Source organism: Mytilus edulis, chromosome 14 (genome assembly GCF_963676685.1).
Source record: "Mytilus edulis chromosome 14, xbMytEdul2.2, whole genome shotgun sequence".
NCBI classification, from domain to species: Eukaryota; Metazoa; Mollusca; class Bivalvia; order Mytilida; family Mytilidae; genus Mytilus; species Mytilus edulis.
Window position 1 is genome coordinate 36,148,449 of NC_092357.1, and position 144,179 is coordinate 36,292,627.

The 144,179-nt window shown below is 32.7% G+C and overlaps 6 protein-coding genes across 6 annotated transcripts; 5 read left to right on the forward strand and 1 right to left on the reverse strand.

The window, feature by feature from the left end:
- The first annotated feature begins 6,308 nt into the window (after nt 1–6,308).
- On the forward strand, nt 6,309–107,690 carry LOC139502676 (E3 ubiquitin-protein ligase TRIM45-like). The gene is made up of 3 exons (XM_071292209.1): nt 6,309–6,381; nt 68,453–69,507; nt 107,404–107,690. Exons 2-3 carry the CDS (start codon nt 68,462–68,464, stop codon nt 107,420–107,422), a joined length of 1,065 nt encoding a protein of 354 aa, XP_071148310.1. The 5' UTR covers nt 6,309–6,381; nt 68,453–68,461; the 3' UTR covers nt 107,423–107,690.
- LOC139504160 (uncharacterized) lies at nt 29,963–30,829 on the forward strand. The gene has a single exon (XM_071294223.1). It carries the CDS (start codon nt 29,963–29,965, stop codon nt 30,827–30,829), a length of 867 nt encoding a protein of 288 aa, XP_071150324.1.
- On the forward strand, nt 53,092–54,333 carry LOC139504161 (putative leucine-rich repeat-containing protein DDB_G0290503). Its single transcript, XM_071294224.1, has one exon. The coding sequence runs from the start codon at nt 53,092–53,094 to the stop codon at nt 54,331–54,333; it is 1,242 nt and encodes a 413-aa protein (XP_071150325.1).
- On the reverse strand, nt 81,645–85,390 carry LOC139502501 (uncharacterized). Its single transcript, XM_071291984.1, has 2 exons — nt 82,012–85,390; nt 81,645–81,793 (listed from the first exon to the last, which is right to left on the reverse strand). Exon 1 carries the CDS (start codon nt 85,388–85,390, stop codon nt 82,289–82,291), a length of 3,102 nt encoding a protein of 1,033 aa, XP_071148085.1. The 3' UTR covers nt 81,645–81,793; nt 82,012–82,288.
- Nucleotides 107,691–130,550: 22,860 nt separating the features above from the next.
- On the forward strand, nt 130,551–132,227 carry LOC139504162 (uncharacterized). Its single transcript, XM_071294225.1, has one exon. It carries the CDS (start codon nt 130,551–130,553, stop codon nt 132,225–132,227), a length of 1,677 nt encoding a protein of 558 aa, XP_071150326.1.
- Nucleotides 132,228–140,004: 7,777 nt separating this feature from the next.
- Nucleotides 140,005–141,675, forward strand: LOC139504163 (E3 ubiquitin-protein ligase TRIM71-like). Its single transcript, XM_071294226.1, has one exon. The coding sequence runs from the start codon at nt 140,005–140,007 to the stop codon at nt 141,673–141,675; it is 1,671 nt and encodes a 556-aa protein (XP_071150327.1).
- The last annotated feature ends 2,504 nt before the right edge of the window (nt 141,676–144,179 follow it).

The following is a 144,179-nucleotide window of genomic DNA, read 5'->3' on the forward strand; positions in this document are numbered from 1 at the left end:
GCCTGTCAGATGCGGAACGTACAGATAAGGTAATAGGTAACAGGTGATTATACTATTGGTATCGGTATCGGACTCGACCCGGAACTTCCTAATTATTGGCGATATTAATTACGTGGAAAACAAAAGGGCCTGGAGTGGTGTTATTTTTAATCTACACCTTTGTTATATATTAGTGGTATATAAAGTTGAATTCTTTGATTCGTCGTTTTTACGTGATGACGGCTGACAAATTGGACCTCGTAATTTTAGTATTATAGATACATGTTTAACAATGACATGCTATCTATTTTCACAATAATATTATATCTATTTTCTTCTCTTTTTCAAAATTCTATCCTTCTGTTCATTCATATCAAACAAATCATTTTCCGAATTAACTACTTTTAATAGTTAATGACAGGGCTACAAAATTAATTTCAAAATTTTATCTTCAATTTAAACAGGTCTGGCCGAAACTTTTTTCTGCATTTACCTTCATCAGGTTCGCATAGACCCTAATATTTAAAAAAAAAAAGAATAACTACGAACAGGTCAATAAATTTCAACTATTGGAACTCGATTGAACTATTTGACCGCAAGTGTATGACTGGGTTTCTACTTTTTATATTAGGATAGTTGACCTATTCCTGCCATGTATTGTATGTGGTCTTTTTCGATATAATAAAACCCTTACTGACCGGATATTCAACTGTTCCTTTTGGGCATTGGTTGCACCTCGGGGAAAAACTGACTTTTGCTCTCATACTCAGTCAATAAGTATACACTATTGTAAGTAAAATACCAAAGCCACATTCAAAAATCTGAGGTCAACGGAAAATTGCGATGCAAAACATCTAGAGGAATATCAATAACTAAAAAAAATGACAATGTCTGTTAAAAAACAAATATGACGGAAAGACAAGCAAGAAAGAACAATAGAGCACACTTAAGAAAAACCAATAACTGTGCGACACGAACAACACCTACAACAAGGGATGATTTCAAGTTCTCTGGACGTGTACGCAAGTCCTGCTGTACACATTGTACCCGTCGTACTTGCTCATAAGAGTATGAGCATATTATAAAAGAGAGGCATAAAATATCAAAATCTTAAGTAGAAAACATACTGACAAGTATTATTGCAAAACAAAACCTGAAATGATAAAAATGGAGAGTAATAAAAAGTACACAATACACTTCAAGGAAACTAAATATTATGCAAAAGAAACCCCAATTAAAACTGCTAAAAGATTCTGTACAATAAAATACACAATTTGGTGGTGATCATGCATGCAGGAATAAACCCTGTGATAAGCCATGTTGACTTTCATAAATCCGTAATATATGCCAATCATGCAATAAAATATACTTTCGATTGAATTTTCCTCGGAGTTCAGTATTTTTGTGATTTTTTTTTGTGGAACAGCACCTACCTCAAGACTAAATTTTATGATCCAAACTTGAAACGTAGTCGGAATAAAAGAGGGGGAAATATACGAGAGGAACATCCAAAGTCATAAATCGAAAATAAACTATTCAAAGTCATAAATCGAAAATAAACTATTCAAAGTCATAAATCGAAAATAAACTATTCAAAGTCATAAATCGAAAATAAACTGACAACGCCATGGCTAAAACTGAAAAAGACAAAGAGACAAACAATAATACACATGATACAACATAGTAAACTAAAGAATAAGCAAACTGAACTCCACCAGAAACTGGGGTTGATCTCAGGTGCTCAAAGCGTAAGCAGATCCTTATCCTCATGTAGCACCCGTATTCCGTCAACTTCAGTTTTCATTCTTACAGCGTGTTTTATATGGCGTCAACGTGCGAACAGCATTCATGGAAGTAAGCGTAATTTTCTCTATTTTTTTTGTAAAGCTCTGATGCTCTAATTCTTTTTTACATTTGTGCATTAAAAAATTGAAAGTTTTGCATATTTTCTTAATTTGATATAGTGTTTGCACATAGGTTATGAGACATATGGATTTGTCATTGGATGTCAATTCTTATCGCCATTACGTTTAACGTCTTCGCACCCTTTGTGCGTATTATAGATAAATCAAGAATTTTATCACGCTATTGTTGTCATAGCAAAAGAGCCATGTCGTATTAGAATATTTTTCAATTATCGACATCATTCATTCAAAATATGTCCGGTATATACCATATATATTACCAGCTTGAACAATATGCTTGGTTGCTTAGATGCTTCATGTTGTGTCAAGAAATATATATATTGTCAATTGACAAAAAACCCACTTTTTATCATTTTGAATATATAAATAGAAAAGAAGAAACTAAGTAGTTGACTGACGTCCATTGGCCAAGGGATTGCTTTTTCTAACGATATTCAAAATAGTATTATGTCGTACTGCTTACCTGATTGTGCATTTATATTATCTATCATACTGATATATTTCGATTTATAATCTAGAAATGGCTTAAAATACAGTCGAACCAAATATTCTCCTTCACACTTGTATGTTCTTGTTTTCCGTTATTTATAATTTCTAACATACTAAAACTCTCCATTTTCTGTTATGCCTATGATTTCAACAGAGTAAACCATGTGTTGTTTTATTCGTTGACTAGTGACCATGTCAGTTTAATCACGTCAACGGTAAGTACGTCTAAAGCTGCCAAATAGAATTTATTAGACTATTTACCGGATTTGTTATCACAAAAGCAACACGACAGGTGCCACATGTAGAGCAGGATCTGCTTACCCTTCCGGAGCACCTGAGATCACCCCTAATTTTTTGATGGGGTTCGTGTTGTTTATTCTTTAGTTTTCTATGTTGTGTCGTGTGTGCTGTTGTTTGTTTGTCCTTTTCATTTTTAGCCATATGACGTTGTCAGTTTGTTTTAGATCTATGAGTTTGACTGTCCCTTTGGTATCTTTCGTCCCTCTTTTATATACCATTTGCATTATTTAGTTAGAGATCATAGATTTTCGGTTATTTTTTGTGTAAAGTTGCATATAAAGAGTACATTTTATAACTTTAAATTGGTTTTTTTTTTTTTTAAAGTTTTCAGTCATTGTTATATGAGATACAGTACTTTGATTAGTTTATACGTCGGTCATCACAGAGGTTTCATTTGATGAAATGCTTATTTAACATGTATAAACAAGGAGATTAGAAGTCATTGCCTAGAAGAGCAGTTATAGAATATTTCTATCCAAACCATAAGTAAGTACGTTTAACAAACACTCTAGACGTTTAGAATATCGCGCGTTTGAATTTTATTCATATCTATCCACTATGCTTGTGACAAAGAGCGTGCCAATAAACAAGGTGAAGAGCTGTGACGGTTGGACAAATATAAATGATATAGGTGACAACAGAATAGAGGGTAAACTTTAATTTCGTAATAAAATGTCATTGTACTTATATTCATGTCTTCATTATATTATAACTGGTCAAAAACGTAATTTTACTTAAAGCAGTATGTTTTATTGAAAACAGAAGATAATATTGGGAAAGTTGATACTATAATCAACCTCTTTGTAGAAATAATTTTATTTCTATCAATATGTTGCAAATTTGTTTAAACAGTGATTTAGTCGACTGATTAACATTTAGTATGGACGTAGATTGTCTTCAAGACTGCTGTGACATTTGTATGACATTTTGGCATTTATAATGTACACATCCTTTACTATTCTGCTGTAATTACAGTTTCTTAATTATTTTAATCGCTTTCTAAAATTGCATCGAATATTGACTTGGTAGTACGTTGAACCATTAGGGTGTGCATTAGTTTGTCCTTATGTCCTACATTTTATGAACTACTTATAATAAAATATAAAAAAAGAAGATGTGGTATAATTGCCAATGACACAACTATCCACGAAAGACCAAACTGACACAGACAGTAACAACTATAGGTCACCGTACGGCCTTCAACAATGAGCAAAGCCCATATCGCATAGTCAGCTATAAAAGGCCCCGATAAGACAATGTAAAACAATTCAAACGAGAAAACAAACGGCCTTATTTATGAAAAAAAAATGAACGAAAATCAAATATGTAACACATAAACACACGACAACCACTGAATTACAAGCTCCTGACTTGGGACAGGCACATACATAAATAATGTGGCGGGGTTAAACAGTTTAGATTTCAGTTTCTGAATAATATAATATGCTTTTGCACCTTCAATTACTTCTTTTTGATTGACGTGTTTTTTTTTTGTAAACATGGTAGTCATATATGTAGATTACAGTACACGTTTGATGGTGTAACCGTTTAGTGTGGCTGTTCTGAAACCCCTTGATTAAATTTATTGAAATCTTCTCAAAATTCCGATTGACTATAAATATTTTTTGATCGATATCGTTTTTGAAATTTTCCGTACAAAACTATGGAGTTTTCTTTCTTTATCTAATCTATGGCTTGTATATGTGTTTCTTAAATAAGAGAAAAATGAGTTTAATCCTAAACCAAATCATTGTTTTAGTTGGCTATTATTTACCGTCAAATCTACAGTTCACAGTGGGTCGATACCTCTGCAGATGGAATACAAGTACTCGAGGGTATCATAAGCTTAGTGGATAGTACTTCAAAACTGACACGCGATTTAAAGTTACTCATTCTGAAATTGTCCGTTAATAAATTTAAAGTTTATAAAAAAACTAGGATTTCAAATCCCTCAGGCAAAGTTGAACTTTTAAAGATGGATTTTACTATTATACGGGCCTTTTTGGTCACAAAGGTCTTGAACTGTTTCGGTTCTCATATAGATTTTCAAAAATTCGGAATTGAGCGTTCCTAATGATGGTTATCCAGTAAAGACGCTTCGGACGAATGACATTTATAACGTGTTGTTTTCATTATTTGACATGTCGTTACTAAGGAGTGAGCCACCATGTTGACTTTAAGTAATCCATCATTGTACAAATAATGTAAAAGAATAGAAAATCAAACAGCACCTACATCAAAATTCCATGTGTATGTTATACTTTCCTGGTTGGAGAGTATACGTAACGGGATAACTTTCAGCTTAAGAGTTTAAAAATTGCCTGACGATATTTTTTTAAATGACGTCAATGCACCAAGGCAATTCATGGAATTTTGAGGAATTTCATTTTGATGTTGTCCATTTTTCCTAGCTCTAATTCTTTCATTTTTTTTTGCTATCTATTAGTATAAGAATTACAGATCTGTAGGATTTGTTTCAATTTTAACTTTAAAACATCGAAATCGCACACAGGTTATGTTAAACTCGGATTCATATTTGAGGAAATTGTAACAACAATTACTATGTGCATCTAAACCTGAGATAAGTATAGCCATATCGAGAATTTGACCATACTGATGTTAACAAAGCGAGAAAAGAACGTCATATTAGGGAGCTACCATTTGATTTTTATGGAGGGGCTAGGATGAAATTTGAAAAAAATAGGCAGGACAGGAGTTTTGAGGAAAAAAAAAAGTCATGCAGGATGAGACACTTTGCAAAAAAAAAAAAGGCAGGATGACAATTTAGGTAAAAAAAGTCAGGATAAACTAATAAAAAAAAAGGCAGGACCGAATAGAGTGAAAAATAAAAAGGCAGGACAGAGATTACAGCTAAAAAAAAAATGCAGGACAAAATTTTTCATCCTAGCCCCCCCCCCCCCCCCCCCCCCCCCCATAAAAATCAAATGGTAGCTCCCTTAGAATAAACTTTTAAATATTTCTACCACGATTATTCAAACGATGTAAATCCTGTAAATATAATTAATCTAAAATTGCATGTCAGGTCGTTATGGCATTATATAATATGTAAAAAAAATAATTTATATGTATTGCAAGTTGCATAGAAGACCAATAACATCGTCAGTTCAAGTCAATAGAAAAAATGGAAGAAACATGGAATTTCGACGGCCGTCTATTTGCCAGGGGATTGCTTTTCATTACATTCAAAAGGTAAAAGACAAGTACATCCGAAGTTGTCGAATCAAATTATTATACCTCTTGTATAAAATTGAAAGATCTTTTAATTTGATGCAAAATTTCCTAAAAGATAATATTATACTCGCTTTGATTTGATTTTAAAAGTTTCCTCACTTTTTATACAAATCATATTTTTCATCTGGTCATGATGGAAGAATATTCATTTGATTAAATGATTGTGTCTTTTGAAAATATGGTAAAGTAATCTTTTTAACAGAGTTTACAAGAACGAAATTGTCCAAATAAAAATGTAAATTATAACATTGTAACATAGTCTGTGTTAAACCGACACTTTTAAATTGTTCAAAAATATCCCGCTTTTAAATCTTATTTATGTAGAGTCACTGTATCGATAACGAGGTATATGTATCCATATGAATCCATAAACAGGTTTAAACCAAACGCTGGGTGTCGGCAAATATTCGTGAAATAAGTGGTAACAGGAAACCAGGTAATCTTTAGCTTTACCTTGTTTTTTTTGCTACTATCATATGAATTGCGAAAAAGTTATATTTCTTAAAATTCTGTGTTTCATTGAAAACATAAAGTTGAATTGGGAAAATTTGTGCTACAATCAACTTCCTTGTCACTGTGTATCATCGCCACCGGAAATTGGTATCTAACGAAGCGGAGAGAAATAAAAAAAAAGTAAACAAGTTAAGAATTCATTCAATTTAAAGCATTTCCACTCATTTGATGAGGGTGCCGCTTAAGAAATGACTTTATGATATATAATTCTTCAATTTATTAGCCCGATAAGTACAAAATTAATACAAGATTTTGTGTAATACTCAAAAACTTGCCACTTAGTACCGAAAAAATTCGAGGTCGATCGTCCTCTGTCGCCCTATTCTCAAGATATTGAACTGTCTTTCATCTTTTTTCCAGACACGTTTTAAGATTATTATAGTGTGGCATTATATTTACTGAAATTTGATGTCAAAAAGATGTATTTTAAAGAATATAGACCATAAAAAATAAAGTCTAGAGTACGGCAACTTGCTCGTGTTGACAAATTTACTGTATGGCAACTTGTTTTCAACTGTATGGCAACTTGCTAATTTTAGAATATGTATTTACCGTCATTTCAAAGAAAATAAAGTATTAAGTTCAAATATCTAACGGGGGATACCTTTTTATGTTAAACTGTTTTTGCCCTTTTCAAGGTTTTGTTTAAAACTGTTATTTTAAATAAATTTAAACGGGTAACACGAATGACCGAATAACACTGTTATTATCCGAATAACACATGTAATGACCGAATAACTCTTCAAATATCAATATTAACATATTTGAGTGACTTTTAAACATATATTATTGAATAAAAATATAATAGAAGTGTATTTTATAACCTAAAAATGATTTACCAGTTGCAGGTAAGTTAATATTGATCATTATAAATTTATGGATATCGGTGTGTACTTCCAAGATGGCGACCAAGGAAATCGTATAGAATGAATAAAAGAAAGATTGCATACAATCCCTCAACGTGTTCATCTTAGACCACCAAAGTGGAGCCCTCACGCCATGAACAATGTGAGGGTGGGCCTTTTTAAAATAAAAATGGAATAGTAAACTGTTTTATTGTAAAAAAATTATAACTATTAAGATATCCTGCACAAGGCACGGGCTTATCTGTCATAGTCCGCGGAAATACTTTATTTAGAATTTATTGTAAAATATTTATAACTATTAAGATATCCTGCACAAGGCACGGGCTTATCTGTCATAGTCCGCGGAAATACTTTATTTAGAATGTATTGTAAAATATTTATAACTATTAAGATATCCTGCACAAGGCACGGGCTTATCTGTCATAGTCCGCAGAAATACTTTATTTAGAATTATTAAAAAATATATTTATCTGAAGCAATTGAGGCTGTCTTGTTTGTGCATAATAGTCCACATGTGGTTATTTGTCAAATAGGTAGCAATGATTGTGACAGATATTCTTTTGATGAGACTGCCTTCAGAACAGACATGAATATTTTCATTTATGCTTGTCTTTCGAGAGGAGTATCAGTGGTATTCATGTCAGTTATGAAGCGGTCTGGGCCTTGGTATTACACTCCCGATGAGCATACAGTTCGCCGAGAGATAGTGAACAAAATGATGAAAAGCATAGCTCTTGAAAATTATTTTGTACATTATTTCAAGCCAACTAATGTTTATCGGGTGGAATACGAAGCTCGTGACGGGGTACATTTCACTGAAGAGGGTTACCGTGCCTTCTTAGTAGCTTTGAGGAAGTCGGTCAGTTGGTTTATTAACAAAGTTAGCAAATGAACTGAAATATTTTCTCAATGACTCCACGTGAAATGTATTTTGTTTAAGAAGAAGAATTTTTTTTAACATCGAATGACTAAAATAATCCCAAAGTTCTTACATATTTTTAATTTTAAATTATAACTTGCTAGAAGAAAGCTTTTTTAACAGGAAAACTGAAATCAACTTTAAATACTTTTTTTTTTTTTTAATAATTTTAAATAATTTTATTTTAAATAATCAAAAATTATTGGTGAAACATTGAACATTATTACCCTTTCACAGAAAGCTAACATAGGATGTACATATTGTATATAGTTGTACATATTTATTTGTGTTCTTTTTTTCATTTTTATAATTATTGGTGTTGGTAATGCAGCCTTGGTAAACCAAGACAGTCACAAGCCTGTTTAATGCAGAGTGTCCATACCGTAATATAATTTCATTATCTCTTAATGATTAATTATGTAATGGGCACGTGTCAGTAAACAACAACCGAATTAACAATATAACAGAAGTGTGAGGTAATGATTATTTTGTTTATTCTAACATATTAACTCATTATCACTACTAAATTATATATTTGGTACTGAACATTATGAAAATAAAGGAAAGTAGCAATAAAAAACGTAAATACTAATTTTAGAAGAATATTATTTCTGATTTTTTAGTAACTTAAATTAAGTAACTTTAATACATTTTAAATGAAATAAGAAATAAATGAAATATAATAAACTTAGTGAAAGATTGTCTTCTTTGAAATTAAAAATTAAAAATTTTATTTTAATCTTCTTGTTCCATGTTTTGTTCTCTATTAATAATATAAAAACTCAATTTCACATTTATATACCTTATAATAAACGGTATGTCTGAAATATACTTAAAAAAATACTTACCTTTCTAGGGCCTTGGCCATGTCATACTTGTTGTCTGTAAAGCAGCAGTCCTTACATAGGAACTTTAGAGACAAATCTGACCAGGCCAATAACAATGCATCATCCATTGGGACACAAGCACTGTGAACCCAACGATCACAACAACTGCATTGAATGGTGCAATCAACACATTCTTCATCACATTGAACACACGGATATAAAGCCATTTTGAAAATGGAAGACAGCACAAATGTCTTCATGGTTTTTTATACAAAATTATAGTTACTTGTAAAAACATTTATATTTGCCAATGAAAATCTTTAATTTAGTTTTGAGAAAATTTTATTAAAACAAACATACGAATCATCCATTCAGAAGCTTTGTTTTTATTAAAACAATCAAGTATAATAATTTTTTGATTAAATTTGAATTGAATATGTGAAAATTCTTAATTACATTTTATTTAATGTTGAGTAAATTGTTATGAAAAGTAACTAGTGATTGGAGTAATTGCATTGCTTTGATGTACTGGTTAAATTTTCAAATCCTTTCTGAAAAACAATCATTAGACAATTCTCTGTATATACAGTAAAATATTTAATACTACATTTTCATAGCGTTTTCCTTTGAAGGCATATGCAATCTTTCTTTTATTCATTCTATACGATTTCCTTGGTCGCCATCTTGGAAGTACACACCGATATCCATAAATTTATAATGATCAATATTAACTTACCTGCAACTTGTAAATCATTTTTAGGTTATAAAATACACTTCTAATATAATTTTATTCAATAATATACAGTCCGCCAAAAGTTAAGCACCACCGAAATATAATTCGCAATATTTTTTTAACTATTTCGATAAAATATTAATGTTTGGTGTTATGAATTACCTTTTAAAAATTAACATAAACTAAGAAAATTCATTACGACCAAAAAGATTGAACTCCGATAAAGCAGTCAAGCAACCTTTTATTAAAGGTCATCTGTGCGTTTACAAATACACTGTTTCCCCAGGTGGTCGTATTAGTGTTCTTACATTGGTCCGTCGACTACATAGAGGCAACCTAAGAGCGAGTCGTGGTGTATAGAGACTTGTAATTACAGGCAGGCACTCTACCGTCAGGTTTTAATGGCAAAATGACGTTCTATGTTTGAAAATAGGAAGCTGACAAAACACTCATTGGTCAGATGGGAATCAGTAACTTTTACTGTCAGTAGACCCCATAATACGAATTTCGCGGGAAAACAAAACGGCCGATGACCAAGACAATGTTTGCACAAGGACTGCATTCAGTGCTGGTGTTGTTCCAGTACGGGGTTGCTTCTTATACCGTTATAAGCTGGGTATGCATATTCTGATGGGTAACATAAATGCATAGACATACAGAGATTTGATGCCTTAAAACAATTTAGTCCCTTGTTTTAATAATCCCCCACTTGCGTCAACATTGTCAAGACCCTTGTACATGGACGACAACGCTAGACCACACAGGGCACGGATTTTAACCGAGTTCAAAGAGCAACAAGCCATTTACACTATGTTTTTACCTTGCATGTCTCAATACATAAACCCTTTCAAACATGTCTGAGGTGCCATTGGCGGAAATCTCAATCGCAGAGATCCACCTTCACAATATTTTGTCGATTTTAAAGTGGCATTTGTTGTTTTATGCAACACATTCGTTAACTAAAGTTTTGAAGGCTTGTACCGAGAATTATACGTCGTGTTATGAAACTGTACCGGAAGAGAGGTTGTTACATATGCTATTGACTCAAATATTGACATAAAATTTGCCAAACATACCAAAGATTATGTGTAGAAAATTTTATTGATATTGGGTAATCAATTGTTGTAAAAAAATAAAATCACAGTGAAACTTAAATTCTGTTTCTGAACTGTGTAATTTACACTACTTCTATGAACAAAAAACCTATATGCATAGAACCTTCATAAGTGACCAAAATTATATTTGTGGTTTGTTTATGGTATACGTTAGCAAAATTGCTATATGATTGTTTTCTTTTTTTCGAGGAATCATTGATTTTTTATATTTGAAAAAAAATCGATGCAATAAAAATAGGTAGTGCTCAACTTTTGGCGGACTGTATATATGCTTAAAAGTCACTCAAATGTGTTAATATTGATATTTGAAGAGTTATTCGGTCATTACATGTGTTATTCGGTCATTCGAGGTACCGAATTTAAACTGTTAACTGTTTTTGACCCACTGTCTGTAATCTGTTCTGTTAAAATTTGCAGCGTTGTTAACTGTTTATTTGAAATTCGCATTCCTGTTATCGGTTACTTAATACATAAAGTGTTCACTGTTTTTGACATCATTTTCTCTGTTAACTGTTATTTACAAGAATCACATTAAAATTTGCTGTCCATCTCTTTCTTTACGTTGTTTCCGCAAAGGAGTGACATAAACAGCATATATGTAACTGCATGTCTTTAAAAATTTTGAGTTAGTAAGGCCACACCAATTTAATTTCTTGTTCTACGGATTTTTGGACTCCAAAATTTGGGGCGAGCGAGCGATTTGAAAATTTTAATAAAAAAATATTTAATTTGCAAATTTTTGAGGCGAAGCTTGAAAAGTAAAGGCGAGCGATTATAATTTTTTTTTGTAAACATAAAATAGTAGGTTTTGACAATATTAAAGCTTGATTTATCACTTGTATTTTGACATTTCTTTAATTTCTGAAGTATTTTTCCCTGTTCACCAAGAAATAATTAAATCTGGTCTATGTATGTGTGACTGACAATGAGACAGTTCTCCATCCAAGTCATAATCAGTTTGGGGACAACCCCTTAATGTTATAAATATCCCTTTTACATGTTTTATGAGGGATCAATATAAGTTATAATATATTTGTTTGTACAAAAGGGCTCATATTTTCTCAAAGAACTATATATCTATCTGGTATTAAATGGTCAAAACATGTCCAAGAATTTTGTAATATTCCTGGACTTTAACCAAGTTAACACATTTTACTTTAACAGTTTAATATTATTCAAAATAAGTGGACCCCTCTTTTAGAAAAAGTTGTTTAAAATATGATGTAACTCTCCTCTTTTTGAGTACAAAATTCTCAGTTTTCAAAGATTTTGTATAGAAGAATTATACAAATCCTTGGTAATTCTATTTTCTTTTCTACATCAGTAAACTGACCCCTTGTCTGAGGGAGGGTTGTTCTCAACCTGATAATAACAAACACAGGTCAAAGTACGGCCTTTTACACAGGGCTTTGATACAGACCAAACAGAAGGCTATAAAGGACCCCAAAAATATTAGCATACACAAACGATCTAATTTATATATCATGTATATCCAAACGGGAAAATACCAATGAACAACAGCAACAAACAATAACTGCTGAACGACAGGTCCCTCAATCAATCAGGACAGGTGCATAAACATGCAGCAGCTATGGATAGTTTTGTTTCGCCAGCATACAATATAATTGCAGTTGAAGGCAATTCCTTCAGAAGTTCTTTGTACTTTATTCTAACAACGAATATTTTTTAATAGGGAATATAAGTAAGGGGAAAGTAACCAATTTTTTGTTCTTTACGGGTATCCGCTGTTATAAATTTATAACGGAGCACTCCCGCTTTGGATAACATGGATAAATAGGTTTCATGCTGAAACAAATATTCTCACAGATATTGCAAAGTGTGGTGGGGTGCTTTTATGTTTAAAATCGATGTATACAGGTTAGACTGTGATTTTAAAAACAAATGTTGATATCTTTTTATAATATTTACAACAAAAAAACGGTGCGGGAAATGGACATGATTACATTTCCGGATGCGGGAAGCGGGAATATAAAAAAAATAAAAAAATTCTGTTTTGAAAAAAATAGGTGCGGGCGGGTCCGTCGAACAAGGAATCAAATTGGTGTGGCCTAAATCCTTAATAAAATTGAGAATGGAAATGGGGGAAATGTCAAAGAAACAGAAGCCCAACCAAATAGAAGAAAACAACCGAATGCATCGAGAACATTGTGCACTAGGGTGGCAATACACAGTTAGGAAAAAAACTTAAAATTGACACTCAAAATTTTTTAACACCATCTTTCCCTTCCTTCCTAACAAATATGGCTTAGTATTTGAGTTATGCATGTGTATATTTATGGAAAGAGAATCGTCCATAGATTTGATTTCCAATAGTTATAATGCCGGGTGAAATATAATATCTTTTTTGTGTAACCATTGAAACAATCAGCATTTATTTGATACAAAATATTGCAAAATAAAGGGTTGAACATGTCACAAAGGACTCATAAATTTGGTCCAAAGGAAAATTTCAATCAATTAGAGTGATACCTTTCCTGAAACCATAGACATATATCTATCAAGAGGTAAACAAAAATCATATGCATTTCTGCTGGTTTTTCCATAAAATTGAAAAACAATACAAAATTTCTAAATCTATGGCGGTACGGATATGAAAATGTGGACGGTCAAACTGAAAAAAAATGGCCTATAAAACATGCTAAAAACTATCTAAATGTTCATATAAACCCATGAGGAAGGCTGTATTATTCTTCAACTATCTAAAATTCAATTTTAGTGTACAAAAACTTTCATATTTAGAAAATTCACCATGGCCATAATGCGAAACTAAACTTGTTAAACTTGTAACTGCGAATTGGTATATACCTGAAGCTGTCTCCTAAGTGAGCAATCATTCAACTAGAAAAAGGGGGTAGAAGTTCAATGTTTGTTTCTTGGAACATATAAATGAACCAAAATTTAAAAAATGAAATAAATACAAGACTATATAGCAAAGGTTACGGACAGTCAAGTTGGCCCACGGTCAGGTGCAAGACATGCGGCAGTGTTAAACATGTTTTTGGATATCTCAAGCCCCCTTTATACGTCTAACCAATGTAGTTCAATTCTGGCTTCTATATTTGTAATGTACTCAAAACGTTAAAAGGAAGAGCCGCTTCTTATCCAGCTAAAACCCTGGTCGTCGGTCCTATGATGAAAATAATTCAGATGTATATGGAATGTTTAATAAGTTACATTGTCCCAGAGTACCTGAATGGAATTGTGAAAAATAAAGTACCTTTTCAATTTGCAATTCGTAAAATAACTCAACATTGTGGCCTGGTAGAAGAGGCAGAAAAATGAGGACTTGGTTCTCAAATTGATGTCAAATTTGCTAGTCTAAGACGTCAGAAATGTAAAGAAGGACCAAGGCTTTTTTTTCAGCTCAAAGTTCTTAATTGGGACTTAGAGATGAAAGAGTGCTTCAACTTGTGACACCTTACATGTTACTTTCTGATTAATACACTGCTTTTGGTGATTTAATAATAAAAATCAGTAATTTTTTTTAATTCCTTTTGATAAAATCATGTAAGCAATGAGTTCTTTGAATACCCTGAGATGAGACCATAGTCCCCGCCATAAAAAAAATAATGTTCCGCGCCCTATAGTATTCACTCATTTTGTCTGCTTCCTATATATATATATATATATATATATATATACGTCATGACGATAACCCAAGTTTGCTACGACTGATTGAAATAAAACATTAATTCAACAATACGCATAGCAAGAAGAAGCATTCCTTTTGCTGTTTGGAGCATTTTCGATTATTTATGACATAGTCATTTTCCTCGGAGTCAATCACTCCGTCTGCTTTTCCATCCGTGTGTATTCTGAAAATTAGTCAGCTTTATAAAAGATTCCTTAGAGAGTTTGGCATTTATACGACTTTGTACAGTGGTTTTCAAAATTTTGAATACATTGAAGATATGCACATCCCCTTTTCATTTCTTTTGAGTTTGTTTGGAAAAAAGGGTAAATTAAAGTTGCTGTTAACTGTTATCAGCATTTAACATTTGTTGTTAACTGTTTTTTCCAAAATTGAGGTGTTGTTTTAAAACATGTTAACGTACCCCCTATTGCCCCCCTCCCACCATCTAATTATGCATTAGATAAAAATGCATTAGATAGAAATACCATTCGCTTGACAGCATTTAAGATGCAAGCACATTATATATTTTAAAAAAGAAACTGACAAGAAAATTAATTCTAAATACAATTCCCGATTTATTTCTTCTTACTTTCGATGAAAACAAAGTATTTTCTTAACTTTTCTTTTTACAAATGAATCATTTCAGAAATAAAAAAATTTAACAATGTATTTAACCCAGCACATACTGTATGTGTATGTACGAATTATCGATCCCATGGTTTGTTGGTTGTCGTTGGTTCATCTCTATCATATTTGTTGTTTTTCATAAATTGTCAGTTTGTTATGAGCTAGTCCGTTAGTTTTCTTGTTGAATCCTTCCACATTTATCATGTCGGTGCTTTTTATAGCCGACTATAAGATACGAGTTTTCGTTGTTGTAGGCCGTACGATAGCATATAATTGCTTACATACATTGTTGAAGACCGTACAGTTACCTATAGTTGTTAATTTCTGTGTCATTTTGGACTCTTGTGGAGAGTTGTCTCATTGGCAATCATGCGATTACCACATCTTCTTTTTATACATACACTTGATTTGATCCTGATGGATAGTTATCTTATTTGCTATCATACCACATCTAAACTGTTTTTATTTATTTTTTAAACTAGCACCAACAAAAGATGAATGGGCGGGTTATTTTATTGAACTTACAAAATTTCACCCTAATACCGGCGTCACACATCAGCGTATAGCTCCGACGTACGCCGGGCGTATTAAAAAATCTTGTACGCTGCCAATACTCTAGTAATTTTGGATGCATTCAAACTTTCAATCATATCTGTAATGTCTGCACAACGAGCTCTAAGCGTGTAATGGGCGTACGAGAAGCGTACTCAAGCGAGACGCGTCCCGTTCGTATCTTGGACGTTCTATTATGGGGTGTTTGTAACAAACACACCCGCATACGTTTTACTTAATGACGAACGATCTCAAAAGGTATACAACGCGTCCTTAACGTGTATCAAACTTATCTGTAGCGCGTTAAACGCGCTTGTAGCGTATGTATATACGCTAGACATAGGCTTGATCTGGATGAACATTTTTATGCTGCATAAAAATTTCCTCGAGTTGTAGCGTTCACCAAGCGTATACATGTGTATTTCGACGTACTTCAAACTTACGCAACGTGCGTTTAACGATTGTTTAGCGTTCCTCTGGCGTGTAACTAACCGACTTTGTCAATTTTCTCTGTACGTTTGGTGCACGCCGTTTTATACGCCAATGTGTGACGCCGGCATAACAACAAATAAGACAACAGTCGTTAGTAGTATAACGATATATATATGAATATATTTAGGATAATATGGTTGAAAAAATAACCATTTGTGTACAAAGTCGAAAAGCTGTACGCAACGACGACTTCTGAACGGAATTATTTTAAACGGCATATATTTAATAACATTTGAGAAGTAAGTCATTTTGTATATTTGTAAGCCTGTAAAGCTTCGATATCAACAAAATATCGCCACTTGATATTATCAAAACAGTGATTAATTTCCTCTTATAATTATAATATATTGCATGACGCCGTACAGACAGAAGTTGTTATTTTGCAATTCGCCGTACAACGTCCTGCAATTCGCCGTACAATAAACAAACAATGTTTTTGTCCATATTTTAAAAACATCTTTTTGACATCAAATTTCAGTAAATATGATGCCACACTGTAATAATCTAAAAACGTGTCTGAAAAAATAATGAAAAACAGTTCAATATCTTGAGAATGGGGCGACAGAGGACGATCGGGCTCGACATTTTCCGGTACTAAGTGGCAAGTTTTGGAGTATAACACAAAATCTTGTCTTAATTTTGTACTTATTGGCCGTATGATTTAAAGAATTATATATCAGGAAATCATTTCTTAAGCGACACTCTCATCAAACGAGTGGAAATGCCTTAAAGTGATTGAATTCTTAACTTGTTTACTTTTTTTCTCTTTTTCTCTCCGCTTCGTTAGTACCAAATTTCCGGTGGCGATGATACACAGTGTTGTACAAAAGATTTATTCGTAAATAAAATGTCACATATTTTAGATAAAGATTTGATGTACTGATTAACTTGAGTATAAACGTATTTTGCCTTTATTGGGATGATTGTTTTGATGATTAGCACACGAGACCTATACACATATAATGTCTGATGAGTTTTCCCTGCTGACATTAAGGAGGAATTATTTGTCAAATTCATGTTCACCGAATTGCCTTATTTCTCTCTTTATAGTTAGCAAAGGTACCAGGATTGTAATTTAATACGACAGACATAACTTACTTTGCATGGAATCGATAATATCTATCAATATTTTGTGTTTATTTCTGTCCTGACGTCATCTATTTAAATATCGAGATGACTTCCGAAAACTGCAGACAGTCATATAGGGTAAGCTTGATATAAAAATACATAGCTTTGCCAACAGAAAGCGACCATGTGCAATTGGAACTATCTAAAAATCACAAATTATGCACCTTGAATTAAATTTCAACGCAAAAAAAAATAGATGTTATCAACTTAAATATACCAATTAGGCTTTTTTAACCGTTTCTACCAAAGATTTCCATTTCTTTTGTTTAATTTCAATTTTAAAAACGCTTGATTTACTGGTCCGAGACCACAATTATTTCGTAGTGCATTTCTTTTAGAACATAAATGAAAATAAAAAATATCCCACCTGCGCTTTCTCAAAGAAACTTTTGGGACAAATTATAACAAAATTATAGAAAACTTCATCGGCTCTAACTCAAAATATAGACAATTTTATGTTTATGGCGTCTTGAAATCTTTTGACAGCTTCCGAAGTGCTAATTTTAAACCTTTTTCAGCTGGACCAAATCACTACTTTCCTTTAAAATTCTGGACCCAAATTTCTTTACAGTGTAATTTCACCCCTCTACTTGCAATTTGAGGCATTAAACATGGAGAAATAAATTTGGAAGGGGTATAAAAATTAATGGCAAGTAACCCACTGTCAACACTAGAGACTATATTTGTGAACAAGGAAAATCAAGGGAGGACAATTGTGGTCTCGGACCTAATAGGATAGAGAGAGTTGACAAATCTTTAAAAAACTTGGTATGACCAAAGCTTAATGAATTATAACACTCCTTACAAAGTTTCATGACAATAGGATGTATATTATAGACAATAAGTCAAGTTTTATACTCATCTTTGCGTGCAAAATATTGACGTTAAAATTGAAAAAATCGACTATCAACATTTGGGGCTTTAAAAATTAAAATATTGCAAAAAAATACTTTTTATATGCCTTAAATTATAACTTATCATGTACTAATAGCAAAAGAGTACTCATTTGTTTGATCAGACTTGGTATAATTATTCAAGAGTCAAATTTATATAAGCCTGCGCCTAAAAATTGAGGTTTTTCAATGAAGGGGGGCCTTACATGAAGATGTAATATTTTCCAGCAATTTTGAATTTGTGAAGCTTTTGGGTTATAAATAATCCTTACATATGTATTAAATGTACTTTAAATGGAAAGAAAAGTTACAAATAACATATCATAATAGTTTAAAAGAGTCTTAGGCCAAGTGATTCTGGAAAGAATTTGTGGTCAGTTTAGGCCGTATCACATATTTATATTAAAAAATGCATATTGAGGCTATAAGAAATAAAAACTTGTGTCTTTTTTTATCATTTCTATACTCATGTGACATGATACAACAAATCTGAGCACAAAAAGACTCTTGCAATTAACTTTTCTTACAAACAGTATGGTCTGATACAAAGATCTTTGCCTTTTTAGGGAAAAACTTGCATGCAATTTATTCTCAACAGGCTTATATTTAAACCACTTCATATCCTACAGAAGAAAAGAAAGGTATTATGTGAAATGGAAAAGGTACAATAGACATTGTAAAGTGCTTTTGATACAAATTTAGTGAGGTCTTTATTATGGACTTCAAATTTTATGTACCAAACTCCCCACTTTTGACTTCATCCAAACAGGGCATTAGACAAGGGTCATTTATACAACACATTTTGCACATTTTGTCTGAGATAATCTTCTTTTCTGTAGACTCATAGTTTATAAATAAGAACTAGATAAAGGCATAGAAACAAAAATATTGACACATGAAAACCTGTCAGATAGAAAGTCAGGATGCCATGTATGCATCAATATTGAAAAAGCTATAAAATGCCTATTTTGACCATAAAATGCCAAAGTTGGCAATTTTTGCGGAATTCTATATAATAAAAGTTTATATCCTTTAGTTTTATGCTATTTGACAAATTGACACCATCAAATCATTTAGGGAAGTTGCCAAAGTACAGATTCTATATTTACAGATTTCACCTCTTAGGTCCGAGACCACAATTATTTCGTAGAGCATTTCTTTCAGAACATAAATGAAAATAAAAAATATCCCACCTGCGCTTTCTCAAAGAAACTTTTACAGTGTGTTGTACTACTTTTGGGACAAATTATATCAAAATTATAGAAAACTTCATCGGCTCTAACTCAAAATATGGACAATTTTATGTTTAGGGTGTCTTGAAATCTTTTGACAACTTCCAAAGTGCTAATTTTAAACCTTTTTCAGCTGAACCAAATCACTACTTTCCTTTAAAATTCTGGACCCAAATTTCTTTACAGTGTAATTTCACCCTCTACTTGCAATTTGAGGCATTAAACATGGAGAAATAAGTTTGGAAGGGGTATAAAAATTAATGGCAATTAACCCACTGTCAACACTAGAGACTATATTTGTGAACAAGGAAACTCAAGGGAGGACAATTGTGGTCTCGGACCTTTTACTATATCAAAAATAAATTTAAAAAACATTTAAGTCCAGAAAATATATTTTCAAAATTAATATTACACCATCTGACCTATTCCAAAAGTTGTTTCAGTTTAAAACAGTTGTTTGTTCTTACAAACTATTAATATCATTGACATCAAGTTAAGGAAGCTAACAAACAAATAAATTACATGACCCTGTAAAAGAAACATCCCCCAAAAGTATCATAAAAATAGCGTACCCCAAGGTAAATGCAATTAGGAGAAAGTCCTTATTGACATTATTGACTTAAATGGAAATAATTGGGATCCAGCAGTAAAAACTATGTAAACATACATCACTAAAGGGTTTGTAATTGGTAGTGCTTAGAGTATAGAGTATATTAAAACATAATCCCCTCTTGTATTCACTTTCCCGATAAAGTACCAATAAAGTAAAATATAAATACAAGGGGTAAATAAAATGGAAACAACACTGTAGAAATTTACAGACAAGACCGCTTCCTTATGAACCCACTCGCACTATTAAACCATCAAATCGAAAAACATATATGTGAATGAACAAATACCGAGTCACTCCGAGAGTCATACGAAATCACTATTTATTTGAGAATATAACAAGACGTTATTTTATATAACGTTGGCTCATTGATAATTCGTTCAGACACTGATGACGTATTGCACAATCCGTGAAATGTATATTCCATATGCAGGTGAAGTTGGAATATTGCTGCTAAGATAAAGAAAATTGATAGTTTTAAGATTGAAACCGTCTTTCCCCCTGTGGTCAATGTGGAAGTGTATTTTAAGAAATGAAGAAAGAATCTGTTTCTATGATTTTGTCTACATCTAGTTCTGGGAGATATATTAATGCGTACCCAGTTATAAAAGTTTGTATGTTAATCAACATGAACATAAACAAAACAAAAACTTATATGAAAATAAGAAAAGGTAGACCACGAATCAAAGGAATCAAAAGCCTACCTGGCTAGTCCACAAACTATAAGTGCCCTCTTTATTCTCAGCCTTTAATAGTGACATTATTCCATGGCTGAAAAGTACTTTTATTTCAACAGTTGAGCTGTTTTTGCAATTGTATGACTTAAAGAGATGGTATGGTAAATTGCAATGAGACAGAAAAAACATAAAAAAGAACACAAATTGAATCTTTTGTTTTGTAAACGACAGGTTTATACAACAAATGCTTAGCATTACAAAGTACAGATTCATGCTATGTGATGTGAATATATTGACCGGAAATAATAAATATTCTACAATTAAAAAGATATTTGTTTCAGCGAAATAACTGCAAGCAATACTTACTAAATTTCATGCGTCTAAACAGCATTTGGGATTTACTAAGTTACATGTATGATAGTAAAATTACTTAGCACGAAATTGCAGGAATATGATAGTGTGGTGGTTTAATCTTTTTTTTTATATAGATCTCAATCTCCTATCTCTCTCATATGACCAGAAGATTTATAAAAAAAAAATACATAAAGAAACATAGTGTGAAACCATCTAAGGCAAACAACTAATTGTAGTTCAATTGTTTAAAGGGGAAAACAATAATAAAATATATAATAGATTGATGACAAAAAGAAAATTCTTCCTTTAAATGTTTTTTTTCTATCTTTTTTGATTAGTTTGTAAACCTTATAGTTCAGCTGCAAAGTTATCATTGTTTTTAATATGCAAAAAATCGGTCTTAACTGAAACGAGTATCAATTACATGTTTTGTCGAGTATTTAGTTTTCAGAAACTGTCAGGACTTTCATAGATTAACCGTTAGCCCCTCATAATTTCCGTACTCAACAGTGAAAATTTGTTCAAATTTGAAGAATTCAATATAGGCGTTAGGTAGCACTCCACGGTTAGGTGTGTAGTTTCGCATTTTGGCCCCTGTGGATTTTTCAAATATGAGAGCTAGTGTGCAATAACATTCCTTTTTGGATAGCTGAGTATCAAAATAGCCTTCTTATTGGGTTTAAATGAACATCATGATTATGTTATGTAGAGTGGGGTGCGCATATTCGCCGGGGACACAATTTCGCCGTTTTATAATTTTGAGTTGTAAATACTTCAAAAGATGGCTGAAATGGAAGAAATATGCCGGTAACTAAGATTGTTATAACAAATACAATTTTATTCTAAACTACGACAAAATTGCGGCACTTACCTCAAAGGACCGAAAAACGGTTAACGATTTTCGGCCAATTTTCTGAATGAATAACACGATTTCAAAGAAGTATTTCTTAGAAAATCTTTGACTGATTGCCCTAAATTTCAGTTCTGTACACATTTAAAATGTCTGCTATTGCCATCTATAATGAAATTAATTTGAAAAATATTGTTCGAAGCTGCAGTTATTTGGGTTTAAATAATTGTACAAAAACGGCGAATATGTGTCCCCCATTGACAAAACATCAGGCAATTTCAAACACCCTTTAATCTAACTTTTCAGATGATTATTTTCAAACAAACAAGTTTTCAAGCTTAAGAATATTTTGCATTTGAAGTTATCTTCATATAGAAATATCAGTATACTTCAAAAACATATAGACCTCAACATAAACTGTGGAAAACATGGAAAGATATGGCGAAAATGAGCACCCCACTCTATGTAATATAGGCTGTTTTCTGTATGACAGTCCGTATTTGCATGTCCGTACCATACATTGGTACGGCAATTATTGTAATGTTTTATCGCACGAACTTTGTGATTAGATTTTACGAAAAAATGAGGCAAATGACACCCATTTTTTATTTGATCATTTGGAAGATGTATGTCAACAGTTTCTAAAAAGGTATCACTCAAAGGCATTGAAATTCAAGTTTGATTCAAATTTTGGGAAGATATGTGACATGTTAACCCCCTTTTTTGCAATATGTTATGGTAAATAAATGCAGAATGTTGCCATGGATATACATAAAAGGAATTATTTTTCACCCTTTTAACTTTTGAAAATCAAATCTATGGAAGATACTGATTACAAGCATATGCACATGTACAACACAAACAGTTCGGTTTATGTATTAGAAATCCAGGAATAGGATATGATAAAACATTTTGTGGCTCATTTTTTATTTTCTTTTCTAACTGTGGAGTGCTACCTTATGGCACATCAGAAAGCACAGAAATGCACTTATAAGATAAATTTTACCACAAATCTTTTGTTTTTTAATGTTCTTGTTTTAGTTTTAAAGGTAATAAATCTGCTAGGATTGCAATTCATGTTTATTTTATTGTGTACTGTCCTTAGCAACCAAATATACACATTTTGACACTCAGACATATTGCGGCTATAAGGGGCAAAATTGGCCTCAATTTCGAGAATTTATCAAACTCTACTCATTCGTATGTGTATGGCTTTCTTTTTCCGTTGGACATATTCATTTTATGAAAAAAAAGTTTTTTTGTAGTTATGACGTCATAATGCCGTGTTTTGACAACACTTCACACTGCATATTTGTTGGCTTTTCACAATTTTTAACTCATTTTCACTAACTTTTTTTACGAAAAAAGTACCAGCGCATTCTTGCCCCAACGAAATATTTTGCCAGAGCAATAATACCAACAAAAAGCATCTTATGTTGAAATATTTCAGTGGGGCAAAGCTGCGCTCATACTGAATTTCAATTAAAAACTTGCTCAAAACCGGCATCAAAGTTCCAAAATTTTTCGTCCATTTTTCATAATATACCGTTATCGGACTAAGGTTGACCGTGAACAGTTGTATTTTTTTAACACATTTTTTTGTCAATGGTTGATAATAATAAAGTTTCATTATAGAAAGTAAATTATAAAGTGTTCTTCTTCATATTAAAGTATAACATAACCTCTCAAGTACAGCCTAGCCTTGGTCGTCTATATTTATTGTAAGTGATTACGGAACTGACACACGGATTTTTACTGGTTTCTGTTGTTAAGAAGCTTTTTATAGCGGAATAGAAATCAGTGTATCATTCGTTAAATACTTGATATTAACAGACAGAATTAAAAGAACTTTTAATATATAACTTAACACGTAAAAAATTCCCCAGCACAGCAGGGGCGTGTTTTTTTTTTGTTCTTTGGTAGTGAGCAAGAAGAGGTCCATTTCTGTTTTTTTTTTTTTTTTTGCATTGGGAAGATCTTCTAGCTCTCTTCTACCGCCTCCTTTTAAATTAGTGGTTTAGACGCAGAGGCACAAAACAAACTCTACTTTCAACACTCATGATTTGGCAAGTGGTCAGTTTAAATCATTAGATGAGGAATGAAGAAGGAAAGAGGGCATTATTGATCATTTCAATATGTCGCTAAACATGCCTATTTTTCAATTCTTAGCAGGCAACCATATTCATATACGAAATACTCCTGTCCCCACCCCAACCGAAGTTATTAAATATCAGATGGTTTTCTCTTATTTAACACAACTTTAAATTGATGCTAATTTTTAACGCACAGTGACACATATTTCATGCATATTCAGGAAACACGAAATTAAACGTCAGATATATATAATATAAAAACGAAGAGATGTGTGATTATTGATTATATGGCAGCTATCCACCGGAGTTCAAATATGAAGTGGATGTAAGCAATTACAGGCAACCGTAAGGCCTTCAATAATGACAAAATCCGATACTGTTAAATCGTTTATAAAAGTCCATGAAAAGTGTGAAGCAATTTAAACGAATAAACTAACGGTTTAATTATACATAACAAATCAATTTTAAAAGTATCAAAAATGAGTTGAGACATGAACCAACGACAACCACTAAACTGCAGGCTCCTGACTTGGGACAGGTTCATAAATAATATGGCAGGGGGTAATATTAAAACGAAGATGTGGTATGATTGCCAATGAGACAATTTCTCACAAGAGACTAAATGATGCAGAAATTAACAGCCATAGATCACCATATGCTCTTCAACAAAAAGCGTAATAAAATTGAGAAAGGAAATGGGGAATGTGTCAAAGAGACAGCATTTCACATACTCAGCTATAAAAGGCCCCGAAATCACTAGAAGTAAACTAACAGCCTAATTAATGTACAAAATAATGAACGAAAAACAAGTAAGTAACACAGCAACAAACAACAACCACTGACTTACAGGCTCCTGACTTGGGACAAGCATATAGTTTTTTTCATACATAATTTGGTGGGGATAAGCATGTAAGCCGCAGATCCCAACCACCCCCTAACCTAGTACAGTGGTTTAACAGCACAACAGCATGTTTGTGAGCGCTCAACCCTCCCCAAAGCTGTAACAGTAGCGTAGCAGTACAATAAAAAAAACAACCTGCACAAATCAGTTGCAATTAGATTAACTCAAAATATCGGTACGGGCCAAAAACACAAAAAAAAACCCCAGCAAACTAGAATTAAGACAATAGAGTATTGAACTAAGAGTATTTGCAATTACTGGAAGTGTGTTCAAAACTAGTTTCAACTAGTACTGATATAAATCTTGTTCTCCCAGAATGAAGTATCAATCAGAACACAATCAACTGATTTATTTATTAAGAAACGTCTGGTATACCTTGTATACTTACATATAGATCCATATATAGAAATAATAATTAGGACCAGACGATGTTCTTCAAGGAGAACCATAGAAAAACGATATTTAGAACTTCCAGATATCTTAGCTTTATACAAAAAAAAATCCAGTTCGGTTACTTTAAAAAAAAAATGTATAGACTGAGATGTACTTTTTGATCAGTCATATTCCAGACAAACATTGACGATTTTTCGTGCAGTTTAAGATTATTCTTAAAAATCAAATAGCGGGAGATTAAGCCTGGTTTGTTTAGAAAAATTGAGATATAGGAAAGCACAAAGAAAATTGTAACGAACAGAGCACACTTTTACAGTCATGCATGTCTACGGGACGTATCTTAATTTTCAAAAAAAAGAAAGTCATCGAAAACTTAATTTATGTCATCCAACATAACAAAAAATCTGCTATATTCGACGTCAAAATTAATTTTTATTTTACTCTTCACCAGAAGACATTCTGGAGATGTGCAGATGAGACCAATAAAACACGCCCATGACGAAAACTTCAGTTTCCATTTTGCACAATTAACGTCTGTTTGGTAAAACAAAAATAATTTAGACCATGGCATAATCAACAATGATGAAATGGCCATATCATTGATATAAACAATTAAGTTTAATAAGAAGTAACGAAATGAAAAAAAAAATTGTTCCTATCGTTTATGAATCAAAATGATCAATATGAGTTGGGTCATTTTCAAAAAATGTCGAATTTTCAGTACACCCATGCTAAAAGTTTTATTTCTAATGGAAATTTCAGTTGTAATGGTTTAAATGAAAGCTTGTCGGATTTGTGAGTCAGAACATTAATAATAAACAAACCTTACATCTATTTTGATAAGATTAAACTGCATTTAAGGCCGATTTTGGGGGTATTTGTGTGCGTACATTGTCAGAAAAACACACTTCAAATGATTTTTTTCCGATATTCTGATCGCCTTGATATCTGCAAAAGAGACTTTTTAAGAACGTTAATTATAATTCTAACGAAAAATCGTAGCTTCTTTATCATTGTATGTAACAGATTATCTACAAACTAAATTCAATCAGCGTACAGGAGGTTCATGTCTATCCTGTTACCGCTACTTAAATCAGTCGTTAAATTATTCTCCCTATGAATATTGAATCAGTCAGTGTTGATTTCAAAAATGCAAAGTAATCTTTACATTTAAAACGCCTCGTTTCTTGAACGACAGTGTAGAGAAAAGAAATTTCAAGACATTTAGTGAAAAAAATAGAGCGTACTTTTTTTCATGTCTATGCTGTTACCGACCATTTTGATTAATTACACTAACAGTATGGTTGTAAAAAGTGCAATAACGTGTTGGAAACCAAATTCACAATAGAAAACCATAATCACTTCACCAAAGGGAGTAGTTATTTCACAATAGCAATCAAAAACGAAGAAATTTGTCTATCCTGTTATGTCTATCCTGTTACTATGGTTGCTATGGTTACAGTAACAGGATAGACAATTATAGACAAACACGTCGTTAATTTTTTTATCTTAACATGTAGGTGGAAAACAAATGAAATATTTCATTGTTTGAACTCATCTTAAGGTTATAACGTCTTAATCTTCCCAATTAAGCATTTGCAGGTGCAATACTGATATCGGTAACAGGATAGATAAAAAGGTAACAGGATAGACTTTTATATAGTGATATATCAGAAACGTACGTTCCTGTTACCAACGAAATAAAGAGAAAAGTAAATTAACTTATGAGGGATTTACTTGATGTTGGGTTTATTCGAAAGGGTGGAAAAAGGCCGAACAATATAAATTGCTATCTTAGACTTGCATTACTGGTGGTAATTTTTACAACCTTTGAAAACCAATTTTTAGAGCCATTTTTCAGTACAACCTAGAAAATTGGCAAATAATCTATTATTTTACAGAATGAATATATATAGAAGTTTATTCTCTTGAAAACCATCTAATTGGTAACGTTAAACAAGCTTAACATTTTATCTAAACCTTTTCTTAATAACCCAAAATTTCTTTTGAAAATGGTAACAGGATAGACAAAATATTGTACCACCGATCAAAAAATGTTTCAAGATATTCTTGTATGACATCATTAAGATTGCATCTTTTAATATGTTGTTCTTAAAGTACTGTTTGTTTTGATTTGCTTATGTAGAGGGTTGTTTGAATAAGTAACTTTTAATAAATTTTTCAATTTCAAAATTCGACATTTTTTGAAAATTACCCAGTTATTAACATCAAATAGTTGCTGTGTCAATGTGGTTAAAATCGCATATACGCTGCGCTATCGGCATGATGGTGTACGTTCGAGTCTCATCAAATCCAATTGTTTTTAAATCGTTTCGTAATTTTTTACATTTAACGTTTAAAATCACATTATCGTGATAGTTTTATTAAGGTTGAGCCGGTAATTGTTGAAATGTATAGTTTATGAAATTGCGATCTTTATTCCTATAGTATATGTATGTCCCGACTACTTGTATTTTTATCAGCCGAGTACATACAAGTACACACAAACTCATTTTTGGTTATTCAAGTTAAAAGAAAAATAAATAATGCCGTTAGTTTTCTCGTTTGAATTGTTTTACAATGTCATATCGGGGCCTTTAGTTGTTAATGTCTGTGTTATTTTGGTCTCTTAAAATTGACAGTCTTGTGGACAGTTGTCTCAATGACAATCTTACCACATCTTCTTTTTTATACCAACAATAACTGTAGATTTTCTCTGGTGAAAAATTTCTATAATTTGGTCATACATAGAATGAATGTTAACTTGTTGTTACCATAGCAACAATTTTACTGATATTGAATAGTTAAACTTTATATCAATTTTGTTTTTCATTGTATTGATACAATTGTTCACTAGTAATAATGTATTCACGTTGATTAGTTAAGGTGTAATCTATTGTAAAATGTACAAAATATATAAAAAAGGATAAAATACGTAAAAATCTGATATTTAAGCTTAGTCGCCTACCATTTTTACGACGTCATAACAAGAAAACCGCAAGAGATAACTATAAAATTTTTGGTGTTTTATAAGCTCCATATCATAGAGATCAATTGAAAGAAACATCAATAGCTTCTGAAGTGGGGCCAATTTTGCCCCTTATAGCCCCTTCTCCATTAGCTTCGCCCTTGTTACCAAAGATTGTGCTTTATGTGATATCCTCAGAATGTATCGCTTTATATTTTTTAATGCAAATAAGTAAAATAAACATTTTAAGCATGAATTTGTTTTATAATTTGGCATTAATAAAATTTAATGATGCCAGTACTCTTAGAAATTTATACCTTGCTTGAGAGCTTCTAAAACAAGATTAGGTATGCTATTTACAGCAAAATTGACCTATGAGTGCTTTCGAATACCTAAAAATTGTATAAGTTTTCCTCTTTTAAGGTAATTTTATGATTTTAAACAGAAAAAAGGGAAAAGTTTTTAGAAATTAACCCCAAAAATAAGACAGACTTGAAGTTTTTCACAATGATCCAGCATTTATTTAACTTTTTGTCGCGTTTCAACATCAACTGCTAACCTTCATAAAATCTTGATTACTGAACCTATTTTAAAAACTATGGTACCATTTTAATCGTAACAGCTAGAAGAACACAGAAAATATACAACAAATTGAGGCCGGGGGGGGATTTCACCTTAAGGTAGCACTCCACAGTTAGGTGTGTAGTTTTGCATTTTGGTCCCTGTGGATTTTTCAAATATGCGAGCTAGTGTGCAATAAAATTCCTTTTTGGATAGCTGAGTATCAAAATAGCCTTCGTATTGGGTTTAAATGAACATCATGATTATGTAATGTATGTAATATAGGCTGTTTCTGTATGACATTCCGTGTTTGCATGTCCGTACCATGCATTGGTCCGGCAATTATTGTAATGTTTTTTCCAACTTTTTATCGCACGAACTTTGTGATTAGACACCCATTTTTTATTTGATCATTTAGAAGATGTATGATCCACATTTTGGGGAGATATGTAACATGCTCACCCCCCTTTTTGCAATATTTTATGGTAAATAAATGCAGAATGTTGCCATGGATACACATAAAAGGATTATTTTTCATCCTTTTAACTTTTGAAAATCAAATCTATGGAAGATACTGATTACAAGCATATGCACATGTACAACACAAACAGTTCGGTTTATGTATTAGAAATCCAGGAATAGGATATGATAAAACATTTTGTGGCTCATTTTTTATTTTCTTTTCTAACTGTGGAGTGCTACCTTATGGCACATCAGAAAGCACAGAAATGCACTTATAAGATAAATTTTACCACAAATCTTTTGTTTTTTAATGTTCTTGTTTTAGTTTTAAAGGTAATAAATCTGCTAGGATTGCAATTCATGTTTATTTTATTGTGTACTGTCCTTAGCAACCAAATATACACATTTTGACACTCAGACATATTTCTTCTGACATACAAGTATTTCTGGGAACGCGCCAGATAAATAAGCGGATAACACACGAGGTAGAGTCTATCAGAAACGAAATCGGTACTGCCAAGGACTATGAATTGAAAGTATCTATTGAAAGCCTAATCGAAAAATTATCCAAGGACGTTGCAGAGTTTGGTAAAATAATGGTGTCAGAATCCGTCACCAATCTTGATTTTAGGGACCCAAAATTCGATCAAGCTCAAATCGAGATCAACGTCTTAACATCAAGAAACATATCCGACATAAAGCTTCAGCTAATTAAATCATTTCAAATGAAGGAAACAACTGAATTGAAGGTTACAGGTTGTGTCATACTACCTAATGGTAATTTGTTGTTGGCGAATAACACAAGAGAAAATAAATTAATAATGTATAGCGATACTGGTAAACATATACGTGACATTCAAGTCTCTGGTAAGCCGTTTGATATTGCCGTGATAGATCTTGATCGCATTGTTGTGACGTACGGGGACGAATCATACATAGAAATAATGAATAGCAATACTTTCAACGTTGAAAAGAAGATCAGTTTACAAAACAGCTGCTTAGGAATATCTCATGAGGATGGGAAACTTTTCATGGCCAACGGAAATGGCATACAAGTCATTGGTCTATCAGGGAAAGAAATGAAAACATTGAAAGAAGTATCTAAAGGTATATTTTACATCAAGTCGACCAGGGACAAGATATTTTACACAGATGTCAATACGCAGAAGATACATTGTTGTCATTTGAATGGGAAAGAATTATGGCAAAGAAAAATTGACAGCATAGTATTTCCTCTCGGTATAACATTAGACAATTACCATAACGTTTACGTTGTGGGTTATAGTTCGAATAATCTAACAACTATACAACCTGACGGGAAAGACAGTAAAACATTACTGGCAGAATCAGATGGATTGATGTTACCACAAACCGTGTGTTATGACAATGTTAAAGGAACATTAATAATTTGCAGTGACGGAAATAATGTTGCGTTGTACAAAGTGGTTCAGAACCTTTCATAGTGCCACGCATGATACTTTTATGGTCTAGAAAATTTCATGATATTCTTACATAAGGGAAATATCATGATATTTTTTCTTTAGGAAAATGGATCAATTTTAATGTAACTTATGATAATAAGTTGTTCAGTGATGATCATTTTAGACTTAAAACATACTTTTGAACATTGCGTGATATGTTTCACTACTTGGTTCATACGAACCGTGTTTGACTATTGGTATCAATGGTTTTACTGTTATTATAAATATAACCTTTTTTTCAATTTCGGAGTGTGTTAAACATGTTAAATCGATAAAGGAAGATGTAGTATGAGTGTCAATGAGACAACTCTCCGTCCAAGTCAATATGTTTAGTTTAGCAATTAATGGTTAATCTAGATATGATAGTTAAACTACAAATGAAAAGAAAGGTTTTTGGTCTATCAAAAGATACAAGGTTTTATTCAAAAAGGTAGGAAATACAGATACTTTGATTTGATATATGATTGTCTGTAATGATAACCGTATTGTTGAAAAAGGTATATGATTAAGAATGTTGATTTTATTCTTATATATAATCTGCTTATTATAATGCAATTCGAAGACTTTAAACTTGAAATGAAAACGCGTAGTTCTAATTTTCCACAGAAAATAGTGTTTTCACATGTTTTCATGTATTTCTCGTGTTCTAATTTTAAATATTTCTGCTGTAAAACTTGTTTCCACATAATTAAACATGAGTCCAAATTTTTTTGTTCGAGTACCTAAGCAACCATTCATTGACTGATTCAAGTGTTAAATAGATATCTTTAGCTGTTTTTGGCAAAACCGTCCCGATCTTTTTGGAATTTTAGTTCTTGAATGCTCTCCAAAAATAATTTAAATTTAAAGTAAAGACTGTGCGTAATGCATTTTCAAACATGCACTCAGGTTCACAATATTGACAACGCCAATAGTTTGTCAAAACACTTCCAAATGTCGTGTCCTGATTGCTCTTCATTGCTCTTCAACTTTGTACTTTATTTGATCCTATCACTTTTAAAATAAGACTGGCACTGATGAGTTTATCTATGTATTTCAGGCGAAAAAAAAGCGTCTTGAAGTCAAAACGTCGATCTTGGTATATTTTGACTTTACTTAGTCATATTGCAAAATGTACATTTCCCACTTTTAAAAAAGTGTTAAATAAGACAGATGATGACATGTATATATGAAGCGTTCTCTGCCTTTTACTACGCATCGATGTCTCCGACCTACTCCACACGCCATATAAAACTTCTAAGGTATCATTGTCAGATACAGAGGTCTTTCAAACTGCCTTTGCCGTAACAGAAGGTGCAGTTTAAAAATGTAGCTCAGAATAATCAGCAGTGAAATAGTGATTTATGTTTTTGCAAAATGTCATTGTCTACTAAAGTGACAATGAATTTTTATGAGGTAAATCTGGGATACATGAGACAACTCTTACAAATATATTTATGATCTTTTTCGGGTTTTTAACCTAGCATTTATTCAAACAGTGATCAAGCATTTATGCTTTGTTCATTTTGTTATGATAATAATGCAGGAACATCTACGAAGTTTTGAGAATTTTGCTTCCTTTTTCATGTTAATTTATCCATAAAGAAACTACATTTTTTAGGATTCAAAAACCAAAAAGGTAATGTCGAAATGTCGAAAATTAACTTCACAATGATATATGAAATGTTTGAAAAAAAATATACTCAGGAGTTTCAGTATGACTTTCTTGAGTATTACTATTTTGCTCATGTACTTGACACTAGTTTATTATGACCTAATATTTATCAGAATCAGATTAATATAGACATTTCCAACAAAATAATTCGAAATTTTCGAGAGATTGATTTCAAAATTTATGTATCAATTATGCATACCAACAACAAATAGTAGTGATGACTAAAAGAAATCAAATCATCTTTTGGTATTTTTGTTCAGAGCGTTTGAATGGCTTGTGGACCATAAACGTTTGGTGATGTCACAAATTGTGAGGAAGGGTTGTGTGAAGATTGCGACCAGGTTCACAGAAAAAGCAAATCTTCCAGAAAGCGTCAGGTTATTTTAATAAAAGATAACCACAAAATTGAATAAAGTTGTAATCTCCCAAGTCTATGAGAAAGACATGGAACAAACCTTATTTGGTTTACGTAAAAGTCACGACAAATTCTTCTGTGTAGCTTCTGTCATTTCAAAGCACAAGGCATGTTATGATTTGAAACCAATAAGAATTTATTATTTCCTTTTCTGAAAGCGATGATTGAGAGTTATCTGCGCAACATAAAACAATTCATTAAGAATCCTGAATCTGCTACAACGGAAATCGAAAAACCAAAATTGGCGATCAAAAACAAGAACTAAAATAAACAGCCACTTTGACAAGCTACAAGAAAAACTGTTATACGAATTAAGATTAGTACCTCTTACCTGTATATCAGAATTTATGGAAATCCTTTAAAAGATAAATCGACAGATGAAGTGTTAACCAAACTTAGGGAACAAACAATACACACGAATCAGTCTCTTCTGACATACATGTGTTTCTGGAAACGCGTCAGGTCATAAGCAGATCGTACACGAGGTACATTCCATGAAGAGCGAAATCAGTGCTTTAAGGGTCTACTTCGATTCGTCCAACTCGGTTAACCCGAGTTACTCGAGTTAACTGTTATTGTAAAAATCAGTTCACTGTTCTGCTCTTATTAGGACCCTTACTGGCTTTGCCCCCTTTCAGTAATACATTCTATATGATCCGCCGACACAAACCCTTGTTTGGGGTGGTTATAAGGGGTCTGTTCCTTGAAACTCAGGGGTAAAAATTATCGAATCCCGAGATTCGAAATAAATGAAAACTTTGCATTTTCCCGTTGAGGTAAAAAAAAAAGAAGGTCCCTCGGAACAAAAAGTTGTCAATAATTTTATAAAAAATTGGTTATAATTAATAATATACTGAATTGCCATCGTTTAGTCATCAAAGTGAGAGGGTAAGCGCTTTAAAACCAGGTTTAATCTACCATTTTCTACATTTGAAAATGCCTGTACCAAGTCAGGAATATGACAGTTCTTGTCCATTCGTTTTTGATTCGTTTTGTTATTTGAGTTTGCCATGTGATTATGGACTTTCCGAATTGATTTTTCCTCTAAGTTCAATATTTTTGTGATTTCAATTTTTATTCATCATCACTAATATTATGGTTTAGTATCGTAAATTCATCCATAGTGGCTAAGGTAAACAATGGACATCGAGTAACTCTCCATCATAGTTTTTGATTCGATTGATACGTTCTTGAGGCATGCGCAATCAACCCTTAAAATTTAACTCGAGTAACCCGATTTGGACGAATCAAAATAGGACTATGAATTGATAGCCTTATATAAAAATTATTCCAACGACGTTGAAAACATTTGGTTAAATAACGGTTTAAGAATCCGCCATCAACCTTGGTTTTAGAGACCAGAAAATCGATCAAGCTCAAACTGAGATCAATGTCGCAACGCCAAGGAATATATCGAACATCTAGCTTGAGCTAATTAACACATTTCAAACTACGAGTACACACAGTTTGAAGGTTTCGAGTTGTGTTAAATTGCCTAATGGTCATTTGTTGATAGCAAATAGCAATGCAGAAAACTAATAAATAGAATACAGTGATGCAGTTAAACAAAACATATCTGTGACATCCCAGTATCTAGCAAGCCATACGATATAGCCGTGACAGATCTTGATTGTATTGCTGTTACATATGGGGACGCACCATACCTAGAAATTATGAATAACAATACTTTCAGCGTTGAAAATAGAATCCATTTACAGTACAGCTGCTTGGTGGTTTCTCATGAGAAAGGAAATCAAAAAGTGCCGATACAAGATATTTTACGCAGATTACAAGTCATCTAAGATACATTGTTGTCACTTAAATGGTGAAGAATTATGGTACTAGTATTCGAAAGTGACAGCATTAAATTTCCTGACGTTGTAACAGTAGATAATTAATGTCACATTTACATTTTGTGTTATATATCTGATAACCTAACAATAAAAAACATGACGGGGAAAACAGTAAACCCCTTTTTTCAAACTCCGATGGACTGCTGTATCCACAAGCTATTTACTACGATAAAGATAAAAAGAACATTGTTAATATGTAATAAAAACGGAAAGGTGGCAATGTACAAAATCATTTAAAACTGTTCAAATAATGTCGAATGAGATAGCCGATTTGCTATAAACTTAATATACAATATACGATTATACAATAATAACTGAATATTCTCAGTATTTGCCTTAGTAACATAAATGTATTATCACATTAATTTAATAATCAGTTTTGACAGTGTTAACAGTAAATTGTTGAAAAAAAGATAGATTGAACACTCACTTTTATTGTTCAATCTATCTTTTTTTCACAGACATTTGTCTTAAAAAAAAAAGACTGCTTATACCTGTATACCTTTATATAACACAAGGTCTGCAACTCGAATGTATGATTAATTACTCCTGGCCGTATAGTTTCATTTAACCAGTTGTTTTTCCTGCTGAAACTTGCTCATGTTGTCATTAATCTGCATTCAGTTCTTTACTAAATGATGTATGACAGGCTTATTTATGTTGTCGGAATCAGTTAGATAAAGCCTATCAGATAGATACCCGTTAATTAAACGATATGGCAATCATCAAAGTGAATCATTATTTTTGAAAATCATTTCCCCAAAACATGTTTTTTTCTTACCCTAAATAAAACGTATCATCCATATGAAAAAAATTGTAAAATATAATGTGTTAAAATATCTAATAGTTGTTAATTTGGTCAATCCGGAAATTCATTTCTGGCAGGCGACAATTGTAGGTGTTATACAGTATCATTGATTTTTCTCAAACTATTGAACTGATTATAACAATGCTTGACAGTAATCCTTGAACTTAAAAAGAAAGATCACTTTCAGTTTATTCAACACAAAATTTTCTAAAAAGAAGAAAGAGGATCCAAGTATTGAATTGATAGTTATAAAGAAATTCCTTAACATGAGGTATCCGGTCATCAAAGTCTCCGAAGATATAATTTTGCTTAAAAGAAATATTTGCATCGTAAGTACGTGTTAATGTGGAAAATAATACCAACAGCTGCGTCCTATATTTTTTTTACATATAAGTTAGACACTCTATCGTTAATAAATATTTATAAAGCTCATATTTTAAACAGATTTTTGAGTTTTTATATCTTTTCAGTCATATTTGTATTTTCCGTTTCAAGAAATTGCTTTTTTTTTTAATCGAATATCATTAATCAGAATAAAGATTCAGTATTCCTATAAGATATAAGACTAATGAAATATACACAAATTACAATGAAAAACCAAACAGAAGCAAGAAATGTACACAGTCCCCATTTCTAATCTCAATTTCATGATATATTTGCATTTATAGGGAATTATTTACGAACAAATTCAAGTTATCACATCATATGCACATTAAGTTGAAAAACATGTATTAACTATATATTGTTTTTATATCATTACAACGGGATTTTCATTCTGACTGTGGGTCTTCTGGTTATCGGGACTGCCTCACACAATTTATACATTAAGGTCAGAAAACGTGGAACATGTTTTAGCTATTGTCATTACATTGAGTTGTCGTCTGCCAGTGCAAAAGCATGGAGATGAAATAAAGATTGATTTAAACAACGTAAAGTTTATTCGTCGCTCGTTGCTTGTGCTTGCCATAGTGCCCAAGCCAAGTACACGATACTAGTATATAATTGTTTTTAACATTTAGTACAATTTCGTTCTGCATTACTGATTTAAAGTCCAATATTTTTATGACATACTATGAGAAATATTGTTTTTTAAGTCATTCAGGTTAAGTATGAACATATGAGGGTTTTCTTGACATTTTTCTGATTTCGTTAATGAATACACACTCAATAATTTCTATTAGAGCATTTGCATTAATCAAGTATTTGCTGGCGTATCCGTATCGACGTATCGTATAACACGTTTACGAGGAAAGGATAAATTAAGTCAAGTTGGTCTCGGTGAAAATATTTTATAATGCATTTAATTTTAATTGAGATCGGTGTTAAATCAATATTGTAAACAAATCTGTCCGATACGTTTACGTCGATCCGTGCACGTATCCAGATACGTGACTAATGCAAATGCTCTAATGCGAAACGTTATTTATTTAGAAACGGTGGTTTGTTATCCGTTGTTCTACTGACACAAAAAGGACTTGCAATACATATAACCATGCAAGGATCAAGTATATTTAGTAGTCATACATTTTGGGTTCGGCAACAAGACGTATGTCTTGTTTTAAAATGTCAAGCGATATCATCATATCATAATTAGGTTTATGAAAGGCAATAACTAAAATACAGTTAATATCCATACAAAAACAACATTCTCACTGGACATTTAAGATTTATCCGAGTACTCAATTACTTGCGAGTATCATGACCGAGTACTCGAGTATTAAATTTCCGATCTGTTGACAAGTCCACGTTCATTTTATTATATAAAAGTTAACTCCTAACTATTCTACTACCATTATACTTTGTATGTTTGGCACTGCACAAGCCATGCCTTCTTCCACTCTCCATGACGTTAAAATACTAAATGTACAACAAAAAATATTTCATTTATACTGTATACCTCACAATTTTTATTTTTTTTCATTGACCTGTGTACATTATTCTATTTGGCGGCATTTTGTTCAATTTTGTTTTTCTGTGTTGATGAATATTCCTTTTCATCTTCATAAATAATACACGATGGTCTTGGTGTATAGATTGTGCGAACTGACGTTGTTTATCATCTTAATTACGTGTTGTATTGTTTTATTTGTCTTTTTATTATTGATACTTTTACTATTTTCGGTGATATCCATTTGACGTGGCTCGGTACTTATACATCCCGTCAATGTGTTGTTTGTATTATCTTTCATTTTTTCTGGTGTGTTTTGTATTATTGAATTTTTGTGTTGTTTTGGGGCATAAGACGTGGCTCGGTATCTTTGAACATCCCGCCATTATCATGATTATGTTATTGTTCTAATATAATGCCATTATTGTATTGTTCTATTATAATTTTTGAAAATTCTTTGCGACAAAATTATTTTATATCTCTTCCTGTGTGACGTTTACATTCTGACGTCAAACACTTGACTCTATACATGCTATAAAACTAGAGATGGTGTGTACCGTGCTATTCAACCACAGGACTTCAAAAATGTCAATCCTTTACGGGTTCATTTAAAATACATATATAAGTAAGCAATGAATGTGGGTTTTTAAATGTGAAAGAACCTATGTTTGTGCTACTTTATTTAATATTTGTTTTTGTTCTAATTGATATTGTGACACGTTGATCACTGCTGTACTCCAATTTTGACAATTCTACAGATTATGTCTGTTTTGTTCGCGCATCTACGTTTTTTAACGTTGTAAATATAATTAAATTTGATGCGACTGTCATACAAGGGAGAGGTTTAGCGCTTTAAAACCAGGTTCAATCCATCATTTTCTACATTTGAAAATGCCTGTACCAAGTCAGGAATACGACAGTTGTTGTCGATTTGTTTGGTGAGTTTTTTTCATTTGATGAAGGTCTTTCCGTTTTGAATTTTCCTCGGAGTTCAGTAGTTTGGTGATTTTTCTTTTTGAACCTTTCTGAAGCAATGCTTCTTTGTAATTTTACTCATCGGACAGAAATGGATGGTAATGGACAGCCAGAGTACATTGCTATCCGTATCTTTCTTCTAAACATCACACCAGCGGGAAGCCATTGACAATCATTGATATATATATGTCTTTTCATGGTGAAAACGAGAAGTCCGGAAGCTGACAATACCACCGTTTAGCAAATAAATATTTTGCTGTGATGTGTTTCTGAAAAGTCTAAAAAAAACCATCGCCAGAAGGAATGTTTCTTGCAAGAAAAATGATTGAATTACATTGTCCGTGTTCTGAAAACACGATATGTCATTTATTATGTTTATGTATTGGTTTGCAAGGTGAGCCATGAGTTTGGAGTAGTTCTAGTGTGTTTTACTAATGTTAATTAGTTAGAAAGGCTGGTACATAATCATCATTTATGAAATAACAAAAAAAAGTCTTTTCAAATGCCAAATTCTATGTAGGTGAGGTTTAAATTGTAGTAAGGAGGTACTTAGAAGAGGGCGAAAGATATCAGAGGAAGAGCCAAACTTAAAATCGAAATTAAACTGACAAAGTCATGGATAATAATGAAAAAGACAAACAGAAAAACAGACAAACAGACAAAAAGACAAACCCCTAACGGGAAGGATTGTGCCTGGTGTTCATATGATGAAATCAAAATCTTTCAGTCAGTTTAATTGAAGTCTGGAGCTGGCATGTCAGTTAACTGCTAGTAGTCTGTTGTTATTTATGTATTATTGTCATTTTATTCATTTTCTTTGGTTACATCTTCTGACATCAGACTCGGACTTCTCTTGAACTGAATTTTAATGCGCGTATTGTTATGCGTTTGCTTTTCTACATTGGCTAGAGGTATAGGGGGAGGGTTGAGATCTCACAAACATGTTTAACCCCGCCGCATTTTTGCGCCTGTCCCAAGTCAGGAGCCTCTGGCCTTTGTTAGTCTTGTATTATTTTAATTTTAGTTTCTTGTGTACAATTTGGAAATTAGTATGGCGTTCATTATCACTGAACCAGTATATATTTGTTTAGGGGCCAGCAGAAGGACGCCTCCGGGTGCGGGAATTTCTCGCTTCATTGAAGACCTGTTGGTGACCTTCTGCTGTTTTTTTTTCTACGGTCGGGTTGTTGTCTCTTTGACACATTCCCCATTTCCATTCTCAATTTTAAATAATAGTACAAAAGAAACTACATAAAAAGGTAAATACTGAGCAAAACAAACCCTAGCAAAAACTGTTGGGTGATCTTAGGTGATCCGGAAGAGTAAGCAGATTCTGCTCCACATGTGGCACCCGTCGTGTTGGTCATGTTATTACAAACCCGGTGAATATTCTAACTCGGCATGTTACATTCATGAAAAGGGAAGGATATTGTAGTTATGTCGTACGAAACATATAATCTGTGAAACGGTTATTTCATAACGGCCAACCAACTCGTGATGGCGTCCGTAAAATTTACGCAGGAATGATTTCAACTTCACCATATGGACTTCTTGGATGTATAGCTTCCTTATGATCAGCAACCCTCTATCAAGGAAATCATGATAGAAAATACTAGCTCGGAAATTTCGTATCAATTTTGAGATATATACTCAGTATGCAGGCGCAGCTGGAATGTTGCTAGATAAAAATGGAAAGTTCACAATTTGGAAGCTACAATCATCTTATATGTCTAAAAGTTTTGTTTTCAACTTATCCTCATTGTCAATTTCTAAATATAATTCAAGATATAAGGCACAGATGCGTTCAACATAGTGACAAAATTTGAAAAATTTAGTGAAAGATATATTATAGCGGAAAGTAAAAGATACCAAAATTAACAATTATGGCAAATTTCATAACGCTTGAAAAAAATTCATCAGGATTGTTAGACCGTTGACCACTTGTCGTGAATTCTCTTGCATTACTGTCCTTAAAAACGAGATTATCATATGCGACGATTTGCCTAAAACAAAACTAAGGGTATTTATCAACAACTATAAAAAAAACATTTCTAGGAATACGATTGGTTAAAAGCTATCGCGTGGAGGTTGTGTATATGAATATTAGGTTAGTAAGCGGAGATTTTCAATACACAATTATTAGTGGTGTTGCGTCTCTTAATTAAAACAACACGGTTTTGAGGGAAATCTTTTAAAAGACTAAATTCCACACGTTTATATAGTCGGTAAGATGAATTGATCTCAACCAAGATTGAATTTACTGACCCCATTAATATCGTATTAGGTCACTAGAACACTATGTAACTCATAGTCTGCTTTCAAGTTCGGAGAACCCCTGTTCACCTTTTATGTAGGGTGCCAGTTTCTTGTAGCCTATTATCGACTTGTAATGACTTTTCATAGGTTCACAAGTTGCTAATTAAGTATGAAAATAGTAACAAGTACCAAGTGCACTCTCTAATGCAAATTCTTTGATACAGACCCATAATTTCCCATAACTATTCAAGAACTTAAGGATGTGAAATTAAAATTGATTCTATAGTCCAGACGAGCATTAGCAAATAAGTTAAAAAATTGATAGGTTGTGGAGCTCTTTTTAGGGGAATTTTGAGTTTGAAAAAAATGCAGTGAAAGGCTACCTCGGACTTTAACCTTTTATTTGTATTGGTATTGTTTGGGTATAATATCGGGAGATTAAGAATGCAGAATCTGCTGATATTTTGAAAAGTGACCTTTATTCACACCACATATTTCTATATCTATTTATTAGCTGCTGAAGACTTAAATGAAATTAGAAATGGATGTAACATGACAAAATAATTTTCCTTGTATTGATAGCTAAAACAGCAAAGCAACATCTGACACAAATTCCTAAATTCATAAGTATTAAATCGATCGATTTACTCCTACTACGCTTCTGAGACATGCTTAATCTGTATTAATTACAAAAGTGTATGTTCCCTCTTGCGATGTAAAATTAGTTTGGATATGATTCGCATGTGGTTTATAACTTGCAAAAAGAAATTGTGTCCATAGGAAGGATAAATGAATTTGTTGATGTCAACATAATTTAGGACATCACAAAATACCTACTGTTGATATAAGCGGTTAGAATTGTTTCTAATGTTTGAATCCTGAAATTTTCCCTTGTTAGTGGTATGGTGTACTGAATATGAGGACATACGTTTTTAAGTATAATTCTTTAAATAGCATTGGATTTCATAAAAACAATAACAGAATAACCTGGCTTGTTAAAAGTGGTAACAGAGAAATAAATTGTAAGTAGAATAAATACCATTAGACCGAGATAATTCCTTCTTTCATTTCGTCTTTCTATGACTTACTGACAAAAATCAGTTCAAAAAAGCTAATTCATACCGTAAATCAGAAAATTCGATACGTGAAGTACTCCCCTTGACAATACAAAACGTTATATCTACACGATATTAAAGAATTCCTAATCTTTTCCTTACTTGAAATTTAAAGTAATGTGAAACGGAGAAATTTATGATTATAAATCTCCCTTTTAAAATAGACATTTCTCAAGTCATGAATGATGAAATATCATTGAAAGGTATTTTTTGTAAAGTTTGGAAAGTATTTTCAAACAGGTAATATCCGTGTAATTGTTTTTTAAGTCATTTTTTTCAATTTTCTAATTGAGTTAAAAATTTATTTAGCAAATAGACCACACTATCATTAGTTGTAATTGCAAAATCAGAGAAAACGCTTATTCATATGTGCTTTTTTTCAGAGACTTCGTACTGGATTAATGTTAAATACAGGTAGGTTCTAATGGATAATGATATTGTCTTTTTAACATGGTCAATATACTCTGGTTTAGTGATCTATATGACGATGAGCTACTGTGTTATTCATGTACACCAAACATAACAACATCAAACAACAAATATTCGACATGTTCAATGTTTAGTATTAAAGAAAACAAATTTCGATATACAAGTACACAAGAAAGCTTGAATATACAATACCGGTGAAACGTGTAGAAAAGTCAAACGTTTTAAAACTAATTATGCACGTTAAACATGTTAAAAGAGTCAATGTACTCTGAAAGATGCTTTGATTTTAGTATTCACATCTAATTCACACCATCTTTTAAATAGTTAATTTCTCAATACCTTGGAAGCCCAACTTTGATTGCAGATATATGAGGAGGATAATAGTTTAGAAAGAGGTTTTGTGAAGCACTTTTGGCTCAGCAATACACTTTTGTGTGTAAGAGTTGTCAAAGTTACCAGGATTATAATTTAGTACGCAAGACGCGCGTTTTGTCTACATCAGTGACGTTCATATCATAATATAAGGACACTCATGTAGTTGTTAATGTTTCTGAAATGTTTTAAGTATTACATTACTAGGTTTACAGACAAAAAAGGTTTATAAATGAACCAGCAACATTAGTATCAGATTGATGATAATGATAATGATATCTTTCTTTCTATCTATCAGGGAACTACAATGACTTTAGCTTCAGATGTACACTGTGGTCGGTGTAGCAATTTCAACATCAGAAAAGATGCGAAGAGATGGTGTACTGATTGTAAAGAAGGGTTTTGTGAAAATTGTGACAAAGTTCACAGAAATAACAAAACATCCAGACGGCATAATATTATTTCCATAGAAAAGTATTGCAAGGTTGTAAATATTTCGATCTCTGAGGTTTGTGAACACCATGGAGAAAAATTAGAATCGTACTGTAAAACACACGATAATGTCCTCTGTAAAAAAAGAGTGACGAAAGATACCAAAGGGACAGTCAAACTCATAAATCTAAAACAAACTGACACCGCCATGGCAAAAAATGAAAAAGACAAACAGAAAAACAATAGTACACATGACACAACATAGAAAACTAAAGAATAAACAACACGAACCCCACCAAAAACTAGGGGTGTAAAGTATGTGTCCCTTTGAACCACAATGTTTGTTCTGATGTTATACCAATTAGCATTGCCTCAACAAATGCCATTCGCTCAACTGCATTGACTGATCTTGAAGGATTGATTAAGAGAACTCTGCTCAACTTGACGCAATGCATCAATAATCGTAAATTCGCAACAATGGAAATTAAAAGGGAAGAGTGGATTATTAGAAGAAAAATACTTGAAACACGAACCAACATCAATGGCCAACTAGACAAATTACAGGAAAAATTGCCAAACGACTTAAGATCAACATCTGAAAGAAGTATATCAAAATATTTGAAATTTATTCAAAAAATGAACTCAATAGAAGAAAAGCTTATCAAACTAAACGATCATACAACACGAATAAAACAATTTTCGTCAGACAGAACAGTATTTCTTGGCACACATCAGATAAGTACTTTAGTCGTAAACGAGACGAAATCCATAAAGAATTCAATCGTTGATACTAAAGACTATAAATTGACAATTAATATCAATACCCTTATTGAGAAATTATCAAACGAAGTTAAAGAATTTGGACGACTGAAGGTCTCAGAATCTACAGCCCGCTTAGAATTTAGGGACCATAAAAGGCAACAAGCTCAAATAAGTATCAACTACCCAATACAGATAAATAATTCAAACAAAAAAACTTCGGTTAGTAAAAAAAATTGCGATACAGTCAAAGTATAACATGAATATTAAAAGATGCGTCATATTGCCCAATGGTAATTTACTGATGACAAATTTTACTGAAAAAAAGAACTTAATCGAGTATAGAAATATTGATAAACATATTCGCAACATTGCAGTCTCTGGTCTGCCGTATGATATTACTGTTGTAGATTCCAATCGTATTGTTGTGACATACGGTGGCGCAAACTGTTTAGACATAATCAATAGTAATACTTTCAGCGTTGAAAAGAAAGTCAGATTAGAGCATCCTTGCTATGGAGTATCTCAGAACGAAGGTAAACTATACGTAAATAGTGGAATCTTTACAATGAGGTTCTGAATATATCAGGAAAACATCTTGAAACAAGGAAAATAGGAAGTCATGGTATTTATTACATTATAACTAGACGTGATAGGATATTCTACATAGAGGAGATCACTAACCTATTTCATTGTTGTAGTTTAAATGGGGATGAGTTGTGGCAGTTCAAAGCTGACTCCTTTAAATCCATTTACGATGTGGAAGTTGACAAAAACGACAACGTTTACGTTATATGTTACAGTACTAATAATCTAACAATGATACACAATGATGGAAAACACAGTCAAGTATTACTGACAGGATCGGAAGGACTGATTCGTCCACGTGCTGTACACTATGACAGGGAGAAAGACAAAATAACTATATGCAATGAGAAAGGAGAGATCATGGTGTACACAGCCTTGACAATACGACACACTGCAGTTTGAAATGTTATCCCGATCGTTAATTTGTCATTGAAAATAAGAAGAGAAACAAAATCACCGTTTGAAGCTCGAAAACACAACATTATCATAACATGAATTCCCTTTACGTTTTCAATTCTTTGGTTGAGGCTTACAAACGTACAGTTATCTTTTACACATTTCTGGTTCTAATTTCAGATTCTATGGATCTATGAATTTATGTTATTCGTGATAAGACTTTCATAATATCTCGTGATTTGATAGCATTTTAGTAGTGCAATGATGGATTTTTGTTTTTTAAATATAATAACAAGAATGTGAATAAAAAAAGAGACATAATAGATTAGATACCTTCTGATTATAGTAGTGTGATACTTTTAAAATTCTGACCCAATCTGACACACATGTATCATCAAAACATAACTAAAACATGAATGATGGATATATAAATACTAAGACAGGTCGTATATCAGTGCAAGCTCACACTCAGGAATATGTTACCCTTCGGTACTGAGCAGTGATAGAAATATTGTTACTTAGTTAAGACACAGACACATCGTACTGTTCAACCAATTTGAAATGGTGTCTGAAAAATTTACGGCGTGTCATTTTTAATTTCTCCATCTCATTACTACTATATTGAAAGAGTTCTGGCGTGCGGAACATTTTTCTGTTAGTAAAGTCTGTACATGTATGATGATAACGTATACATAAAGATATGTACACAAACGGGGCTGAGGGTATGTTGCTTTTTAGAAATGACAAATTGATATCATCCTGTTTGTCATATGCATATATTTGATTCTGATGTCGTCAATCTGTGCCACTATTGATTTACAGATCAAAGTAGTCTTTTTAGTATCAGTGGTACCTTTCATGTCATATTCATTGGGATATATGACATGCAAGAACGGACTTAACTATTGTTTATTCAGTAATAGGACACCATCAATATATCTGAGAGTAAAAATAAAAAAATTATAATTAACAAGGTGCGTTTATATTTTGTCTTTAATATGTTTAGCAGGATTCTAAGTGTTTTATCTTCATGCAAGTACTAAACAATTCAGCCAGTTTTATGGGGAGATAATATTAAAAGGAAGATGTGGTATGATTGCCAATGAGACAACTATCCACAAAAGACCAAAATGACACAAACATTAACAACTATAGGTCACCGTACGGCCTTCAACAATGAGCAAAGACCAAACCGCATAGTCAGCTATAAAAGGCCCCGATAAGACAATGTAAAACAATTCAAACGAGAAAACTAACGGCCTTATATATGCCAAAAAAATGAACGAAAAACAAATATGTAACACATAAACAAACGACAACCACTGAATTACAGGCTCCTGACTTGGGACAGGCACATACATAAATAATGTGGCGGGGTTAAACATGTTAGCGGGATCCCAACCCTCCCCCTAACCTGGGACAGTGGTATAACAGTACAATATAAGAACATTAGAACCCATTTGAATAGCATCTGTCTGTTAAAAAAATCCCTCAATCTCAAAAAATATATTGTCGATGAAAATGTCCAGCATTTTCAAGATATCATTTTCAATGAGATAGTGATCTAAGATTAAGCAGTACATCTTTAGAATCTTTAGAAATCCATATCTGATTGACATCACTGGTTGAATATATCTCATCACAATATTTTTTAACTGTAGAAAAAAATAGTAGTCAACACTTTAGAAAAGATGTTGAGTCGAAAATCTTTATGATCCAGTTATGTGTCATTTTTATAAGATTGCACTTTGTGAATTCAGCTGTTACGCAAACCACGCCTCTTTTGGGGAGTTTTAGAATATTCATAGAAAATTAATTTTGTTTACATTCTGGTTCCCAGTTATGCTCTGTGTGTTCCATCTCATAGAGACAAACCTTGGGAATGTTACCAGTAAATATACACGTGCATTTTGTTTACATTGGAATCTGTGGTAACCCTTCATTAAACGTAGGGGTAGTGAAGAAAATTAGTGTTAGTTTAAAAGTTCAGGGCATATAAACGTTAAAAATATGCCGCACAGCCCTATATTTTGACCTTTGAAAAACAGTGTAGTGCATATGAACTTTCAATTCTAGGATAAGATAACTTCATAGTAAAAAATGTACAGTTTTAGCCGGAAGAGGAGTTCCTATTGGAAATTGCATTGTCAATATTTACTGAAATGCAATTTATGAGAAGTTTTTCGAAGCTTTTGTAACTTTTATAATGATCGTCGATTTCCTTCGTACCCTTTGATTTTTATCAGAACAAATAAGGAGATTTGTGATTTTGAAAAATATCATCCTTTGAAAATTGTGTAGGATTATGAGTTTTGCTGTTTATTTCAAGCTCGTTCGTGGAACATTGTACGTAATATTGTTTTTTTTTTAGGTTTTTTTTACATATTTTTTTCCATTGTAGGCGTTATCAGCTGAAACTATAACTTATATTTGTCATTAAAAAAAGTAAAAAAAAAAAAAACATCCACAAACTCCAGGTTCTTGAATGGATAAGACACCCGTGTAACAAGGATCAATAACATGTGTGCTTTTATCAAACTACGATGTGAAGCTATTTGTTTCATATGATTATCAAGAAAATCTTGAAACTATTTTCATTAACAACAGTTCTTTCTAATTAGACTCATAATGGTATAGCTACAAGCAAGGACACGTACAAATCAGATTTGGAACAGTTTAGATTTTCTATAACCCGATTGACTTACACTACTATAGGATCACAAATTTATTTTGATAAGCGCTTATATGAAAATCTGAAATCCTGATGTTTATGCATTAACATAAACTGCTGATACATCCGGTTTTGTTTATTTCTTTCGTTCCCGTGATCTATTCGGTTTTTTAACCTTTATTTGTATATCTAATCGGTTTATTAGACTTAAAAATCTGCAAAGTTCTGCATGTTCTGATGAATCGATTAATTCATAATATCCTCCATATGTTTTAATGCAGCTTATATCATCAATAATTTTGACCGACTACTTCTTCCGTGGTGTGTGAAAAAAATGAAAGGGTTTCCTTTGTTGATCACGAACTTCCTAATCTGTTGTGTTCACAGTTAGCACTACTTCTCATATGCGAACAAATCAGATGTATGTACAAACTAATGAACGAAAAAGCAAATATGATATACAGCAACAAATGACAAGCACTGAATAACAATATTCTGACTTCAGACAGGCACACATAAAATGTGGCGGATATCAACATGTTTGAAGGCACGAATCATCACCCTTATGTTGGGGCAGTGGTACAACAGTACAACATATGAACATACTGTAAATATCAGTTTAAATCTCAAATCAATAAAAAGCAGACAGACATCTAACACAAGCACAGACCGGATGTGTTTAAATATTTGAACATGTCAGAAACAAAACAAAAACAACAGTAAGTACAGATATAAGTATAAAGGTACTCGCAGTTACTAACAGCTAATTCAAAGCCAATAACAGCCCACAAAAAGTAATTTGTCTAACACTAAATCATTATAGATTTGTTCAGTAAATGTTACTTTGCTGTATGCTAGAGTAACTAGGAACTTTGTAGTTTGATTAAAATTTGGAGGTTCTCTTCTTCTGTTATTTCATTTGTTACAAATGAAGATCATTTCGACTTTTTAAAAACCAATTTCGATTTACTAAAAATCACTAGTTTTCTATCCTTTGACATTTATGTCTGAGATCGCAGTGCGTTAGTTTATAGAACCTTATTCCAGTAGAAACGTGTTTCAAATTAGAATACTTATTCAAATGCTTTCATACTCTATAAATTAAGTGACAACAGAAGTATTATCTGGATTAAATGTATGCGTCTACATCAGGCATTGATTACCTTAGCTGTATTTGGCAAAACTTTTAGGAATTTTGGTCCTTAATGCTCTTCAACTTCGTAATTTATTTGTCTTTTTAACTTTTTTGGATTCGAGCGTCACTGATGAGTCTTATGTAGACGAAACGCGCGCCTGGCGTATTTACTAAATATAGTCCTGGTATCTATGATGAGTATATTTATTCTTTGAATGTATTTCACATTAAGATCATTTTCAAAAACGTCCAAAAGTCCCAACCTAACAAGGTTTATTTCTAAACAGAACTGATGATAACCCAAAACATCAATCTAGACAGATGTGTGGGCAATTGTTTATCACTTAACCAAATAAAAGTTTAAAACGAACATCGTACGTAGTCCAAACCAAAAAATGTTATTGCAAGCTAAGCATTTTATGAACTTTAAGTTACAAATTCATGCAGTTTGGTTAGTGGAGTCACTCGATGCATAATCTGTGAAAAACATCATGTATCAAAAAGGCCTCTAACAGAGAGATGAAGGGCTGAATAATTTTTACAAATATGTCAATATGTCAAATATATAATAAAATGTTGTATATGTCCATGTTCTAGTACGATTAAAAAACATAACATTATGATCCTGTTAATTAATCTAGTACAATGGAAGTTGACTCTACATGTACCTATTCATTATAATATTCACATGATTTGTTCCAAATATCAGCAAGACATATTTTGATAACAAATCATAAGAAAGTCGTACGTTTTTTTATATAGAAAATTGATAGTCTTATATATAGTTAAATTATTTATACCAGACAGACCTTTATACGACACAACAACTCTTTGAACAACTGAAGGAGTTATAAAATCTTTATTTCAAAATTATAAAAATTTTGAATGCATGTTAACATCAGGATTTTTACAAAATTATCATCGTTTGTAAGTCATCATGATGTTTTGGTTTTGATCAAGTTTCGTTAAGTATTGTTCCAACAGTGTGCATAATTGCTGAGTTATCATTTGACAATAATCATTGGATACAAAAAAGTCATGTTTCCCGAAATGAAACCAAGGGGAAAGACCGAAAAGAAAGCAAACAAATGTAATACATACCATTTACTACGGAATATTTGAAAATGCATTAAAAAGCTTAACATTTAAATGATTTCCTTAACCAGACATACAATCCAAACTTAGATTAGGTTTAAAATACACGACATGCATATATAAAACCAAATTGGGAAAAAATTGAAGCAAAAGTGCCGACTTCGAATCTTTACTTTAAACATGTTTAACTCATCATATGTATATAATACCTGAGTTGATATATTTTCACTCTGATTTATTTCATTGTTGTTGACAAAGTATTTTCAAACAAATATCTTTAAACCAATAGCCTCATTTTAACAACGAATGATATATATGCTCTTAATGAAAAGATAGCAGAACAAGTATATCAAACGATAGTAATATTTAACAATATTTAACAACTGATTACCGTAATCAAGTTAGTTAAACAAGTACGTGTCATTTGGTATTAATGCTGATTAAACCTTGAATATAAAAACACAATGTTTGGACAGATACAAGTAGAAAAGTAAACAAACAGAGTATGTATATACCTGTCTATCAAAGTCCAAAAATAAATTTTATCTTATTGTCCTCAAACATTTTTCAGTATAAGATATTCTGAAATTTAATTGACCCAGAATAAAGAGGAATATGTCCTCGTTCAAATACATTGATCATCCAAAATAAAAGGAACCCTTTCCCTTGATTCGCCACTGGACGTAAGAGTATTTATATGTACTGTTAGCTACCCAAAAGCCAATAAAAAATCATGTTACCAAGACATAAGTATCAATTATTACATATCCAACAAATTCAGAGTAGAGATGTCAAATTCAGTCTGAGAAACGGATGATCTTGTGCAATGTCGAAATAAAAGTAAAAAGTATATACAAGATGCAGAATAATCGGTTCTCATAGCGGTATATATATTGTTTGCGGGGCAGTTTTCAGTCTTTCTTTTTATGTTGTTAAATAAAAACTAGGCTAGAAAGCACATCAGCAGGAAAATACTTTACAAAACTTGATCAAAGGCAAAACAGCAAGATGACTTACAAACAATGACAAACCTGATTTCAACATGCATATCATAATTTTAGTATTTTGAAATATATATTTTATAACTCCTTCATATCAAAATTGTTTAAAGAGTTGCTGTGAAGTATAAATGTCTTTCTCATACAAGCACTTTTACTACATTGAATATTATAAAGCTTTTCAAATGTACATCATTAATATTGAAATTAAAAAAAACCAGAGGTATTTTCGAATGTTTATGGTTTAACTTGTTTAAAAAGTAAAATCAGAAAAATACTGAACTCAGAGGAAAATCAATTAGGAAAGTCCATAATCACATGGCAACATCAAATAACAAAACGCATAAAAAACGAATGGACAAGAACTGTCATATTCCTGACTTGGTACATGCTTTTTCAAATGTAGAAAATGGTGGATTAAACCTGGTTCTATAGCGCTAACCCTCTCACTTTAATAACAGTCTAATCACATTCCGTTATATTTGCATGATGCGTTAAATAAACAGTCACAATTAATAAAATAGTCAAAATATGGGTACATCAGTCATCATCGTATAACAATTTTAAAAGGCGACAATTTAACCGAACACAAAAACATCTTCTATCTACGAACACATTAATTGATTTGAGTGTCTGACGTCAAATTTTTTTTATACGTCACATAAATTTGTCGTTCAATGTGCATACAAACAGTTTTAAAATTTACATAGGCAATGTAAGCATACAGGGTTAAAAAATCAAACGAATGTAAGAATAAATTACAGAAATAGACCTATATTCAAACTAGTCCAAAAGTTATAGGTAGAATTTATGAGAATCCAAAAATAGTTAATACCACTACGCGATTGAATGATTTTGACGTTTGTGGTTCAACGTATTTAGTAATTCATAATAGAAATATATCATAATGACATATAATAGACCAAGTGTAATGTATTTCTTTAATTACAGTGTTGTTAGGTCTCTATTTAAGATATTTTTTTCTGTAAAAAGTGCGTATATGCATCGTGATTAGGTGATTACGTCATAACCACACATAAACATCTGTTTTCGAAAATCAACCGGGATAAAAAATACTATTCAACTATAAAAAAAAAAGAAGTTTCATAAAAGAAGATGAGACAGTTACATTATCACACAGGTTGTGTTGAACCAACGAGATTTTAAAGGTTTCGCGCGTTAAAATCTTATTTATAACGAGTCATGTGACCTATGACTACAAACAAGGATCAATGTTCACAAGGTATGTCTTGACAATACAGGTAAAGTGTATTCGACAAAAGTTATGTGACTATTTCATTTTCTTATTACTGGTCAACAACTTAACAATACTTTAAGAGTTATTTCCTCTTGTTATTTCTATATTTAATTTTATAAAAAAAGCAAGGTGCCAAATAGTGTATGTCATCCAGAAAATGGGTTTGCCTACCGTCATTTTAAGTTTGGATCTTGTTATTTACGGACGTATCATGGAGCAATGAGAAATTTTAACTGCTATAAATAACTTATCTTCCCCTAGTAACGTGGAACCTTTTTCTATTCTTTTGATATTTTAACAAACTTATAAGATAAGTTCATGAGGGAATTTTTACCCTTCTGGAATATCGGTGTCAGCGTATATTTGTTCCACCTAACAGAAGTTCCAACGGAAACTTTATTATAAACATTGTCATAATACCTATACCTGTTGGAACAAATATTCTATACCATTTATTCCGTTAGGAACATTTATTGTAATATTTATTCCTGTCGAAATAATATTCCAGAATATTCTTTCCTTTTGGAACTTATGTTATGAAGGAACTTCTATGCCGTGACATCACAACCCCCTTTTTTGCGTACTCATCTTTACATTCATTACCAGTATAAATAAATAAAATAACGTAAAAAGTGGTAAAATCAACTATGAAAAATCTTCCTTGTAATTATCCTATTATTTCAAAGAAGATAATGTATAGAATGCTCATAAAAAATCTGTCATGCAGCGGTTATTTCCTTGCACATTGTGTAACTTTCATGTGAAAACATGTAAAGAATGATAAAAGACTGAAGAAACCAGTTCAGGGAAAGCACTTTATTAAACAGTGACTGTATAAATGTATATTAGACAAAACAAATAGTTTTTGTTTTAAATATTATATTCAAGAATGCTCCCAACCCAACTATTTTCTAAATCACTCTTTACTTTGATTCAAATATTTCTAGTGGGATAAAAAAAATACAGATACTAATTAAGGAACTTTTGTTTTAAATATTGTATTCAAGGATTCTCCCAGCTCAATTATTTTCTCACTGACTCTTTACTTTGATTCAAATATCTCTGCATTTGGTGAAATAAAATACAGATATTGATGATTGTTTTAAAGAAATTAAATTAACTTTTTCTTCTCTTTCAGTAAGTGCAAATGGCTACAGGAAACCATATATCGTGTGGACCTTGTATGTTTGATGACGTCACAAAGGATGCAGGAAGATGGTGTACTAATTGTGAAGAAGGATTATGTGAAGATTGTGAAAACGTGCACAGAAAAGGTAAAACCACAAGAAACCATAGGGTTATTTCAATAGAGGACTACCGCAAGATTGAACACGTTTCAATCTCCCAAGTCTGTGAGCATCATGGAGAAAACCTGGAGTGGTTATGTAAAAGTCACGACGAAGTCCTGTGTGTTGTTTGTGTACCATCAAAGCACAATGCATGTTCTGATGTTATACCAATAAGTGTTAACTCAGCAGACTCAAGACAATCAACTGCATTTTCTGATCTGGAAGAGACGATTAACGGAACTCTACGTAACGTGAAACAATGCATCAAAAATCGTGAATCTGCTTCAAATGAACTCGAAAAACAAGAACTGGAGATTAAAACCATGTTTCATGAAACGAGAACGAATATAAATAGCCACCTAGACAAGTTACAAGAAAAATTGTTATACGAACTTAGATCTTCATCTGACACTTGTAAATCAAAATATATCAAACTCCTTCAGAAGCTTAAGTCAACAGAAGAAATGCTTACCAAAGTTAGGGAACAAACAACACATATGAAACAGTTTTCTTCTGACATACAAGTGTTTCTTGGAACGCGTCAGGTCAGTAGGCAGATCGTACGCGAGGTAGAATCAATCAAGAGCGAGTTTGATGCTACCAAGGACTATGAATTAAAAGTATCAATGCATAGCTTAATCACAAAATTATCGAACGACGTTGAAGAGTTTGGTAAAATAATGGTGTCAGAATCCGCCACTAACTTCGATCTCAGAGCCCAAAAATTCGATCAAGCTCAAATGAAGATCAACGTCCAAAGGTCAAGAAGCATATCAGACATACAACTTCAGCTAATTAGATCATTTCAAATTAAGAGTAAAAATGAAATTAGTGTTATAGGTTACATCATCTTACCGAATCGTAATTTGCTCATAGCGAACAAAAAAGATAATCATTTGATAGAGTACAGCGATACAGGGGAACATATCCGTGACATTCCAGTATCTAGCAAACCATACGGTATTGCTGTGATAGATCCTGATCGTATTGTTGTGACGTACGAGGAATACTCATACATTGAAATAATGAATTACGAAAATTTTAACGTTCAGAAGAATTTTCGTTTACCAAAGAATCACTACAAAAGTCTAAAAGTCTGAAAAGACCAGTTTTTGTCTTAATTTGCATGAACTTTTACTTGACATTCTCCAAAAGTATGACTTGTGTCTTAATTTTTCTTGACAAATTCTCATTTATATCAAATTTGTATGAAATTTACTTGACATATTCTCGACATTCTGAATATGGTCTTAAAATTTCTTGACATATTCTTGACATTTGAATACTGTCTTGAAATTTCTAGACATGTTCTCGACATTCTTATTTTTTGTCAGTATGGCTTGACATATTCTGATCATTTTGAATTGTGTCTTAAATTTACTCGACAGTTCTGAGTTTTACAAATCATGGCCAATATTCATGATATAACTTTAATCTTTATTTCTCTTTATATAATATACAGATGTTTCAAGTCACACTTCACAAATAAAAGTTGGGCATGTAAAATAATTGAAAATTTTGGTATATAAATATCTTTACAAATGCATATATGGCAATGAAATCTAATGTATAAAATAATTTAAATGTGGGTGTGTTGATATAAAACAATTTAAAATTGAGTTTTTAAATAATTACAAATTTTGATTCCTAAATCTTATAAATTAAATGATTAAAACTAATCATACTGTAGACATATTTCAATCTACATTCATAGTATTCAATGTTTATATGGTAAATTATTATTGTACCAAAATGTGGCTTATATAAATAGCAAATTATGATGATATACAAATCATTCATTTAACAGAAGAAAAATTTGTGTAATGTCATCTGTTGGAATATATATTAAGTATTACACATGGACAGGATGTTCCCAATAAAAGTAAGGTATTCAACACCCCAGAGTACACGCAACTGTCAAAAAGAAATTACTGATTTACCCGTACTTAGCCATACAGTTGACCGACCATGCCACTACAATAGTAAAAGTTTGTTCATATATGAACATGAAAATCATCATTTTGATGAAAAAAAATTGAATTAAAATTGATTTTCTTCATCAAACTTATGAAGTTAATTTTTTTAACATAAAAAAACAATGAATATTTCCCAAATATTAAAAGAAAAGTATTATCTTCTCCAGTCATAATTAAAAAAAAATGTATTTATAATTGGTCCATTTTCTATAAAAATCATTGGTCTCAAAAAGACATGCATAATTTAGATCTAAACATATTTTCTTTTACGGAAGGAGTTATCACAAATATTTATGTTTGTTAAAAAATTATAAAATTCAACACTCAAATTGGAATGAAGAATGTGTTTTGGTTGTTCTAAAAAACGAAGAAGGTATTTGAATCAAGATGGGAACAAATTCTTTAACCTTCACAAAAAGCCCCCCCCCCCTCTTTTTTTTAGCCACACACACACACACAGAAGGGTCCAAAAGAGACGCATGGTCACATTTTAAAACTGCCTACACAACACCTATGTTACATGTTTTAGTAAAGAAAGCAAATCTGACTGGCAGTTTTGCGAACGGTAATAATCTAAATGTTGTTTGTCAGTAACTTCAACTTATATTCCAAGAAAAACAAATAATTCAACGTTAAAAAAAACAAATCAAAATTAAACTACATTGGGGATTATACAGGGTATCCAATTTAGTTTCACCAAAAGGGTATCTTACTATACCAAATTAATCCTTGATTCTTCAAAGTTAAGTTTAGCCATAATAAGTATATAACAGCAATAGAATGTCATAATCAGTGCAGAATAAGTCTGTTCACATTCTAAGGCGAAATTTATACTGTTGAGATAGTGGCAAGATATATTTAAGACTGTCAAGAATGTGTCGAGACATATTCAGACATTATTTAGAATGTCAAGAATATGTCAAGACACATTCAGACATTATTAAGAATGTCAAGAATATGTCAAGACAGATCGAGACAAATTTAAGACAGTCAAGAATTGGTCAAAACTAATCCAGACTCTTATCAGATGATACAGGATGTGTCGAGAAATTTTAAGACAATGTTCATACTGTCAAGACACTTGTCAAGAAAAATCAAGAACCTTATTAGACAAATTGATACTATGTCAAGAAATTTTAAAAATTATTCAGACAAATTAAGAATGTCGAGTAAAAATTCATGCAAATTCAGACAAAAACTGGTCTTTTCAGACTTTTTGACTTTTGTAGTGAATTGTTGGGGGGTATCTTACGCGGATGGGAAACTATACGTAGTCTATGGAGACAGTATACAAGTTCTGGATGTATCTGGACGACAAATGAAAACTATAGAAACAGCATCTATGCGTGTAACTCGTATAAATGTTACCAGAGAAAAGATTATTTGTTCAGATTGGGAACAGAAAAAAGTATATTGTTGTCAAATGAATGGGAAAGAATCATGGCAGTTCCAAAAAAACAGCATGAAGTTTCCGAAAGGTTTAACGGTAGATAATTACCAAAACGTTTACGTTGTGGATTTTATTTCCGAAAATTTAACAATAATTCAACATGACGGGAGTGCCAGTAAGACACTACTGACAAGTTTGGATGGACTGCGGTTTCCATCAGATGTGTATTATGACAAGGTTACAAATGCATTGCTGATATGCAATGAAAGAGGCACGGTATCATTGTATAAAGTCCTTTAACATTGGTCGAATAAAATTGCACTAGATTCTAGTAATCGAATTTAGAAAAGTCAGTACAATATATCATGCACTACATGTAGTATTCACTTAAATGAATTGAAAATAATGAAACATTCACATTTTTTGTAGAGGAATGTAGTCAGGTAAAATAATTAAAAACAAATAAAAGTCCAAAATGATAGTATCAAACTTATGAAATCAGAAGTGCATTAGTTAAGGGAATAGATAAGATAACAATTTTGATTGGAACATCTTTTTGTGTCATTCAATTTCGCAAATATGTTTTATCTATATGTCTTTTTGTTTTTCTTGGTAGACATTTTTGTTTGTTTTTATAATGATAAAGAATATAATATTATTATGCCTGTTGTATCCTTATTTCTGACATAATAACGCATCATGTAAACAAATCGGAATTTGATGAGACTGTTATTAAAGTGAGAGGGTTAGCGCTATAGAACCAGGTTTAATCCACCATTTTTTACATTTAAAAATGCCTGTACCAAGTCAGGAATATGGCAGTTCTTGTCCATTCGTTTTTGATGCGTTTTGTTATTTGATTTTGCCATGTGATTATGGACTTTCCTAATTGATTTTCCTCTGAGTTCAGTATTTTTGTGATTTTACTTTTTATGTATGTCTGCTTTTTTAACACATTATTTCCAATATAATTGAATTTTATGCGACTGCCATACAAGTGAGAGGTTTGGCTAATTATAAACCCAGCTTTAAATTACCATATTTTTCAAAAGAAAATGTATGCACCAAGTCAAGAATATGACAGTTTTTATCCATACATTAAAGCTTTTGATTTGGTCATATGATAAGTAGATTTTCCGCAATATTTGAATCTCAAATCGTAAGGAAAGAAATCTAAAATCTTCTTACAATTTGGGTATTGGCCGTTTTATGAGCTATTATATGAAAAAAAAGTATATATACATGTATATAGGGCAAAAGACTTTAACTATTAAATTCCTGTACCTAATTAGGAATATGAGAGTTCTTGTCCATTCGTTTTTTTGGTATTTTGTCATTTGTTTTGCCATGCTATTATGGACTTTCCGATTAGATTTTCCTCTGAGTTCAGTATTTTTGTAATTTTACTTTTACCCTGTATTGAAAGTAAACAAAATGAATGTGAAGTTAGAAGCCGGCTCTTTATTCGATATTCGATATTCAATATCCAACTGGCTGCTAGCAGTCGGTTACATATGTGAATTTACTTGAAAATGATAAAAAAATATATAATATTTGTTAAAATTAAAAGGATGATTTTTATTGATGAAAGGAGTGAAAAGAGTGAAAATCGTTTTATGACCCCTTTAAGTTGTCTTAAACTTTCGTTGTCCTCGAATATCAACACTTATCTATTCTTATATAATATAAAAAAGAAGACGTGGTATGATTGCCAATGAGACAACTATTCACAAAAGACCAAAAATGACACAAACATTAACAACTATAGGTCACCGTACAGCCTTCAACAATGAGCAAAGCCCATACCACATAGTCAGCTATGAAAGGCCCCGATAAGACTATGTAAAACAATTCAAACGAGATAACTAACGGCCTTATTCAAGTAAAAAAAATGAACGAAAAACAAATATGTAACACATAAACAGGCGACCACCACTGAATTACAGGCTCCTGATTATGTAAGTTCACTGTTGCATATTTGTCTTTATGTAATATAGATTTTTTTTATCAAAACTGTAATTCTATCAATCTGCCTGATATTAAGCAGACAGTAATCAGATTTATACGTGACTAAAAGGAATAAGGGTACACTTCCTGTCTTCTATGTTAACGGAGGGCCAAAACACATGCCAAAGTACCAGTTAGATATTCAAAATATAAAGCGAAAACCTACCTGAGACCACTTATCTGACGGCTTAACTGTTGAAACCGAGCTGCTGATTACTTTACTACTCATATGTAATAAAGGAGGAACATTTTCAATGTACAAAGTCGTGTAACGCTTTTAAATCGTATAACCTGAGAATAATTTGTACGAATTTGCATGTTTACTGATAAAAAAAACAGCCAAAATGAGCCGTGTCCTCCTTAAAACAGTGATTGTTATATTTCTAACTAAATTATCATATGGAAATGGAGGTACCTAACAGTTTGGTAGAAGTTTTGATGTTATTTAAATCGCATTTTACTAGGATTTTTTGTATTGAATTAGAATATTCATGCTTCTTAGTTTGCTTTTTATTACTGAGCTCAATCGCATCTGTGTTCAAGGCATTTGGCGTGTCATTGAGTGAATGTCTTGCGTGACAGGTTGCATTATCTGGTCCGTTCCACATTTTAGTTCGGAATTACACTTTGTGAAATAAAAAAAAATAAGGATATGCGGTATGAATGTCAATGAGAAAACTATCCACCAGAGTTCATACATGAACTTGCATGTTTTGATACAGAAATGTAATGAAGTGTAGATTTTTTTCATTTGAATGCGCACATTTGTATTTACTGTAAGAACATTAATGGTACATATTTGTTTGCACCAGAAATATATTTCGACAAACAATTTCTCCTGACGACTGCTCCAGGACAAAATCTTTGAATATCCGACAAGATATAACTTTGAGGATCCGATTAAACAAAAATGATCCTAATCATAGCCCAAAACGATCAAGGAATCAGAGCTAAGCGTGATCATGGTGATGGAGATATATTTCCTTTTTCAAATGATGTAGTAATTTCAAAAACCGTACAAATCACACTGGACATGATGAATTGAAATATTTGACATATACAAACTCAAACTGTGGGAAACGCATCAAATATAAGAGAAGAACTACGACACAACAGAAACACAGCATTAAAATGTAACACACACAGAAACGAACTATAATATAACAATTGCCATTTTCATGACTTGCATGATTATCAATGAGACAACTATTAATAAATGTGGAAATGAAGAATGAACATTCATTATCACTGAACTAGCATATATTTGTTTAGGGGCCCATTCAGTTATATATGAGAAGATCGTCGTGTGGTGAATCATGGCATTTTTACGCTTTTTATAATTTTTTTCTTAACAGATCGATGGTATGTAAATTACCTGTAAGTATGAGATGTTTGCGCATGCCCAATCGTTAATATAGTAAGTCAAAGTTTTGACAAGTTTGTGATTTTGAAAATGTTAACAAATCTATGACATACATCAATTATTTCGATTCAAATAGTAAAAATACGGTAATTCAGAAAACTGAAGCGCAGATAAGTGTATCTTGTGAGTGGCTGTTATATTATACCCAAATAAATCTATGGCTTGTATTATGTATAATAATAGAAAAATGATTTAATCCTCAATCAAATCATTGTTTTAGTTGGGTATTATTTACCGTCACATCTGCAGTTGCCACTGGGCCGATACCTCTACTGGTGGAATCCAAGTACTCGAGGGTAACATCAGCTCAAAGGATAGTACTTCGAAATTGACAAGATTTAAAGCAGTACCTTCTGAAATTGCCCGTTAATAATTTTTAAGATTATAAAAAAAAATATAAGATTTCAAATTCCTCATGTAAAGTTGACCTTAGACGGATTTTAATATTATAAGAGTCTCTTGGGTCACAAAGGTATTGAACTGTTTCGGTTCTCATATAGATTTTAAAAAATTCGGATTTGAGCGTTCCTAATGTCCAGTAAAGACGCTTCGGACGCATGACATTTATAACGTGTTGTTTTCATTATTTGACATGTCGTTACTGAGGAGTGAGCCACCATGTTGACTTTAAGTAATCCATCATTGTACAAATAATGTAAAAGAATAGAAAATCAAACAGCACCTACCTCAAAATTCTATGTGCATGTTATACTTTTCTGGTTGGAGAGTATACGGAACGGGATAACTTTCAGCTTAAGAGTTTAAAATTAGTCTGACGATATTTTTTTAAATGACGTCAATGCAACAAGAGAATTCATGGAATTTTGAGGAATTTCATTTTCATGTTGTTCATTTTTCCTAGCTCTAATACTTTCATTGTTTTGCTATCTATTAGTTTAAGAATTATAGTTCTGTAGGATTTTTTTCAATTTTAACTTTAAAACATCGAAATCGCACACAGGTTATGTTAAATTCGGATTCATATTTGAGGAAATTGTAACAACAATTACTATGTGCATCTAAATCTGAGATAAGTATAGCCATATCGAGAATTTGACCATACTGTTTTAAAAAAGCGAAAGAAGGATGTCGTTTAGAATAAACTTTTAAATATTTCTACCACGATTATTCAAACGAAGTAAATCCTGTAAATAAAAACATCTAAAGTCATATTGTCAGGTCGCTGTGGTATTATATTATAAGAAAAAAATATAATATATAAAAATTATATATTGCAAGTTGAATAGGAGGAAACCGCTTATTATCGTAAGTTTCAATATATAGAGAAAATGGAAGTTACATGGAATGTCGACGACCGTCTATTGGCCAGGGGATAGCTTTTCATAACAATATTCAAAAGGTAAAAGATGACTACGTTCGAAGTTGGTCGAATTATTATGTAAACCTCTTGTGTTAAATTGAAAGATCTGATAAAGTTTGATGCAAAAACTCCTAAAAGATAATATAATACTCACTTTAATTAGATTTTTAAAAGAATTTCTTACTTTTAATACAAATCATTTTTTTATCTGGTCATGATAGAAGATAATTCATTTGATTAAATGCTTGTGTCTATTGAAAAAAAAGGTAAAGTAATCTTTTTAACAGAGTTTACAAGAACGAAATTTCCCCAATAAAAATGTAAATTATATAGCCGTGTTAAACCGACACTTTTAAATTGTTCAAAATATCCCGCTTTTAAATCTTATTTATGTAGAGTCACTGTATCGATAACGAGGTATGTGTATCCATAAACAGGTTTAAACCAAACGCTGTGTGTCAGAAAATAGTCGTGAAATAATTGCATGTAACAGGAAACCAGGTAATCTTAAGCTTTTCCTTGTTATTTTTGATATTACATGTATCATATGAATTGCGAAAAAGTTATTTGTTTTAAATATTGTGTTTAATTGATAACAGAAAGTTGAAGTGGGAAAATTTGTACTACAATCAACTTCCTTGTTCAAAAGATTTCTTTCGCGAATAAAATGTCACATATTTTTAGATAAAGATTTGATGTACTGATTAACTGAAGTATAAACATATTTTGCCTTTATTGGGATAATTGTTTTGATGATTAGCACATGATACCTATTCAAATATAATGTCCTTATAGGGAAAACGGTACTATTTATTCTGCCATAGGCGACAATACTAACATTTTCTAAATTACCAGTTTTTATAATAAAAACCTGGATAAAACAGTTATGTGTGGTGTTAGTACTTTATTACTGTATTCTAAAAATTGAAACCAAATAGTGTCATGAACAATTTCAAACGGAGCTTGTTTATGTTATCCATGCCCACCGTCATTTTGCACCAAATTTATGAAATTTTGGAAGCCTTTTCGAATAATTCTCTAGAAAATATTTCTATAGGTTTTAAAATTTATATTGTAAATTAACACACTGCAGTTATTCATAGATAAATATAGAACTATATTGTACCCTTACATCCAATCACAGCGCTTCTAAGTTGACTATCTTCACCTGTCTTGGGTACACAAAAGGCCAACCTAATGCTGGGAAAATGTAATACAGTGTACTACCGTTTTCCCTTTATTTCTGATGATTTTCCCCTGCTGACATTAAGGGGGAATTATTTGTCAAATTCATGTTCACCGAATTGACTTAATATTTCTCTCTTTATAGTTAGCAAAGGTACCAGGATAGTAATTTAATACGACAGCCATAACTTACTTTGCAGACAGTCATATAGCCTGATATATATAAAAAAGCTTTGACAACAAAAAGCGACCATGTGCAATTGATTTTATCTAAAATCATAAATTATGCATCTTTAATTAAATGTTAACGGCAAAAGAAACAGATGTAATCAACTTAAATATAACAATTAGGCTTTTTTAACCGTTTCTACAAAGACTTCCATTTCATTTGTTTAATTTCAATTTTAAAAACGCTTGATTTACTATATCAAAAATAAATTAAAAAAACATAGTAAGTCCAGAAAATATATTTTCAAAATTAATATTACACCATCTGACCTATTCAAAAAGTTGTTTCAGTTTTTAAAACAGTTGTTTGTTCTAGCAAACTATTAATATCATTGACATCAAGTTAAGGTAGCTAACAATGAAATAAATCACATGACCCTGTAAAAGAAACTTCACCAAAAAGTATCATAAAAATAGCGTACTCCAAGGTAAATTCAATTAGGAGGAAGTCCATGAAAGTTATCAAATCAATCGTGACACCTTCTTAGCCAACTGAATGAATGGAAAAGAACTATCCGATTCCTCACTTTGTAGCTTCATATATGTATAGAGGCATTTTTAGAAAAAAAATGGAGTGTTTTATTTTGTTTTATAGCTACACAAACCTCCCATTTATATGCCATATGATTGTAATTCCGTTATATCAACATCATTGTCAAGCCAAGTAGATATTATTGACTTAGATTAAAATAATTGGGATCCAGCAGTAAAAACTGTGTAAACATACATCACGAAAGTGTTTGTAATTGGTAGTGCTTAGAGTATAGAGTATATCAAAACATAATGCCCTGCTAGTATTCACTTTCCCGATAAAGTACCAATAAAGTCAAATATAAATACAAGGGGTAAATAAAATGGAAACAACACTGTAAAAAATTTCAGAGGCAGACCACTTCCTTCTGAACCCACTCGCACTAGTAAACCATCAAATCGAAAAACATATATGTGAATGAACAAATACCGAGTCACTCCGAGAGTCATACGAAATCACTATTTATTTGAGAATATAACGAGACGTTATTTTATATAACTTTGGCTCATTGATATTTCGTTCAGACACTGATGACGTATTGCACAATCATCAGTGAAACAGCTTCGAGCTCTTGAATATCGTATAAGCTGAGAAGTGTATATTCCATATGCAGGTGAAGATGGAATATTGCTGCTAAGATAAAGAAAATTGATAGTTTCAAGATTGAAATCGTCTTTCCCCCTGTGGTCAATGTTGAAGTATATTTCAAGAAATGAAGAAAACATTTGTTTCTATGATTTTGTCTATATCTAGTTCTGGGAGATATATTAATGCGTACCCAGTTATAAAGTTTGTATGGTTATCAACATGAAAGAAAAAAAAATATGAAAATAAGAAAAGGTAGACCACGAATCAAAGGAATCAAAAGCCTACCACTGGCTAGTCCACAAACTATAAGATCCCTCTTTATTCTCAGCCTTTAACAGTGACAATATTCCATGGCTGAAAAGTACTTTTATTTCAACAGTTGACATGGTTGAGCTGTTTTTGCAATTGTATGACTTAAAGGGATGGTATGGTAAATTGCAATGAGACAGAAGAAACACAAAAAAGAACACAAATTGAATCTTTTGTTTTGTAAACGACAGGTTTATACAACATATGCTAAGCATTACAAAGTACAGAATTCATGCTATGTGATGTGAATATATTGACCGAAAACAATAAACATTCTACAATTAAAAACATATTTGTTTCAGCGAAATAACTGCAAGCAATACTTACTAAAATTCATGCGTCTAAAAGGCATTTAGGATTTACTAAGATTTACTGAGTTATGATAGTAAAATTACGAGATTGCTGGAATATGATAGTGTGGTGGTTTAAACTATTTTTTTTTATAAATCTTAATCTTCTATCTCTCTTACATGACCAGATGATTAGTATAACGTTAATAAAGGAACATACAATGAAACCAGTTAAGGCAAACATATAATTGTAGTTCAATTGTTAAGAGGGGAAAACGATAATAAAATAGAACGATTACAAAAAGAAAAATGCTCCCAGTAAAGTTATCTCTCTTTTTTGGTAAATTTGTAAACCATATACTTCAGCTGCAAAATAATCATTGTTTTTAAAATGCAAACAATCGTCCTTAACTGAAACGACCATCAATTACATGTTTTGTCGAGTATTTGGTTTTCAGAAACTTTCAGGACTTTCATAGATTTACCGTTAACCCCTCATAATTTCCGTCCTTAGAGTAAAAATGTGTTCCAATTAGAAGAACATTCACTATAGAAGAGGGACAAAAGATACCAGAGGGACAATCAATCTCATAATCGAAAATAAACTGACAACGCCATGGCTAAAAATGAAAAAGACAAGCAGACAAACAATAGTACACATGACACAACATAGAAAAGTAAATAAGAAGCAACACGAACCCCGCCAAAACCTAGGGGTGATCTTAGATGCTCTGGCGTTTATCGGTGTTTTCACTGTCTATATAACTTTCCTCAATTCTTTTCAAAATTACTGATTCGTTACGTAAAATATGTTAACTCGGCCCTAATAAATCTGATCTGGAATTATGATCGACGTAAAAAATGATGGAACAGACGTTGATTATTATGCAATTTTAATTTTAATAATAGTTAAACAAAGAAAACACTTGTTTCTGTCATGCATAAATATATTCACCTTTATCAGATTGTAATCATATTTATGTTGTAATTTAGGGGGATGATTTCTAATAATCTAACTCTAAATAAATTAACAACAGCTTTGCAGTTTGACGTTTACTTGTCACTAACAAAAGATAAGGTGACGTCGCCGGTGTGACGTCGACCTTTGATACAATATTACTTCCGATACTCTGCCGGTCCCGTGATCTTCTCGACATTCTCGGGGCCTCAACAAATTATTTACGTAGAAATGAAAATTGAAAAATAATTTATAAACTACATTAGATAAAGATTAAAGTCTATAAATTAAAACAAATCACAAATGAACTAACGTAGTTCATAAAACAAAATCGCTTTACAGTCCATATTTATCGCGAAACACATTTCTAATTAAGTATGCTTGATAATTATATTTAGAAAGTCCCCAAAAAAGTTTAATGTTATCTTTCATTGTTGTCGTGTTTCCATGGTAACTTTGCATAATCTTTGTTGTCACGAAAATTAAACGAAGTCTTTATATAGTTCTCTCTTTCGTGTACTTCTTCAGATTCTATTTCTTGAGCGTCAAGCTTCCTTAACGCTTCTATTTGTATTCCTCTATTTTATTTGAAATAAGTACATTAAAAATACTTGACGCTGTTGATAAGTGTGATTTTTCTGAATGTACAGGTCCAAAGAGTAAGTACCCTAGTTTCGATTTGACTACGTTGGGTCCTTTCAGCGTACAACTTTATCTTCAACTATTTCCAAATAAAAATCGGCTCCAATTAATAGTAAAATTTCGAATGTATCCTGTTGCGTATCTGGATGTTAGAGCTTAAGTTCTTGTAAATAGTTATTGTTCCTGTCAATGAAACAAATGTGGTTCTGTAACGGCGTAGCTATCATAGGAACGATTAACACCGGTATCGGGATTTTTTTTCAGTTTCAGTTTCAACATAAACTGTGGCTTTATCAAGTCGCCTTGTATTAGTATTGGTTTCATTGAATGACGAAAGTTGAATATGTTCGGCTCCTTCTCTCTGCAGGTTTAATTCACGCTCAGGACTTTCCGTTACAAAAGTCCTTTGAGCGCCTTCAAAATATTCGTATCAGTGCAATGAACATCTGACCAAACAGGGGCCACGGGAGTTTTCAACAATGCTTTTGAATGAAACTCTGCTGACGAGTGTAATATTGTTCAGTCTTCTTGTATTTCGATATTCTTCAAAAGATTTACTACAGTTGAAGTAGATGTCGTATTTTCGTTCGTGCAACTGTGATTAGAATCATTCGTGGTTTTCGCATCTCTGGTCGAGGTTCGCGGTGTGTTCAACATTATAACATGAACAGATGTGGTGTCGTTTACTACAGTAACGACATGATCTTTTTTCCCGATTTCCATTCCTTTATTTGATGTGTACCAAGGCAGTTGAAGCATAAATTGTTACGTTTAACAATAGCGAGACGTTCATCTAAATCGCGTATTTTCTGGCAGTTGGCGGGCGAATGAATATCTTTGCAGAAAATGCACGGCTTAGCTGTTAAATGCTGATTTGCATTTCTTGTACTTGTGTTGTGTTTTCGTTGTGATTTAGCACCGTCAAAAAGGGTTGAAAAGTCGAAATATCACTATCTGTGCAATTCGTCCGGATTCCATAATTTGTATTTCTTTTAGTTTACTTCTTCCAAGGATCGTAATAGCCAATGTGTAGTACCATGCTCCCGCGCGAGATACTTTCTGATTTCTCCAGGCAGTTTAAAATTTGTTGATTATAGTCGGGACTTATAAATTACCGTATGAGTCCTTTTGTCTGTCCAAGCGTTTCAAGTCTCTTAACCAACCTCTCCATTTTGTCGTACAAACTACTCATTAGGTCATTCCGGCTTGGCGTTATATCAAGCAGTGCTTGCAGGTGTGCTATTGTTTTTGTGAGTCTGTCCAAATCTCTCTATCAGAACATTTACGGCTTCGGCATAATTAGCGTTAGTTAGAGAAAATCCGGCTAGTTTCTAAGTGATTTCGTTTTTTAATTGGGCCTGCAAATAGTTAAACTTTTGAATATCTTTCAATGTAGGGTAAAGTTAATTTTGGCAAACGGTGGCTGCTAGATATAGCGAACGGGACAGCATAACTTGACGTAGGAATTGATGTAGCAATTTGACTTGTCTCTGTTAAAATTCGAGCGGCATCATTAGACTGTGGCAATATCGGGGCAACGTAACTTGTCTGTAGAATTTCTTCTGAACTAGTAGGGATAAGCGGTAAACTGTCTTCATTCAAAAATTGAAAAGACGAATGTGATGCTTGATTTGAAATAGGTTGTGATGTTTTATCTATGAATATCATAAAATGCATCAGTTTTGTAACAAAATCTGTGGTATACTCATCTGTGTCTACGATTTCTGTCTCTCTATATCCTTTGTGTCCGATTCGTTCACAATTTATTCATTCAGTGTTTTGAGCAACTTCTTCTGCTTTTGAAAATTTTCATATGTGGCTAATAGCTCATCTCTGTCGAAGTCACAACTTTCTTTTGCGTCGGGAAATTTTCGTATAAGTCTGGTAATGGAACTACGATTGCCCGTTCTTATAGATTTCAGCCTTTGTAACTCCATTAGTCACGGCACTAAATTAGGGGACGATTTCATATAATCAAAATAAATAAACAACAGCTTTGCAGTTTGAAGTTTACTAGTTACTAGCAAAAGATAAGATGACATCGCTGGTGTGATGTCGAACTTGGATACAATATTACTTCCGAGACGTTGCCGGTCCCGCGGTCTTCTCCACAGTAATATCAGCTGCTTAACAAAATATGAGGCTCACTCGATCAAATCATCGAATTGTGACTCGCAGCTGATATTTCACAATATCAATGTACAGACAACTTGATTATCGGAACATTTCAATCAGGTATTGTCAGAATCGGATTTAGACATTTCCGATAAATCTTTTTTTTATTTGGAAGTAGAGGAGGGCCCTCAAATGAATCAAAACCAAAATATACATAGAAAATTAAAATTAAATCTGCTTTCATGTTGTTTTCAGGGATTCCGAATGGCTACAGGCAAAATAATACCATGTGGTCCATGTAACGTTGATGACGTAACTAAAAATGCTTGGAGATGGTGCACTAGTTGTGAAGAAGGATTATGTGAAGATTGTGAACACGTTCACAGAAGAAGCAAAGCCTCAAGAAACCATAAGGTTATTTCAATAGAAGATTACAGCAAGATAGAAAATGTTTCCATCTCTCAGGTATGTGAGCACCATGGAGAAAACCTGGAGTGGTTCTGTAAAAGTCACGACGAAATCCTCTGTGTAGCTTGCGTCCCGTCAAAACACAAGGCATGTTCCGATGTTGTACCAATAAGTGAAAGTTCAGCAAATTCTCGACAATCTGCCTCATTATTTGACCTTGAAGAGACGATTGAGGGAACCTTGAATAACGTGACACTTTGCATCAAGAATCGTGAATCTGCTACAAAGGAACTCGAAAAACAAGAAACGGCTGTCAAATCCATGGTTCTTCAAACAAGAACGAAAATAAACGTCCACATCGACAAGCTACAAGAAAACCTATTACACGAACTTAGATCAACATCTCAAGCATGCAAATCAAAATATATGAAAATCCTGCAGAAGCTAAAATCAACGCAAGAAATGCTTACCAAAGTAAAGGAAGAAACAAAATATATGAAACAATTTTCTTCTGACATACAAGTATTTCTTGGAACACGGCAGGTAAATAAGCGGATATCAAACGAGGTGGAGTCCATCAAAAACGAAATCGGTGCTGCCAAGGATTATGAATTAAAAGTATCTATTGATAGCCTAATCGAAAAATTATCCAAGGACGTTGAAGAGTTTGGTAAAATAATGGTGTCAGAATCCGCAACCAACCTTGATTTTGGAGACCAAAAATTCGATCAAGCACAAATTGGGATCAACATCTCAACGTCAAGAAACATATCCGACATAAAACTTCAGCTAATTAAAACATTTCAAATGAAGGGTAAACAAAAATTAATTACAGGTTGCGTCATATTGCCTAATGGTCATTTATTGATGGCGAATTCAACAAACGAAAATAAACTCGAAAAGTATAGCGATAGAGGTGAACATATCCGTGATATTCAAGTATCTGGCCGGCCATACGATATTGGCGTGATGAATCTTGATCGCATTGTCGTGACGTACGGGGACGCATCATACATAGAAATAATGAATAGCAGTACTTTCAACGTTCAAAAGAAGATCAGTTTACAAAACAGCTGTTTCGGAGTATCTCACGAGGATGGGAAACTTTTCGTAGCCAACGGAAGTGGCATACAAGTCATTGATCTATCAGGAAAAGAAACGAAAACATTGAAAGACGTATTTAAAGGTATAATTTACATCAAGTCGATCAGAGACAAGATATTTTATACAGATTACAACACACACAAGATACATTGTTGTCATTTGAATGGGGAAGATATATGGCAAAGCAAAATTGACAGCATAGTATTTCCTCTCGGTATAACATTAGACAATTACCATAACGTTTACGTTGCGGGTTGTATTTCAGAAAACCTAACAATAATACAACTTGACGGGAAAGACAGTAAAACATTACTGGCAAAATCGGAGGGATTTAGGTATCCGCGAGCTGTGGACTTTGATATGAAAACCAACACATTACTCATATGCTGTGAAGGAGGAAATGCTGCGTTGTACAAAGTCGTTTAGAACTTTTAACAAGCAATTGATCATACCTCTGCGTTTTAGAAATTTAATTATAAATGTACAAAAAGGGAATGACATTTTATTTTCAAAAAAGTGAAAATTTTGCTTTTAATACGACTTTTCATGAACAATATCTCGTTATATGTTGCATTTTTTGTGTGTAAGGATAGGAGATATCTGTTTTGTTAACAAGCGATCGATTTTGAATTTTACTGTAATTAGTATAAGCTTTTGTATATAGGAATACATTAAATGTATAGACATTTATCTTACCTCCTACACATTTCTAGAAATACGATTGGTTAAAACGTCCTCGTGGAGACCGTGTATATTCAAAATAAGGTTAGTAGGGAGGCGGGGGTTAATTCAATACACGGTTAGTAGTGGATTTACGACTTTGGCACTGTTTGATTATTTAAAAGTATTGAAAGTTCTGTTTAATATTGTCATATCAAGGATGTTGATAATAAATAGTTATTGCTTTCATTATTTTTTTAGTGAGACAATTTGAAGAAGGTTCTTAAAATTGAATACTTGAACACTTGATGTTCTTTCACTAAACAATTCAAAATTTGGTGACTATGTGGAACGCATCTATCCAATCGAACTAGAGATAAAGGATACTACAGATACAGTTAAGTCGGCTTCATATCTTGACTTACATCTAGAAATTGACAATGAGGGTCGGTTGAAAACAAAACTTTACGACAAAAGAGATGATTTCAGCTTTCCAATTGTGAACTTTCCATTTCTAAGTAGCAACATTCCAGCAGCACCTGCATACGGGGTATATATCTCCCAATTGATACGATATTCCCGTGCTTGCATTTCCTATCATGATTTTCTTGATAGAGGTTTGCTGCTCACAAGGAAGCTATTAAACCAAGAGTTCCAAATGGTGAAGTTGAAATCATCCCTTCGTAAATTTTACGGACGCCATCACGAGTTGGTTGACCGTTATGGAATAACCGTTTCACAAATGATATCGGATATGTTCCTTACGTCGTAACTACAATCCCCTTCCCTTTCATGAATATGACCTACCGAATTAGACTATTTACCGGATTTGTAATCACTTAAGCAACACGACGGGTGCCACATGTGGAGCAGGATCTGCTTACCCTTCCGGAGCACCTGAGATCACCCCTAGTTTTTGGTGGGGTTCGTGTTGTTTATTCTTTAGTTTTCTATGTTGTGTCGTGTGTACTATTGTTTTTCTGTTTGTCTTTTTTATTTTTGGCCATGGCGTTGTCAGTTTGTTTTAGATTTATGAGTTTGACTGTCCCTTTGGTATCTTTCGTCCCTCTTTTAATATAGAAATAAGAATATGTGTTATGATAGCAAATAATACAACTCTAGTCTTAGTTCAACAAATAAAGATAGTCGGTAAGATAAATTCGTTACATGGTGTGCTAGTGACCTGATATGATATATACATAGTCAGTAAATTCCATTTGGGGTTTGAGCTTCGCTCTCACCCTATATGGAATTTACTGACCCCGTATATATCATATTAGGTCACTAACACACTATGTAACTAATAGTATTGAATATAAGGTATCTATATATCAATAATTGTTCACAAAAATGAAAAGAAACGTTTTAGCTGATATACATGATGTAATTTTCAAAAACAGATGAGATAAATACGTTTGTTCTATATCACTTTCAATTGGCTGCTATGTTTATCTTAACATATCAGCTTGGCTGTACTGTTTTTTTCAATTGTTACGAAAGGAATATATTAATGATAATCTTTTAATAACAAATTTTTTACAGAAAAAAAAGTTCCAAACTGTTTACTTCGAAGAGGTTAATGAAATCATAATAAATTGCCATTGTCACAGTGCTGTGCATTGAGAGAACCACACAAAATGCATAACTTTGTCAAAAAGAATGAGTATATCGTTTTTATAGCAATAACAAAACTAAAATTTGATATAAGCTACACACAATCGTTTCGACATTTTCACAGGTCATGAGTTCCCAATGGCTAATAGACAATGGATATGTTCCGGACCATATGAGTATTTGGACCAAACACGTATGGTCCAAATACCTATCTTTTCCGGAACAGATACATGAGGTATGATTATTACCACCTTTCAATATAGTTACAAGGTTTTCCCTGGTTTATTGAATTCAATTTGTTTTGTTAATATTATAGAAAGAAAATACAATATATGGTTGTTACATGAATTTTAACTAAACGTCAACAATATGTGCCTAAAGTATCTTTTTTTAACATATCTGTGATGTAAAATAAAGGTACGTGATGTATAATATAAGATATTATATATATTTATTGGTCATGGCGTTGTCAGTTTATTTTCGATCTGTTCATTTCCCTATGCTATCTTTTGCTCCTCTCTTAATCACTTTCATATTTGTATGATCACCTTTAGGAATTAACAAGCATATGAATTATTGTATGGATAAAATGACATTTTTATTTGTTGACGTGTGAATTGCGTATTTGCAATAGTATTTTTATAGGAAAATAATTGTATTAAAAGTTTTTGATAATTTGAAATTTATACTTAACTTTAAATATAGTTCCATTTAAGACAAAGTAAAGCCCTTGATTGGTGTTAACTTCATAATATATCATCATTTATCATATACTTAGACTAAATAACATATGATTTTTACTGTATGATAATAGTATTAAATTAACGTAAATTCCATATTTGTCCAATTGGTGCTTAGCGGGCTCATATGAAAAGTTTATCACATGCTTCAATAGTTATCATATGCCCTTCCGTAACGTTATCGCATGGCATTCCTCTGATACTCGGCAAATTCCGGAAAATACACCTCAATGCGACGTTTTCACTGAAATACATTACAAAATAGTGTACAAAACAATTATTTGGATACTGGAAAGTGTATTTTGTAAAATAATAATAATAAAAAAAAAACAATCAAATTATAAAATAAAAGAATTTTTTCAAAAGTTTCAAATATAATTTAGAAAGTTACTTTGAAAAAACAGTTGATTTTTCCAAACAGTGTTAATTATGTATATTGATGAATTATTTTTTTGTCGTTCCTTCCTTATGAGAATGTTTTTCTTTTCTGTTGAGGCATATGCTAGAAAGATTTCATATCGAATGTACTAAATTCTGGGTCCGATGTGCGTGAACTTTTCACTCTTTGAACTTCTATTTGGGAACCACGCAAAAGGATCAATATATGAAACTGTTATTTTCTCCATTGTTGAAGCATCTGATAAAAAGATCATAACATGTCATTTTCCACATCGCATGTTTTATCAGCCTCGGTCAATATTAGTCCTCGCGCCATGCGGCTCTTTGCCTGATATTGAACCAAGGGCTGATAATACATGCGATATGAAAAATGCCATGTAATAATCTGATAATATTGACTAGTATGTAAATGACGAAAAATATTCAATTTGTGACCGAAAAACATTGGTAATTAGTTCATGTGCTACGCGCATTCGTGAATTAATGTGTTGTTAAGTCATTTGTTGAATATGTTTCTCTATTTGAATTCTTCGATTAGTTATTCTATAATTATCGATTACTTAGTATTAGTACTTATGCAGATACATTGCATTTGTAGTACAGTCAACGACAATCGTGCTGTTTCATTAGGGTTGAAAATATCTTATCATATCTTAATAATCTGTATGACGTCGCGATATCAATTCCATTTACTGTATGACGTCAGTCCAAATATATATAATCTGTATGACGTCCTGAGTTGAGGTCATGTCAAATTGCTATTCTATATGACGTCACGACACATACAAAAACATCTAACTTCCTTTAAAATCTTTTTACCTGACAGATATTTGTTGTTACGTTTAAGGGGAACAGAAAAATAGGGACAGTCCTGAAAATGAGTCATCATTACAAAAATCGATAGTGATTATAAAATACACCATTTCAAACCGTTTTCAGAAAGAACCAATGGCAGCAACAGTATTATGTGGACCGTGTAGGTATAGAGAAGTCAAAATGAAGGCAGCAAAATGGTGTACTAATGTGACAAAGGAGTTTGTGAAAATTGCGCAAAAGTTCACAGAAGAAACGAGATATCACAAAACCATCAGGTTATTTTGGTATAAACGAATTGTTATGTGATGTTTGTATCCGGTCGAATTTCCATGCATGCTCGTATCTTATATCAATAACCCATGCCTCCAAAAATGCAAGAGAATCAAAAAATTTGTCTGATTTGGAAGATTCAATTAGGGGAACACTGCTTAATATAAATCAATACATGGAAAATTGTAAGTATGTTAAAAATAAAATAAAAAAAAAAAAGAATTTGATATAAACCTTAAACTTCTTACGCAAACAAAGGTAAACGAAAACCTTGACATACTTCGAGAAATATTTCCGACTCAAAGGTTCAGCTAATTAAAGAATTTGAATGAGATTATGAAAATATGGATTATGGAGTATAAGTTCAGGGCTGTGTCATATTGCCTAATGGTCTTTTTTTATGGCAAATTGCAAACCATCAAAATGTTTAACAGTATGCAGTAATAGAGATGAACATATTCGCAATATCCCAGTTTCACGCCGTTTGAAATTGGGCTTATAGATTCAAATAGCATTGCTGTTACATACACAGATATGCAGTACTTAGAAATTATGAATAATATAATATTCGAGTTTGAAACAAAAATCTATTTACTGGACCATTGCATGGGAGTGTCTCAAAGGGACGGTAAACTTTACATAGTATGCCGTTACTATATAATTCACGTCCTTGATATATCAAGCAGAAAACTCGAAATTTGGAAAACAGTTCTGAAAATTTATTTTATATTTTTGATATCGCAACTAGCAAAGACAAGATATATAGAAATACCAGAGAATACTATTTATTGTTGTTCTATGAATCGTGAAGAGTTATGGCAGTTTGAAAGTGAATCCATTACTAGTCATTGCAGTATAGCAGTAGACGATGAAGATAACGTAAACGTTGTACGAAATAGGTCCAATAATTTAACAATCATACAACAGGACGGAAAAGACAGTAAGATATTACTGGGCGAATCAGATGGTCTTTATCAGCCGAGAACTGTATACTATGACAAGGAGACCAAACAAATATTCATTTGCAGGCAATATGACTGGCATGTTTGGTTGTACAAAGTGGTTTGAAATATTTATATTTAGAATAAACAAGTATTTGAATTTCTACTATCGATACTATTATATTCTATTTACCTTGTGTTAACAGAATACTGTGACATTCTAATGTTCTATTTTCCTTTTGGCATTTGATTCATTATTTGTTATGTTTTGATGATGGATAATTGTATGATGATAATACAAAAACTACGTTACTGTCGTTCAGCTAAGTGGTTCACTTTGTTTTATAAAGAGTGTTGTTCTCCTCCACTTATCGGTATCTCAATGAAGATGGAATTGTCATACATGTCCTGAATTTAGTCAAAAGTATTATTATATCAAACATGATTGTTCTGAGCTCTTGACTATGATATTGAAATATATCATATATAGATAGAAGATAATAGATAAGTAAACACGTTGAAAATCGTTGTTGCCTTTAAATATAATTGAGAATGGAAATGGGGAATGTGTCAAAGAGACAACTGCCCGACCACAGAGCAGAAAACAACCGAAGGCCACCAAAGGGTCTGCATTGCAGCGAGAAACTCCGGCACCCGGAGGCGTCCTTCATGTGGCCCCTTTACTAATATGTATACTAGTTCAGTAAAAAATGGACGTCATACCAAGGCTCTTGACTTAGGACAGGCGCAAAAATGCGACGGGGTTGAATATGTTTTTTTTTCAGATATCAACTCTCCCCTATACCTCTAGCTAATGTAAAAAAAACAAACGCACAACAATACGTACAGTAAAATTCAGTTGAAGAAACGTCCGAGTTCGATGTCAGAATATGAAACAAAAGAAAATAAACAAAATAGCAATTATATATAAATATCGACAGACTACTAGCAGTTACTGACGTGACAGCTCCAGACCTTAGTTAAACTGAATGAATAATGAACGCCATACTAATTTCAAATTGTACACAAGAAACTAAAATTAAAATAATACAAGACTAACAAAGGCCAGAGGCTCCTGACTTGGGACAGGCGCAAAAATGCGGCGGGGTTAAACATGTTTGTGAGATCTCAACCCTCCCCCTATACCTCTAGCCAATGTAGAAAAGTAAACGCATAACAATACGCACATTAAAATTCAGTTCAAGAAAAGTCCGAAAATTGAATGTGAAATACCTGAACGTATAAGAAGTCTGCATGTTGAGCTATATTTACGAATGATGTCCTTATACCGATGATAAAATTTAGTAAATGTTTTGACTAGTTTGTGATATCGAAAACCCTGGTGTAATAATTTTTCAGTAATACATAAATTTCTCTCGTTAAAATCTAAAACATTGTTACGTACACGAGCGAATCGTACAAGTTGAGATATATAAACACCGTAAGATGGTGACAAGGGAACGTCACCATCTAAAAATGGATAATTAACGATAGGAAATGAAAAATCATCTCTTTTATCATAAATTTCAGTATTCAGCTTTCCGTTAGTGATATAGATATCAAGATCGAGGAAAGGGCAGTGGTCATTGTTAGTATTAGCTTTATTTAAAGTAAGTTCAACAGGATAAATTTCTTTAATATACATACTGAAGTCGTCATAATTGAGAGCCAAAATATCATCCAAATATCTAAAAGTATTATTGAATTTGTTTATCAGATGTTGTTTCGATGGGTCTTTGCTTATTTTTGTCATAAATTGTAACTCATAGCAATACAAAAACAGGTCAGCAATAAGTGGTGCACAGTTAGTCCCCATTGGAATTCCGATAATCTTACGATATACGGAATCCCCAAAGCGAACAAAAATGTTATCTAGTAAAAATTCAAGGGCATATATAGTATTAAAGCATGTCCAATTGACATAGTTTTTTTGTTTATTGCTACTAAAAAATGACCTAAAAGAGTTTGAACATATATATTCACATTCTGACTTTTTAAATGCCCATTTAATTAGGTGTTTGATTTTTTTCTTAATGAGAATGTGAGGCAATGTGGTATACAGGTAGAAAAATCAAAACTTTGAACAGATTTAAAATCACCAATATAAGCATGCAATTTATCAAGTACTTCCAACGAGTTCTTGACACTCCAAAAGTAATTAATTCCACTATTTTCGAAGGCCTTATTTGAACAATTTATTATCAGGTTTTTAATTGTACCAAGTGTGCTGGTAAGAAGAATAGACAATTTAGTAGTGGAACAATGGCTTGAAGACGAAATAAATCTATATTTGTAAGGTGTTTTGTGTAGCTTCGGAAGCCAGTACATAGTTGGGACTTTCATTGTATTTGGCTCTGCTTGTAAAGCGGTAGCTAAAAGCTTATGTTTGTTACAGATGTCGTTTTCTGAAAATGGAGATTGGATGTGAAATACCTGAACGTATAGCATGTCTGCATGTTCAGTTATATGTACGGATGATTTCCTTATACCGATGATAAAGTTACCATTTTTCATATTGTTTTTGGTGTTTTATCTATAATCTGGAGCAAGAGTTTACATGCTGAAATGTCTCGCCTGCTAAACTGAACACTGGTTTTATATTGAAAGTCCTCAAATATAAAGCTTTAATAAGTGTAACATTACCTCTTCATGATTCAATTAATATGAACAATTTTAGAAAAATCAAACAGAAATATATCCTACACCCATTCAATAGACCAAATATAGTTGACATATTGCTTAAAATTTCGTAGAAACAAGCTTGACTAGCTATAGGAAAACTTAATTATGACTAATGTACTATTAAAATCAGGTCAAAGTCAAATGAACCATGCCAGATTATCATGTACACCTTACAACCAATCTATGCATTGAATGTAGTAGACACATTGCTTATAGTATATACGAAACACACTTAACCATGAAAATTCAACATTGACTAATGAATCATGAAAAACAGGTCAAGGTCAACATGCTACCTGCCAAACAGACATAACACATTGCAATTACTTCACATACAACATATAGTTGTCCAACTGCTTTTAATTTAAGATAAACAGATTAAAATATTGAAACTTAACATTGAGACATGAACCATGAAAATGAGGCCAAGGTCAAATAAAACTTGCCAGATTTACATGACCATCATAAAATATTTCCATACACCAAATATAGTTGCATATATATGTTGTATGCGAATTTAAGACGAAAACACAAAAACGTACCTTCAACCACTGAACCATAAAAGTTAGATCAAGATCAGATGGCACCTGCAAGTTTGACACGTGCACCTTACAATCATTAAAAATCAAACCTGGTTCAATCCATAAACTTTTTTTATAAAATCTCTTGTAGCAAGTCAGGAATATGGCAATTGTTATCAAAGAGTCCGTTTCTGTGTATTTTGAAGGTTGTTTTTATTGCAGTTCAGTGTTGTTTTTTTTTCCGCTTTTTTTTTCCATTATAGTTGATATGTTTTCCTTGGTTTTAGTTTGTTACCCAGATTTGTTTGTGCGTAATAAGTTTCTGACTATTAAAAAGCAGTATACAAATGTTGCATTAATAATGGTTCCCTATCGTTTAAAAATAAATTGCGATAGACTCTGAAAGAATTGCTTAAGTAGAAATAAGGCGACTGTGGTTTACCGATGTTGAAATCTCGTAAAAAGATTTAAAAAAACAAAAACAAAAAACAGTAAAAACAAAACAAAAACAAAACAAAACCGCAACAAATCAAAGAAACAAACGAAAAATGATAGAATATATATGATGAACCCCAAAGGAGTGAGGTCCGAGACCAGTTAGCCGTCTCTTGTCATGATTGTATCACACACCATACGAATTTACAAACATTTAAATTGCCATTATCGGATATATGACACAAACAGTAAAAAATACAGGTTCGACAACTTTACTAGTAACTTAAGACTTAAAACGCACAAAACATGTCACTAGTGGTTTTAGACAACGACACATCTTATTAGTCATCAAATCATGATAGTGACCTTAGAATGAGTGAAGTGTAAGATTCTTTCTCGGAATTCTGTTGGTGCAGTTTTTTTAAGTGAAAATAAAATCCTTTGTTGATGAAGTATGTACAATGTGCACATGTGTTAGTGTTACATTAAAAAACGGGAAGTGAACAATCGGATATTTAAATCAAAGTGTTTCCAATATTATTTCCAATTGTCCATCTGTGTCAATATAGGGGAAACATATCAAGATATGACACAAAATTTCGGTAGCATCTTTAATCAGAAGGTTACAAACCAAAACTGAGGGATTCGCATCAACTCCAAAAGAAGTGGGACTGTGTGTGTTGACAGGAAAAGCGTGTTCTTATATGCATGCATCAGAAGACGTATTGGCAGTTATATAGTGTAAAAATATTAAATAACAGGGATTTGTTACCATTTGTTTTAACTGTTTTTTTTCCATCACTTTCTTGTTCTGCTACGTTTTTGTTGACACAGTTTTAAGGTTTAAATATCGTAACATAACTCAACATCATATTAAAACAAATAAGTTCTTTCTTTTTAAAATTGGTTTCCTGTATCAACAAAACAATCATTTTACTTCCAGTGATGGAGTTTAGCTTTTAAGAATCTAGTCGATGACGTTCAAACGTCTATTTGACAGTTGATTTAACATGTTAATACAAAAAGGGCTATGTTAGGAATAGAGCTTTTATATTGAACATTCATTCAAATTCACTACCCTAACATGATGTCGATCATCCAATAATAAACACTTTACAGTAAGAAAAGGTCAAAGCTATTTAATCGTTTGTGTATAACAAATCACTAATTTATAATAATTATCGCGTTGTCTATTTTTGGATTCCATAAAGAGTACACACATGTCAAAAGAATAAGTATATTGTTGTGATACTTACACATGAAACCATTGAAATTTGATAGGATCTACAAACAATGAGCTCGAAATTCTACAGGTTTCTAAAATTTCACAGGTCATGAGCCCACAGTTCTTAAAGCATTTTGAAAATGAATACATTAAGTATAAAGATTACCACCTTTAATTATGTTTACATGGTCTACCTTGTTCATTGAAATTTTAATGTTTTATTAATTTAAAATAAAGAAAAAAAAAACCAAAATGATTTGTTATAAAGTATAAACACATGGGTTACGACAAAGCGGTTTTTTTTCAATTGACTTTTAACAAAAATAACAAGAGTTGATACCTTTGACGCTTAATAATTCACTATCAAAATTGTTGCCAATCGTCATATGAAAAATACTTTAGATCGAGAAAAGGTCATAACTGTTTCAATTTAATATGTTTATTTGGAGCAATATCAAAAGCACTTTGTCAAAAAGAATATTATACGTCTTTAAAAACTAGATGAAATTAGCGAAATTCAATATGAGCTACAAACAATGTGTTCGACAATTTCACAGGTGATAAGTCTTTACTAATTAAAGCAAGTTTATAATGGATGCATAAAGTATGAAGACAACCACTTTTCAATATAGCTACATGGTCTGTTAGGATCATTCATTTTAAACATTTTTGTTTAATCTATAATAAAGAATAGGCGAACGATTTGTTACTAAAAACACAATACTTCGTGAAGATTAATGTGATTTCAAATCAAGGTATGTGATATTGTCTATAAGAAGCTATATATCTTTATGATAAGATATAAATATATTATACTATCATAATTGCAAATTGTTTACTGTTTAAAATGCTAGAATTAAAACACTTGTTTTGATTTAGCTTCTCATATTATGCAAAACTTCAAATGAACTCTAGTATAAGCTAGAGGTGATGATTTCTTTAACTGCGTTTATTTGTATCCTTTTATGTTGTTCTTTTAGATAACGCATATAATTTCCCAAACTGGAAAAAACTCTAATGCAACAACTACTAACAAGGTTTCTGACGTCGGAACGTCATAGGAAAATGTAATGGGGTTTAACTAGCTTTGACACATTATATTAACACTCACCTTTTAAAATATCGATTAGTAGGTTAACAAACCAGCTAGTTTGAATAATACTGTTGAATAATTACTCCTCGATTTTAAATTGTATCGGGTTTAAATATTCCTGCAGCAGGTGAAGTACTAATAGAGAGATACAATGAAAGTACAATAAGCTGTAGAATTGAGGTTTTCAATTGCTTAAAATGTTAAAATTATCTATCTACCTCAAAGGCAATGAATTAAGCTATCAACCAAGAAGATTCATAATAAGACAGAGAACTAAATCGAAGAATATGTCCAAGAAAAAAACAAAGTGACCACGGGCAAAATTACACCGCGAGGCTACAATGAGGTTTTCAACACACAAAGAAGGCGGCCCTTAATAATAATACATAGCAGTTCAGCGAAATAACCGCTATAATCAACTTCAAAATATAGAAATCAACCATTAGTTAAAAGTTCACAAGACAATCAAAGCCTAAATGTTGATGACAAAGTTCATGAGCTAAAATGCAGCGGTGTATAACATTTGAAAAAGATATTTATGCTGAGCCTGACTCAGCTAGTATAACCAAGGGACTGTATCGCAATCTCGGCAAATTATAAAGAATAACAACTTGTGGGTGAAGATTGTAGATTATAATTCCACCAGAAATGATACAGGAGTTTTACAGAGCGTGTATTGTTTGGTAAACTGAAAGAAATAAAAATACAATATTTACAATATGTACGAAAGAAATATATGAATGTTCAATGCGGTAATAATATCAAGTCAAAAACGAAAGTAGAATTCTCAGTTCAATTCATAGAAATAAACAATTACAGTTCGTATTTGTTGAATAAACGTGGAATCCAAGTTAACGGAATTAACGGTATATATATTTAACAGTTTATAATTGATTTGAAACGTACTTGACGGTGATTTGTCACAATATCCACAGGAGTAGTTTTGTCGTGGCATCCATTTGCAATAGACAGGTAAAGAAGAGAAAGTAAGCACTAGTGAAAATACGGACAAGTCCAGATTATTTCCGGAAAATATGGATGTCTGAAAATTTAATCCAATAGACAATACAGTTAATATAATTGCGAGTGATGCAGAATACTCCCCGTCTGAAATCTACCTGATATCACTATTCCATAACACATATGAATGTCAGTATATGAATCCAAAAATATATACATATAATTACACAGGGTTGTTCTCTATGAGAAGAATCATGTCCACGATAGGGCTTGTGTAGGTTGTGGCTTTTCCATTAACGATTACTCGCACTTCTGCTTTTCGGACATGTTCGTCTGAGCTTTTTAATGAGTTCACTATAATTCCAACGGGCCATTGGGTACGGCAAAGGTTTTTGTCCTTTAGAAGAATGACGTCTCCATCGATGAGATCACGGCGATCTTCGGTCCATTTTCGTCGTTGTTGTAGTAACGGCAAGTATTCCTTCCTCCAACGGGACCAGAAAACACTGGCCAGAGCCTGCACTCGTCTCCTTTCGGCAAGACAGAGATCTCGTTTGTCGAATTCCCCAAGATGGTCTGAAGTGAAAACGTAGTTGGTTTTCTGTGTCAATAACATAGCCGGAGTTAATATTAACGGATTCTCTGGATCTGTAGACACCGGTACCAGAGGTCTAGAGTTCACTATTGCTGAAACTTCTGCCATTAGTGTGTTGAGCACATCATGTGTTAGGCTTCTTCCGGCAGCGTTAAGAAGCATAGAATCAAGAATTCTCCTAGTGATACCAATCATTCTTTCCCAGGCTCCACCCATGTGGGACGAATGCGGCGGATTGAAGATCCAAGTTGTACCAGAATTGTACAGAAAGTTATTGAAGGGTCCATCTTCAACGTTGATTGAATCAATCTTTAAATCGTCGATTGCGCCGATAAAGTTCGTTCCACGGTCAGATCGGAAAATCTTAACTTGGCCTCTTATAGCGGTGAATCTCCTGACAGCGTTTATGAAGGCTGAAGAACTCATTTCCTCGATTAATTCGATGTGAATAGCTCTTGTCACTAAGCATGTGAATAAAATTGCCCAACGTTTTGAGTTGGCGTATCCACCACGTGTTTTACGTGAAACAATTGTCCAGGGTCCAAAAGTGTCTATTCCAACGTTAGTAAACGGAGGTGAAGGTTCAAGACGGTCCTCTGGCAAATCAGACATGATTTGATACTCGGTTTTTCCTCTGAGTTTGCGGCATGTCACACATTTGTGAATAATAGATGATATGAAGCGTTTTGCTCCTACGATCCAAAATCCTGCGGATCGAATCGCTCCATCTGTGAAATGGCGACCTTGATGTTTTATCTTGTTGTGGTAGTGTCGAACTAATAATGTCGCTATATGATGGCGTCCAGGGACGATCAATGGTTTCTTTTCACGGAGGTTTAAGTCAGATTTGGCGATACGGCCTCCTACTCGTAATAGTCCTCGTTCGTCCAAAAACGGATTAAGGTTGGCTATCGGACTCCGCTTGTGAATTTGTTCCTGACGTTTAATGCAATCTATTTCATCTCCGTAAACCTCATATTGAGCAGATATTAAGATAAAATTTTCGGCATTCGAAAAGCCTTCCAGAGAAGTCACTGGTGCTGTCTGTTTTGACCCGTGTAAACGGGAGAAACGTTCCAAAAAGGCTATCGCTCGCACAAGTGATGTCCAATTGGAGAATCTGTTGAATCTATCAGTTCCGATACCTTTATGCTCAAGTGTGGCAAATGTTTTTGCAACATTAACAGTTGCACGTATTTCTCCATCTTCCTCTGGGTCTATTAGCTGATATATGTCCTCAGAATTCTTTTGTTCTGAGAAAAGAAGTTGTCTTGGTCCTAATAACCATTCGCTGCTATGAACTTCGTGAGCAGGTACGGACCTTGTTCCCGAGTCTGCGGGATTACGGTTAGTTGGTACATAATTCCATTGACTTGGAGAGCTAAATTTTCTTATTTTCTCTACTCTATTGGCGACATAGATAAAGAACCTTCTTGTCTCGTTACTGATGTAGCCTAGGACTACTTTACTGTCTGTGTAGAATTTTACGTTGTCTATATGTAAATCTAAATTATCAATGATGGTCTGTGTTATCTCGACTGCTAATACTGCAGCAGATAGTTCAAGGCGTGGAATAGTATGACCACTTGTTGGTGCAACTTTAGCTTTCCCAAGAATGAAACCTATATTTGGTTCACCACTACTGTCGGTCGTGCGTAGATATGCAACAGCTGCTATGGCTTTTTCTGATGCATCAGAGAAGACATGTAACTCCTTTGTGGTGGTTTTGCTGAGATACGGCACGTAGGTACGTGGAATGCGCAATGTTTCTATAGCAATTAGAGTATCTCTCCAAGATTTCCACTCAGCTGCTGTCATATCAGAGAGCGGTTGGTCCCAATCAACGGTTTCTGATACTATTTTCCTTAATAGGAGCTTGCCTTGTATAATTACTGGAGCTAAAAATCCAAGAGGATCGTAGAGACTGTTTATCGTTGATAAAATTCCTCTCCGAGTGATCGGTTTGTTTTCTGATGATAATTGAAATAAGAAGTTATCAGTGTTTACGTCCCAGCTGAGACCAAGACTACGTTGTAGGGGTTTGCTGTCGCATTCTAAGTCTAGATCTTTAAGATTTGAAGCCAAATCACTGACATGAAATGCAGACATAACTTCCGCACAATTAGAGGCAAACTTGTGAAGGCGTAAGTTTCCATAGTTTGCTAATGCTTGCTGTGTGTCCTTCATGAGCTTAACAGCTTCCTCTTTAGTAGGACATGACGTTAGACCGTCGTCGACATAGAAGTTTCTTGTAACAAAGCTAGTCACGTGACTGCCAAACTCTTGTTCTGATGCTTGCGCTGCTTTTCTGAGTCCAAGCGTAGCAACGGCAGGTGACGGACTATTTCCGAAAACATGAACTCTCATGCGGTATTCGACAAGGTTCTTCTGTAGGTCATTGTCTTTATGCCATAAAAATCTCAGATAATTTCGGTGGTCTTTTCTGACAACAAAGCAGTGAAACATATGTTGAACGTCTGCAGTAACTGCGACCATTTCTTTCCTGAAACGCAGCAATACTCCCAAGAGATCATTGGTCAAGTCTGGACCTGTAAGCAGGACGCTGTTAAGTGAAACTCCGTTACATTTGGCGGAAGAATCAAACACACCTCTTATCTGATCGGGTTTCTTCGGATGATAAACACCAAACAATGGCAAATACCAGCACTCCTCATGTTCGTGCAATGGTGGAGCGAGCTCTGCATGATTATTATCTAAGATTTTACTCATAAATGTAAGGAAATGTTCCCGCTTCACTGGGTTTCTATTCAGACTGGCGTATAACATGTTAGCACGGTGGTCTGTTGCTTGGCAATGGCTGTCTTGGCACTCGGAACGGTAACGGTGCTACCCAACTTCCTTCCGAGTCTCTCACAAATTCGTTGTCCATCTGCTTCATGAACATTGTGTCCTCATATGACTGTCCAGGCTTATCATCGTCCTTTGTTTTTTCAAAGAGTGGCGATTGTAAATCTTTCGTTACAGGGTCTGTGTAATTTTCCCGGATGTCAAACTTGCTTGTGCATGGTTGAAAGGTTGAAGGTTGTCCTGTAGGTAAAATGTTGGTTATTTTAACATTTAATTCAAAGGGTACGTGCTGCTTGTTAATGCAAGTTTCTCCTATCACTACCCAACCAAGTTTCAATTGTTGAGCATATGGAGTTCTTGGTGGTCCTATGCGCTGGTCAAGGACGTGGTGTGCCTCTATAAGGTCTATGCCAATTAGGAGAAGAATTTGGCAATTTTCGTCTAATGGTGGAATGCTTCCTCTGAGTTCTTTTAGATGAGGGTGATGCATTGTGACTTCCGGAGTAGGAATTTCGTCCCTATTATTTGGAATATGATCACATTCAATCAGTACGGGAAGGTCAAACTTGTCATTACAGTTGATTGATTCCATGATGAAACCTCTTCCTCTTTTCCCGGAGGTGACTACTTTGCCGGAGCATGTTGATAAAGTATAGTTCTCCGGTTTATCTTTGACGTCGAAAAGATTAAAGAATTCGGGCGATGCTAGTGACCGGTTGCTTTGGTCATCAATGATGGCGTACATGCGAATAACTTTGTCCTGGTTATCTTTGTGATAAACATTCACAGGCAGTATTTTAGCACAAGATTTCCCGCTATATGTATCTTTGCAGATCTCAGTACAGGTAGAGTTAACTGAGGTTGCCTTAGTTTCAGCCGATTCTATAGGCTCCCTGCCGTAGGCTTGCTTAGGCGAGCTAGACTGAGAACTTGCAGGTTGCTGTGGTCTAGTGATGTGAAGTGCGGTAGTGTGTTGTTTACTTCCACATTCTTTACAACTTATGCGTGCGTTGCATTCCCGGCTTCTGTGTTTGGTGGAATCACAACACTTGTAAGAGACATTGTTTTCTTTCAAAAGACCTTTGCGTTCCTCTATTGATTTGGCTCGGAACGCTCGACATTCATTTAAGGAATGCTTTGTATTGTGCAGAATACAAAGACCTTGTTTGCTGGCGTCTCCGGATTGTTGCTCAACCGCTGTTTTATGAGTACCAACTTTAGTCTTGGGGTAAGACGTGAACCTTGGCGCAGCACCTTTTGTATTTGGTGTGACTTTTGACCCAAAGATTAATCCAGGATCGTTTTTAATTCTACTGATTTCACTGATGAATGCAGATAACTCTGTAAAAGGAGGAAAGGCAACGCCGTGATTAGATTTGTATCTAGACGCCCTTGTAATCCACTTTTCCTGAAGTCCATATGGTAGTTTTTCAATGACAGGGTTTATTCCGGTCGGTGAATCAAAATAAGCTAGCAGACATCCCAGCTTGGGATTTTCCTTGTGGTATTCTATTTCTGATAGAATGTCAGACAGTTCATAAAGACGTGCGTTGTCCTTATTCGTCAAGGTTGGGAATTTGTCAAGTTTACTCCTGAGAGAGGCTTCCAACATTTCTGGAGCACCATACCGCTCGTCAAGCCTCTTCCATAATCTTTGTATACCTATTGTATGATTATTGGCGTTCGACGCTCTTATGCTTATGGCATGTTTAGCAGACTCAGGACCGAGCCACTTGATCAATAAATCAATCTGTTCCGAGTCAGATACTTGTAACTCGTCTGTCACGTTTTTAAAGCTTGCTTTCCATGTATGGAAGGATTCTGCCCGATCGTTAAAGCTTGTTAATCGGGAGAAAAGCAGGTCCTTGCGCAAGAGAAATCTAGTAATCTCCGATGCTGGGTTGATTTGTTGCTGGTGTGCAACAGGGATCTCTTCTATTACGCCTTGTTTTTGGTGTGAAACAGGGATATCTTCTATAACGTCTTGTTTTGTGCGTAAGACAGGGATCGCTTCTTTAACACCCTGTTTTTGGTGTTCAGCAGGGATCTCATCTGAAAGGCCTAGTTTTTGTATGCCGGTTACTAATCCCAGATCTGGGATAGAGGTAACTTCCGGTGACTTAGTATCGGAAGGCAAGACAGCAGATGTCTGTGACAGTAAGTTCAGTGCCACGGATGGCACGAACGCTGGTGCTTCGTGACTCAGCTCGATCTTAACAGGAATTTGTTTTTTCTTTTGAGGTCCTGTTACTTCCTTTACAACAGTTGATACAGGAAGTTTATTGACGAAATCTTGCACACGCTGGAGCGGGTCTTCCTTTTCATCAGGAAGATCGCTAAATGCTTGGCTGCCGTCGTATTCTAGGACACGAGCCTCGGCTTCTGCGGCTGCAGCTTCTCTTTGTGCTTCTAGAATGTTCATAGCAGCTTTAATTTCGGCCTTTTCTCGTGTTGCACGTGCAGCCTCCTGTTCCATTAAAGTTTTCCTGCGTATGGCCTCGCGTTTCATTTCAGCTCTCTGGTGTGCAGCCTCAGCATTTCTACGTATAGCCTCTTGCTCCGCCTCGGCTTTTCTGCGTGTGGCCTCTTGCTCCGCCTCGGCTTTTCTGCTTGTGGCTTCTTGATCTGCTCTGATGGCTTCTTGTTCTGCTCTGATGGCTTCTTGTTCTGCCTCGGCCTTTATTTCATTTTGCTTGAAAAGAGTCTGTTCTTCTATCATTGCCTCCTGCTTTAGGAGCAAGGCCTGTTTTTCAGCAAAGGCTATCTGAGTTCTGGCAGCCTCTGCTTTAGCACGCTTCTTCCGTGCAAGACTTGAAATGTCAGAGACGTGGGAGCTCCCACTGTGTGAGGATTTCTTGCCTCTAGATGTCTTTGTTTTTGTAGATTTAGCCTTTGTAAGAACGAGGCGATACTCGTGTAGTTTTTCCATAACTAGCTCCACTTTGGACAGACGTAAATCCAAAGAGAGTTTACATGCATCAATTTCTTTTTGACTCTCCAATGTTCGGGTCCTTTTCAGAAAGTCTAGGTATTCATCTGTGAGCCTACGATAATTATTACAGGCTTTAACAAGTTTGTCCTGGACTGTTAGGAGTTGCTGGAGATCGTTAGGAGGCGTTGTTACTTCCAATAACTGGGATTCAATGTCTGCCCAGAGAGCCTCTAGTTCCTGACAGAACTTATCACGTTTTTCAGTGAAAGCTCCTTGTCCTTTTTCCGTGAGGTCACGTACTCGCCTAGCCTCGGGAGTTTCATCTGACTGTGATGTTTTAGACGGATTTTCTAATAGTTCAAGGACATCTCCTTCTTGGGGCTGAATCTCTTCTTGTTGTTCCACATGACTGGGATCCATATTGACTCAACTTTGTTAGGTTGCTGTCGAGTTCACACAAGAGTTTACACTGTGAGTGTAAAGGTATGTACGTATGTATGTTGCTACGTTGTCGTTCCTTGTCTGGATATGTAAAGGTTGTCGTCAATTTACTATGCTGAGCCTGACTCAGCTAGTATAACCAAGGGACTGTATCGCAATCTCGGCAAATTATAAAGAATAACAACTTGTGGGTGAAGATTGTAGATTATAATTCCACCAGAAATGATGCAGGAGTTTTACAGAGCGTGTATTGTTTGGTAAACTGAAAGAAATAAAAATACAATATTTACAATATGTACGAAAGAAATATATGAATGTTCAATGCGGTAATAATATCAAGTCAAAAACGAAAGTAGAATTTTCAGTTCAATTCATAGAAATAAACAATTACAGTTCGTATTTGTTGAATAAACGTGGAATCCAAGTTAACGGAATTAACGGTATATATATTTAACAGTTTATAATTGATTTGAAACGTACTTGACAGTGATTTGTCACAATATCCACAGGAGTAGTTTTGTCGTGGCATCCATTTGCAATAGACAGGTAAAGAAGAGAAAGTAAGCACTAGTGAAAATACGGACAAGTCCAGATTATTTCCGGTAAATATGGATGTCTGAAAATTTAATCCAATAGACAATACAGTTAATATAATTGCGAGTGATCCAGAATAATATTAACTTGTCCTTAATATATCTAGCCAATGTGCATGAACAAAACCGCAACAAAACGCACAGTAAAACTGAGTTAAAAAAATAAAATCACAAAAATACTGAACGCAGAGGAAATCAAATCGGAAAGTCCCTGCTTATGGCAAAATTCAAATGACAAAACGCATGAAAAACAATTGGACAACAACTGTCATATTCCTGATTTAGTACAGGCATTTTCAAATGTAGAAAATGGTGGATTAAATCTGATTTCAAAGCGCTAAACCTCTCACTTTGTATGACAGTCTCATCAAATTCCGTTATACTTACAGTGATGCGTGAATTAAATAAATAAAATAGTCAAAATATGGGTACAGCATTCATCATCGTGTTACAATTTTAAAAGAAACAATTGTTTCGCGTGTCTGACGTCAGAAAATTTTATACGTCACATATTTGTGTCGTTAAATGTATATACAAACAATTTGAAAAGTTCACATAGGCAATGTTATCATACAGGGTTAAAAAATCAAAAGTATGTAAGAATCAATTTCAGAAATAGACCCCAGACTAAAAATAGTCCAAATGTTTAGAATTTATAGAATCCACAAATGGTTCATTCCACTATGTGATAAAATAATTTGGACGTTTATGGTTCAACGTATTTTCTAATTTATAATAGAAATATAACATAATGACATATTATAGAACAATAACATACTGACGGGATCTATTAAAGTACAGAGTCACGTTAGAAGAACCAAGGAAACACAAAAAGTCGCATTATACAAAACACACAAGCAAAAATGAAAGATAATACAAACACATTGACAGGATGTATAAGTACCGAGTCACGACAAATGGATATCACAGAAAACAATCCAAAAGTAAAAGTAATATTAATAATAGAAGAAAAGAAGTCTGTTATATTAAAGTAGAGTGTGGTATGTACATCTACCGTCATCACAGAACTTTGTTCAAACTTGCTCAATGTTAATGTAGGTCTAGATCAATAATTTATCATCTGAATATGAAGCCGACTTTTCCAAAACAAATATCTAAAATTTACATATTGATAATGGCGGAGGGTATTTTAAACGACCAATCAGCAAAGACATAATGCCAAAACAATTATTGTGAAATTGTCTTTTTGTACCTTTAAGAAAATCCAAAGGTCATTAGAAACTATTATACACTGTGGTCCATGTAGTTTTGATGACGTAAACACTTTCGATTCCTCTTCATGCGTATTTATCTTTAAATAAAACCCATCGTGTTATTTCAATTGAAGATCACCATAAGATTGAAAATTGAAAATTATCCCCATGTATACTATGATTAATATACTACTATAATATATAGAGACTCTCTAAATAAAATAGCAGTGATCGCCATTGAGAAGAAACTTTATAGAATTAATAGTTAATAGAAAATGAAATACACTTTAATATCTATAATATAAAAATATGTTCAAAGTATACAGAAACGCGAAAAATAATGGAATATAACAGAAAACTAAATAATAACGGACATGAAAAAAAAGAGAGGACTTAGAAAAATTTTCCTGTCTCCATGTACCTATATAACTTTTGATATCATTTCCTTAAATTCTCCAGGTATATTTTTTTTATACAAAAATTCAGCCTAAAATAATTAACGTACTTTCAACAAACCTAAACAATGTCCGCAATTTCGCTTTCAGTAAATGTCAGTCAGACAGGACTTCCTGTTTTTACTTTCTGGTCAAATAAAGCACGGTTTCATTCCAGTCATATTATTCAAAAATCTTCAAACCATGTTTTTTTTAAATTTGTATACTGTCAATGTTTGCGAAGTTGCTTTACAGGTCACCAACATTAAACTGACCCAGGAAATCTGATTCACCTATGTCTTTTATTTTATCATTGCAAAAGAAAAACACGTTGAAGACCCATTGTAGGCCTTCGGCTGTTGTCTGCTCTATGGTCGGGTTGTTGTCGCTATGACACATTCCCCATTTTGTTTCTGAATTTTACGTATCGTATGAAAAAAAGAACATTTTGAATATGTTTTGGGTATTTTCGTGACTAGACCTTCGTATTTTTTTTTTACATAAACGACCTGTTGACATAGTTACACATAAATAATTATCATAGAATAATTCTTTTTGACGAAGTGTTTTGTAAACTGCTGTACGTTTTTTCGTCACTTTTTGTTCTTTTTTGCCTCAACTTTATCATAGTCACTTTGACTTGTGCGTTTTAATCCCCCCCCCCCTCTTTTGGTTTTTTTTCTTCTTTTGTAACAGATACATTCAGAGAGAAACCAACCTATTTTTATATTTCTTAGAGTTAGAACCGCGAATTGTATGCCTTATTGAACAATGTTTAAAGAAATAAATATGTACGTAGTTTGTCAATAAAGGTTTGAAGAAATATAAGATGTACAAGAAGAGAGTTGTCGATATTAAAATATAGTTAATAGAGTCAAAAAGAGTCAATGCAGCGAGAAACTCCCGCACCCGGAGGCGTCCTTCGGCTGGCGAACATGACCAATTTAACCAACTTAACCCTGATACTTTAAAATTGACTAATGAATCATGAAAAAAAGCGTTTGGACACCGACACATCGTATTAGTCATCAAATTATGATGGTGACCCTACAACGAGTGAAGTGGCAGATGCTTTCTCGGCATTATTTTGGTGCAGTATCTTTTTTGGTTAAAAGAATACTCTGTTGATGAAGTCTGTTTCAGTGTGCAAGATTTTTCCAATTTTCCATCTGTATCAATATAGGGGAAACAGATCAAGACGTAAAACAAACTTTTGGTAGTACCTTTAATTACTAACCAAAAACTGAGAGATTCGCTTCAACTTCAAAAAGAGTGAGTGTGTTGACATGTTAAGCGTATTTTTCTATGCAATCATCAGAAGACGTATTGACAGTTATATAGTAAACATTCTGTGTCATTTTGGTCTCTTGTAGTGAGTTGTCTAATTGGCAATCATACTACATCTTCTTTTTTATATTCAAATTGACAATACGTAACGTTAACATTCCCATGTCACAGTAACTCAGCCAAATGACTTAAACGTATTTTTTATTTGCCCTTAGGCACTTTCTTGTTCTTTTACGAACAATAAACGTATTTGCTGACACAGTTCATAAGTTCAAATATCGTAACGTTACTTCACATCAAATTAAAAAAACTTTTCAATTTACCCTGTAGGAATATCAACAAAACATTCATTTTACTTCCAGTGTTGGAGATTAGCTTATAACAATCATGTGGATGACGTTTAAACGACTATTTGACAGTTGAATTAACATGTTAAAAATGTACTTAGGTGAGGGTGTGTGATATTAAAAAAAAAACGAATTTAAATTAGATACTATAAGTCAGAAGAGCATTAGTTCAGGAACAAAATAAGCTAAAATTATTGATAGGTCATTAAGTTCCTTTTCGAGATTTTTATTTTTTCCAAATATGGCTGGAAAAAGCTAACTCGGCTTTATACCTTATATTCTTTATTGTTTAGTTTTCGATGTTGTGTCATGTGTACTATTGTTTGTCTGTTTATCTTTTTCATTTTTAGCCATGGCGTTGTCAGTTTATTTTCGATTTATGAGTTTGATTGTCCCTTTGGTATATTTCATCCCTCTTTTAAATTTGCATTGGTATTATTTGGGTCCCAAATCAAAAGAAAAAAGATCTAAAATCTGCTTATATCTTGGCAAATAACCCTTTATGAGCAAGTCAGTCTTATGTAAAAAGATAAATGGGTGTTATGGAACAAAAAATTTTACATTGTATTTTATGGAGAGAAAAAAATGGAAGCAGTTCGAATATTTGACACAAATTCCCAAACCTCACCTGAGAACATCCTTAATACAAAAGGAATATTTTATCTTTATCTTTATATCTTTATTCTCATAAACCAAAGTACAATGGTACAGAGACATATACAAATAAATTAACATAGTATACATTTTAAATACAAATGTAAAATAGAGACATAAAGTGATTACCCAGGAGATTCTAGGCATTTAATAATAATTCTTATAAACTTGCACAGACTGTTTAGTTCAGACGGGTTGCTACTATTCATTAGACCTTGAAATTTTACAATATTTGGTCTGTTTATAAAATGATGCTTTAGTAGCAGTTGTCTACTATCGTCTTTAGGAATAGAGTTGATTTGCTTTTCATTGAACTTTGATATATACTGCACTACCCTAACATAATGTCGATCATCTAATAGTTAACTCTTTACAGGAAAAAAAGGTCAAAACTATTCAATCTGATGTGTATAAAGAAATCACAAATTTACAATCATTATCGCGTTGTCTATTATGAGTTTCCATAAAGTGTGTAAACATTTCAAAAGAATAAGTATATTGTTTTGATACTTACAAATGAAACCATGATTTAACAATTTTACAGGTCATGAGTCCGCACTGGTTAAATACAATGAATACGTGAAGTAGAAATATTGTAACCTTTCAATATGTTTACATGGTCTACTTTGTTCATTGGAGTTTTATTGTTTTGTTTATTTAGAATAAATAAAAAACAAAAAGATTTGTTATGAAGTATAAACACATGGGTGACGAATAACGTGGGTTTGTTTTTTTTTTTTTTTCAATTGACTATTAACAAAAATAACTGAAGTTGATATTTTTGACGCCTATTATTTCAATGCTAAATTTTTGCCAATCGTCATATATAAATACTTTAGATCAATACAATGTCATAACGGTTTCAATTTTATTTGTTTATTTGGAGCAATATAAAAATCACTTTGTCAAAAAGAATGATATACGTTTTAAAAAACAATATGAAAACAGCAAATTTCAATATGAGCTACAAACAATGATTTCGACAATTTCACAGATCATGAGTCTTTACTGATTAAAGCTAGTTTATAATGAATTCATAACGTATGAAGACAACCACTATTCTATATAGCTACATAGTCTGCTTGGGTCATTGAATGTTCATTGTCTTTGTAAACTTTTTATAAAGAAAAAAAAAAACAAATGATTTGGTATACGAATTTTGAACTCAAGACGCAGTATTTCGTAATATTGATATAATTTAAAATCTAGGTAGGTGAAATTTTCTATAATAGACTATTTACATATATGATAAAATAAAGTTGTTATGCTATAATAAGTACAAATCATTTAGGAATTGTATGCTTATTTTTGTAACTATACTGGGGTGTATAAGCGTTTACCGAAGTACATTTTTTTATAAAGCGCTGAAACGCTTCATTCTTAAAATGTATGCAGGGTCAAAGCTTTTACCACCCTATGTTGAAATTTGATTAGTATTTTCCGGGTCAATTTTTAGCTTGCTGTTCGTTGTGAGAGAATGCTCCGTGTTGAAGACCGCAACTTGACCTATAATAGTTAATTTTTATAAATTGTGACTTTGATGGAGAGTTGCCTCATAGGCACTATTACCAAATATTCCTATATCTACCTAGTACAAGGTATATGCGATGATTTCTTTAACCGTGTTTCATTGTAATTTCATATGCGTTTTTTTACGCATACAATTTCCAAAACTAGACAAAACTCTCACGCGACAACTACTTACGAGGTTACCGACTTTAGACCATCAAAGGAAAATTTAGAAGACTCTTCTAGCTTTTGAGACATTGACCCTCTCCCTTTTAATAGGCTAACATAACCATAACCAACTAGTATAGGAAAATACTTAAATCCTCAACGACTGTATGATTCGCATATAATACAAAATAGGTTTCAAATCATATGCTTTACTTGAGAAATGCTGATAAATATTTACCCCCCCCCCCTCGATTTCAAATTGTATGGGGTTTACACATAACAGATAAGATTCTTCAGCTGTAAAATTGAGATTTTTGATTTTTTGATGACAATTGATGATGCTATCAATCAGGATAATTCATTATAAAGTGGCTTGAAGGAAGAAAAAAAACCAACAGTTTGTATTGGTTTGAATAAGGGGTTTGCACTAGTGGTTTCCATACATAAACTGGACAAAAAATGAAGTTTTGAAAGGGGTAATGAATAGAGCTTTTTGCAAATGTGATGAATACAAAATGGCTTTATATAAATGGCACCAAGTCATTTATAGAGACATAATGGATAGTTGGGGACGTATAATGACGATGACAATGACTGCGTATACGTCGAGGAATAGAGTTGAAAAAAATATCTCATTCAACGAGCTACAGGAAGAACTAGATAGAAAAGCGATAAAATCAATTTTGTAATTGCATCCATATGGTATCGCAATTTCCAATTGTCGACTTCAATAATCCTCTTTTTGTCATTGCAAGATGAGGATTGTTAGTCCTGTTGTAAATTTCCCGATGATGCCAACTTGGTGAAAGATTAAATATTCAGCCTGGTTTAAAATAGCAAAGGTCCGTAGTCGACCATTATATATTTACATTTCAGATCATCGTAACTTCTGGTAAAATAAGAATTAGTAGTTAGATTGCAAGTGAATTAAACATCTGTTATTTAACTCCGCAGGCGTCGTAGCCATTAGCATTTCATTTTGAAAAGAGACAGTGTTGTTTAAAGTCATCAAAATTAAGTATCTTGATGGAGAACTTGACATGGCTGTGTAAGTGGAATAAGTATAGATATATCAAAAATTTTATTACGCTGTGGTTTGCACGGCAAAAGGGGTGCGCCATATAAGAATAATCATTCAAGAATTTTTACCACCATTATTAAAAAAATATATATGACCTGTATATACCATTAAGCTAAAACAATATGTCTGGTTGCTTAGCGCTTGTTTTATGTAAACAAATAGTATAGATATGTCACTACATTTTATAAAGTTTCTATTGATATATATTTTGATATCCGCGGTTTCTGAAGGGGTGGTATAATAGTTATAATTTAGTCCGTCCGTTCGTTCGTCTTTGTGTCCCACGTTTGTATCTGTAACTGCACTTAACTTGCAAGACAACATTTTTAAACCTTAAAACAACTTAATCACAGGATATACTTTTGTACCTCTTATTTAACTTTTTTAATTTAAATTATCATTTGGGTTAATTTTGAAAGACATGGATCTGCACACTTTGGTGCACATTTTTGGGGTGACCACTTTATATCTGCAACTCCTTTTAAAACCCTTATAATAATTCATTGAATTTTTCTCACAATCCTAACAGTACAATGTTCATAGGCATCTTCTATTTCATCTTAATAATTTGAGGTTTGTGCTTACTGAAGCATAGAATTTTTTTGGGTGGAAACCTTAACTTCTTTTTTATCCATTATAACAATTTATCGAATATTTTTAACAATCTTTAACATTTATATCTACCAATCATCACATCTCATTTTATTATCCATGTTATCTTATTATCCATATCTTTTTATTATCCATATTATTTTATTATCCATATTATTTTATTATCCATATTATTTTATTATCCATATCATTTTATTATCCTTATCATTTTATTATCCATATTATTTTATTATCAATATTATTTTATTATCCATATTATTTTATTATCCATATTATTTTATTATCTATATCATTTTATTATTCATATAATTTTGTTATCCATATTATTTTATTATCCATATCATTTTATTATCCATATTATTTTATTATCAATATTATTTTATTATCCATATTATTTTATTATCCATATTATTTTATTATCTATATCATTTTATTATCCATATAATTTTGTTATCCATATTATTTTATTATCCATATCATTTTATTATCCATATTATTTTATTATCAATATTATTTTATTATCCATATTATTTTATTATCCATATTATTTTATTATCTATATCATTTTATTATCCATATAATTTTATTATCCATATTATTTTCTTATCCATATTATTTTATTATCCATATTATTTCTGTGTACTCCATGACCAAGGCATGAACTGTTTCATTGAATGATTGGGGACACCCAGTTATGTATTCACATCTGTTAAAACATTATTGTCATCATTGAATATGTTATTAAGGGTTGTAAGTATAAAGGAGTAGGTCCGGTAAGACCTCTTTTTGGCCCCAAAATATAGCAGTTTTACAAAATTGTTAAAATGTAAACTTTTAGTTATTTATTGGACAGTAGAATGCTTCTGCTACATAAATATGGGCTGTTTTCGACAATACAATGCACATATATCGGGTCCTAGCACCATTAAGTCGTGCAAAATTACTGAGTCTAAAATTTAGACGGTTTTCGGGTTAAACGAAAGTGGCCGCATCCGTGTTCATCGTTAACCTTTATATATGTTATGTCTTATCATAAAATACAACTTACATTTCAATATTAAGGATGAACACGAATGCGGCCACTTTCATTTTTGACAAAAAAACATCAGAAAAGTGACATTTTTCGGCATATTTGGTAGATTTTTGATTTTGAGCTTGAATCAGATCGAGTGTAATGACTAAATCAATTAAAATCTTTCACATACACTAATTGATTCAAATGAAATAGACACTTAAGTGTTTAAAAAATGGTCAAAATCTTTCGTCAGATGAACCTGAAACTTGAGGCCAAAATCGGTCCTGTCTGTATAATTTCTCTCTTTGATCTTCTACATTTAAATGAAAATTGAGAATAGAAATGAGGAATATGTCAAAGAGACAACAACCCGACCATAGAACAGACAACAGCGGAAGGTCACCAAAAGGAATTCAATGCATCGAAAATCTCCCGCACCCAGAGGCGTTTTTCAGCTGGCTCCAAAACAAACATATATACTAGTTCAGTGATAATTAACGCCATACGTAACTCCAAATCATACAAAAGAAACTAAAATTAAACATAATACAAGACTAACAAAGACCAGAGTCTCCCGACTTGGGACAGGCGCAAAAATGCGGCGGGTTTAAGCATGTTTATGAGATCTCAACCCCCCTATACCTCTAGTCAATGTAGAGAAGTAAACGCATAACAATGCACACATTAAAATTAAGTTCAAGAGAAGTCCTAGTCTGATTTCAAAAGATGTAACAAAAGAAAAATATACAAAATGTCAATAATGCATAAATACCAAAACACTACTAGCAGTTAATGGACATTGCATCTCCAGACTTCAATTAAACGGATTTAATGATTATGTCTTCTGTTAGGAGTTTAAGGCATTTAAACCAATTCTATACCAATTTTAAACTTATAAATGTGGATTTTTTTTGATTCAATATAACTCAAAATTATGTTTGACAGTCTTTTTTCAGGAAGTGATAGTCATGATGTTTTAATGAACATGCATTTTAATGCACTATTAAAGTTTTCTAACTACTTTCAGTCATAGTATAATTTGTTTTTTAAAGTACAAATGAATCTTTTTCTTTATATTGAGAATGTTATATATTTATTATATGCAGGCTGGTCAATCCTGTTATTCTATCCTGCTATATTATGGTCTGGACAGTTGCAGATCTTTTGCTATATTAAATTACTTCATCACAAATATTGGTCTAATTTGTAAAGTCAAACTTCAGCCAAATGCCATGTTAGTGTTCGACAGTGCACACATAATGCAAAATTTACAGCATAAAAGCATCAGAGACACAACGTGTGAAGCTCTATTGATTAAATAATGGTGTCCGAACACTCACTGGGGAGTTGCCTGTAAAATGTTTGTATTTATGTTGGATTTATAAGGGTTCTAAGGGGTTAATTCAGTATTAAGTTGATGATTTCTCAGAACATTTTTTTCAAGCGAATTGTTAGCATAAAGGAAAATAGAAAACTTTATGGGTACCCCCTTTGGTTTGACCTTGATATTTCCTTTCATTTTTTTCCCGAACATTTTTATTACTTGGGAAAGATTTGTCTTCACCTTTATTTTCAACGGGTTTCTCATATGTTTAAAGCAAGATTTTTGTTCTAATGTGTGCATAATAATAATGATAGTCTTGTCTGCATCTTTAATTTTGTGTCAAACTTAGTTTTTTTTTTATTCGTTTACATAGATAATAGTTATCAAAGCTACCAGGATTATAATTTAGAAAGCCAGACGCGCGTTTCGTCTACATGAGACTCATCAGTGATGCTCAAATCAAAATATTTATAAAGACAAACAAGTACAAAGTTGAAAAGCATTGAGGATCCAAAATTCCAAGAAGTTGTGTCAAATATGGCTACGGTAATCTGAGCCTTGGATAAGAAAGAGCCTTGGATAAGAAAATCCTTAGTTTTTCGAAAAATTTGTAAACTGGAAATTTAAAAAAATGACCACATTATTAATATTCATGTCAACACCGAAGTATTGGCTACTGGGCTGATGATACCCTCGGGGACGAAATGTCCACCAGCAGTGGCATCGACCCAGTGGTGTAAATAGTCATTAAAGGTACCAGGGTTATAATTTAGTACGCCAGACGCGTCAATAGTAGTGTATTGACTTGACATATCATCGATGAGGCTTAGAAACAGGGAAATGCTTGGCTCTACTGAGCAGTTTTCTCGTTTCGAGCCGAATCCTTATATCTTGTGCAGTCAAAAAACTATCATTGTTTTTATACTGCAATCTGGAACAAACGTTTGTAATTGTTGTTTATTGGTTTAATATTGTTATCAACTTTATTTAAATATAAACAAATCTAAAGCAAGTTTCAAATCACAAATTGAGGAACAGTGAGCGGATATTTGGACACATATGTTGAAAAAGCGACACATACATAGTTATTTGTATGTATTTACTAGTATTTTTGAGTTAAGGACTTATTATCTACTTTTAACTGATTGACATACTCCACTGAATAATTGATTGCTACATATTCAGGATGGTTATAATGTATCGACATTTATCGCCCCTTGAGTTAAGGAATACTGTTTGACTCTTTCAATATCTTTTTGTAAGTAACCCTCCCTTATTCATCTCTTGTATGCATTTGAAAGTATGAAGTAAACAAAATGATTAGAACCAGTGGGATAATTCTGGACACTTTGTTTATAGTGAATTAACCAGTAAAAGGGCTTAGATTCAAACATTTAATAAGATGACAACCCGAAATAATGAACATCAAACCAGGTTTATTTTAATGAAAGAGTATTGGAATTCGTTATATACCTAGTATATGGAGTTTGTTTCTTTTCGAACAATTGGTCATTCGTTTTCAGAATCAACCCAATCGATACCATGTTTCAATGTAATATGCTCCAAGGCATAAAATAAAGACCTGTGTGAGGTCATTATTTTCCTTGATAAAATGCAATCTATGATTTACTTCAAAATTATATTCGTCTGTTGCTGATTTTGGAATTTATTTTTTAAAGTGCAATCGATGATAGATGTAAAAGAAATCGTCTAATCCCGCATTTTAATTTTAGAAACAATTATAACGTGAAATTTTGTTAATTATCGCTACAATATAGAAATATTATCATGTATGTGAGATGAAAAGTATACGTTCATAAAATAAATCAAAATTTAACATATTCGCGTGTAAGATTTTGAAAATCTTATTGAGACACGTTGAATAGGTTTATTGATTATTGGTTGCTTGCTTAACGTCCAGTTGTAAATATTTCATGCATGTCCAGGACGACACAAACTGAATAAGAAATCATACTGTGACCTACATGTATTTATATTCGTTTTCGAGTCAGTTCTTAACTGTTTTAAATTCATGTACACTTTTCCTCTATCAAAAGATATTCTTATTTTCTATTGAATAACAGTCAGTGCGGATGTTGCATAATTATATCCTGATTATCTGTTTAAATAAAATTGAGAATAGAAATGGAGAATGTGTCAGAGACAACAAGCCGACCTTAGAACAGACAACAGCAGAAAAATGAATTGCTATTAAAAAAACAATCTTTCTGAATATTTCATTCGATTCAATTAAATTGATGAAAAATAACCACTTTTCCGTGATCGAAATGTTATTACAAATAGAAAAAGTAATACCCCCTCTTTTCCATTAACTAAGTTGTTACGATAAATAACTTGCAATGTGTTTTGTATTTTTCATACACCGTTATCGGATGGTAACAATTCATGTGTTTCTTTCTTCATGCAGTGACAGTAGTATTTTTATTGTGTATGGATAATAATTTTTAACAGGTTTATATCTAGATTAATACGTTTTATTGCACATTCTAAATGAGCTGCAGGGCGTATTTAATCCTAAACGCATAAGAAATGAATATCCCACTTTGGTCAGTTAAAGAGGATACTAAATTTTACAAATATTTATATCTTTTTCTAGTTTTTTGACGGTGTATATAAGTCATATAATGCATATTTTAAGGTTTTTCTTGTCGTAGAAAACACCTTGCGGTGCTCTACGACAGGAAAAACATTAAAATATGCATCGTCTATAACATAGTTTGTTTTTGCCTTTAAAATGTTTATCTTTATGATGAAATAAACTCATCATATATACCAGGACTGAATTTTGTATATACGCCAGATGCGCGTTTCGTCTACAAAAGACTCATCAGTGACGCTCGAATCCAAAAAAGTTAAAAAGGCCAAATAAAGTACGCAGTTGAAAAGCATTGAGGACCAAAATTCCTAAAAGTTTTGCCAAATCCAGCTAAGGTAATCTATGCCTGAGGTAGAAAAGAAGCTCGTATCCACCAATTTGAGCAACAAAATTTTAACTGTAAATAAATACTACAATAGGGCAGGAAAAATATATATACATGCATAACCAAACAATACTGGAAAATAACAGCCAAACTTATCAATATGTAATTTAATTGACGCTTTTGAAACCTTAGTTTCCAACACATTTTTTGCTGTTGCTTTAAGTATTTTATTTATCTATTGTATCTTTTAGAAAAAAAACGTGGAACTTTTTCTTAAAACAAATTCCATCTATAGTCTAAAGGAATTTCATTTCTTTTGATAAGTTTAACGTTATCCGTGTTATCTGTTCATCACAGAAGATAACACATTTTCACAGAGTATTTCTGCATCGAGATAATATTAATATATACTATTTCTTCTTTTCAAAAAGAACAGATAATTAACTTTTACCAGGAAATCAGAATTACAACAAGAATTAAATAGTTACAATTTAATATAATAATAGTTCTTCCGATACGATTTAACGATTTGAAATTTCGCGCGCTTTAATCTTATTTCAAAACGAGTCATTGAACCTATAACTATAAACATTGTTTGGGAATGATCAACCTTATGAAAATATGAATTGACAAATACACGATATAATTGATATAATATAACAGGTAAAGTTTATTTAACGTATTGAACATTATCCTCGTTACTGTCTTAATGTTATGATAAACCTAATTTTACTTTAAATTCTTTGTTATTGTGAAAGGACAGGAATAGCGAAACTGCGCATAAAGTGGTAAATTCAACTTCCTCGTCCACTATATATTGTTTTTGCATTATTTTGCAACTTTCGTTTAATAATAATTTAACTATGATTAAAGGCATAAGTTCTTTTTTGTTTTCGAATATATATATCTAAATTTCTTTTGTGTTATCGTAATTCATTCACTTTTTAAAAGTAAAATATCATGTAAACCAACTTGTCTTTGCATACAGTGTGTCATGATTTGTTATTTACAGGTGCTGAGGACAAAACATGTATGTCCCCGGAATAAAATTTCTCAACCGCTGCTAACAATTATAAATTATATCTACACAAAGTGACTTTTGACTTTGTTCTTTTGTATTTAAAAAAATAGTAACATGAATCTGTAAGGATTTTTACTTTTATTTAATCTATTTTAGAAACTCTCATGTGACAATTTTTAAAAATGTTTCGGACACATGATAGTTGATAAAAGTGGAAGTTCAATTATATTAACTACTGACAAAGGATTCATATACACAAAACACCTGATAACATGTACCTCCAACGAAACTGACCAAGGACGAAATCTTGAAAAATCAGAGGTCTGTTCGATGTGCCTTTAAAATTTCTAACAATGACGAAGAACTTGAATTTCAGTCACTGTTGTGGAAGCTTAAATGCCATAAGAATCTTACAAAACAATTGTATATTGTTGAAACTTCTAAGTGGTCACTAAAACCTGTTTCTAGAAAAGGTAAACTCACAAAAATACTGAGCTCCGAGGAAAATTCAAAACGGAAAGTCCCTCTCAAATGACAAAATCAAAGGATAAAACACATCAAATGAATGGACAACAACTGTCATATTCCTATTTTGGGCCCTTTATAGCTTGCTGTTCGGTGTTTGCCTAAGCTCCGTGTTGAAGACCGAACCTTGACCTGGTTTCTTTTATAAATTTTGACTTGGATGATGAGTTGTCTAATCGGCACTAATACCACATCTTCCTATATATATTATCACTAGTTTGATCAACCATCAAAGTCGGTCTTCAAGTAATTGTGTAACTCCATGTGGAAGGCAAGAGCGATTAAAATCTGGATACTATTACAATCCAAAGATCACTTTTAGTTTAACTATCTTTCCTCTTGCAGTGGTATCAAATATTTGACTTGTTTATCTTGTAGTCGGTTTATTTTCGATTTATGAGTTTGACTGTCCCTGTGGTATATTTCGTCCATATTTTATAGAAGTATTTTATACTAGAAGATAAGTCGAAAAAATTGGAACGACCTTGTTTCATAAATAGATTGACCGACGTTAATATAGGCATACAACATGATGACATAATTATGGAAAGGAAATAAAAAATGGCTAGTAACACACTGTCCACACTAGAGACTATATTTGTAGACAACAAAAAAACAAGGACCACCTACCAAACTAAAACTTATGACCGGGGTGGTAGTTAAATGAGCAGCGCGACGGGTGCCACGTTTGGGGCAGGACATGCCTAATTCCAAATCATATGTGCTGTGCTTTGTATAGTGACTGTGTATTGGTCGTGTTTTTATTTTGTGCCATGCATTGTCAGATTGCTTCGACTTATGAGTTTTAAAATCAATTTTGTATTTTGCGTCTCTTTAGAACTCTTCGAAAATCTAAAATCTCAACAATATTGTTTGGAAGAATACGTCAATTTTAATTTATTTTCACCCTCGCTCTTAGATATAATTGAATTACCATCTCTCAGCCATGCGTTAATATAGGTAAACAAGATTCGTCAGATCTATGACAATAAATAGGGTTTTTTTCAATTTCTAAACCTGAAACTATGCTAAAAAAATATTGGGTTTTAGAAATTACCGAAACGTTTTTATAGTATCTTAACGGATAATTTCTCTGAAAAACTAGGGTTAGAGGAGGTAAAAAAAATGAGAATAAATATCTGTCTTAGATTTTTTTTTGAATAATAACTGATTTGAAAAATTAGAGTCGGAGGAAGTTTTAACAAATTCTGTTTCTATTTCGGGAAATTTGATAAGGTGAAATATTTTTAATTAAGCTCTTATCTTGATATTCTTTGTATTTGAAAATGAATGTTTGACAAAGAAGCTTTGAGGACAATATACTAATGATTTCCGCCTTTAAAAACAAGAGTGTTCTTGATCCTATCATGCTGATGAGAAATAGTAATGTACTAAAGTTTGGCAAAGCCAATATTTTGTACACAGGAAATTTGTTGGCCCAGTTGTGAACCATAAAAAAAGGTTTAACTAAGATTTGAAAAGCACAGAAAGCTATGCTTTGACATTTTTTGTTAATTTGAAATACAATGCGATTTTGATGGAGATTTGTCTCATAATTTGGCAAACATACCACATCTACATGTACCTGTAAAATCTTTTAAGGGTTCATGTGACGTGCAAGGACATTTAATCTTTTTTAGCTCACCCAAATTTGTGCTTGTTCTAAAAACTTAACTTATAATAAATTAATCCTGCTTTTACGGGTAACTTTTGTTGGATGAATAATTCAAATTTTATATAGCTAACATCCAAAGAAGTCCACTAGAACTGGTATATAATATATTCCGAATGCCAATCTAATCATATTAAGAAACAATAAAAGTTGTAACAAAACATATTGGTCATTTCATCAGTAGAACTGGAACATAACATCTTCCCAATGAAGATCAAGCTGTATTTTAAAGTTATGTACGATCTTTTGCAAGACACAACATTTTCGGCCACAAACTGTTTCAATGGTTTATATTATATGCATTCATTTGAAAAAAATGTCTTCTTATCTACATTTTTTCTCTTAAAACGCGTTGTACAATATTTATCTGAGTCGAAATTGTTCGTTAGGATGTAAGGGTGTGAAGGGGGTTATACAAAGTTTATTCAATGGCGAAAATTAAGATAACAAAAATACCAAACTCCGAGGATAATTCAAAACAGAGGTCCTTAATTGAACCGAAATTCAGACACTTTCATAAGCCATATTACCCAAAAAGAAATCGCCGATAGTTTGCTTTTGTTTGCATTTAATTCCTTTCATTATCTTTGCCATCATAGTTTAATTTAGCTGAAAGTAAATGAAACTCGTGGGTCTCAAGGGGTATACAGTGTTGGGGAGTGAAACACACGTTTTTGTAATTCGTCCGCGTCTTTCGAAGCTTTATGAAACCCGTCGTTCACGACAAACGCTTTTTTTGACACAGAACAAAGTTTGTTCGAACTACTCAGATTTCTTGTATTTACAGCACTCTTAAAATCAGATTGTCGGAACAAAAACAAAATGAAATCAACATTTTAATTTTTAATTTCACTTTTAGACAAAATCGGGTCGGCGGATTCGTAAACCAACATATAAAAAATAAAAGGCATAACAGAGCAAATGTGATAGATTTGATACATTTTAGTGATTATTTATCAAAGTATTGAATGCATAAAATTTTTCTTATGATTTGAAAGATATATTTAAACATTCACATATTAATATAAGTCGGGATAAGCTTCAAGACGATCCAACGTCAAAGATGGTGAAAATGATAAATAAATCATATTTTTCATTACTTTCAGTAATTCCGAATGGCTTCAGAAAAACATATATTATGTGGGCCGTGTATGTTTGATGACGTCATGACAGACGCAAGAAGATGGTGCACACATTGTAAAGAAGGGTTATGTAAAGATTGCGAAAAAGTTCACAGGAAAAGCGATTTATCAAAAAAAACATAAGATTGTACCCATTGACGATTACCACGAGTTTGAACATGTTTCGATCTCCAATATCTGTCAGCATCATGGAAAAAATCTGGAATGGTTTTGTAAAACTCATGACAATTGCTTATGTGTTGATTGTAAAACATCAAATCACAAGTCATGTTCTGATATTATATCGATAAGTGTAGCTTCAACAAATGCAAAGCAATCGACTGCTTTATCTGACCTCGAAGATACGATTGAGGGAACATTGCTTAACGTCAAACAATGTATTAAAAATCGTCAATCGGCTACAAAGGAAATCAAAAAACGAGAACTGGAAGTTAAAAACATGGTACTTGAAACCCGAACAAAAATAAACCTCCATCTAGACATGCTAGAGGAAAAGTTGTTATGCGAACTTAAATCAACAACTGATTCTTGTAAATCAACCTACATGAAATTCATTAAGAAACTAGAATCAACAGAAGAAATGCTTACAAAACTAAGGGAACAAACACTACACATGAAAGAATTTTCTTCTGAAATACAAGTATTTCTGGGCACTCGTCAAGTCACTAATCTGATTGCAAGAGAGACGAATTCCATCAAAACTGAGCTTGGGGACGCCAAGGATTATAGGTTTCAAGTAATTCTGAATGAGCTTATCGAGAAATTTGTCAACATCGTACAAAACTTTGGAAAAATAACTGTCTCGGAATTCGACGTCAATTTTGATTTCAAAGACCAAAAAAGCGATCAAGCTCAAATAATGATCAACCTCCCTACAGAGAGAAACATTTCGAACATAAATATTCAGCTAATTAAAACATTTCAAATGGATAGGTCTTATGATATTCGAATACGGGGTTGTGTCATATTACCTAATAGTCGTTTATTGATGTCCAATTTCACAGCAAAACATTATTTAATAGAGTACAGTCAAGCAGGTGAACATATACGTGACATCAAGGTTTCTGAAATGCCGTTTGATATTGCTGTGATAGATCTGTGTAGTATTGCTGTGACGTACGGGAACGCAGCATTCTTAGAAATAATGAATAACAAGACCTTTGCCGTAAATAAGAAAATTAGTTTACCAAAGAGTTGCTTTGGAGTATCTTACGCGGACGAACGACTCTACGTAGCAAATGCATACGATATTGAAGTTATTGATATATCCGGAAGACACCTGGAAACATTAAAAACAGCATCTAATACGGTTGTTGACATAGCAACTTGCAAACACAAAATATTCTACACAGATTTCAAAAAAGACAAAGTACATTGTTGTCGTTTGGACGGAGTAGAGTCATGGCAGTTCAAAAATGAACTAATAACATCTCCACGAGGTGTAGCAGTAGACAATAACAATAACGTGTTCGTTGTAGGATATGAATCAACTAATCTAACAATCATACAGAATGACGGGAAAAAAGTAGAACATTACTCACAGAATCAGATGAACTACTGAATCCACGAGCTGTGTATTATGATACAGATAAAAACACATTACTGATATGCAATATCAAAGGGAAGGTTGCACTGTACAAAGTAGATTAAACTGTTCAAACTATATCACGTATACAAGAAAAAACGTTATGGCATATAATGCATACACGTGAAAAGTAATATTCACACTGGTTGTCTTTATAATAGATATTTTTTTATGGTTAGAATATGACTTAATTTAGGTAATATTGTACAGTACTTGCGTTTGTTTTATGATATTAATATACATAGTTGTCCAACCATAACATAATGCAACAAAGTGAAGGTTAATCAATCAAATCGATTTGATTCCATTTTATTTGAAAATATTTTATAATATCAACTACCAAGTGGTTCGTTATATCCATGTCTGTAATGTCTTTTCAGATTTCAAAACTAGTAATCTATGTTAAGTCGTGAATTATAAAGTCTGAGATTTCTTAACCACAAATTACTTAAAACCTTTACTGAATTCAGCCATGGATACATGTTTTGATTTGAAATGTGTCCATACCTAAAAACATATTACAAAATGAATAAATCCCCATTCTTGTGTTTATGTCATATATAGAGTACATAAAGGAGTAGATCCGGTAAGGGCAAATTTTGGCCTCACATTTCAGGTAATTTAGCAGGACTGAATTATATAAATGATGCTAGTACCCTCTCCGTGTGTATTGTATTGTCAAAAACAGCCCATATTTATGTAACAGAAGTATTCTACTTACCAAAAAATAGCTAAAGATAATATTTTACAATGTTGTAAAAGTACTATATTTTGGGGCCAAAAGGGGTCTTACTTACTTCTTTAGGTGCGACACTACCCCTGTCGATTCCTATATTTGTAGAAGATCATGGTTTTCTCTTACTGTTAAATTTATCCAATTGAAAGTCTGATTTGTTTGTTTTTAAATAGGAGCTTCCGAATCTCTGGGCATTCACATATCTTCATACCTTAACACCTCCTCGTGTTGCTTGTGTTTCGTGCGTGTTCTTTTCATCTGATACCTTTTTATATAATTTGTAAAGTATGCTGTTCTTGATTACACACTGTCTCCGGGTAAGGGAAGGCATCTGCTCAGTCTAAACATGTTTAACCCCGACACATTCTGTTAGTGCTTGTTTTCTATGGAGCCAGCTGTATGTCAGTGATTTAATTTTTACGTATCTGTTTCTTGTACATAGCTTGAAGACATAATACTTGTCCGTTGATTTGTTTCATTGTTGCCTTGTCTGGTCCTTTCAATGCTGACTTTGCGGTATGGGTTTTGATAATTGTTGACGGTTTCTGCAATTAGTGATCATTTCGTATCTCAAGCTAATAAGGTTCATTTATCGGTTTCTAGTAGTTTTTATAGGTTAATAATAAAGTTTAACCCAGAATATACTTTATATTAAGCAAACGAATATAGTTTTTCCTAGATGGATATTATGAATCATAATGTACCATAATGCACTGTTCGATGGAAATAGATTGTAATTGGTCATTTAACATGTTTAGAATATGAAAAAAATATGAAAAGGAACCAAAATTTTTGAATGGTTAAATGTCAATATCGTCTTACTAAATACTTATTGATATACTTTGTTATATATATATTTATCAAAGATAGTGAGACGGGATGTATATTTTAGATATTCGCATTCTTTTGGTTATTATTATTTTGAATATGCTTATATACCATGTATACTGTACTTTAAGTTTTTAGTATCTTGATATTTTTGTAGAAGTGCGATTATTATTCAGTAAAACGTTAAGTATTTTCTCTCAATTAAACCAGAAAAAAAAACAAGATGTTTCATCGATTAATTTTGGCATATGATAGCAATGATAAGGTATCAATATGATGACAACTAACAAGATGCAATTAAAATTATATTAAAATTTCAAACCAATAAAACATAGTTATAACGTGTTACTTCATCTAAAAAAATTGAAACAATGACACGTCCCTTTTTTATCAAAACTAAATGTTCTGTTTTTAACAAGGGAAAAGCTAAACATTGTTTTCATTAGTTCTATGTAAATCAAATGTTATTATTTCCTATCTTTGGAGATTAAATCGTCTCAGTCGCCCCTCAGATACGAGAAGCTTATATCAAATACACCCCCTTTAAAACAATAAAAATGTATTCGTACTTTGAACCAAATACTATTTATCCTGTACTCGTGTATGTATCTTAACTGACATGTGCTGGGGATAACTCGATTAAACATTGACAAAATATAAATCTGAACAATGCCAATGCAATGCATATATGTGTCACTCGTCAGTAGAGCACACATTTCAATGGTAAGATAAAGTTTAAATGACAGATTGGGTCGAATTTATTTTGGGATAAAGGACATTAAATGGATATTCTGTTTAACATGTTTAAATAACTTGAGTTACCCACATCTGCTTTTCTTCCAGAACAACCATGTTTTGATGGTGTTCGTGTAGACAGTCTTTAGTTTCCGATATGGTTATACTAGACATGTTACGAAAAGGTATATACACGACGCTGAGGTTGACAAATTACACTTTAAATGTGGGGACTGTGTCAAAACACAAAAGAGATTACCTGTGTTTACATTGAATATTATTTAAAAACTGCATTGATCCTTTTGGAGGCAATTCCGTATGGAACGACTATTCAATAACATTTGTACCATAAGACATATAAGAAATAGATATTAATAAATTCCATAATATTTTTAAGAAACTCTAATGCAAAAAAATTAGGGGGGACGGTCATGTAAATGCAGTAGATGTGCGGGGCAACGGAGACACGGGGTACATACGTATGTGAATTCTTCGGCGAGCCCTTAATAGACAATGCAAATGATCTTAGGTATTATAATCTGTTTTATACCTACTAGTGAATATATATGAAACGGTCATGTTTATAATTATAGTTATGAAAAGCAAACAAGGAAGTGTATGTATTTTTACTCAGTTGTTTGCCATCTAAATTTTAATCTAACGGGGTCTGTTTTAAAACACCTAAAACACGATTTCTATACAATTTCAACTTGAAATATGTTGCATTATAGTTTAAGAAAACTTACTCCCGGTCATATAGCTTCGAAGGCATGTATTTTCTTCCTTTAGTTCCTTCAAACTTTGTCGTAATTTAAACAGTTTCAGCTCAATTTGTATTTTCTTTATAAGGTGTTTGTGATTGATTGATTGTTGGTTGATTAACGTCCAGTGGCAAATATTTCATATATGTTCAGAACGATAAGAGGTCTGTGTAAAATATGAATCACTACTGACCGGTTGAACAACCCATGAAGAGTTTCAAAAACATTACATAAAGACTTTGCATTTACACAGTACCTTATGCAGATATTTTGTATTTTATTAATTCCTGAAACGTTTTGTTGAAATTGGATTAAATTTGAAAAAGGCAGGACACGAGTTTTGAGTTAAAAAAAAAAAGCAAACTGAGCCAAAAAAAAAAGGCAAGATGACAATTTATGTGAAAAAAAAGCAGGAGAAATTAATAAAAAAAAGTCCGGACAGAATAGGGCGATAAAAAGGCAGAAAATATATTACAAACATGTTTAAGCCTGCAGTACATTTTTTAGTTGCCTGTGCTAAGTCAAGGGCCTGTAGTTCAGTGGTTGTCGTTGGCTACTGTCTGTCATATGTGTTCCTCGTAAATGGTTTTGTTTTAAATTATTTCACTTTTTCGGGATCTTTAATAGTCGACTACTAGTATACGGTATAGGTTTTTCTCATTGTCAAAGACCTTATGATTGCTAGTAGATAGATCATGGATAGATGTTTCATTGTCACTGATACCACATCTTATTATTTTTGTAAACTACGCGGGGAAAATATGAAACCACGCTTTTATTTAACTGCTTTCACTATCAGAAGAGTCCAGAGTCATTCCCAGGTCTTTAAGAACTTTCGGCATAGTTTTTTCTAATAAACTTGTAATGCAGCAATCGATTTTCTTTAGCAAAATCAAGAGTTGTGCGTTATGCGCGTTTTCTCTTTTTATAAATAAATGCCTTGATTCCAATTCTTTGGAAAATATATGCTCCCAATATTTCTTGGCTAACCGTAGAAAATTGGCGCCAACTACGCGGTGGGTGGCATACATTACCCACAGCGTTAGCTGCAATCGACGGAACCTCTCATGCTATTTACAGACGACAGACTGAGCCTCAAGAGCAATCTGACTCCGGACACAAACACAGACATTGCATTCATACACAGGTGATTGATGCCAACATAAATCATATAAGATTCATTCGAAGTGGTTTCCTAGGACACCAAAATGATGTCAAACAGTATAATCTATTGCTTTTAATTGGACCAGGTTTGGAGTTAGATTTCCCCTAGAATTTATCATCTTAGCGGATAAGAAAATGTTTAAAAAAGTAATTTGAGTATATTAGAGTATCGGGTATATGTCGAACACGCTATAAGGCGCTTAAAACTTTCAGAGTCATTGGAAGATTACGGAGACACCCGAGAGAAAAAATGAACCAGACTGTAGAGCTTTGTGTGGGATTAGTGGAGCGACAGATTGAACTTTTTCAGGAACTGTAATACAACAATAAAACTAATATCTAACTGGCTTACTATGTATATATTATCAATATAGAATCGAATGAACTTGTATAACTCTCAGCCCTCCTTTTTCTAGCCCACCCCGCACTCCTGCACGCGTACACCTTTCATGTCTTATGAGAGCCAGTAATGATATCACAAAAGCAATTGTCACATAGGATGTTAAATGATGATGTTCTAAATAATGTGATTTGAATTAACCAAGACGCACAGGATTTAAATGTTACCTGTTTAAATCTATAATCAGTGTTTTGACACCGTCCCAAAATTTAAAGTCTAATTTGTCAACCTCAGCGTCGAGAATATACCTTTTCGTAACATGTCTATTTATAAATTTACTGTTTACAAATTTTTGAATTTTTTGAAATACTAAGGCTGTTCTACCTCAGGCATAGATTACCTTAGCTGTATTTGGCAAAACTTTTAGGAATTTTGGTCCTCAATGCTCTTCAACTTCATACTTTATTTTGGCCTTTTTAACTTTTTTAGATTCGAGCGTCACTGATGAGTCTTTTGTAGACGAAACGCGCGTCTGGCGTATATACTAAATTTTGTCCTGGTATCTATGATGGGTTTATTTTTCCTACGTTGTGTTTGTTTTCTATTGAATGTCTGCTGGTCCTTTCTTTTTTAGCCAGAACGATGTCAGTTTATTTTCGACTTATGAGTTTGCATTTCTCTTTTGTATTCTTCTCTTCTGATTCATTATTTGTAATATTCAATGATTTTTGGTATATAAAATTAATAAAAACAAGGCGTAAAATTTGAAACAGATGTTTCTTGAAATAAAATGTAACAGTAAAAACTAAATAAGTGATTTTGGTATGGTGTAAGATATATTATTACGAACATTGTATATTTCGGAACCTCGATTTTTACCATGATCAAATTCATAAGTAACATTGAAATTGCGTATTTTTACAAAATTTGCATTACATTCATAATTAAAAACAAGAATAGATAAAGATATGCCCTATGCTTCTTTACTTATGTTGTTCTGTTATACCACTGTCAAAGGTTAAGATAAGGGTTGGTGCGCCTTCATACTTGTTCAATCCTGCCACAATATGCATGCGCCTGTCCAAAGTCAGGAGCCTGTAATTCAGTTGTTGTGGTTTGTTGCTGTATATTATATTGATACCTTAATATAAGTGTGTTTGTCAGGAATTGCTACAGTTACTGTTATTTGATTTAAGGATGTTCGCTATTCTGTTTTAAAATAAAATACTTTTAAATAGATTGTTATAAATAGTATATAGGTTATGGAACTAAATAAGCACTTAAAACGAAGGGTCTGTTTGCTCGTTTAAAAAATTTAAGCCATCTAAAATTTGGCGGAAATTAATTCTCTCTAGACTTTTCGTACATATAACCTTTGCACCTTTTTCTTTCAAAAACTATGAAAAAATAACAAGGATTTGCTAGATTTTCAAATATGGCTTTTGAAACTATATGTAATAAAATTATGAAAAGGAAATTAGGTGTTAGCGTGCAACATTGTTGAATGGCACTGCATGAATAAAACCAGAGGAATCCGATAACTGGCAAAAATTTAAAATTAAAACCAATAGGAGCAAATTACAGGGGACTCGCGGTTAAAATCAATTTTTATTTAAATATAGGATTTTGCTGTATTTTTCTATAAATGAACTTTAAATGGGGTCACCGTTCATTTTAGCCCAAAATCTGCGTTCGAAAGAAGCAAACGCTTTTGTACAGCTGCTTTTTTCTATTGAAATTATAGGAGAAATAGAGGTAATATCGAAATAAAAAAAAAAGAACTAAATTACAGAAATCGCTTATATTTTACAATAGTTTAGATTGATTACAGCTTATTTGATAAATATAATAAAAAAAATAGGTCACCGATGAGTAAAAAGAGAAATTTCAATCTTAATGCAAAAAGAAAGCATTTTCCACCAAAGGGAGATAATTTGGAGTTTTTTCACTGACATACATTTTAAAAGTCATCTGGGTCAAAAATGAATTGAATTTTTTGGTTGATTGTTGTACCATTTGATAGAGTAACAACTAATGAAGTAATACATAAAATTTGTAGTGACATTTTTTTTCTTCATTTTTTGCTGATATTTTTGTTCCCTAGAGCCTCCTAAAGGAATGTTTTACGAAACATGTGGTTATTGAACGCATTGTCCTAACATTCATAGTGGTATTTAGGATGTTATAGCATCACTGATATCCATTGCAATTGAGCACATACGTTAAGGTAAATCGCTTTCATTGATGAGCCATATACAATTTCTATATTTGGCATGACGATTTTAGCAAGTCTGATATAAAAACTTGGTACGTTTGCTCTATGAAATCACTAATAAAAGAATCCAATGATTTGGTTTTATTGATTGATGATTCACGCCACTTTAACAAGAGGGCACATACTGAAATGACTCGCCTTCTTTACTAATCATTGATATTATGTTGATAGTCCTAAATATAAAGTTTTATTACAACTGTCATATGACATTAATCAAGAAAACTAAACCTTGACCACTGAACCATGAAAATGAGGTCAAAGTCAGATGAACCATGCCAGGCAGATATGTACAGCTTACAATTTTTCCATCAACAAATTTAGTTGACCTATTGATTATACTTATAACAGACAAAAACACAAAACTTAACACTGAACAATGAACCGTGAAAATAAGGTCAAGGTCAAATAAATTCTGCGCGACTGACATAAAGATTATAAAATATTTCCATACACCAAATAAAGTTGACCTGTTGCATATAGTAATAGAAAATAAAACCAAAACTCAAAATCTTAACTTTGACCACTAGACCAAGAAAATGAGGTCAAGGTCAGATGACACTTGTCAGCTAGACATGTACACCTTACAATCATTCCATACACCATATAAAGTAGACCTATTGCATATCGTATATGAAAAACAGACCAAAACACAAAAACTTAACTATCACCACTGAACCATGAAAATGAGAACAAGGTCCGATGACACCTGGCAGTTGGACATATTAGTCTTATTGCTGATAGTAACGGAGATATGGACTTGACCACCAAAACTTAACCTTGTTCACTGATACATGCCTGTCTGACGGGCATAAGGGCCTTCCGAGGTAAGCACATACCACATATAGTTATCCTATTACTTATAATAAGAGTGAATTTAACCTTTCAAAAAATCTTTTTTCAAGTTGTCACTGAACCATGAAAATGAGGTCAAGGGCATTGGACATGTGACTGACGGAAACATCGTAACATGAGGCATTTATATACCAAGTATGAAGCATCCAGGTCTTCCACCTTCTAAAATATAAAGCTTTTAAGAAGTAAGCTAGTGCCACCGCCGCCGGATCGCTATCCCTATGTCGAACTTTCAGCGACAAACATGTCGCAGGCACGACAAAAACTATTGTGCTTTTTGTGGCGATCATTTTGTATTGGTGGGGGAAACCACAGTCCCTGGGAAAAAACACTGACCTTTGATAGGAACTTTTCATTTTTGTTCAATATAATATGGTACTCTTTTGTGGAAAAAAATTATCCGGAAGGTAAAACGTTTTCAAAAAAGCTGATTGTATGGCATACATTTAATTACCATTGTAATTAAAGACATCAGTAGTATACTGTTGTTCAAAAGTCATAAACCGATTAAGAGAAATCCAATCCGGGTTTCAAACTATAATCGAAGGAAACTCATCAACAGACAAAATATAAAAAAAGAAGATGTGATATGGTTGTCAATGAGACAACTCTCTGCAAGAGGCCAAAATGACTCGGACATTAACAACTATAGGTCACCGTACGGTTATTATAAACACCGATTGTAATTCAAACCACGATTTGTTAAGATTTTCATTTATTTGAAAGTATACATGTGATATCATGGCTTTTGCCAAATAAACAGTTAAAGTTCTATTGAATCATCGCTACAATAAAGAGACATTATTTATGATTGAATCAATTACCAAAAACTGTTCACGAAACTTTTAAAGCAAGCCAAATTTTATTATATTCATTTGTAGGATAGTTGAAAAGAAAAGGTTTAAAATTGTGTCGGTTCATGTAATATTGTCACTCATACAATGAACTATGAATGGTCCTTTTTGTTTTGTACATGAAAAACAGATAAGACCACTGTGAGCATTCCATCATTTGGTTTTAATTGAAATATATACAAAGAGTTTATAAGTGAGAAATAAAATAATTTAAAGGTCAATTGCTATCAGTAGCTACATAAGTCATGTTCTGATGTCATATCAATTAGTGTTGCCTCTTCAAATGCAAAGCAACCGACTGCTTTATCTGATCTGGAAGAGGCGATTGAAAGAACATTGCTTAACGTAAAACAATGTGTAAAAAAAAACGACAAACCGCGTCAAAGGAAATTGAAAAACAAGAATTCGTGGTCAAAAACAAGATACTTGAAACGAGAAACAAAATAAACCTTCACCTAGACAATCTAGAGGAAAAGTTATTAATCGAATTTAGATCAATATATCACACTTGTACATCAACTTATAATAAATCATTCAAGAGACTAGAATCAGCGGAGGTATTGCTCATCAAACTTAGAGAACAAACACGTAGCATGAAACAATTTTCTTCTGATATAAAAGTGTTTCTTGGAACGCGTCAAATCAGTAAGCAGATCAAAAGCGAAATAGAATCAATAAAAAATTAAATTGGTGCTACTCATGATTATGAATTAAAAGTAGCCATTCATAGCCAAATCGAGAAATTTTCAAATGAAGTTGAAAAATTTGGTCAAATAAAGGTCTCCGAAAAAATCGTCGATTTGGAATTCAAAGACCTTCAAATCGAACACGCTCAAATCGGGATCATCGTCCCGATGTCTGACACCATATCCAACATCTATAATACTAAAATAACGAGTTCCAATTTATCAGCCGTCATCGGGTAAAAACGACAAATCAAAGAATTCAACTTGATATATATCTAATATAGGACAAAAGTGTAGATTAAGAATTACACCACTCCAGACCCTTTTGTTTTCCACATAATTAATATTGCCAATAATTAACAAGTTCCGGGTCGAATCCGATACTGATAGTATATTCACCTGTTACCTCTTACCTTATATGTACGTTCCGCATCTGACAGGCGCACCACCAAACGTTGTATTTGATTTTGCTCTATACACGGGTCATAATCACAGGGTCGACACAACTAAATTCAATCATTTTCAAATTGTTCCCTATTGTAGTTTTTACGAATACTAAAAATTTGGACTTAAAATAAGGCGTATGGGTGCAGTTTTCAATTTGTTAGCGGGCATGACATAAAACAGCGAATCAAAGAATTGAACTTTATTGGACAATGCTGTTGATTAAAATACTCAATTCCAGGACCTGAATATTACCAATAATTGAAAAGTTCCAGGTCGACGGGTTCAAACAGAAAGATTTGAAAGCAGAGAAAAATGTGTATCTTATAATCGGCACGACTTTATCAGATGACAATACCAATACTAAAATAAGGCTTACGCATAGTTATATACTTTAATTCAGTCACGGACCCGCGATATCACGGGTGTGTTCTAGTAAAATTGAAGTTGATTGATATATTTGAAATACAGAGCAAACATGCCATTGAAAAAAAACTTTGAAATTAGCGATGCCATCAACTCAAGTTCGTCACATCGCTACTAGTAAGGACAGAATAATTAACACAAATAACGATATCAACAAAGTCTATTGTTGTCGTTTGAATGATGAAAAATTATGGCAGTTTGAAAGCGAATCCATTAAATTTGTACAAGGGGTTGTATTAGACAATAACAATAACGTGTATGTTGTAGCTGTTCATTCAAATAATCTAACTATAATCATGATAATACATCATGATGAGAAAGCAAGCAAGACATTACTGAAAGAATCGGATGGACTGACACATTCAATAGCTCTGACCTTTGATAAGGACAAAAACAGCATTACTCATATGTTCTATTGAAGGGAAAAGTTACCTTGCAAAATTCGTTTAAAACCTCTTGTTTCTGACTAACAGAAAAAGTTCCAGTTTCTAAGCTTTGTTAAAAGAGTTTAAAATAAATTCATGGAGGTCTATCATAAGGTTTTATAAAGGGGTGGTATTTTGGAGAACATAATAGGCTTATTTTTTGACATTTTTGAAAAAGGCAGAAGATGATAATCTACTAGGTCTTTTAATTTTATTAGACTTTGAGAAAGCCTTCGATGCTCTTGAATTGGCATTTATAGACAATTGAAACTGATCTCAATTTTTTAATATTGGTCAGGGTGTTAGTCAATGCAATCCTATATCTCCTTATATCTTTAAATTATGTTTAAAACTTATGAGCGCTGCACTTAAAAATTACCAAGAGATAAATAGCACGAAAATAAGTTATTCAGAATATCTACTAAACCAGTATGACTCATGTCTTTTAGTAGACGAGAATGAAAAAGGGGGGTTCAAAATGCTTGATATAGAAAAAATGTTTTGTTATTCACAAATAAAGATGACAGGGATAAATAAACTTTAAGACCCGTTTAAAATATCCCCAAAGAAAACTCTGTTAATAGGTCAATACAATGGATTTGGAGCAGACAAAATATGGTTGATGACTCCTGATGGTATCCAAAATATTTCTACAAGTTTTAATAACTTTTGGACAATATTTAACTAAACTGGATCATGAAACAATCCATATGCCTAAAAAAGAGTTTGACAATCACATAAATAAATAATAAAATGGCTGAAGTTCGAATAAGGAGCTTTCTTTGTATATGATTTATCTGATGGAAACAGTGATTTTTTTAATTGAAAGGAATTCTGCAGAAAATATTCTCTTAATATCAATTAACTGGTATACTATTCTACACTTCATATAATAAAAAAAGAGCTTGGACAGATCTAATCACTGCTTTAGAGAAAATAATGTACATATCTAATGAAAAATAAGAATTTATTCAAAATAATAAAACAAATCATATCAATTCCTTCATAAAAAAAATCTTGTCAAAGCATATAGAACATCCTACAAAAAAAACAACAAAATGTGAAAAGAATTAAGCACGCATATAGAAAAAATAGGATTTTATTTAAAGTATACTCTGGTGGATAAACCTGGTTTTTTTTGGGGGGGGAGGGGGGGGGGGGTCTAGGCAACCTCTTTTGCCATTTGATAAGGAGTTCAGTATTTTTGTGATTTTACTTTTGATGACGTTGGTTCTGAAAGGATAAAATCGAAGAATAGGTTATGTGTATTCATGTAATGTACAAAAAGGGAAAGTAAATATAATGCCACACAGTAGAACGTGCCACATAAAGTACAATTCGTTATCATGGTGTACTGTTACACCACTGTCCCGGGTTAGGGGAGGGTTGGGATCCCGCTAACATGTTTAACCCCACCACATTCTCTATGTATGTGCCTGTCCCAAGTCAGGAGCCTGTGATTCAGTGGCTGTCGTTTGTTTATGTGTTGCATATTTGTTTTTTGTTCATTTTTTGTACATAAATTAGACCGTTTGTTTTCTCGTTTGAATTTTATTGTTATTTCGGGGCCTTTTATATCTGACTATGCGGAATTGGATTTCCTCATTGCTGAAGGCCTTACGGTGACCTATATTTGTTAATTTCTGTGTCATTTGGTCTCTTGTGGAGAGTTGTCTCATTGGCAATCATACCACATCTTTTTTTTTTTTTTATATCTTCACAATCTCTGTGAGAAATGACGACAAAACAATTTTAAACATCAACAAAAACTTGTTATCATGATTGAATAACTCGATACATGCAGTCATTATAATTCAAATAGTATCATTGCGGAATAAATTTTCACTTGTATAGATTTTGTTTGCTGGTAGCCCTTTGTTTCAGCGTGTATGCATGCTTTGTTATAAGATACACCGTTTTGGCAAGGCACAAATAACATTTGCCAGATACTCCTGATCTAAAGACCAGATTTCAAAACAGCATGTATATGCATGCCAAAATTTTCAGCAGGTAATAAACCAATGTATTAACCCTGTTATAGTCTTTTTATGTTACAACAAATGATAATATCATAGGTAGTCATTGCTTATTCTTAACCTATGATCCTTTTGTGTTATTGACTTTTAGTCGGAAAGAGACAACATATGTTGAAGTTGTATGTCTTATGCATTGTAATGAATTTCTTAACGTGACGTTTATTAGTTTTAAAAAATATGACTTTGATTATGCTTCAAGAAACTGCGATAATTAATGTACCGATGCTTTGCATTTGTGACGTTTTGATTTTTGTGTTAGATCGTGTCTATAGGATTTACAGTTTAATTTTATGCAGTAACGTTACACATTTAATAAAGGATAGCTAGAGGTTTGACTACTAGGAAGCATGATTTACACCTCTGCATTCTGTATATGCCTGTTACAGGTTCGAACATGTGTAATCGATCTATAAAAGCCCAAATATGCAAGTGACACGTCACAAAATCTTAACGTTACAATATAGGACAAAAGTGACGTTCCCACGTTGTGTTCGCGCCGTATTTACAACATTCTGGGGGCCGCAAAAAGATAGATTTCAATAAACAATACAATGTGAATAAGAAATTTCAAATTTATCATATTTCTTGACACTTGAAAACTAAAGTCTCTATGTATAGAAAATAATTACTGTCTCTGTATAGTGGTATTAAAATTTAACACTTTAACACTTAATTACGATCCACATTTCATAGTTAACAGTTCACATCTATTCTGAATCATCTCGATTTGCTGGTAGATTCATCCTCAACATCTTTAAAACTCACTAAACGTCTTGTTGGACAGTCAAATGTCTTGTACGGTACTTCGTTCACACGCATCTTCTTTTTTCTAACTCGATGGTGCGGTATGTAATGTTTTGTTTTTCAGTTACATCCCGCGTTATCAATTCTTCCAACGAAACTTCTATTCTCTTTGTTCTTTATTGTATTGTAAGCTTTTACGATACTTGCTTCCTTTTACGGACCGGATAGAAGGTAGCCTAGATTTGATTTAACTGCGGTAGGTCCATCTCCGCGGATGAGTTTGTCTCCAACAAACTGCCAATACAATGTAGTAATCTGCTGCTATCAAAGCGTCAATTTCGAATATATTTTTGTCTGTGATCGGATGAGCCAGATTTAATCCTTGTATATATACTAGTCAACAAAAGAAACGATACAAGACCTTTTTTTCAAATTTAAGATAGAGTTTTCCGTTTATAGGACCAATATAGAAGGTAGTAATACTTAATCATTATGGAAATATAAATCCGTTTAAAAAAAATATTTTTTTGCTTTCGTGATGTTTTTTGACGATTTTTTTTGTTTTTTACAAAATTTACATAAAACGACAATCTGAAAAACAAAAGTTTCAACTAATGATGCCAACCTCTCATTTAAAGGTAAAGACAATGTTTGCCATCAATTTGTTTTTAAAAATCATACAGTTTCTTCGTTTACTTGTTTACCAAAGTTCGGCCCCACGAGAAATCGTTAAAATGTATACATTATCAACTGATTTACCATAGACAGTATGTGTAAAGTGATATTCAAAAAGCGGTCACAATCTTAAAACTAATCCGAAATGTTCCAAATTTACTGTGTGTTGTTTTCATACCCAAAGCATTGATTTAAGACAAAAATAAAAAAATTTTTTTTTTGCATTTTTTGAGATTTCAAAAAACACTTTTTTTCCCAAAAATTTGAAAAAACAATGTTTCAACCCATTAGTTACAACATGAAACACAACTTGATTAGCATATTGAATATTTTTAAACAAAGTTGAAATTTTATTTAGTACTTAGAAAATTACGTGTCGATTTTTTATTCAACTTTCCGCAAAACTTATTTGCACCCTATAGTCGTTTACAGGGAATTTAGATACTTTCCGACAAGTTTTGATTTTCATTATCACATGTGCATACATTGCAAATGAAAGTTTTTTAAAATAGTGTATTTCATTTTGTTTTATATTTAATACTTTTTGATAAATTTTATTTCAAAGTCGTGTATCGTTTCTTTTGTTGATTAGTATACATGTACTTCTTTTTAGTCAAGTCTAATTTGCGGATATGATTTTTTTCTGTTTTTTCGACTTTCAGCTTTAGTGTCATAGCAAGATCTTCTGTTATGAACGAACGTTGCGCACCTTCATCAAAAAGTATATTTGCGTCGATACATATACTCTCGGACCAATCGGGTGTAACTGCAGTTTAAAAATACGGTAGAATTTGCGTTATGCGATTTGTGAAGAATTTTTGTGTCGTCTTCTGTTTTTCTCTCTTTATCATTCACAATGTTAACATTTAAGAATTGTGATAATTCAGTAGTATGCTCGTGTTCATGCTCGTCGTTTTCGATACGATTTGCGATTTGATTCATGCAAGTTCCACTTTGGACATGTGTTCTTCTGTAATCAACTATTGATTCATTGCATATGCTGGTATGATATTTTTTCTTACAATGACGGCATACATGTATAGATTTACATTCATTAACTCGGTGCATACCGAGACAATTAAAGCAAAGAATGCTGCGTTTTACGATATTTATCCGTTCGTTTGTGTCTGTAATCCGTGTACAGTTCACCGGTGCGAAGATTTCTTGACAATATATACATGGTCTCGCTGTTATAACACGTTGGTTACTGTTTACATAATCCACTCTTCTTGGCGTATATGATTCTTTTCCGTAAGATTCATGTGATTCAACGAGAAACGTTCATGTAGGCGTGGTGGAATAGCTTTGTCGGATACCGTAATCCTGACCTGCTACGATAATTTTTATCTCATGCTGAATAGATTTGCGTAAATCTGATAAAGTCAGAGTAATTGATCCATGTTTTCGCGGTAGATGTTGCCTCACTTCTCCGGGAAGCTTGCTCAAATTGTTGGGACTAGTAATGTGCATTTCGTGTCTTGCTATTGGCCTAACCCGTCTAATCCGCGTACGGATGCCTCTAAGCGATCATAAAAGACGTGTAAACTGGCTAAATCATTATTTTCGGGTGTGATGTATAGCAATGCTTTCATGTGAGCTTGTAAAATTTAACTAGATTGTCCGTATCTTTCTTTTAATATGTTTACTGCCTCCTTAGTGTTTGCCAATGCGAACCCATCAATAGTATATGAAGTTTCACCTCCAAGTTGTGATTTTACATAATTGAATTTCTGAATATCCCGGAAGACTCGGGTTCAGATGTACTGCTGATTCGAATCCCAGAATGATTGCAATTCAAGAATGTTTCCACTGAAATTGGGCAAAGTTAATTTCGGAAGGTGGTGTGTTTGATTACTGAACGTTGACAGTGATGGTGCGATAAAACTCTGTTGCTGATTTTCAATACATAAAGTTGGAATGAAGGGTGATGCTTCATAATTCAATGTTTGATATGATGAAGTAGACTACTGATTTTTATGATTATTCGAATTGTCTAAATTCTGTATTCTGTAAGTGTTTTAGTTTAGTTTATAAATCTAAAGTGTACTCATCTGTGTTACGAATTTCTTCTTCAATATCCTCTGTATCGATTGCACTTATTATTTGTTGATTTAAATCTTCCAAAAGTTTCTTTTCTTGTTCCACACTTTCGAATGTTGCTAAAAGATCTACCCTGGCTAACTCCGCTGCGTTTTTCAAATTGTCGATTTTCCGTAAATGTCTTGTAACTACACTTCTGTTCGCTTTCCTAATCGATTACAGCTTATTCAAATCCTGGTCATGGCACCAAAATATCGGGAATGCGTGAATTAAGTAAGAAAACGCTGCATGTTCTAATATGTGTAATCGATCTATAGAAGCCCAAGTATACAAGTGACACGTCACAAAGTCTTTAAGTTACAATATAAGACATAAGTGACGTTCCCGCGTTGTGTTCGCGCCGTATTTACAACACCTGTTACAGGTCGAAACCTGTGTTTCAGGTATTTTTCGATGTTAATCCCTGGTATTTAAGCTTTTTGTTTATTAATTTAGCATAAATCAGGCCTTTGGTTTTCAAGTTTGATTGTGTTTTCCAGTTTGTCATATTTATGGTAGACCTACTTTATTTATGTCTTCGAAATAAATTTGCTGATTATGCAGGTCCTTTCTGGAGAAGTTTGCATATCGAAAACACTACTTAAAACAAAAATATAAAGCAACAGCAACGCTTATAATCTTGAAGTGAACTCAGCTACTCCGGAAGGCTAACCACGATATGGTATATTAATTATACTCATATAATTTGATTTTATCATTTGATTTTGTCATTTGATTAGGGACTCTCCGTTTTGAATTTTCCTCGGAGCTCAGTATTTTTGTGATTTAACTTTATACTTCATCTGGTTTAAATCTGTTTTACTGAAATTTAATGCCATTGACTTTTAACTTGAGATGATACAGTTTGATTGCAAATGAGACAACTATAAAACTGAGACTACACACTTTTGTGCTAGTATATATGGGTCATCGTGCGACCTTCAACAATAATCAAAACCTTTACATATTCTCTTGCTTATAATGTCACATTTGCGACGACATAAATAGAGTATACGTGGGTATCCCATAAACCCATCATAGATAACAGAAGCACGTTTCGCCTATAAAACACTCGATTCGAATCATAAACGTTGAAATGAACAAATAAAACACGAAGTTAAAATGAATTGAGGACCAATATACGAAGTGTCTTTGTTGTATCCAGGGAAAATATTTGTACAGTAATTTATGTTAATAACCAGTCATGGTGATATCATTTACAAAGGAAACACGTATAGGAATCATCTTTCACATTATTCTTTCTTGGTAAGAACTTTAATAGATAAAAATTATGATTATTTATTGTTGTGTAATGATGATTGAATCCGTTTTGTACGCTTATTTTGTTGTATGATAGAAGTTCTCGCCTGTGATATATATTTGTTTTTATCATAAAGCCTAATAATATTGTGTAATGTAGGTTCACTATGAACAAATGTTTAACAGCCACTCGTAGATACTTTTTCAAGTGCAATAATGTACTAATATTTGTAAGAAAACTCTAGTAGACATCTACTATACACATGTTGACAACTTTTTATTTATAATATGAAAATAATAAACAAATCAAAGGCCTTCGTGGATTTTTTCGATTCTTAGGCCACACCACTTTAATTTCTTCTTCTCGAAATTTTATGAGGCATAGCTTAAAAGATAAAGGCGAGCGAATATACCTTTTTTTGGTGAACAAATAAATCAAAGGTTGTGACAATAGTGATCAAAAGAAGAAGGTATAAAACTGGATTTACAACTTGTATTTTGACATTTCTTCAATTAATCAACTGCTGATTGTTTTTTTTTCTATTCACCAAGACATGTAATGCTTACTTTTAATTGCAGCATATATATGACTTATATTACTGTTAGTTTCTGAGGACATCATATATTGAACTGATATAAATAGCTGAATTATCATTTCAACTGCTTTAAATGATCTCCGTTGAATTGTCATAGATATCTTTCCTCCTTCACTAGAAATGAATTATAACTAGCAGCACAATGGTGTCTTGCAAGAAGCAGGCACTTCTCATCCTTCCGGAACACCTGCGATTACCATAAGTTTTTCGGGTTAGAGCTGTATCATGAGTGTAAATTTTATTTGTTAGTGTTATGCATGTATGATGGTTGTCTGTGTCTCCGTCGTCTTGGTGTTCTCATTTTGTTCTTTGTCTCTTTAGCACTTTGTATATAATTAAGATGAGGTATGAGTGACAATAAGATAATTCTTCATTCAATAGTTATCAAAGGTACCAGGATTATAATTTAATACGCCAGACGCGCTTTTCGTCTACATAAGACTCATCAGTGATGCTCAGATCAAAATAGTTATCAAGCCAAACAAGTACAAAGTTAAAGAGCATTGAGGATCCAAGACATAATATATTGAACTGTTTAAAGTTAACAATTACAGGTCAAAGTACGGCCTTTAAAACCGGGCTTTGACCTGGACTAAACAGCAAGCTATAAAGGACCCCAAAAATGACTAGTGTAAAACAATTGAAAAAAGTAAAGCAACGATCTAGTATATATACAAACATAGAAATACCTATGAATCAAACCAACATACGACAACTGCTGAACAAAAGGCTTCCGACTAAGAACATGTGCATAAACATTCAGAGGGTTTGGGATAGTTTTATTCCGCCGCCAAACGATAATACAGTTGAATGCAACACTTTTCTTTCTGCGTACTTTATTCAAACAATGAAAATCTTTGATAAACAAATATGTGTGAAGACGTTGACTAAAACGCTCTTGCGTTCGCTTTTTATATATTTTTTCTAATTTACAAAAAAATATAACGGCGGGGGAAAAAGACACGATTTCTTTTCCGGATGCAGTAAAAAATAGTTTATCAAAAATATGTGCGGGCGTGTCCGTCGAACAAGGAATTAATTGGTGTGGCCTTATGGATAAGAAAAAGTAATTTATACAATGAGAGGAAGATGAATGTACCAAGTGTGTGACTGTTAAATTTTACCACCTGAGGGATGAATAGAAACATTCCAACTAATCTATTTTCTCAGTCCAAAAATTTTTTGTCGTTGGCTTCTATTTACCGTAAAGTAGACGTAATGGAATAACCTTCAACAAGAGGCAACAAAAAGAAACGCAAAGTAGTGACATGAATAGAAATAAAAAGATGTGATTTGAGTGCCATTCAAGACACAATGTGTGAAAAAATAAACAAGTATTGGTCAAAGTACGGTCTTCAACACGGAGCCTTGGCTCACACCTAACAACAAGATATAAAGGGCCAAACAATGACGACTAATTCAAAATAATTCAAACAGTTAAAACAATGAGGACTCATCAGTGACGGTCAGATCAAAATAATTAGAAAGCAAAACAAGTTTAAATCTTTCAATGTATTATAGTTGAAGAAAAATCAAAAGGTATTCACGAGTGTCAGGTTTTGTTAGAGTGGATGGTTGTGTAGGTGGGGTGTCATTTCTCATAATTATCTATATTAATTCATTGTATTGCAATTTGCTCTATTCTTTATGGTTACTAGTTAGATTATCGGAGGATTGACTTTCTAATCTCATGTGTTTTCATTGACACAATTTAATCGTCAATCAACTCTCTCTTGTGACATGGTTATGATTGTGGGATTGTTACAAAATGTTCAGATCGATATAAGATGAAAATTATATAAAATAATCACTAACAAATATAATGCAAAAAAGGAGAATGACATAAATATGGAACTCCGAAGAAAAGTCTAATCGAAAAAATCAAAATAAAAAGCTCAAACACACCAAACAAATGGATAACAACTGTCATATTCTAACTGGTGCAGGCATTTTCTTATGTCGAAAATGGTGGATTTAACTTGACTATATAAGAGTGGTGTATAGCTTCTAAATACAACAAAGTTGTAATCTTTATGCAGCAATAAGTAATTAACTGTATTACTGTTTTGATAGTGTTTTAATTCTTTTTGTCACTAATTCAATATTCAATTGATATCATATTCGGCACATCTAATATTTAAAGAGAATTATTAATGTTATACCTTCGTTTATCTATTACATACATGAACATTCCAACTCGTCAGCATGTAAAATTTAAAAAAAATCGCTGATGAAATGTTAGTTTATAAACATAGGTATTTCAATAAACATTGTCTTCACAAGGTCTGTTTAAAGGTTTAAAACATAACACTGTTTTGGAAATCCTACATAAAATTAACTACCATGTATATCAAAATTTCATTCATTTTCAGGTACTTTGCCATATATTTGTATATTTGGTATTCATTGTAGTATTAAAAGAACAAGCCCGATATTAAGAGTATTCTTGAAGTAACCCACGAGAATGTTCAAATGGCCATCTTACCTGTTATTTTTGACGTACAAAATGAGCTCTAATTCAGAAACATTTGTTTAGAAAATATATTTTGAAATTATAATAAATCAGCTGATCTATTTCAAAAGTTTTGGTCAGTTTCTAAAACAGTATTGTCACTGTCAAATATTTTATTGCATTGAAATCAGAATTATGGAGTTACAAAAAAATAGATCACTAGACCTGATCAAATTACTTACAATTAACATGAAAAATGAATTATAAAAATACCGACCTCCACGGTAAATTCAACCCCTTATCATATTCCTGACTTGAAAGGTACATTTGTATAATCACAGGCGCTTTTTCAAAGAAAAAATGAATTGTTGAATCTGGTTTTAAATTAGGCGTAATCTCCCACTTTCATGTCAATTGATTATGTTGACAAAATTGGTTTAGCAAGTTTAAATAGACACAATTGAGTTAAGTGTAAATAATTTGGACCCTCTAGCCAACACTGTGTAAACATACCTAACAAAAGTTTTTGTAATTTATTGTGCATACAGTATATCATAACATAATGCCCTTCTAGTATTCACTTTTCCTACAGAGTACCAATAAGGTAAAATTTAGATACAAGGGTTAAATAAAGCGGCAACAACACTGTAAAACCCTCTAGTTTCAGTTTTCTTCCTGATGAACCCAGCCGCACTAGTAGGCAACAACACCGAAAACCTGAATAAGTTGTGTCTGTGATGTCTTCAATATCCTATTTCTGGAAGGTGATATATAAAAGAGGACCAATTCAGAAAAGGTTGCATTATTAGAAATGAACAATTAAGCTTGATAAAAACTAAATAATGTAGCCTCTCTCATCTTATTGTTTTATCTCAAATTCATAAAACAATAAGAAAAGGTAGGTCATGAATCAATCAGAATCAAAAGCCTACTTCTGGTTCGACTTAACACTTTTTCCTCAGCCTTAAAAACACTGGCATTATACCATTGCTGTATTATGCGTGTATATCAACCGTTAGCGGTCTTCGAAATAAAATGAAAATGAAATAAAGGGGTTGTTGTTTATACCTAATATAGACAGAAACCTAATGGAAGAACAACAAAATATATCAAGAGAGTATCATACTGTCATTATTAAAGGGCGGGTTATTAAACAATATGCAAAGCATTAAAAAGTACCGATTCCTATAACACTATAAATTTCATGCTTCTAAATCACTTTTCTTGATTTTCTAAGTAATGATAGAAAAACTACTAAAGAAGAGATTACTGTCTACGAAAGTTTAGTGAGCTAAACTATAATTTTTTTTAGATCTCAAGCCTTACCTTATCTCTCTCATATAGGTCAGAAGATGAAAAAACTTATAATAAGGATCATACAGTAAAATCAGTTAAGACTTAACACTTACAGTAATTGTTTGATGGCAGAAAACAAAATACTATATAAAAGAATGCTCAAATTTAATTTATTTTTCTTTTAACTTTTGGAAAATTTGTAGAACAGATAATTGTAAAAAATCATTGTGCTAAAGTGTTGAAAAACTGTTAGCTGGATTGTAACATGAACTTTCATAGATTCACAGTTAGCTCTCCGTCCCTCCCGTACACATACATGTAATTTCATTTCTTAAAAGGGAAAAATTGTTCTAATTTGATGAATTGAAAATATATAGGCGATTATCGGTGTTCCTTTAATTGCAAAGCTAGACTTTGTGACGTCAAATAGGTTAACTAGCTTGGCCTACATAACTTTGATCTAGACATTATCACCGACGTCATAATGATTGAACCGACGTTGTTAATTTTGACCCAAACTTATTAGGCCATCTTCCAATTTGATGGTTCAACAAAGAAATCACTTGTTTTTGTCATGCAAAATACACGTGTACAATTCAATAAATTAATTATAAGATTTTAAGCATAATTATATTGCTCAACACCATTAGATGGAGCTCACTCTACAGAATGCTTCACATTGTGACTCGCAGCTGATATTTTACAATATCAATATGCAAGCAACCTGCAAAACGGTACATTTCAACCATGTATATTCAGAATCAGATTCAGACATTACCAATAAAAATATTGCAATTTTTGAAAGATTTATTTTTATACTAACGTATATTCTTACAAGTTGGGGGGCCTTCATCTGAATCAGAGATATAATATAAATTGCAAACATTTAATCTTCATTTTCGGTTTTTTAGGGAGTCCAAATGGCTTCAGGAAAACATATACTTTGTGGTCCATGTTGCTTTGATGACGTCCAAAAAAATGCCGGGAGGTGGTGCACTAAATGTGAAGAAGGATTATGTGAAGATTGCGAAAAGGTTCACAGAAGAATCAAATCCTCAAGAAATCATAAGGTTATTACAATAGAAGATTACCGCAAGATTGAACATATTTCAATCTCCCAGGTTTGTGAGCACCACGGAGAAAACCTGGAGTGGTTCTGTAAAAGTCACGACGAAGTCCTCTGTGTTATGTGTGTTCCTTCTAAACACAAGACATGTTCTGATGTTATACCAATTAGTGTTTACTCAGCTAATGCAAGACAATCAACTGCATTATCTGACCTAGAAGAGACGATTGGCGAAACTCTGCGGAACGTGAAGCAATGCATCAAGAATCGTGAATCTGCTACAAAGGAAATCGAAAAACGTGAACTTGCGATCAAAACCATGGTTCTTGAAACAAGAACGAAAATAAACGGCAAACTAGACAATCTACAGGAAAAATTGTTGCATGAACTTAGATCAACATCTAACACATGTTCATCGAAATATATGAAGATCCTTCAGACGCTAAAATCAAAAGAAGAAATGCTTACCAAACTAAGCGAACAAACAATACACATGAAACAATTTTTTTCTGACTTACAAGTATTTCTGGGAACTCGACAGGTCAATAGGCAGATACTTAGCGAGATTGAATCCACCAAGATGGAAATTAATGCTTCCAAGGATTATAAATTGAAAGTAGCCTTTCATACCTTGATTGAGAAACTATCAAGCGAAATGGAAGAGTTTGGGCAAATATCGATCTCGGAATCTGCCTCAAAGTTAGATTTCAGAGACCTAAAAATCGACCAAGCTCAGATTGGGATCAACGTTCCAACATCAAGAAACATAGAATGCACAAAACTCCAGCTTATTGGCAAATTTAAGATGAAGAGGAAAATTGAAATGAATATTAAAGGTTGTGTTATGTTGCCTAATGGTCATATTTTGTTTGCGAATTACACAAAAGAAAATCAATTAATTGAGTATAAGGATACAGGTGAACATATCCGTGATATTAATGTCTCTGGTAAGCCGTATAGTATTACAGTGATAGATGTCAATCGTATAGCGGTTACATACGGAATTGGAAAATACTTAGAAATAATGCATACCAATTCTTTTCACGTAGAAAAGAAAATCGCAGTACAGACTGACTGCTGGGGAATATCCTACGAGAATGGGAGCCTTTACGTAATAAGTGGACACTGTACAATCAAAATCCTGGATTTATCAGAAATTCAGAAAACATTTGAAATAGCATCTAAAGGTGTACTCAACATTACAACGAACAAGGACAAGATATTCTACACAGATAACAAGACGAATATAGTACATTGTTGTTCTTTAAATGGAGATGACATATGGCAGTTCACCAGTGATTCACTCCAAGCTCCTTACGATGTAGCAGTTGACAATTATCAAAACGTTTATGTTGTAGGATACAAATCTAACTGTCTGACAATGATACAAAATGACGGGAGAGACAGTATAACATTACTGACAGATTCGAATGGATTGGATAAACCGCGTGCCGTGTTCTTTGACAATAAGAAAGGGAAAATACTCATTTGCAATGAACAAGGAAGTGCTGCATTGTACAAAGTCAACTAAACGTTTTAAATATTTAATGATATCACTTATTTCCCGAAAATAACGATATCCCATTTATAACTTGTAGACACAATGTGGTATTCTAATTATCAGGGATCCGGTTTGTTTTGATATTGTATTAATATATGGTGTAGATAGAACGTAATACTATTTTCTAACATTTCCGTTCCCGTTAAACTTTCCAACTGGACTGTTTCATTTGGAGAATAATATAAATGGTTGAACATTTCAAATAAAGCGAACGTCCAGACTCGTTCAGACAAAGTGAAACCTAATTTGTTGGCTAAATGCTTTAGAACATTTAGTTTTCTGATTTCTTTGTTTAAAAGCATTTGTCGTGCAATAAAACATTTGACTCACTGATCAATAAGGAAGTAACTCGCCATTAAGATAGAAAATGAGTGGTATATAATTTTACTAAAACACGTATGTTTAAGAAAAAAACTACATTTTGTTCGTCTACTGATTCAAATATAAAAATGTAACGTTGTGTTAATTTCTTTTTAAATATTAAGAAAAGTTTTTTATGCAAACATCTGAAATTCTTCATAATAGTCGAGTGTAATTTTTCAACAGGACTTTATTGTACCCACTTAACACATGGCTATAAAATTTTCATTCGGAAGCTAAATGTCTGTTCTTTCTATTTTATCCGGTCGTAAAAAATCGTATGCGACAATTATCGTAAAATCAAAGTCAAAGGTAAAGAAAAATCATTTCAAATTTTTGCAATTATCAAACAGAATGCCATTTTCTAGTTCTTTTACGATTACATTTTCCAAAAGATCATACGAATCTTATACAACAGAATACAGTGATTCTAAATCAATAAAACTTAAGAAGTAAATTGGGCGATATTTCCAGAAAATTACAATTCTTAACAAATCCTACAAAACAATGAGAAAAAAAAAATTTACGAACAAGTTATATTTTTTGGGATTGACAATTGTGTGCTCAAAAATTAAATAAAAATACAGTTTTTAAGCAAAACCAGACTCATTTAGTATTTTTTTCGATGCCATTAGAAATACCATCTGCAAACGGCGATTTTTGCGTTTTTAGAAAATACATCGTTCCATGTCAATATCTATGAGAACAATTTTAAATGACCATAATAAAAGAAGGAGTATTTAATGTTTGACAAGAAATACAACAGTTAGTTGTTATTTGTTGCTTTATCTTATTAAGGGGAAAAAATGTTTTTTTTCGAAGGCAAACTTATTTACCTTTAGAAGTTATGTTGGAATGCTAATATGTCTTTGCGAATAACTAGGTAGTAGTATTGAACTAAGTTAATAGCGTTCGGAAATACTTTGTGTTTTCTTTGCGCGATAAAAACAAACCAGAAATAAATGATTTAATTTGCTTTTTTTTTTAATTTCAGTATAATCCACTTACCTACTCGAAAGAATAGGTTTAATATTTCTATGCAATCTATTTTGAGCAATTTCACAGTCATTTTCGTCACCGTAAATCACCGTGTCATTAAATATATGAAAGGAATAATATCATTCCAGACCAGGCAAACTCATTTGCGGCTTCAGGTAGTGTTCATTTTTACATTTCAGTGCTGTGTTTGTGGAGTTTTGTTTGTTTGTTGAGTTCTTTTTTATATTGGTCATGGTGTCTTCTAAGTTTGAAATTGATCCCTTGATATCATTTACTTTATCGAAAAGTAGTTGTAGTAGTAAAAATCGGAAAAAAAAACTTCACAGAAAAAAGGACTATACGCAATAAAAAATATCAGTAGGAAAAGGATAATTTGATCGCGGGAATATATGACCAATTCGCTATCTTAATAGATTCAACGACAATTGTTTTAAACTTTCATTACCAAAAGAGAGATGGAATATTTCAAAGGAACATGCAAAGTAATAGGTTGAAAACAAACTGACAAAGCCGAGTCAAAAATAATAAAAAAACCACGAAAAGATAAAAGCAATATACCAAAACACATCATATAAAACCAAAAACCGAGCAACATCGACCCAAACAAAAACTTGAGGTGAACTAATTGGTTCTAGAAAGGGCAAGTAGACTCTGCTCAATATGTGTCACTAGTCGAGTGTCTCCTGTAAGTACTGTCTAGTTGATAAGTCTAATTCGGTAAGTAATATTCGAGGCAATGAAGAATGGATGGTGATTACTACAAGTGGAGCATTGACATCGTCTTTTATTGGTCAGATATTCCATAAATGTCAAACAACTCATAATGGCACCAATTTGCTTTCGAAAGGATAGTTGCAGCTTTACAATTTGTTTCCAGTTAACTAAACCTTCCTATATCAAGGAATCATGACAGTAAGTGCAATCTCTGGAACATTGTATCAACTAAGCAGATGTGTACTGTATATCCTGGCGCAATTAAAATGTTGCTACATAGAAATGGAGAGTTCTCAATTTGGAAACTTAATTCGACCCTTTTGTCTTAACGGTTTGTTCACGACCTACCTGTGTTGTCAATTTGTAGATAGATAATAAGTCAATATATATGACTTTATTGTATCTGTTGTATAACTTTTAAGGATATATGCATTCATCAAAATCAAAAAGAAATTATGAATTTTTCAGTGTGAGGACTACATCTATATAGTGAAAGAGCAATCGAAAGTTAGAATAGTTTCCTTCTTTCTTCACCAGAAGCTCTGGTATGAATTCAGCACCAAAAGAATAAAGGAATGAGTCATTAAATAGATATAAGAAGCTAATGTATTAATGCAAAGGAGACAACTCTTCACAATAATTTCTAAAAGTAATCCATTAAAGGTCAAAGTACGGCCTTCAACACAGTGCCTTTGCTCACTCCCTACAGACAGCTATAAAGGGTCTCAAAAGGGACCACTGTTGAACCATTCAAACAGAATAAAACAAACGGTCTAATCTATGTTAAAAATTAGAAATGAGAAACACTTATGAACCACATTAACCAACCACTGAACAATGCTTCCTGGCTTAAGACAGGTGCAAACAAATGCAGCGGGTGTGAACGTTTCCAGAGGCGCCAAAATTCACCTTTACCTGAAATAATAAATAGTTAAGCATCACAACGTAGAAATATATGCTATAAGACCTCAATCAAAATGACTAAACTCAATCAAAAGACATATTTAGTTAAAACAAATAAGCATACTCTTCCTGAATAAACATTGTCTATTACACAACATGTATACAAAATTAATATAAAAATAGGAATGAGATATAAAACAAAGTTCTAAAGACAACTTAAGAATGACGTATGCCGTTAAATAAAATTAAGCTATTCAAGAAGTCTCGTTGCAACTACAACGTATGTTACCGAATTTATATTTCAGTATTTTATCAAAGTAAAATTATTTGGAATACATCTAGTACTAGATAAAAACATACTATTTTATTTTCTAGATTTGAATATTTCACTTTCACATGGGAAACAAGACCAAAAAATAAAGAGAAATTGGACTGGTAGTATATTTGATCCCTTATAATGACAAGTTACATTTCCCGTTCGCTTGCTATATCAAGGTATGATAGGTCAAATATTTCGTTACAATAAATTCCTTATAACTATTACTTAAATTTTTCTAGAACTTGGTTCTGAAGTTTCGCTGTTCATGTGTAATTGTTATTAAGCAAAAAGGACCAGATATCCCTGCAAACGTTTTACGATACTGTTAATGTAGATTTTATCCGATAAGTCAAGAAATTTCCGTCTATTTTTTACAATTTGTTCTTGTGTTAAGCTGTTTCACAACTTAACTTGGTTAAGGAAGGGTTGAGCGCTCACAAACACGTTTATCCAAATTGCTATATATATATGTGTCTACCCCAAGTCAGCTATTCCATGATTGCATTTATTAAATTATAATCAATTGGACTCTCTTTGATTCTGTTATTATCTTATTTGCAAGTATACCATGTTTCCTTATTCAAATAAATTGAAGGAATTGTTTGTTGAATAACAATTTCACTGTTTTTTTAATAATTGACAATACATAATATTTCGCATTCCTGGTTTTTTTACGGATTCTCACTAATGTTTAAATTTCAAAACAAATTCAATTTGAGTTACAGAATACGATTGATTTTTGTTCACAGTTCATCGATCATGAAATAAATTGAAAGATTTATGCTGTTCATATTTATGTTCTTTTTTATTTGACTTAACAAACATTTTTTCACACACGTTAAGTTACCGTTGTATCTTGCGTTCGAATGAAATTATTTCTTTTTAAGATTTTCTAAAACAACAATTTCAAATAAAACCGACGTTTTTATCACCAATAAACAAAAACAGATTATCATGCCGTTTTGACGCTGTAAACAATACTTCGAAAATCATTTGCCGATTTCAAAATACAAACAACTTACTTTGGCTCGCAGTTCAGTATTTTTGTGATTTTACTTTTTTATAACGTAATAGGCTTTTTTTTTAGAATTCATTGACTATATTATTGTGGTGACGGACAAACGTATCGGTTTTCATTTTTGGTGTAAAGTGTTTTTCTCTTTAGAAAAATCAATAGATAAGGCATCCTCATCGATTTTTATTAGGCATCTTACAGGGAACGGTACAATTTTATCGTTATTGTTTGTATTTCTCTATAACTTCCAAAAGACTTAATGTTACCTAAGGGTGTACTGAACACTTTTACTTACTTAGATTTCATTCGTTTGATTGTCATAAAATTTGTCAAAATATTACCTTTGACCAGTTGACAAAAATATGAATGTTTAAGAAATTTGAAGCACACAGTTTCCAATCATACATATTCTATTGCTGGCCGTGGTTAATAGGCGGGACTATAGGACATCTTATTTCAAACAAATACATTAAAGGATAGTGAAGGCAACTTGTAACATTTTGTAAAAAGTAAAAGTGATGACTTAATCTGATACTGACCCGGCCGTGCGATTTAAAAAAACAACAACAAAGGTACATTATCATAGTTTGTGTTTAGCAAGCGGATACTCAAACGGTTTAAAATATCGCGCTTTTAAACTATATTCTTATCATATCAAAATACTTTAGACTGTGAACTGTGAAAACGGAAAGAGATATTGTTTGGAAAAATATTGTTAACAATAAGCAGGTAAACTTTTTTATACACACATGGAGGAATTATGGTTCCTGCTCTAATTTTCTAATAATTGTATCAATCTGACTGTTGTGTTAGAAATAGAAAAAACAACGGAAATGTTGTGTTATATTCAACTTCCTTGTATGTCATTTATTTTTTGACATTTTCAATTTCAGGTTGCATTTTGTTGAAAACTAGATTTGGTTAACTTGTTTACAATATTAAACAAGGCATTGTGTTTATTCACATATTATTTGGCTGATTTGCACACATGCGCCAAAGGCATGGCACTACATTATGTCAGATTTGCTATCAGTTATATACTACTGAATAATATTTTGCACTAACTGACTATATACTTTGTTATTCAATTTATTTTTATCAACAATTATTTTAAATGGAGAACGAATTGATATACGTGTTTCAGAGGCCGAATAATGAATCTTGTCAAACATTCTCCTTACATAGTGCTGTATTCCGTATTCTATTAGGACATAAAAACCCAGCAAAAATAAATGACCATGCAGTTATATTAGAAAATGTACTTAAACACAAAATATCGGTCAATAAAGAAACGTGTCCGCCTCGAGCTCAAATACTCCACTGTATATCCCTTTATACATGTATTATTTATTTACTAGAAGCTTAAGCTAGGTTCACACTGCCGATTAGATCAACTAGATGATCCCGATTGTTGAAATAACCATAACTTATCGTAAAAAAATCTTGATCGGGCCTGTTTACGACTTAGACCCGACTGCTATCCGACTGTAGACGACCCATTCTCGACCATTCACGATTCGTTAACGATTCCATCACGACTCAAACCCAACCACTTATTGCATACATATTCGATAATTCCTACCAATTCACGATCTCTTTACGATATTTACTCGACTAGCTACACCAAATAAACTGTACACGATCTCATCGTATAGGGTTGAAGGGATAGTCGGGTATTGGTCGGATAGGTACAATTTCAGTTTAAAAATTCTGCATTTTTTTATATGACCCGCTGCATCAGAGGGGACATTAAGTGTTTCCCTTGTCCGTCCGTAAATTAGTAAACGTACGTCCCAACAATAAATTGCCGTTCTCTAATCTTTTTTGGCCTAAACCACATTTAAAGAAACATATGCACCATGCTTACGTGCATTACCATCAAAGACATGCATGTATCAAGTGCACAGGGTGGCGTCACATTTAAAGTTATTGGGTAATGACTCTTTATAACGTTATATATATGCAAACTGGGCTATACTCTGTGCCATATAGACACATTCTCCGTTTATTTGGTTAGATCCAGTAGTTCACAGAAGGTCTCAGTAAAATCAAACTTTTAAAATATCTACATGGAAAAGAAGCAGTTGGATTAGTGGGCAAAGTGGTTAGACCTCAGAGACAGGTTAATAGCTGTGACGGAGCTTTAAAGAAGAACAAAAGGCGTAGACAGCAACAGCCGCCGAGAAATCTAGGTGAGGCAGTGGCCGAAACGGCGATCACTGTGTGGGCAGTATAAAGTAAAATCACAAAAATACGGAATTCCGAGAAAAAATCATAACGGAAAGTCCCTAATCAAATTGCAAAATCAACAGTACTAGAGACTTGCAAGAGAGCAACAAAGAGGAACAAAAGGTTTATAAAAACTTCTTAAGAGTAAAGTTAAACGCTGGTATATTATGGGAGTTTTAATAAAATTTTCCTAAAAATGACACAACAGAATCAGATTTGTCACTGGAATTAAATATTAATGTTAGATAGAAATATACATAATTTTTATCATCCCCTTTTCCTTGTTTTCTGACATGCAAATCAAGCCAACTGTTGTGTCATATATGTGCATATGTTTGTAATAATTTATTTCCCAAAGATTTGATATCAATTTGTTTAAATTGTTAAATATATTTCTGTTTGGTGTATCCATGGCAACAACCTGCTTGTTTTTGCTAAAAAAATATTTCAAAAAGGGGATAAATTAATATTTCACATATTTCACAAACATTTGTCCAAAAATCGAAGTTCAATCCCATGGACTGATACTTTTTTTCTGCAAATGAAACTACATAACAACACATAAATAGATGGTATGATACTAAACCCCTAAAGGGAAGGATTGTGCCTGATGTTCATATGATAAAATCATAATCTTTCAGTCAGTTTAATTGAAGTCTGGAGCTGGCATGTCAGATAACTGCCAGTAGTCTGTTGTTATTTATGTATTATTGTCATTTTGTTTATTTTCTTTTGTTACATCTTCTGACATCAGACTCGGACTTCTCTTGATCTGAATTTTTATGTACGTATTGTTATACGTTTACTTTTCTACATTGGCTAGAGGTATAGGGGGAGGGTTGAGATCTCACAAACATGTTTAACCCCGCCGCATTTTTGCGCCTGTCTCAAGTCAGGAGCCTCTGGCCTTTGTTAGTCTTGTATTATTTTAATTTTAGTTTCTTGTGTACAATTTGGAAACTAGTATGGCGTTCATTATCACTGAACTAGTATATCTTTGTTTAGGGACCAGCTGAAGGACGTCTCCGGGTGCGGGAATTTCTCGCTACATTGAAGACCTGTTGGTGACCTTCTGCTGTTGTTTTTTTCTATGGTCGGGTTGTTGTCTCTTTGGCACATTCCCCATTTCCATTCTCAATTTTATTTCATTCTAAATGTTATATAATAAGAATTTTAATATTCTTTTCTTTTTCTTTAAGGCAGTACAAATGGCTTCTGGAATCCAAATACCATGTGGTCCGTGTAGTTTTGATGACGTCACAAAGGATGCAGGGAGATGGTGTGCTAATTGTGAAGAAGGATTATGTGAAGAATGTGAAAAGTCTCACAGAAAAAGCAAAACATCAAGAAACCATAAGGTTATTTCAATTGAAGATTACCGCAAGATTGAAAATGTGCTTATCTCTCAGGTCTGTGATCACCATGGAGAAACCCTTGAATGGTTCTGTAAAAGTCACGACGAAGTCCTCTGTGTTGTTTGTGTCCCTTCGAATCACAAGGCATGTTCTGAAGTAACACCAATTAAGGATTATACCGCAAGTTCAAGGCAATCAACTGCACTAACTGAACTTGAAGAAACTATTGAGGAAACTCTGTGCAACGTAAAACATTGCGTTAACAATCGTGATTCCGCTATAAAGAAAATAGAAAAACAAGAAATTGCGGTGAAAACCATGGTTATTGAAACAAGAGTGAAAATAAACGGCCAATTAGACAAGCTTCAGGAAAAATTGTTACATGAACTTAGATCATCATCTGCCTCTTGTAAATTGAAATACACGAAAATCCTTCAGAAGCTAAAATCAACAGAAGAAATGCTTACAAAACTAAAGCAACAAACACTATATATGAAACAATTTTCTTCTGACATACAAGTGTTTCTTGGAACGCGTCAGGTGAATAAGCGGATCGCAAGTGAGATCGAATCCATCAAGAGAGAAATTAGTGTAACCAAGGACTATACATTAAAAATATCTATCCAAAGCCTTATCGAAAAATTATCAAACGAAGTTGAGGAGTTTGGTAGAATAACAGTTTTGGAATCCGCCACCGACCTTGATTTTACAGACCAAAACATTGGTAAAGCTCAAATTGAGATCAACGTCCCGAAGTCAAGAAATATTTCCGACATAACGCTCCAGCTAATTAGATCTTTTGAAATGAAGAGTGAACACAACGTATATGTCTCATATTGTGTCATACTGCCTAATGGTAATTTATTGATGGCGAGTCACACATCAGATAAATATCTATTCGAATACAGCAATACAGGAGAACATATCCGTGATATTCGAGTTTCCGGTCCGCCATACGATATTGCCGTGATAGATCTTGATCGCATTGTTGTGACGTACGGGTCCGCATCATACCTAGAAATAATGAATTACAAAACTTTCATCGTTGAAAAGACAATCAAATTGGAAAAGAGTTGCGTGGCAGTATCTCACGAGAATGGGAGGCTGTACGTAGTAATTGGGTACGATACAATACAAGTTGTCGATTTATCAGGAATGAAACAGAATATGTTTAAAGTAGCGTCACATTCCGTCACAACTATCAGAGACAAGATATTCTACACAGATTACAGAAATCACAAAGTACATTGCTGTCATTTGAATGGAGAAGAGGTATGGCAGTTCAAATGTGACAGCATTAAATGTCCTGACGGTATAACAGTAGACAATTACAATCATGTTTACGTTGTAGGTCATACATCTAATAATCTAACAATTATACAACATGACGGGAAAGACAGTAAGACATTACTGACAGAATCAGATGGACTGAATTGTCCAAAATCTGTTGACTTTGATTCAGACAAAAAAACGTTACTTGTATGCAATCCAGACGGAAATGTATCACTATACAAAGTTGTTTAAAATCGCTCTAAAAATTGCAATTTACATCCCAAAAGTGAACACTATTGAACCGTATTTCGCTTTATAATATGACTTGTTTTTTTAAGATTTTGATTTATGTTGGAATATGTCGGAATATGTAGTATAGTGTCAATGCTAGTTTGAAACGGCTGAACTTCACACCAAACTAAATAAGAAATAGTCAATAGTTTCCACATTTGTTTTGGATTTTTTTAATTTTTATCTTCGAACATTACTGACGCTAGTTTAATTATCGAAATGTGCTTCATTTTTTATTATTTCTTTAGATTTAAGATTTAAGTTCTAATAATCTAAACAAACCTAAAATCGGGACCATCTAACATTTGCAATGAGGAAAAAATTCCCATCAGGCACATATTATCAGATGATAAACATAAACGACAACTCTGATTCCCTGTATTTATATGTCACATGCAAAAATATTAGCTTGCTATAATCTACTTCTCGTGTAGCGGATAGTGTTTAGGTTTTATGAATATATTTTAGACTTCTGTTTGTATTTTCGGTGTGCTTGTGTTTTTTAGGTGATTTTGTTGGTCTTTGTTCATATATTGTAACACGGATTTTTGTGTCTGAATTTCTTTATGACTTTCGAACAGCAGTATACTACTGTTAGATTTGTTATTCGACATATTCATTCTAAAATTAATATCTTTCGTCTCTTTTTAAAAAGATTCATTCATGCGAAAAAGAGTTAGATGGAATACTATAAAGAGGTATTATAATAATTAGTGTCATGAGTCTAATGATCCCCTATTGCATAACAAAGTTTTTGTTTTATTCGTATGATTGATATTTTAGTAGAATTAAGACTACAATAACTCATCGATGATCATAATTATTATGTGCTTCGCATCGGGACGTTTCTCCTCCCGTGCATGAATTACGCGGGTAATTGAGACATCGACATATCCTATCTGTCAACCAATTCGTGATGGTTTTGTCGAATTCAGCCGTTCTATCTCAGAACTCAATTATTTTATCGTATAGGGTGAAAATGCATGAGCGTTCCGTTTTAACTGAGACATGCTAAAGATTGTACAGAGGCTTTGCAACTATTGTGACACTCGGAGTTGATGAATGTGACTATTATGGTTACAACAATATGAAAATTGGGAAATTTAATGGATGTACAAACAACAATTTAGAAACTTTCACAGGTCATGAGTCTTTAGTGGTTAAAAGTAATTTAAGTTGCTTAACTCCTATTTTGGTCTTTTTTACCGATTATGTAAGTTTGAGTTGTTTGCATTTTGTTGTTAATACAATTGAATTGTATGCGACTGCTGTACAAGTGAGAGGTTTAGCTAGCTTTTAAATCAAGTTTAATCCAACATTCTACATTAGAAAAGGCATGTACCAAGCTATGGCAGATATTATCCATTCGTTTGAAGTTTTGGAGCTCTTGATGTTGCCATTTGTTTATGGACTTATTGGAATTTTCCTCGGAGTTCGTTATTTTTGTTATTTGACTTTTTACAATGGAAACTTCAGGTATCACGATTGCCACCTTTCAAAATGCAATGGTATGTCGACATGGTCTACTTTGTTTATTTTTTTGTTTATTTTGTTTTTGTTAATTTGTGATAAAAAAAAGGATTGTTATACGAATTTGATACAGTATATATGCGGAAACATTAATATAATTTAAAATCCAGGTCAGAGAAGTGTGTTATGCAATGCTATATATTTTTTTAACTAGTAGCAATGGATTTTTTAATATTAAACACACATGCAAATCAACTACAGTTTAAAGTGTTTAGGTGTATACACTTGTTTTGAATACATTTATATAACTTACTTATAACTGATAACTGAACTGTGGTCAGACCAGTATAATATTCTTACCGTCGTCATCATCTGCATGTATGAAATTACGACTGCATAATGATTACGTAATTATATTTTAAAGAATAAGGGTGGATTGATGTATCAGTGTTGCAATGATGTATTTAATCTCTGTGCTACTCACAATATAAATAAACTCATCATAGATACCAGGACTATATTTAGTATATACGCCAGACGCGCATTTCGTCTATAAAAGACTCATCAGTGACGCTCGAATCCAAAAAAGTTAAAAAGGCAAAATAAAGTACGAAGTTGAAGAGCATTGAGAACCAAAATTCCAAAATATTTTGCCAAATACAGCTAAGGTGATCTATGCCTGAGGTAGTAATACATTTTAAATGAGCAAATATGCTATAAATGTACGCTTTCATTACTATTGAAAAGACATATAAAGCAAACGATATCTTAAATCAAAGTTAGCTCTTATGTTGTATTCTATTAAAAATAGGAACGCATGTGAATTATCTTGATATTATCTTGATTATTGCAGGGATTCGTTGTGAATGAAAGCACCAATAGTATATTGCTGATTTAATAATCGTAATATATATAGTTTTCAGAGCTGAATACGGTGCCCTTCACCTTACTGAATATGTACACTATATCGTAAATGTATAGAACAGGACTGAAAA

Bases quoted from the DNA above. Each gene is read 5' to 3' on its own strand.
- LOC139502676 (XM_071292209.1), top strand. From the start codon at position 68,462: ATGGCTACAGGCAAAATAATACCATGTGGTCCATGTAACGTTGATGAC.
- LOC139504162 (XM_071294225.1), top strand. From the start codon at position 130,551: ATGGCTTCAGGAAAACATATACTTTGTGGTCCATGTTGCTTTGATGAC.
- LOC139504163 (XM_071294226.1), top strand. From the start codon at position 140,005: ATGGCTTCTGGAATCCAAATACCATGTGGTCCGTGTAGTTTTGATGAC.
- LOC139504161 (XM_071294224.1), top strand. From the start codon at position 53,092: ATGGCTACAGGAAACCATATATCGTGTGGACCTTGTATGTTTGATGAC.
- LOC139504160 (XM_071294223.1), top strand. From the start codon at position 29,963: ATGGTGTCAGAATCCGTCACCAATCTTGATTTTAGGGACCCAAAATTC.
- LOC139502501 (XM_071291984.1), bottom strand. From the start codon at position 85,390: ATGAGTAAAATCTTAGATAATAATCATGCAGAGCTCGCTCCACCATTG.